Here is a 122,356-nt window from a genome sequence, read left to right on the forward strand (position 1 = left end):
CAGCCCTCACCCTTTCCTGGTGTTTGCCTCCGTCTCCCACCCAAGCAGTGCCTATAGCTGGTACTACAGGGGTGAAAGGCAGGAGGGCAGTGGTGGGGGAGGGGGGGAGGGGGTAGTCAGGGTGTTTGTGGGAAGCAGCTGAACGAGACTGCTGCTGATTTTTACTTAGTGTGTCTGCAGTGAGATTGTTGTGTGAGCAAAAAGTTGGTGGTTCTGACATCACCACTAACCTAATCGCTGCGTTACTTTCCTCTTCTGTAAAACTGAGAATGTAAACTAGACAATGGCTAGGGTTTCTTCCACAGTGGATCTGTGGCCTCCACGGCCTGAGGTCTGCCACAGAAACCCTTACTCAGCACACATTTATTGATTGCCTGGTATATTTCAGGAGCTGAACAGACAGTAATGAATGTGGTCCCTGCCCTGGTGGTGCTTACAGTCTCCACTGGAGCCAGACATTAAGTAATCGTGCAATGTATGATTAAAAATTGTGACATAAAGGAAAAGTATAGGATTCTGTGAAGGGGCCTCATGTAGACTGGAGGGTCCAGAAGGGCCTCTTGAAAGAACCAGTATTTATTTATTTTTGAATTTTTTTTTCATGTTTGTTTTTTGAGAGAGAGAGCGTGAGCAGGGGAGGAGCAGAGAAAGAGGGGGGCAGAGGATCCAAAGCGGGCTCTGTGCTGACAGCAGAGAGCCGGATGGGGGGCTCGAACTCACAGTCTGTGAGATCATGACCTGAGCCAAAGTTGGAGAGCCTGGTGCCTTGAAGGGCCTGGAGCTGGAGAAGGAAGAGTGCAGCCTGGGAGGTGGGCAGGGCCCACACACCAAATGAAGGATTTTGGTTTATGCCAACTGTCATGGGACACCATCCATGTGCTGGTTTCAAGCAGAGAAATGACCTCCACGTTGTGATATGAAAGATCACTCTGGGTGCTGTGCACCTGCCAGTGTGGGTCCTCTCTGGGGCCAGGATGATAGAGGGACAGTTCCAGATTCCAGGATCCATATTTATATATATATATATTTTTTATTTTGAGAGAGAGAGCGTGCGCATAGGCGCGTGCACAGATGTGCAAGTGAAGGGGGGGGCAGAGAGAGAGGGGGAGACAGAGGATCCGAAGCAGGCTCTGCACTGTCAGCATGGAGCCTGATGCAGGGCTCGATCCCATGAACTGTGAGATCATGACCTGTGCTGAAACCAAGAGTCTGATGCTTAACTGACTGAGCCACCCAGACACCCCTATGTTTACACGTTTATATGACTGTCCTATTCAGGCCAGTGTAGCAGCCTATCAGTTTATTACCCCAGGAACCTGATTCCTTTTCATTACTTTATTATTTTCCTGATAAGGCATCCCTCTGACCTTATTTGAATCCTGCTACTTTCTTGTGCATAGAGGCGAACTGTCTCCGAAAGATAGCATTGCAGTGATAAGCTTCGCCATGGGTGTTCCTGTGGGCTATATCGAAGTTCTTTCGTTGGCCCTTAAAATGAGTCCACCCGGGATTTTGTCCGTTTGCCTGCTGCTGCTTGTGCTTAATCCTTACTCAGATCTTGGACAAGAGTAGATCGCTGAAATAGAGACAGCATGATTTAGGAGAAAGGGCCCGAGCTCTGTGTAGACTGGATTCTGTGGGGAGACCTGCAGGCTTCGTAATACACGAGCCCTCTGTCCACAGAGCCTGGGGGAAGTGGGTGGCTGAGCACCAGGAGAGTGACGGAGGCTCCTGAGGACTGACGTCAGCACTTAGTGACAGCAGGATGTGTGCGAGTCACAGGAAAGAGACTGTCAGAAGTGGCACCGGGCTGGACTGTACCCCCCCCCCCCCGGCAGAGGAAATTGGAAAGAGGTAGCCGAGTAGATGTGCCCTGGGGATTCTTTCAGTATTTGTTGAGTACCTACCACGTTCAGAGTATCTTGGTGTAGGCAAATCATAGCTCCTGACTCCAAGGAGCTTATGCGAGAATAAATCCGTGGACAAAGAAGAAGAAAGGGCGAGTTTTGAGACTGAAGGGATAACCCGATGGGGGGAGAGGGAAGGCGCGTTGGAGAAATGGTAGCACCAGTACCATCAAGTCAGAGGCTGACGGGCAACAGAGAGCTCTGGGACGACAGGCCAGGGGCCGTGTGCGTGTGCTGTTGTCTCTGCTGTGTCCCAGCAGCGCTTACCGGGGTCTCCTGTGGCTGCTTGCTAAATGCAGAGGTAGATGAATGCAGAAATGGGGTCAGAAGGTCTAGGGAAAGGAGGACGAGGCTGTGACCTTTGGGTTTGGCCCACTTAGAGCTAGTTCAGTGGAGTGTCGAGGGAGGAGGATTGGGGTGACAGTCGAGAGGGAGGGAGTGGCAGCAGATACAGACCACCCCTTTGATGAGTACAGGCAGGACTTGTGGGAGAACGTGGACGTGGGTGCCGGTAGAGTCAGGTAAAGCCCTTCCCCAGAGGTCACTCGGGAGCCCAGGATTTCCTTTGAGGGACATGCCTGGAGTTGTCCTAATAGATGGCCAGAGGTTTTAATGAGGACTTGGAATGACATCCTTGTGCGGAGGGAGGAGGGGAATGAAGCCTGGGTTGCCATGTGCCTTCCGCAGGGAGCCTGGTTTAATGTTCTCACCAACCTTAGGAGGAGCTCATGTGAAGTGGCCTCATTTTATGGGCGGTGGGTGAATAGTGGCTCAGAGATGTCATGACTGGGAAGCATGAACAGGACCAGCCCAGGTCTCAGGGCCTGGGTCACCTGCCTCTGAGACAGGGCAGCAGCATTTAGCCAGAATTAGCTAATTAGCTCCTGGTACTGAGAGGTTTAGTAATTTGAGGTTTCATAACCAATAAGGGGATAACCAATAAAGCCTGGGATTGGAACCCAGCTCCCGATACCGTATCTGTTGCCATTTTCAGATCACCCCTGGGAGAACAGTGGCTGGCTGATTTATCCCAGTTTGACAGATGAGGAAACTGAGGCCGACTTCAAGGCAAGCGGCCCCTCCCAGGTCGTCCTGGACAGTGAAGAGGTCTGGCTAGAACCCATATCCCCCCACTGCTCGCCTTGGGCTCTTGATGGCAGAGGAGAAATGATGAGTCCGGACACCCAGGCCCAGGGAGGTTCGCCCAGGGTCACAGCCCCTGGAAGTGAACATGCCTCACTTAGAGTGAATGCTGAGGGCAGACGCATCCTAAGCGGTGTTTGAGGCTGAGGGCCTCTAGGTTTACAGGTTGTTGGCAGGGTCATTGTGGGGGGCGGGGAGGGCATTGGCATTTGCAGCTCCTTTGTTTTCTCTCCATACTTATCTCACTGGCTTTGTTTGCACTGGAAGGAGGGGCCCTGAATGGGCGGAGACCAGCTCTGGGGTGAGGGATACCGGGGCAGACAGACTTGTGGTTCTCAGGCTTCTAGAAGTCAAGGTTGAGCATGTGGGGCTCAGGAATGTACTTGGAAATGTTTCCCATTCATTTCTATTGCAATGCAATATCTAATGAATTTGGGGAAACACCCAGGAGCCGGCAACAAATAAATCACCTACTTCCATTTTCTGATGTTCCCTCTTAATCATGTTTACATAAGCCTTTTATATGATTGTAACTGTAACCCAGATTCAGGATGTATTTATAATCCTGTAGTGTGTCTTTTATTTATTTATTTTTTACTTAAAAAAATTTTTTACATCTATTTATTTTTGAGAGAGAGGGAGAGAGAGCGCGAGCAAGGGAGGGGCAGAGAGAGAGGGAGACACAGAATCCGAAGCAGGCTCCAAGCTCTGAGCTGTCTGCACAGAGCCCGACATGGGGCTCGAACCCACGAACCGTGAGATCGTAACCTGAGCTGAAGTTGGACGATTAACCAGCTGAACCACCCAGGTGCCCCTGTAGTCTGCCTTTTAAATTTACCATTATATTGTAAAACTTTCCATACTTCGTAATTATTTTAAACAGCTCTATGATTTTTCTTTGGGTGGATGAATCATGTTTTCCTTACCTATTCCTCTGCTTTGGGGGCATTTAGATGATTTCTCACTTTCCACTGTTATAGACAATGCGGTAGTAGTTTTTCTTTAAAAAAAAAAAAAAAATTCTTTCCCTAGGATAAATTCTCAGGTGTTTGGATTCCTGGATTAAAGAGACAAAAAACTTTTTCTCTCTTTTCTTTCTTTCTGTTTTTTTTTTTTCATTGGTTTTCAGCAACTGCAAGCAACATCCCTTAAAAGCTGCTTCCCTGTGTATTGTTCTTGGGACCAGCAAACTGGCAGTGGGGGCTGGGCACTGTCTAGGCTGTGGGATGGGAAGTCACTTCCTCCAGCCTGAACCCATGCAGCGAGGCTGTGGCCAGGAAATGGCCAAGGGCCAGGTCTCTCCCAGCTCTGGTTTGCCTGCTGCTGTGGAAGGGGTTTGGCCTGCCCCGCACCTGCCTCCCAGACACCCGGGGAAGCTCATTGCTGCCTGGGCGGTGCATTTAACACTCAGACACTTCTTCCTTGCTCACTCTGTTCCGTAACAGAGACCCCAGAGGAGGTGGTTGCCGTCATTTATCTTCCAAGATCTTTGGGTTGCCTTTGACAGTAAATCTCTTTTTTTCTCTCCACTTTTCCTAGAATTTGTTCCTGTCGAAGAGCGGCTCCTGGATCTCCAGACCCTTTGCAGTCTTAGGAGGCGAGTAGGTGAAATTCCCTACCTCTGAGGAGAAACACTGCCCGTTCCTTCATCAAGAGCAAGCTCCCCATTGCTATGGATACCGAATCCACATACTCTGGATATTCTTACTATTCAAGTCATTCGAAAAAATCTCACAGACAAGGGTATGTAAGCTCTGGGTTGTTCCACATTTCCTTCTGGGGACACTGGCAGGTGGGTCCAGATTTCAAGACTCACTTTTCAAATGGCAAAGCCAGGTTGCAGGGCTGCTGATGGCTGGAGGTTCAGCCCACGGTGCGTGAGAAGCTGCTGGACGTTAAGGGCATTTAACTCGCATTGGGAGTAACTATACCACCAATGTATATTTTACAGCTGCCATTACAGTTGACGACCTTAAGTGTTCACAACTGATTTTAAATTAAAGTTTCTCCCTGCAGTGGAAATGTTTTTCATTTCTAAGTGCTTCTCATAGATGACAGTTCTCCCAAAAGCTTTACTGAGAATATAAATTAAAGTTAAAAAAAAGTGTTAATTTGTTGCTTTTTACCCAAAGCTGCTGACTCATTGTCCACTAGGCATTTGCTGTGAGGTTAATGCACGAGGTGGTGGGATTGGCCTGGTGCCATATCTCTCTCTGACTAGTTTTCCCAGTGAACAGGCCCAGGTTATGAAAAAAACGCCATCCGAGGTGATGGGGCCCTGTTGCCTTCCTCTGTGCAAAGTGCACAGGTCTGCATTGGTGTTCCTAGAGCCTGCGGTATTCCAGACCTGCAGAATGTTTGGTGAGGAAAGGAACAAGGGAAGGTAGGAAGGAAGGGAGGGAGGGAGGGAGGGGTGCTACTGTAACTGGTTAAGAATACAGATGGTAAAGTTGTAGTGCTATATGCTGCCTCTTACTTAGACTCCTCACCTGTGAAATGGGTATAGCAGTACCCTACTTACAGGGCTAGTGAGAAGATTAAATTAGATTGTGCTTGTAAAGCGTTTAACACAGCACAAGGTGGGAGGTCACTATCCCGTGGCCGTATCAATGCTGTTAATGGCCTTGGCATGTCAGCATTACATTCAAAGGTTCCAACTGGCCACAGCCCAGAGGTCCAGCTGTGGTCACAGCCCAGTGTGGGCTGGGAACGGTAGTGGAGGTGGTGTTTCCCTGACCAAGCAGTTCCTCATACAAGCAGCTGAATGCAGAGTGGGATTTTGTTTTGTAAAACGGCAGTAAGATGTGTCTGTCTAATTGACTTACTCGTTTGTGAGCCCATTTGGATTTACACAGGCAGCGGGAGGTCTGGGAGGATATTCTCCAAGCTGCCCGCAGCGGTCACCCACAGGAAAGGGTCCAGACACGAGATGGTGACTGATGGCAGTTTTGTTTACGCTTTATCTTTCTGTACCCATTCAGTCTTCCCTAAGGGTGTGTTTCGTAATTAAGACTATGAACGGAATGAAAGAATATAAAACAAAAATCTCCAAAGATTGTTTAATGACCCGAGACAATGTTTATGAATCTGTGCTATAAAAAAACAGGAGTCAAAACTGTGCACGTTACAATAGTTACATATTCTTATGAGAAAATGAATGGTAACATTGACGATGCTTGTCCTGTTTCTGAGTATAGGGTTATTAAGATTTTGATTGTTGTTGTTCTTGAAACCTCCATTATTTTCTAAATGTTCATGTGTTGGTCTTTTAATCCTAAAAATGCGGGGCAGGGATGTGAATGAGCTTGCCCAGACCCTGGGTAAACCTTTCTGACAGCATATGGAACAGAAGCCTGCTGAGTGAGGCTTCAAGTACCATAGATGAGCCCAGATCCCGAGAAAGTCAGAAACACGCTGGTGATCAGAGATTCATCACAAGTTTCAACCGCTGGGTACATGTACCAGACGAGTTCTAAAACACCAGAAACAGCTGTTTGGAAACATCAGATCTTTGGCTCTAACTGGAGAAAGCCATTCCCTTGTCAGTGTGCCAAGCTTCCCTTTTCCACATGGTGGTGACAGAAGTAGGAATTTGGGGTTCTGTTGGTGCTTGGAGATGAATCGGGGAAGACGTGTTCTGAGTAGGAACCATCTCTGGCCTCCTCTGCCTGTATGTTTGTCCCAACTGTCACACTTCAAGGCCCCAGGCTGTGCTCTGCTGTTTCCTCCGGCCTCTCAGGGGCCCCCCACAAATTGATACAGCAGTGCTCTCGTGGTGACTTTAAGAGACAATAACTTCCAATTAAAACAGCCTGCGGAATTCTTAGTGCCTTTTCGGACCCATGCGGAAAGTCCTTGGCAAATGATAGCACAAGCTGAGACTTTCAATAAAGCAATCAAGGAATGTTCCTGAATACCTATTTAGAAAAGCTCTGGGTGAAGGGATGGGGAAAAACAGCACCCACATGCGGTGAGTTCTCTGAGAGCCCTGGAGGGTGTAGTAATTGACGATGGGACCGAGCCTGTAGTCTGTGGATGGTGGATGCCAGGGAGTTCTTTGGGCGTAAAGAATATTAAGTGGTAATAATACCCCTCACTGGCGCATAAGCAGGCCCTAGACCCAGCCAAGGGTATTGTGTCCCCCAGGAGTGTCCCCGTGAAGGCTGCTCTGCTCAGGGATTTGTCAGAAATTTGAATGAAAAGTAGGAAAGGGGAGGGACCTTGGTTTTTGGTAATTTTAGTAGGCCCCTAACTCAGGAATAATGAAGTGTACCAAACTTGATATGCCCAGTGACTCGGCGATCATCTTTGGGGGACTGGCTGGGTTCCAAACAGATGACAAGTGACTCCTTTTTAACAAAGAGGTCAGTGGTCTGGTTTTGTGATGTCTGCTGTCTCCAGAGGGTGTCCAGTTAACTTGCTGGGAAAATGGTGCGGACTTCAGCCGACCTTGCCTTACCTTTTGCGCGTTCCTGGAGTTACATGCTACAGCTATAACAGTGATGCTAATGAACCCTTGGCAGGTACCTGCTAGGACCCTCAGGCTAGGACCCTCGTGTGCTGAAATGCATTGTTCAAAAGAGGGCTGCCTGAGCGGTGAGGGAACTGGTGCTTTTGTTCCCAGGCCGCCCCAGAGTCGGTTTGCCAGGTGCCCAGCCCTCCCACCCGACTCCATGCCGACCGGAAGCGGCCAGCCAGCCCCACAGTCAGCAGAGAAAGGACAGGTAGTGGGTGGTGGTAGAGAAGGAAAGGGAGGAGTGACTGGTGGGGCCGGCTTTCCCCAAATAGAAATAGACCAACAACAGACACAGAGCTGAATAGTCTTCCCAGGAAATGCCGACTGTGGTGGGAACGGAACAGGAGTCGATGGGGGTTCTGGCTAGAGCAAGGGCATTTTACAGCAGCCCCCAAGGGCTTAGCTCTAGAGCCGCCTGGGTAGATGCGTTTGCACACACATACACACACGCAGGTACAGACACGTGCTGGGGCCTCCTGCGTGCCGTCGCTGGCTTCTCCACCCTCTCACCCGCACGCACACGGGACAGTTACACTGATCTGGACTCTGATGGGCAGATGCTGCATAGAGACCGACTCACAGGTGAAGACACCGGTTCCTGTGGCTGACACAGCTGCCCGGCACACCGGTGATCCACGCCACTGAGGCGGAGCCGGAGACCCTCCCTGGCGTGCATGCCTTTGTCACAGCCCTCTTGTGGCGTGGTGGCCTTACCCAGCCCCCTGCTTCAGTCTCCTGTTTCCACTCTTAGATCCCGCCAACAGCGGAGAGCCCTCTCCTGGAGTGCACTCGACACGACATTTGGAGCCGTAGAGATGGACATGTGAGCACCCACTGTAGTGAGGCGGCCATCCTGCGGCTCGAAGCTCTGCACCCTGGACAGCACCGAACGGCAGTTAATTTCGTTGGACTTCTCCATTTAGGACTGGCTCCGACACCTTCCCGGAGCGGTAACTCACCACCGGTGATTTTTGTAAAAGCCGTGTGACCACAGGCACCGGCCCAGTGTTGACCAACCCCACTGCTGATGCTGTGTCCTGACGCAACGCACGCTGGCCTGAGCCTCGTCCCCAGTCTCATCCGCTTCACGCTGTTTTAATGAAGAAGCCACGCTACGCCGCAACATCGCGCAGCCAGGCGTTACACTCACGTTTCCCATTATTGAGCCCCTGTTGTATGCAGGCATGTCACAAACAGCCAGGCTGCCAGGCAGTCACCCCCAACAACCCTCCTCCTCAGAGCATTTGGGGGGAAGCACCTTGGGGCAGGTTTCCCTGGACCCCCCGCATCTTAATCACCGGGGGTGCAGGTGACAAACGCAGATTCCCATTGTCTGCCTACCGGAATTCCCTAGGGGTGGGGCCAGCGAATGTACCTAAATCCCATCCTGGTGCAGGTGTGGGAAGCACTGGTTTAGGGTAGCTGGCTCTAGGGGATGAGAAACCTTCCCAGGGTTATCAGACAGTAGGCTCCTGTCTGGTTCACCTCAGATGTCGCCCGGGGAATGGTTAGGCTGCCACTTCTCCTTCGGGTGCTGCGGGGCCCTTTAAGAGCCGCGGGGGTGGAGGTGGTCAGGTTGATGGCTGGCCCTAGAGAGGCTGTTTCCATCCCTGGGTGCCTCCCCACTTGCTCTCTGCCTTGGCAACGTTCAGGCTCAGCACTTGGCACTCAGTGAAAGAATTTTGATTTCCCGTGGAATTTGTGCTGTCACGGGATTTGACCCCTGGGACTAGTGAATAGATAGATGGGGTGGGGGAGCATGTGACTTGGCTGACGGCAGAAAGAGTGATGGAAAGCGGTTGGGGATGGTGGAAACACAGGATGGAAGGGGAGGCTCCTGGGTCTGGCCGATGGAGGCCCTGGGGAGCGGGGGTTCTAGGCTTCGTCCACACTCTTCATCCTGAAGACTGCGCAGGCGCGTGGGAAGGCTCTCCCAACTTGTTTTTTGTTTCGCACACCACTGGGTCCTTTTGAAGTGAGTGTCTTCGGCAGCCCAGAGTGTGGGACCCATCGCTTCATGCTGTCCAAGTTCACAGTGCCTTTGTGGCCACCAGAAGTAGCTCCACAGGCAGATTTCGTGGCTCCGGTAGTTCATCCAACAGAGGGTGTCAGGATGAGCATTAGGAATGTTCGTGCCACCAGATCTGCAGATCAGCGCGGCGTAGCGGGTGTGAGACGCGGTGGTGGGAGCAGACCTGGGTTCACATCCTGCTCTGCCGCTCACTACGACTTTGGGAAGTCAGTTAACCTCCATGACCCTCAGTTTCCTCATCTGTAAAACAGGGACAAGGCCACCAGCCTCAGACAGTCACTGTTAGGATTGAATGAAGTTAATGAATTGAAGCACACCGAGAGGTGCTCTCTAACTCGGAGTGGGAGTGGAATGATTGGCACTGATGGATGCATCTCTAGGTAAACAGACAGATTCTCTGCTGTTGTCCTCGTTACCTGGTTAAAATAAAACACCCAAGTTGACCAGAGCACGTGTATTTCTAGACTCTAACTTAGCAATAGATTGGGATGATATGTTATGCTCTAGCAGTTGGAGATGCTGTCACTGAGAACTTCTGGGACCAAGAAAGCCTCCCTGCTCTTTGAAGGAAATAACCAATGATTATCCTAGGGAGGTACTGATAAGGTAGGAGTTTGCCCCCAGGAAGTCTGCATGTGATTTTGTTTGGTAAATGGTAGGTTAACAGGACACTGTGGAGAAGGAGTTGGATTGTGTATTAATAGCTCCTTTTATATCTCCTTCTTTAAGGCCCCTGTAACTGAAATCTGCATATGTTATCTGTGGGGTATGATCATTATTCCCATGTCAACAGATAAGGAAACTGAGGTTTTCAGAAGTTACATAATTTGTGCAAATCGAATAGGGGCAGACCTGAGATCTGACTGATGTCCCCAGAGTCTATGTGTGCAGTGCTCTGTCCTGTCTGGGGGGCCTTGGGAATGAGGGCAAGTGTTTGAGGGAGGACTGATGTCAAGGAGGCCGTATAAGACCGGAGGTTGAGGGAGCTCACTCTTGGCCACCGAGGGGCTCCTTTGGGGGGGGGCTCCTGAACTGAGTGTTCACAGACGGGGGTGGGAGTCCCAGTTTCCGTAGGTGGTTAATGGCTAGGTTGTGACCACACTCAGCTTCACACAGTAGTTGATCCCTGTTGTAATTTCAACATTGACCCGAGGCAGGGTGCTCTCATGGTTGCCCTGGAAGACCACCCAGGAAGTGCATCTGGGGTAAAATGAGGCAGCAGCCTGTTTTCCGTAGGAAGCCTGAACATACACACACATAGACAGTTGCACCCCTTGGTGTCATTTGTACTAGATTTTTGTGTCCTTCTGGGTCCTTTGGACTCAGCCAGAGCCTACGGGAATGACTTTCAGTTTGAATTTCTAGGAATGAGAAGTAAATGCTTCTCTGTGCTGGTTTAGAATTTCCTTTCTTCTTGTGTTATGCAAAGGTGTAGGGTGACAGTGTGTCCCAGATTTTTTTGGACAGACCAAAGTGCAAACATTTTGCAGTGTTGCCTCCACAAGAAAGTCCTAGAAAATGAATTTAGGCAGCTTGTAAGCAAATCAAGTCAGCTACAGAAATTCTAAAATTCACAGTGTGAGGCTTCGAAAAGGTGTATTTTCAATTCCACTGTTGAGGGTGGAGTGAGTCTCTGTTTTGGGTCTTCGGATGGCAGGAGGAAAATACTAAGTTGGGAGTAAAAATGAGCTTATTCCTTGTAGGCGGGTGGCGTGGGTGGGTATTGGCTGCGTGCGTGTGTGTATGTGTATGTGTAGAATTTTTCTAAGCTCAAAATCAAATCTGCAATGTATTTTGATGAGAAGTGATTCACGTGGTATAAACGTGCTAGCTGATGATCAGTCATTTTTGTTTTTTTCAGGGAGAGAAATAGAGAGAGACACAAATCACCCCGGAATAAAGATGGCAGAGGGTCAGAAAAATCTGTCACCATTCAAGCTCCCACTGGGGAGCCCCTGTTGGCAAACGATTCCACTCGGACAGAGGAAGTTCAGGTAAGGATCAAAGGCAGTCTGTAAGCACACTGCCACTGGATCAAGACTCTTTTCAGTAAATGTTTTTCTAAGTCTTGTTGCAGTAGGTTCTCTTGGGTTTTTATCTTTATTTTTCTAGCATGATAATTAGTTTATCTATGTCTCGTGGTTTCTTGTTGGTCTAAGGACAGCCTGTCCTGCCATTGGCTGCCTTGGGGATTGTTCTGAAATGCGATTGGTTGGCCTGCTTTGACTATGGTGTTGAAAAGAAGCCAGCCGGGCTGATGACAGGGCAGAGAAAGGGAAAGTTACAGGCTGTCGTCTCCAGAGACTCGTTCCAAAGTGGAACAGTACGGGAGGGAAGGAAATGTCCTCTCTAGCAGCCCTGAGTGGCATGGAGAAGAAGAGGTTCAGAGAGCCCAGACTGACCGCTAAGAGATATATGAAATAAATCGGGGGCTGGACACTTAGATGCCCGGTAGGAAAACCTGGAAGAATGAAATAGGCCCTCAGTCACAGAGAAGGGACACACACATATCAGGCAGGCTGGGGGCTGAGCAGCAAACTGTGGGGCACCTCAGCGTCTGGACAGAGGCGTAGAGCATTGGGGTCTGTGGCAAACTAGAGAATGCATTTCCTCTGTCAAAGGAGCAGCAGCTCCCCAGCTCTGGACACGTCTTACTGCTCAGGGGTGCAGGAATTCTGTGTTTCTGGGTGTACTGGTACTTAAGAAGAGCTAGAAATCAGATTTTATGTGAAGTCACCCAGTTTTAAAATATTGGCAGTGTATTAAAAGACACCGTGTGGGTTCTTGTCTCTGGGTCCTGACTATCTGGCAGCCCTCCTGATTTAAATAAACATCTGAGCTGTACTGAGAAACACGCTTGCATACCTTCCACAGCTCTTGAAATACATGCACGTACAGCCTTGGCCCTGAATAGACCGATGTATGCTCACACCTGCAGCTGCACACATACGTGCATCTTTAAGCAGACAGAGGCGCTGAAATTGGGATTCCTCAGAGCACACGAGGTGCTCTCAGAACCCAACGCTCAGCTGTGGGATGAAGGTGGAGTTTGGCCAGTGATGAGTAAATGCCGTCAGTAGGAACGTTGCACTGTCTGCCACGGCTCTGGGAGGGCCAGAGGGGTGGCCTTGACTGGCTGACCCTGAGATTGGACGCCCTTGAAGTGCTGCAGGGCGGCAGTTTCCTTCCGCATGTGGATTCCGCAGTGCTGGCGGCCCACTGGGAGGACATTTCTTCTTTGCCGCTTCTCTACACCTTGGAGCTCGCCGGGGAGCTGTTCGTGTTTACGCTAAGTTGATGTGATGGGAAAGGCCCTGACGTGGGTTTTTGGAGGCGGTACTTCTCAGCAGCTCTGTGACCAAGGGCAGTCATGACCTTTGTGGGCCTCAGGCTCTTTAGATATCAGATTTAGAGGATCTTAGATCCTTTCTGTTCTAAGAACCCCAAGCTTCGGAGGACGCTTCGGACAACTACGCTCTTTAGGCACAAGGTGTACATCCATTCAGGGGATTTAGTTAGAAACGCTGGCTAAACCATAGCAGTGTGGTGGTCAACGAAATGACCACGAGACACTAGGAATAATTACTTCCACACTGATTATCAACTGAATATTAGGCCCAGTACACAACATGGAATCCAGTATTTACGTTTCACTCTTTCTAGGTGTTATAAAGTAAGTTATTTTGTGTAGGCTGTGAACTCACCTTATGTTACAAGTTGTTGATTTTTTTTTTTTAATGTTTGTTTATTTTTGAGAGAGAGAGAGAGAGACAGAGTGCGAGCAGGGGAGGGGCACAGAGAGAGGGAGACACAGAATCCAAAGCAGGCTCCAGGCCCTGAGCTGTCAGCGCAGAGCCCAAGGTGGGACTCGAACTCACGAACCCGCGAGATCATGACCTGAGCCAAAATCGGATGCTTAACCGAATGAGCTACCCAGGCTCCCCACAAGTTGTTGATTTTTGACGTTGTGGCTATTTTTTCCTCTATATCGGTGATTTTTTTTTTCATTGAAGGGAATTTACCCACAGAAATGAACAGATTTCAAGTGTAGGGTTTGAGAATTTCAAACAGCTGAATAAACCCAGAGAACTTATACTCTCGATACATACGTTTTTATTCCTCTACAAAGTTCTCATGTTCTCCCCAGTCAATTCCTGTCCCCACCCCCACCTCTCCAAGACAGACCCAATTTTGATTTCTACCGCCATAGATTAGTTTTGCCTGCTTTAGAATTTAATGTAATTGGGATCGTACTCTTTTGTTTGAGACGTTTTTTAGTCAGCGTAATGATTTTGAGATTTACCAAGTTCTGGTGTGTTTTAGCAATTCATCCTTTTTTATTTTCGTTGAGTAGTATTCTGTCGTCTGAATATACTACAGTTTGTTACCCATCCTTCTGGTGATAGATAGACATTTGAGGTGTGCCATTTGGGGCTACTGTGAATAAAGCTGTTAAGAACGTTCTGGCACGGGTCTTCTTGCGGATGTGTATTTTCATTGATTTTGGATAAAACCGTGGGAGTGGCATTGTTGGATCATACAGTTCAGCATATAGTGAAATTTGTATGACACTACCAGACCCGTTTTCAAGAGTGCTTGGACCATTCGGTACTTCCCTCAGACATGTGTGAGAGAGTCTTGGTGGCTTTTGGCGTTGTCCTAGAGAGTTTGTGGTATGGGATACTTGTAACCTTCCAAGTCGAAGACCTGTTTGTTCATCGGTCAAGACCATTGCCACCGCCCACCAGTCCTTGTCATAGCCTATCTGTTCATAGATCGTGATTCTGATCATTTCTAGATCTAAGGTTCTTGTTCAGTTATGAGATCCCAATTCTTGCTGATTCAGCTGTCAACTTAAACTAGATTTTTCAAAGTTGGTGTCTTACGCATGAATTTCACCCAGCTTGTCCCTACATCAGACTCTTTTCTCCAAGTTAAATCATGTACACAAATCTCTGAGGCAAAAAACCTCTTTGGAACCCCTGTGGCTTTTCATTGCCTTTGTAGTGAAGTCAGGTTTGCTTGCCAGCGAAATAGCAGAATTGTTTGAAAATCTTAACAAGTGGATCTTGGTAAAGGAAGAGACTGCTTGCTCCAAATGGAAGCTACCTCAGACTTTAAAAAGAGAGAGGAAAGCACAAAAGTCAGAGACACTGCAATAGTCTGGTAGTTCTGTAGCAGTCTGTATTCCGTGTGTCAGTGAGAATGTGTGTTTAGGGAGGAAGTTTTTTGTGTTGTTTTTTTTTTAATTTTTTTTTCAATGTTTATTTATTTTTGAGTGACAGAGACAGAGTGTGAGCAGGGGAGGGGCAGAGAGAGAAGGAGACGCAGAATCTGAAGCAGGCTCCAGGCTCTGAGCTGTCAGCACAGAGCCCGATGTGGGGCTTGAACTCACGAACCATGAGATCATGACCTGAGCCGAAGTCGGATACTTAACCGACTGAGCCACCCAGGCGTAGGGAGGAAGTTGTGAGTTGTCCTGGCCATCCGTACTTGAATTTGCTTAGGTTGCTCGCTGAGAAACATTGTCATGGAGTGCTTGACACTGATACTTCTTGAAGAAAAAAAAAAAATAGTTACAGGTTAGCTGTGATTTGTACATAGCAGTGAAGGTCGCTGGCTCTTTAGAGCTGCTGGGGGGTATTATAATACCTCACTTCCGGAAGTTGGACTTTGTCGGCCTTCGTAACCCAGCCATGAACTGAGGCGAGAACACAGAGTTTTCTTATGTTACGGGTGAGCCCTCACATGTCAGTCTCACGGCGGGATTGCTTATTGGGCCAAAAAAGCCTCTCCGGAGATTCCAGCACGGGGGATGATAATCAACATGATAAGAATGAATCCCCCAACAAACACACCAAAAGGGTAGACTGCGTTTTCTCTGTTTGGAAAGGTCAGTATATGACCCCCTTGGAAAAATGCCAGTGAAAACCGTTCAGGTCAAAACTTCCTGTATTTGAAGACTTAAGCCTCCGTTTTCTGGGATGCCCGTGGGCGTGGGCTGGTTCAGAGAGGAGGGCCCTCCGTGGGCGCCGCGTGTCCAAATGCTTGCTGCGTGGCTTTTACCAGTGACCTGCCGCCTGTGGCTCTTCACGCTCCCTGTTTGTGTTCCCTGTCAGGATGACAACTGGGGAGAGACCACCACGGCCATCACAGGCACCTCAGAGCACAGCATATCACAGGAGGACATTGCCAGGATCAGCAAGGATATGGAAGACAGCGTGAGGCTGGATTGCAGGCGCTACCTGGGCCTCACCGTGGCCTCGGTCCTTGGACTGCTGGTGTTCCTCACCCCCATTGCCTTCATCCTGTTACCCCCCATCCTGTGGAGGGACGAGCTGGAGCCTTGTGGCACAATTTGTGAGGGACTCTTCATTTCCGTGGCGTTCAAACTCCTCATCCTGCTCATCGGGACCTGGGCGCTCTTCTTCCGCAAGCAGAGAGCTGACGTGCCGCGCGTCTTCGTGTTCCGTGCCCTTCTGTTGGTCCTCATCTTTTTTTTTGTGGTTTCCTATTGGCTGTTTTATGGGGTCCGCATTTTGGACTCTCGGGACCGCAACTACCAGGGTATCGTGCAGTACGCGGTGTCCCTCGTGGACGCCCTCCTCTTCATCCACTACCTGGCCATCGTCCTGCTGGAGCTGAGGCAGCTGCAGCCCATGTTCACGCTGCAGGTGGTCCGCTCCACCGACGGCGAGTCCCGGTTCTACAGCCTGGGACACCTGAGGTAAGGGCTGCTGACTGACATCTTTCTAGGAGGCCGCACGTGAGGGGTGAGGACAGGTGCCAGGACCAGAGTCTGACTCCTTCCCTGAGGTTCTGGGAAGACGTGTGTGTGTGTGCGTGCGTGTGTGTGTGTGTGTGTGTGTGTGTGTGTGGTGGGGGGGTGTCCCTGTCCGTGGACTTTCCTGACTGTGGGGTGGGGTGACACAAATGCTGCCTGTCATCCAGGCTGGAGTTTTGTTGGGCGAGCTCTCAAACATGGCAGCTCCCAACAGAGCTGGAGGAAGGATGCCTAGTGATGGCTGCTGGCCTTGCCTCTGAAATTGGCCTGTGGGCAGCGGACAGAGTGGCCAGCACCTCCAGGCTGCTCAGAATCGCTCATTGTTCCTTTATTTTCCACCCCCAGAGGCGTCCTGGTCTAGGCACTAAATTATACGGCCACCCTAGTGACCCTCCAGTAACGAATCAGGTGCAGGTTGGAGACCCTGAACTTGTGAGTTGAGTGTTTTGAAAATGTACGTATGTGGGACAAAGTTAGAAATACATTGAGATGTCATACTTTAAATCTGCATATATAATCTACTTGGTGGTCAACTAAAAAAGCGATGGTCGTATTTTATCTCATTTATTTTTATTTATCCCAAGGTAAGTGCTTCGTGTAGATTGTTACGTTTAGCCCTCACAGAACCCTTTGCTATAGGTACTCTTCATCCCAGTTTTTTTTTTTTTAATTTTTTTTTTTAACATTTATTTATTTTTGAGACAGAGAGAGACAGAACATGAATGGGGGAGGGTCAGAGAGAGGGAGACACAGAATCTGAAACAGGCTCCGGGCTCCGAGCTGTCAGCACAGAGCCCGACGCGGGGCTCGAACTCACGGACCGCGAGATCATGACCTGAGCCGAAGTCGGCCGCTTAACCAACTGAGCCACCCAGGCGCCCCTCTTCATCCCAGTATTACAGATGAGGGGGATTAGGACACTTAAACAATGTGTGGAAACTAGTAACGGCTGGCCTTCGTTCGCAGTCACCTAGTTGTCATGAAGCTGGGCCTAGGTTAATGCCCTCATCATGGTATGTCTCACTTTGTGTGTACGGGACTATTTGTCTGTTTTCTCCCACCAACTGAGGAAGGGGCTGAGGACAGGGGCCGTGTCTCCTTCTCATCGCACCCCCAGTGTCCGGCCCCGGAGCGTGGCATACAGCTGGCCCTCACAGGGCTCCCGGTGAACGGATAGCCTGGGATGACCGACTTGGCCGTCTCGTCGGGCTCTCCTGCCTCCTCGGGCGATATATGTTGAGGTGTGTAACCTGCCTGGCACCTGGTGAGCCCTTAGTTAATTGTGGCCATTACGGCCTCTGATCGTGCGGCTGGCAAAGCGGCCAGTATCGGCAGGCGCACCTTAGTGGATCTCAGAACAATGGGCTTTGTCATAGTTCTGGCTGGGACACAGGAAGGTGGCCCAGCCCTGGTTTGCAGCTGGGCCAAACCGGCTCAGTGTTGGCACACACCCTCTTTCGTTCCTCTGGCTTCACCTGGGCCACCCCAGGCCTGGGGTGGGGGGTGGGGGGTGGTTAGCATTGGAAGCTGCTGCCATCCTGACCGGTCCTTGGAGGGAATTGGTGTCTGAGTCACGCGCCCTGCACGGCAGAATCCTGTGTTTCGAGTCCTTCGCAGATGCCCGTGGGGCTCTGAAGGCAAGTAAGCCGCTGCTGCTTGTTCATCTCTGCTTTCTTTCCCCCTGTTTTGCGGTGGAGAATGACCAGCAGACTTGCATTAGACACCTGTCAGGTGCGCAGCCCGGCACTGGGGCTCCTGATGCGCGATGGCTACCTTCAGGGCTCTGTTGCCATGCTCCTGGGGCCCACGGACCCTTCCCGGTTGTTCTCACCATGACCGACAGCTGCCCAGCCTCTCCCTGCCAACCCTGAAGCCACTAACCCCAGCCCCTAGGGAAACCCCAGGGTAGCACCTTGCCAGCAGCCGCGGGGGGGGGGGGGGCGGGGAGCGTGCTGAGGGAGGGGGTGCCCTGGTCTTCCTGGTGGCTTCTCTCCGGGCCCTTTGTTTTCCTCCTCTTCCTACCTTCAGTAAGGCCCTCTTTGTCCTCAGGTGGAGACCCTGCTTCTGGGGTGGAAAGGTGGCTAGGGAAGGTGAGACGCCTTTTCTACACGAATGCCTGGCCGCCCCCATGACAGCTGGTCTGTGCGAGCTGGAGCGGGCTTGGCACCTCTCCTGCTGGCACCATGTGGGCTCAGTCACCCGCCGACTCTTGGGCTAAATCTGGTCTGCGCCCAGCGGTGGCCGGAAGAGTCACGGGGCCAGAAATAGAACTTCTAAACCCTTTCGTAAAGTGTGGAAACGGGAGGGGTGGGGGAACCAGAGAGACAAAGAGCGAGGCCGGGAATCAGATCAGCTGATGTGCGCGGCCCTTCTCCCTTCCCTTTATGTAAAGCCTTCCCCGTGGCAATGACCTGATGGGCTTAGGTGCAGGGCCGCGGTGAGTCCTTAGTCCTTGTTTTGGTCCTCAAAGATGATTTTCTTGAATCGACTGAGCTATTTTTGACAGTTGTCAAAAGAATGCCTGTTCTTTCGTTTCTCGAAGCAAATATGCTCCTCGTTAGCTCTCACAAAAGGTACAGTGGCCCTGTTTGTTGGCAAGAACGGAGTTATGGGCTTATTTGAAAACTTCCAGAAAAATAAAAGATTATTGTGGTACAAAGTGAGACGTTGTCAGTAGACTAAGATATTACTGACGTTTGTCCAGTGCCTTGGGGATGACGGGGCTTTTTAGATGTCTGCTGTCCTTTCCCTCTCTTGCCCTGCCAGGGTGGGGCAGGTGGTATGGGGCTGCCGCCCTTTGCAGAGAACCCAGGGTGCCTAGGTGGCTCAGTCGGTCTGACTCAGGTCACGATCTCATGGTTCGTGAGTTCGAGCCCCACATCAGGCTCTGTGCTGACAGCTCAGAGCCTGGAGCCTGCCTCACGTGTGTGTGTGTGTGTGTGTGTGTGTGTGTGTGTGTGTGTGTCTGTCTCTCTCTCTCTCTGCCCCTCCCCTGCTTGTGTGCTCGCTTGTGCTCGCTCTCTCTCTCTCTCTCTCTCAAAAATGAATAAACATTAAAAAAAATTAGAGGGGAGCCCAAGCTGCAGGATCAGGGACCTGTGTGCCCTCCTGGGGGTCCCACCCCTCCCCTGCAGCACCCTGGGTCTCAGCACATCTGCTTTGTAATTGTGCATGCACACCTCCCTGGTCACCTCCTTGACCCCATTCTCACAAGGAGCTGCTGACTTTTCCAGGATGTCACCAAATATTGGTAAGTTTTGATCTGACCACATTTGGGGAGAAATCCAGAAGAGAGACAAATGGCATTTGATTATCATAATTAATATATTTCTCAGTTTTGAGCTCTTTAAAGCCAAATACTGTGGATGTTGGAGCGTAGAAGCCAGTCGAATTGACTGAATCTGAGATGTAGGAGAGCAGTTTACAGTGAAACCCTAAGGTAACAATCACCTGGTCCTTACCATGTGCCGAGCTCCTTCTGCGCGCCTAACAGAACTCATTTAATCTGAACAGTCCTGGGGGAGGCACCATCATCCTCATCTTCAGAGGAAGGAACTGAGGCACAGAAGAGTTAAGCTGGTTGTCTGCTTGTGATTGTGGGAGCCAGAGTTTGAGACCAGGCTGTCTGGTTCCAGAATGTTCTTAACCTTTGGATAGATGCGTCCATGTTCGCATCACTGCTTTAAGAACACGTGAACGAACTCATCAGCAATTTGGAGTTGCTCACCGTGGGCCAGGCTGGGTGCTGGCGATTTTTTAAAAATACGTGATTCGGGGCGCCTGGGTGGCGCAGTCGGTTAAGCGTCCGACTTCAGCCAGGTCACGATCTCGCGGTCCGGGAGTTCGAGCCCCGCGTCGGGCTCTGGGCTGATGGCTCAGAGCCTGGAGCCTGTTTCCGATTCTGTGTCTCCCTCTCTCTCTGCCCCTCCCCCGTTCATGCTCTGTCTCTCTCTGTCCCAAAAATAAATAAACGTTGAAAAAAAAAAATAAATAAAATAAAATAAAAATAAAAATACGTGATTCTACTGAACTCTCAGCTGCAGGGCTAGAAAGGAGAGAATGCAGAGAGGATTGCCAGAGATGTCCGGCTTGCGCTCTGCAGCCATTCCGTAGCCCATTGGTTCTTTTTGTTCAGTCAGTCAGCACGCAAAACCTGGACCTTGAAACCATAGCGGTAGGCAGCCGACTCCCCCAGCCACCTCGGGCTCCCATTCTCAGAGTCTGCTTGTTCTTACTTTGCATATAGTTCTAACGTTTACTTACCGACTTCTGTACCTCAAACAAGTCCACAAGTAACACATTTCAAAGGAGAGCTGCTATAGGGAGGCATGTGAACATCAAGGAAAAGTGGTAGCCGGGAGTCATCAGCAGAGAGACTGGAACCACAAAAGCAGGTAGAACTCTTGCCTGTTGACAGTGACCCGTGTTCTGTGAGATATTCATCTGGCTGAAGCTCCGTTGTGCCTAATTCAGCGAGCAGGCTTTGACTGTGTGGGTTTCTAGGCATGCTTCATTCACTGACGTGGAGAGTATCTTATAAATTGGTGCCGACCCTGCACCTTTTTATCAAGGGTCTGGTTACTGACCATAGAATCACCTGTGCTTTAGAAAAAAGGATTCACGGATTGCTTTTCAAACAATGCAGGTTTATGGTCATGCATGATCGTAGCATTGCTGTGTTGAAAGGGGCGGTCGTGTCCCACCCCCAAAATTCATAGGTGGAAATGAGAAACATGTCACTGGAGAGTGGCGAAGAGACCATTTTTGTTTTAAAGTGGCAAGGAACTTGGCTGAACTGTGTTCATGTTCTGGTGTTCTGTGGCAGGGAGAACTTGTGAATGATGGAATTGGATTTCTGGCTGAGGAATTTTTTTAATAGTTTTTTTTTTTTAATGTTTATTTACTTAGCATGCATGCCAGCGTGTAAGCAGGGGAGGGCAGAGAGAGAGGGAGGGAGAGAGAGGATCCCAAGCAGACGCTGCACTGTCAGTGCAGAGCCTGACTGGGGGCTCGATCTCATGAACTATGAGATCATGACCTGAGCAGAAATGAAGAGTCAGGTGCTTCGACTGAGCCACCCAGGAGCCCCAATGTTTAGCTGAGAAATTTCTAAGCAAGGTGTTGAGGATGCAGCTTGGGTCCTCCTTAACTGCTTATAGTAAAATGTGACAAGGAGATGTGTTGCAGAAGGGAAAGGTCGTTAAGCAAAAGGGAATCCAAACTTGAAGGTTTGGAAAATTTTCAGCTTATCCATATAGCAAAAAATGATGAAGTGGATACTAAAGAGAACAACATCAAGGGTGTGGTCACACAACTGTTTGATGTTTTCTAAAGTTTGTTTGTCTGTTTATGAAATCTCTACACCCAATGTGGGGCTCAAACTCATGGCCCCGGGATCTAGAGTTGCGTGCTCTACCAACTGAGCCAGCCAAGCTCTGTTTGATTTAATCAGGATTTGATCAGCCATTCCAGCAGAAGCCAAGAATAAAGATGGGAAGATGGGTTTGTCCCAGTAGTAACACTGTCACCTGGGACTAACGGATACAGAGAAGGGGGTGTAGAATGAAGAAAGGCTGAGAACACGTGTTACCCTCACGAATAGGGAGGAATGACCCCAAAGATGATCCAGAGATCATCGGGCTGCCACTCCCACTACAGGCCCCAGGGCCAGGTTCCTTTTTCATTGGCTTCAGAGGTTGGGTCCCCCACTTGGGGCCACTGCCGAGAGCTGCTTGGGCAGGGCCAGCCCTGAGCCCCGAGGACACCGTGTTGAACCAAAGAGGATTACCCTTAAGATCAAGATCTTAGGATCTAATGGAATTGGCCTCCCTATCCCTATCTCATTAATATATTGGAAGCACAGAAGTTGTCTGGTTCCATGGGTTCACAGCTGGAGTGGGATCTTTGCTTCACTGTAGGTTATACCTTGAGTCTCAGCACTTAGATGAGACTTTGCGCTTAGGGCTGGTGCCGGAATGAGTCAAGACCTTCTGGGCTGTTGGGATGGAATTGGCATATTTTGCATGGGAGAAGAACATCAATTTTAGGGGCCAGGGGTGGAATGTTATGGATTGAATTGTATCACCCAGAATTTATAGGTTGCAACTCTAAACCCTGTGTGGCTTTATTTAGAGATGGGGTATCTGAAGGAGTCATTAAGGTTCAGTGAGGTCATAGATCTGATATAAAACGCATGTTCTTATAAGAAGAGACACGCGCACACACACACACACACACACACACACGTCTCTCTCTCTCTCTCTCTCTCTCTCTCTCACTCACCTCTGTCTCTCTCTCTCTCTCTCTCTCTCTCACCTCTGTCTCTCTCTCTCTCTCTCTCTCTCTCTCTCTCTCTCTCTCTCACCCCTGTGCTCACGGATCGAGGAACGGCCATGTGTAGATATCATGAGAAGGTTGTCATCTGTAAGCCAGGAGGAGAGCTCTCACCAGAAACTGAACCAGCCAAACCTTGGTCTTGGACATCTGGGCTTCTGAACTCTAAGAAAATAAGTTTCTGTTGTTTAAGCCACTCAGTCTATGGTATTTTGTTATGGCAGCCCGAGCTAAGACGGGAACATGACACACTGGTGACGCTTGAGCCCAGAGCCCCAGGAAACCATGGGATCAGTGAGCGCAGTTCAACCCTGATGAAACAGAGCTCATATTGTCCCTTCTCCGGCTCACGCCTGCGTCCTCACAGCTCGAGTGGGAGCCTTGCTTCTCTCGAATGCACTTGGGTTTTCTAGTTAGAAGTGAGAAAGCGAGAGTCTCTGGGGGAGATTAAGGTTATTCCAGTAATTCCAGGGCAGATCTACCTCCCCTTGAAATCCTAGGTCTGTGATCCTGGGTCAAGCGATATCCAAGCTGGTAATTACACCGCCGATCAGATTTGACCGTCCCGCTGAGCTGTGGGCCCTCCCTCTCACATTCAAGACTGGCATCAACGGGTTTGGTTAGGACCCAGCACCATTGGCTGCAAAGCTGGGGAGTGTTTTTAAATGACCACCGGGGGTTTTGGTTCATGTCATTTATGATCATGGTTTCGTACACAGTTTTCATTTTTAGAGAGGTGTGTTTTGTTTAACTGCTTTTCATCGAAGACGTTTGCCAGTCCCCTAAAAAAGCAAAGGATAAAAACGAGTAAAAGCTGAGGAGTAGAGTGGAAAGGTTTTTGCTCGGATCTGCGTTGCTGTGGGAGAATTTGCCGTTTGCGGTTTGGCCCGGGGGTGCCTGTTCGAAGTGGCTGTAATGAGGGTGTGAGACGCTGGACACTGCAGCCCTGTGTTTGGACAGCTGCCTCTTGGCAGTGGCCACAGCTGGGAAGGCTTCCCTCGCACAGTGTCTGCCCATAAGCCCTGCTCCGAGCCCCCGAGGGGCCAGCCCTCACAGAGCGCAGCCACCGAATGGCCAAGGAGCCCGTGGATGCAGAACTGGTCTAGATGGCCTTCCCGTGGGGCCACAGGTGGCTAGGACATGCCAACACACAAGAAGGCGGATGGACAGGTGTCTGCGTTCCCTGTCCTGCAGAGCCACTGCCCGGCTCCGCTCTGTGCCCGTTTTGGCTCCGTCTCTGCCGGCAGAGGTCTAGTGGGCCAGGCTAATGGCCCTCAGAATTCCCGACTTTTCATGCTCTGCTCCCGTGGTCCTTCCCAAGGCCAGAGGTACTGAGGCTGAGAAATGGGAGGCTGGCTAAGAGAATGCCAGTCAGGCGTCCCAGGTGGGTCTGGAGGTACCGTAGTTCCTATCTAAATCTCTGTCTTAGCCCCAAGCAGGCAGTTGTCTTTGATGTTTATCTGGTGTGATTCAGCTCAGTAATTTGAAACGTTGAGAAAGCTAAATTTCCATCCCAGGCAGGGCCGGCAGGTGCGGCCCAAATTGGACCATGCAGGGAGGTGGCAGTGTGATGGGGTCGGTGCCCTGTCCCGGAAGCAGGGCTGCGGACTCTTCGGGCAGCCCTTGGCAATAGCCAAACCTGCCGCTTACAGGGAGGCGTGTCTCAGGTTTGCCCGCATTTCTGCTGCGGGAAGGACCGCCAAGGGGACAGCCCGCCATGACGGGATCACCTCCGAAGGAGGTCTCAAGTGTTGACGCCACACTCAGAACCGCCCGCCCCGTGGATCATGGCATCGTGGCCTAAAAGGGAAATACGTGGGACAGCGTTTTGTTGTCTGGCTCCTGAGACCAGAAGAACCAGGCCGGTGTATGTAGCTGTGAGCTACCTCTCATCCTCCCAGACTCCTCCCAGGGAGGCAGAGCGTGGTCTCTGCACATGTTCCCAGTGTGGTCTGCCTGACATTCGGGAGGGTATTTTCCAGGGTGATCGTTTGTTAAGAGGGGGGACGTAAAGTGCAGAGAGAAGGGCCCCGGTGCTCCCCCAGACTGTACTTTGGAGGCCATTCCTTGGTGACCAACCCCGTTTGAGCTGCTCCCGGCCTCTAGCGTCTCTGCCTCCTGATGGGGAGCCCCTGCAGGGCTTGCGTGCAGCCCCATTTGGTGCCTACGCCAGGGACACTTTCCAACCCATAAATATTGATTCAGAGAACTAGGTTTCTGCAGCTTCCGTGTGGCTGGGGAGCCCGCACCCTGGAAGGGAGCCTCCCTGGGCCGCGCCAGCGGGACAGGGCCCCAGCTGTGGGGCCTCCGTCAAGGTCGGCAGTCTGCCTCCCATCCCAGGATCTCAGGCAGCAATGTGTGTCGCACCTGGCCCATTGTGACAGAGTCCCTGAAAATCCAGGCTTGTGCCCAACTCTTTCTACCGTCCAGTCCAGGTCTGTCAGTAAACACAAGCCGTTTCCCATTTTCGCCCCTCCCTGTCCTCCCTCAAGTTCCAAGGTGATCATTGCCTGTTCCCTGTGTGGGATTCGTGTAAGCCACATCCCCAAAGGCAGTCTCGAGACAAACATTTTAATTAAAAGGCAGGAGGGCCCAGAGATGCAAACGCTCGTGTGCGCGGTTCCCAGGAGAGGTGGCAGCGGCATTGAGGGGCTAATTATACTCGCGTCTCTGGGACTCGGCATGAATATTGCTGCACCTTGTCCTGACTCCTGGTCACCCCAGAGTCACTTTATCTCTACGTCCAGGCCAACAGCGAAGGCCACGCATCCAGGGTGCGGCCTTGCTGACTCTTGTGGGGAGAAGTTAGTCAGATAGAACTGAGCCCATCTGCCGGCTCGCCCACACTGGGAGTTGTCACAAAAAGTCGAACCATTTTAGCGTTTTCTCAAAGACCCCGGGTTCAGGCCTAAAAAGCCGTCACCGGATCAGGTACGCCTCTAAGAGTAGTAGGAGAGAGGGAGGCCTTGGTACCCAGGCAGCCTTTACTGTTAGCATCCTCTGGATCTTCCTGGCCGGCTCTCCCTCTCTCCTACCCACACACTCCCTCTCTGTCGCGCTGTCCCCCCTCACCGTCTCCGACCTTTGCCATCCTCTCAGCCTGGCCCTGCTCTTTCCCTGTCTCCATCCGTCTTGCCCTAAATACAGATGTGTTCACTTCCTAAAGCTGCGGTGGGACCACAGACTGGGTGGCTTAAAACCGTTTTCTCTGTCCGTTCTGGAGGCTAGGAGTCTCAAATCTAGGTCCTGGCAGGGCCGGGCTCCCTCTGAATCCTTCCCGGTCTTCCTGGCTTCTGCTGGCCGTCCTTGGCACTCCTTGGTTTGCGTCCACATCAGCGCTCTGTCATCACGTGGCGCTTTCTGTGTGTGTCCCCTTTTCTTTTTTTTTTTTTTCAACGTTTATTTATTTTGGGGACAGAGAGAGACAGAGCATGAACAGGCGAGGGGCAGAGAGAGAGGGAGACACAGAATCGGAAACAGGCTCCAGGCTCCGAGCCATCAGCCCAGAGCCCGACGCGGGGCTCGAACTCACGGACCGCGAGGTCGTGACCTGGCTGAAGTCGGACGCTTAACCGACTGCGCCAGCCAGGCGCCCCTGTCCCCTTTTCTTTATAAAGATACCAGTAAGACCTTAACTCGCTGTAATTACATCTGCAGGGATCCCATCGTGAGGTCCTGGGTACACATGTGGATTTGGGGAGACACTTCACCCCGCCAACAGGGTCTCAAAGCTGTTCTGTGACTCAGCAGGATGGCCCTGTCGCTGTTACTGTAGTTGTTTGGGAGGGTTGTTTCACACCAGCCTGCTTTGCCCACACCCCTTCCTCTGCCTGGAATTCACTTTACAGCCCGTTGTCCGCACGGCGTGGCCATCATCCATCATTTAACGCTTCGCAACCCCGCTTCGCCTCCGCCGCAGATCTTCACCTGAAACCCTCCACCCCTCCCCTGGTCACAGGTTCTGTCACAGTCTGTGGGTCACCACCGATGGGAGCTTAAGCCTCTTAAGGTTCTTTTCACATCTGTTTCCAGGTCCTTGGGATCTAGCGGGTGCTCCTAATTCATACTAGCCTGTGAATGGTGTTGGAGAGACTGGTTGTTAGGATTTTTTTGAGTGTCAGCATCCTTAGCTGGCTAGTAGAGTAATGAGTACTTGCCCTGAAAGCAAGCCCTTGCGGATTTTGCTGTGACTGGAACCCTGCCTCTTCAGTGCCTTCCTGTCGGCACACGCCGAGGTAACCAGATTAATGGCAGCTGTCATTTACGTGGGGCACTAACATGTAAGAAATGCTTCCACGTTTTTCACGCATGAAGAAAGCTGTTTTTGTTGACAGAGCTAAAGGGAGCAGATGAATATTTAAAAAGAAGTGGCTAGGGGCACCTGGGTGGCTCAGTCAGTTAAATGTCTGACTTCAGCTCAAGCCACGATCTCACGGTTCGTGAGTTCAAGCCCCGCGTCCGGCTCTGTGCTGATGGCTCGGAGCCTGGAGCCTGCTTCAGATTCTGTGTCTCCCTCTCTCTCTGCCTCTCCCCTGCTCATGCTCTCTCTCTTTTTCTCAAAAATAAACATTAAAAAAAAATTTAAGGGGCACCTGGGTGGCTCAGTCAGTTAAGTATCCAACTTCAGCTCAGGTCATGATCTCACGGTCTGTGAGTTCGAGCCCCGCGTCAAGCTCTGTGCTGACAGCTTAGAGCCTGGAGCCTGCTTCAGATTCTGTGTCTCCCTCTCTCTCTGCCCCTCCCCTGCTCACTCACACTCTCTCTCTCTCTCTCTCAAAAATAAATAAACGTGAAAAAAAATTTTTTTAATTTAAAAAGAACTGGCTAAAACCTGCCTGAGGCCTCCCCACCTGGCCCTGTCAGGGGAGGGCCTTTCTAGCTGCCCAGAGAGACATTAAAGCCTGTAAAGCGTGAGGATCTCAGACCGGCTGAGCTCTAAAACCTGAATATTTCTGATTTTAATAGCATGTCTTAATTTAATTACGGAAGCCACAACCAAATCGAAGGAAAAGCGAACAAAACAGGGAGCTCTCTGTGTGTGCATGCGTATGTGTGCATATTTGCATACACGCGTTTCTAGGCCTCGGTGCCCTTATTTGCGCAGGAAGAGAGTTAAAAGGGGGGAAGTTTATGGCCACAATTGTTTCCTTCAAATATTTGATGAGCTTTCACAAGAAAGGAGGGTTTGGGTGCAGAAGGAAGCGGTGGCAGGACCCCTGGGTAGAACTTAGAGGAAGGTCATTTCAAGGCCAAGTGAGAGAGAACTTTCTTTTCACAGAGAGGCTGGTTGCTGTCCGGGGCGCCATAAAGAGAATCGGTATGTGGATTGGAAGCTTGGCCTAGACGGACTCGGATTTCTTTGCTTCTTGTGTCTCTGCCTGGGTGAGCATTAAGGTTCTCTTCCTTCTGCGAAGAGTAACATTTTGTGATTCAGGGGCAGGGAAGCTTAGGTCGTGCTTTCACACCCAGAGACACACGAAGAATCGAGCCAGCAGCCAGCCTCAGCCCTTTGCTGCCAGATGCTCATTGCCCTTAGGAGCGGGACCGTTTGCATTCCGTGGCCGTGTGCAGTTCACAGATGCTTTTCCTGCCCTTCCTTCGTTTGCTCTTCGAGACATCCGCACGCAGCCCTAGGTGTTCTCTGGCATCTCGGCTCCGGGGACCGAGAAACAGGCCCCGGAAGGGAAGGGACTGTACAGAGCTACAGGGCCGCGGGAGCAGATTTGGGGTCTAGGCCTTCTGACTCTGAGGCTGCTCCTCGTCCACAGCGTGTGTCGTGGGCACCTCCCGGGAGCAGGGCCCGGTTTGCAGGAGGCTGGGGTTGGCAGGAGACGCTGCGTAAAAACAGGCGGTAGCACAACTCTAGGGTCTGAGGCACTAAGGAAAGCTGTGCAGAGGGGATGTGTCCTGGCTTATTTCCTGTGGCAGCGACCTGTGGCCTTGCTTCAGGCCAGGTACTTTGCAATGTAGTATCTCATTTAATCTTTCGAACGTACCTGAAGGGGCGCCTAGGTGGCTCAGTCAGTTAAGCGTCCAAGTCTTGGTTTTGACTCAGGTCATGAGCTCACGGTGTGTGAGTTCGAGCCCCGTGTTGGGCTCGCAGCCTCACTGGGATTCTCTCTCTCTGCCCCACCGCCACTTGTGCGTGTGTGCGCCCTCTCTCTCTTTCTCAAAATAAACTGTACGAAGATTCTTCTTCATTCATTTTAGAGAGAGAGTACACAAGCTGGGGAGAGGGGCAGAGGGAGGGAAAGAGAGAGAGAGAGAGAGAGAGAGAGAGAGAGAGAGCGCCTTAAGCAGGCTCTGTGTTCAGTGCAAAGCCTGATGCCAGGCTCATTCCTGTGACTCTGGGATCATGACCTGAGGTAAAATCAAGAGTCAAATGCTCAACTGACTGAGCCACCCAGGTGCCCCTAAATAAATATACTTTAAAAAAAAATACACCTAAACCAGGCAAGCAAGCAAGTCCTCCTTGAGAGCAAGAAGGTAGAGGTCTCTGGTTTTTCTCCCAACCTAAATGCCAGCTGACCTTAAAGTCTCGGAAAGCCATAGAATTTGTATTTGTCTCTGATATTTAAGCTCAGGAGTTAAGTACAGGTGTCACCAGACTCCAGTCAGATCCTGGCGTATTTGGATCTTGCCCTCTGTCCCTGGAATTAAAAAAAATTTTTTTTGTTAATGTTTATTTATTTTTGAGAGAGAGAGAGCACAAGAGCGAGCATGGGGGAGGGGCAGAGAGAGAGGGAAACAGAATTCGAAGCAGGCTTCAGTCTCTGAGCTGCAGCACAGAGCCCAATGAGGGGCTCGAACTCACAGACCACGAGATCATGACCTGAGCCGAATTTGGACGCTATTTATTTTTGAGAGAGAGAGAGAGAATGGGGGAGGAGCAGAGAGAGAGGGAAACATAATTGGAAGCAGGCTCCAGGCTCTCAGCTGTCCGCACAGAGCCCGACGTGGGGCTCGAACTCACAGACCGCGAGGTTATGACCTGAGCCGAAGTTGGACGCTTCACTGACTGAACCACCCAGGCACCTCTGGAGTTTCTTTTCTTCTCTTTTCTTTTCTTTTCTTTTCTTTTCTTTTCTTTTCTTTTCTTTTCTTTTCTCTTCTCTTCTCTTCTCTTCTCTTCTCTCCTCTCCTCTCCTCTCCTCTCCTCTTTTCTTTTCTTTTTTCTTTTCCCAGTTTTTTTAATGTTTATTATTTCTGAGAGAGAGGGAGAGAGCAGGGGAGGAGCAGAGAGGGAGACAGAGGATCCACAGCGGGCTCTGTGCTGACAGCAGAGAGCCCAGTGTGAGGCTCGAACTCAGGAAGTTCAAGGTCAGAGAATAAGCGATAGAGCCGAGAGTCGTGCTGTCTGGGGCCAAAGCCCGGTACCAGCTGCTCTGTGCACACGGTTTCCCACAGCAGGGATGCGGGGAACAGTAGCAAGCGTAGCTGTGAAGGACATTGATTTGGTTTGGGTTTGGGCCTTCAGATTCATCTTTCAAAAACGTCTTTCAGGTTCTTAGGAACTAAAGCACGAACTCTGCTCCCAGGTGTTTGTCTTTACCGCAGTGCACGGGCAGGGCGAGCCCCTTGTCTCTGTTCCCACGGCAGTCGTAACAGACGCCAGAGGCCACGACACGTCTCATTCCACCGTCTTTGTCCTGAAAAGAAAGTGGGCTAGTAAGGCAACATTGTCAGCAGTGAGTTTCACATTTAAAAGTGGCTGTCGAGGGGCACCTGGGTGGCTCAGTCCGTCAAGCGTGCGACTCTTGATCTCGGCTCAGGTCATGGCCTCACGGTTCCTGAGTTCGAGCCCCGCATCAGGCTCTGTGCTGACAGGGCGGAGCCTGCTTGGGATTCTGTCTTTCCTTCTCTCTGCCCCTCCCCCGCTAATGCTGTTTCTCTCTCTCTCTCTCTCTCTCTCTCTCTCTCTCTTTCAAAATAAAAATAAAAAATTTTTAAAAAGGTAAATAAAGGTGGCTGTTGAATTGCCTCAGACGTGTGTGCTGGCCCGTTGCGGGCCTGTCTTTCCCACGAGTTCAAGTTTGGGTCAGCCTGGGCCAAGCAGAGTAGAGGGGTGTGCTTTCGCTCTGGCAATGATGTCGGCTCTTCTGACCCTAAATATTCCATCGTCCGTGTGGTCTGTCACATACCTGGCATTCCTGTCCGTGTCTTTACGTGCAGGTTCAAGGGAATTTCTGTTATAGTTCTGCCTATCACCGTGCTGTTTTCCACAAATCCGTGTGGTCTGTGAGCAGTTACTTCCCTGGATCGTGATCTAGGGGTGTATGTTGGAACACGATATCGATTGAGCTCAGCCTTCTCCATCTTGGGGGGCTGGTCCTTGCCGTGGGTTTTGGGTGAGGCCATGTCTATAATCTGTACGTCAGGCTCCACCTGCCTATAATACGGGGTTTCTGCGTGAGGGTTGTTTAGTCAGATCACTAGTTCTCGGAATATGACGGCGATAAGAGAGATGGCAGGTTTCTCACCAACTTGATTGTTCTTGCCCCCGCTCCGTCCCCAGAGACGGTCTGGTCTGGAGACTGGGACTAGTTGAAAGATTTGCTTTTCTCCATCTCTGAGGCCCTTTTTGCCTTGGAAACCCCATGGTTTTATGAAATGCATGCTCTGGGCTGATCGTATGCCTGTTGGAATTCTGGGGTTTCCTACAGGAGCAAGATTGAGCCAGTGAGTGGTATGTACTTGGGGGAAGTCATAGGAGGTGTCCCTTGCACACTGGGGACTTTGATGGCCTTGCTGAAGAGAGAGAGTAGCACGCTTGAAAACCTCACAGGTCCTGTGTGGTGGCTGTTGATGCTGTGCATTTTAGGGACAGATCAGTGGTGACCAGAGAGTTTAGAAAAGGCTTCCTAAAAGAAATTGGGCCTGCTTGGGCCTTGGAAGACCCCAAGTTTGGAAGATGGTGAAGGACAGAGGCGCAGAAAGATACTGAACCTTGACAACGGCCAAGGACAAGGGTGTTCCTGCATCCTGGCATTGTGGGGCATGGCCGAGGCCAGCACTGGTGCCCTGCAGGATTTCCCCTCAGTGGCTGCTGAATTGCTCTTTTACTGGAAGCCAAATGCCATATTAGTAGCATGTTACTTTTAACCTACAGTCAGTTATCGGACAGACTCAGTCCACGGCATGAATCCGGATCCAGAATAGACATGAAAAAGACCTTAGACTTTGGATTGAAATAGACCTCAGACTCACGTGCCATAGCGGATGTCACTTAGCTGGAGTAGAGTTCCTCGCTTGGGTCCGCCAAAGCCCTTTTCCCTATTTATACCCAGGCTGAGGATGTATGAGAACAGAAAGATGATTGCCAGAGGCGGGTAGGGAGACGGCACCTAGGAAGGAATCTGATAGCCACAGTGAAGGCTGGAGTACAGAAGAGATGTGAAGAAACAGCCTTGAGTACCCAGCGTGGGGCGTGGGGACAGGTGGCCTCTGTCTCCTGTGGGGTCTGACATTTTCACGGGGCTATGTACGTGGCACAGCTCATAATGAACTCATGAAACATTCATCCTGAGTCACCAACAAGGCTTAAGTCACGTGTACGTTACTGTCTTTAAAAAGGTGAAAAAAGGCATATTGAATTTTTTTTTTAAAGTTTATTTGTTTGTTTTGAGAGAGAGCACATGAGCAGGGGAGGGGCAGAGAGAGAAGGAGAGAGGGAGAACCCCAAGTAGGCTCTGCACTCAGCACAGAGCCCAAGTGAGGTCACGACCTGAGCCGAAATCAAGAGTTGGATGCTTAACCGATTGAGCCACTCAGATGCCCCACATTTTAATCCAGATTTTGCAAACATTTAAAAAAGATTTTCTTTTAATGTTTATTTATTTATTTTTGAGAGGGAGATAGAGAGTGAGTGAGCCTGAGCAGGGGAGGGGCGGAGAGAGAGGGAGACACAGAATCCGAAGCAGGCTCCAGGCTCTGAGCTGTCAGCACAGAGCCTGATGTGAGGCTCAAACTCCCGAACCTAAAGATCATGACCTGAGCCAAAGTCAGACACTTAACTGACTGAGCCACCCAGGCGCCCCACAAGCAGTTTTTTGAAGTTGGGACTTCAGTTATGTGTTATTTTTAGTTATGTGGAGCTTTCTGTACCCGGCATTGCTAGATCTGTTGAGTGGTGCACGAGGCATGGCCTCGTTTTCTATGGACGAGGCCATGCACCCCTCTTAGAGGCATTTCTAACCTTCCCAGGGGAGTCCCTCAGCTCCTGTGTCAGCTTGTCAGCCTGGAGTGGGGCTGGCCCGGTCCGTGGCTGCTTCTGGGAAACTCTGGTACCTCTGTGGAGGTGACAGTCCTGGGGAAGGCGAGCACTGCCTGACTTTTCCCCCTTATTCCGAACTGAACAGTTTTCCTGAGCAAAGGTTCTCGAGGACTCGGAGAGCCACACAGGTAACGTCAGCAGCTCCTTTCCCGGGTTCCCTGCCCCATCCCTGCGCGCTCCTCAGGGCCGCCTGGGCTTTGGCGTAAGTGGGCTTCGAGGGAGGCTTGTGGACTTGCCCGGTTTGGAGAGTGTCTGCCCGCAGCCCTGTGCCAGAAGGAGGCAGGGCGTGGGGTGGGCACCCCGGCAAGCGAAGCCGTGCTGGAGCTGCGCCTGGGCAGGACATCCCTTCTCCAAGCAGCACAGCACGTTGTCTGTGGTTTCGGGGTAGAGAGGCTGGGAAATGGGGCCACCGGGCTCCCATCCAGCTTTCCCTCTCCTGCCTAGCAGGCCCTGACTGAGTTAGCGGGATCCCCTGGGCTCCTCTCTGCGGCCTGGCTGGACAGAAAAGCCAAACCCAGCAACCACAAGAGGGTTTGCTTTGAAGACGGGCCTGAGAATAGCCTGTGAGTTGCCCTTTAAGTTTTAAGTGTTGATCAGGGAAATAACTTTCAGCTGGAATCCAGGAGCCTAGGGATGTTTTCACCTTTCACGTGCATATGGTAGTGTGGGAGGAAATATTTGCACGCCAGCGCGCCTGTGTGCATGAACTGAGACACTGTGTGTGCAGGGACTTCTGGTCTCACCAAGCCCGGAGCCTCTGGAGAGACAGTGCATGGGGAAGGGGGTGGGATGGGTGCTTATGAGGGCGGGTGTGTGTGTGTGTGTGTGTGTGTGTGCACGTGTGATCAGGCCGCAGAGAGTCTCTGGATGGAGGGGTGGGGGTGAAGAAGTTCTTGCCCCGCTTTGGAAAATACCAGAGACAGCCATCAAGGAGGAGCCCGCCCGGGTCGTTCTGAGCTGGAGAGCCACTGAGCAGACTTAAGACCTGTGACACAAAACCTCGGTTCAGGGACCCCTTGGCTTGCTCAGGGAGTCTGGACCTTCCCTGCACTCTTTCCTGTGCTCCCTCAACCCACATGTATTCCCGTCAGCTGTCACAGGGCTTGGGTTCTCTGTAGGGCTGGCTAACGAGCAGCCCCTTGCGTCCTGCCTTTGCATTCCCGGGGCCGGGCAGACGGAGGCACTCAAATGAGGAAGGGACATTGAGCAGCCGTGTGACTGGATGACTAGGGCTTTTAAAACGCACATTTGCTCGTAGGACTCTTACTTCCATTATACAGGGCTGGTCTCGCCAGATTCTCCCAGCCTCCCGTGAGTGTGCCTGTCGAGGCTGATACTAAGCAGCAGCCGAGGGTAGACCATTGATTGAAGCACTGTTGGGATATAAGTGGGAGAGCTTTGCCATGGCCCTGCTATCAGGGAGGTTAGCTGATTGACTTCTGGATCGTTTTTAGACTCTGTGCCAAACAAGGGGAGCCGAGCCGGGGTTTGACAGAGTGTCCAGCTGATAGGTTAGGGGGCTGTGTTGTCTTTCTGTGAAGTGCACATCCCTGAGCCACTCAGAGAGTTACAGTGGCCATCCAGGAATGGAGGGCAACCCTGTCCTGGCACCTGGGCTATTGTGAGTGACCCTGGTAATCTCACCCACTTAGCAGGGGCTAGGAAGGAAAATAAGCAGGGCAAGATAAAAATAAATTTGTAGAGTTGGTGTCAGCACGTACACTGTCCCACAGGGGCCACGTGTCGCAAGGAAAGAGCATAGGCTGGAGGTTTGTAAACCCAGATTGGAGTTCCAGCTCTCCTGTGTGCCGATCAGAGATTTTTTTTTTTTAAGTTTATTTATTTATTTAGAGAGAGAGAGAGAGCACACGAGCAGCCGTGGAGCAGAGAGAGAGAGAGAGGGAGAGAGAGAGAATCCCAAGTAACTTCTACGCTGTCAGCACACAGCCCGACAGGGTTAGAACTCACAAACTGCAAGGTCATGACTTGAGCTGAAACCAGGAGTCCCATGCTCAAAAACTGACCGAGCCACCCAGGTGTCCCTGGTCAGAGATTTTTGAACGACAGTTTTCTTACCTGGAACGATTGTGGGAGTCAGACACGACGGTATGCGAAAATCAGTGCTGTATGAACCCAAGTTTTTCTTTGAGGTGGTGAGTGTCCTGACCAAGAGCAGGTTCTTCTGCCGCCAGTAGGGAGCGTGGACGTCCTCCCTCCTCTGCCCCTGTACCTGTTGGCCTTACCTCTTCCCTGCTGCTCTCCTAGGGGCCTGACCTTGGGCAGGGAGAGCCCGCTGCGTATGCCTCTACTGAGGGCCAGAGACAGCAGAGGGCCGAGGGCAGAAGGCCTCGTAGACCAAGAAAGGTCAAGGTCTCAGCTGAGGGTTCAAGGGGTCTTGCTCCCTCTGAAACACGGAGCTCCAGCTGACCTGGGGCAGATAGGATGGAACCCAGAGGAGGGATCGGGATTAACTAATATCTGCAGGCAGCATGCACTTATGTATTTATGTGTTTTTATTTATTTATTTTATGAGAGAAACAGCGTGAATAGGGGAGGGGCAGAGAAAGAGAATCCCAGGCAGGCCCCGCGCTGCCAGCCTGGCCCCCCAGGCGCCCCACTGGAGCTGGCTTCTATCACGCACCCTCTGCCCTGTGTGGTTGTAGTTGGTTCTGATTTCTAGAAAACCGAAAGCCCAGCCTTCCTTACAGTAGGGGCGATGGGGTTTAGAGGGAGCCCCTGCACGGAGACCTGAGAAAGCTGAACCTACACTTGGTCCCTTCACCCGTTAGCCCCGCCACCATCTGTAAGGCTCTTGACCCTTGTGGGCTCCTCGCTTCCCTCGTTTGTAAACTGAGAAAAACGGGAAAGTTCCGTGCAGCCTAAGCAAATCTAAGTTATAACTGATTCCTTTCTCAGCTGTTGTCTCGGTGGGATGTGGCTAATGACATAGCCCGGGAGAAGGCACGGGAGCCGCTTGATGACGGAACCCAGTCTCACCTTTATTTTTTATTTTTTATTTTTTTTTAATTTTTTTTTTCAACGTTTATTTATTTTTGGGACAGAGAGAGACAGAGCATGAACGGGGGAGGAGCAGAGAGAGAGGGAGACACAGAATCGGAAACAGGCTCCAGGCTCTGAGCCATCAGCCCAGAGCCCGACACAGGGCTCGAACTCACGGACCGCGAGATCGTGACCTGGCTGAAGTCGGACGCTTAACCGACTGCGCCACCCAGGCGCCCCCCCAGTCTCACCTTTAAATCCTCGTCCCGGAGACAAATGGGGTGGTGAAACCCAGGAGCTGCTGCCAGTCTGCCAGGTTACCCTTGGTGTCCTGACTCCAGAAGAGGATTTTTTTTTTTTTTTTTTCATTTAGGACCTGCTTATTCAATGAAAAAGCATTGCATTAATTTTGCCCTCTTTTCTCAGTATCCAGCGAGCAGCATTGGTGGTTCTGGAAAATTACTATAAAGATTTCACCATCTATAACCCCAATCTCCTAACAGCCTCCAAATTCCGAGCAGCCAAGCACATGGCCGGGCTGAAAGTCTACAATGTAGATGGTACGTGCCTTGAAATGGTGTCTCTCGGTGGTGGATCTAGGGAGCACAGTTTGGGCAACTCTTTAGCTTCAACCTTATGGTCCGTCTGTTTGGTTCTCCCTCCCCTCAGTGTCCATCTCTATGGTACATTCTCAGTTCAGAACCATTTTTTTGCTTTGCTTTGCTTCTCTTTTTCCTTTTCTTTTCTTCCCCCTCCCTCCCTTTTCTTCCCTTCTTCCTTTTGTTCTTTCGTTCTCTCTCTCTCTCTCTCTCTCTTTCTGCAGGCAGACATACTTCCAAAGGAATGTTGATTTACAGCCCACACATGTGGGAGGTTCATTCATTTTGGGATTTTCTGATTGAAAACAATAGTGATGTACGTTTCCCGCATCCTGCTCAGAAAGCCGCTTTTGAAATTTTGGATAAGCTACCCACAGACTCAGCTCCCTAGGTCCATGGAGTCCGTAACTTTCAGTAGTTCAGGCATCTGGTGAGATACTTACAGGGATTTCTCAATCCTGGCTAGGAGCTGGGGCTGAGTGGGTGGCCGGAGGCCAGAGGCCAGCCTGGGAACGTCAGAGCTGCATTTCAGAGCTATCAGATGGTTAAGTGCAAGAAACAGGACACAGTGTCATTTCTTGCTCAGTGCCTCGGGTCAGGGCAAGAGCTTTGCAGACCCTATAAGAGGATCATATTGTTAACAAGTCGAGTGATTTATGGATGGTGTCAATTTTTAGTGGCGATATCCTCCCCATTTTTGGCGGGGGGAGGTGGTTTCGTGAGATATGCACTCTGGTGGGATTCCCAGAGGGTTGGTAAATTTCACCTGCTCTGAAAACTTAGCATAAATTCCCACGAGTGAAACCAAGTTATTAACTAAGTAGTTGATACAGAAGAAAGCATGTGATCTGCCTTGTCCTTCTGAAAAGCGAAGGTGGTCTGTGGGCAGCTGGGAACAGGGCTGCGAGTTCCAAGTCTGTATTAACAGACGGGCCATATTGCCAGACCTCAAGTCCTTTTTTTTTTTTTTTTTTTTTTTTAATAAACACTGTGACTACTGTGATATTCCAACATGGCTTGCTGTCCTGTGCATAATCCGTGTCTCCATGTCCCTTGGCTTTCTTTTATCTCTGTCCTCATTCTCCCCGTCGCGTCTCATTCTCTCTCGTTGTCTTGTTGCCGAAACGTGATGTTCCACATACCCTTTGGGGCCAAACTGAAACTTTATATAGCCGATGGTGAGTAACCTCTTCAGCGTACTCCGTGTGTTGATTTTGGCCAACGTTTTAATCATCTCCTCCTGAGTTCTTTCTCCATTTCCACTGATCCCAGGGGGCTTGGGGGAGATTTCCTTCCCCCAGGGAGCACACTGAATATGAGTACAGGAGGTCCTGTCCACCCTCCTGGGAAGCTCCTTCTGAGATTTGTGTATGTGCGGGTAGGCGGGTAGACGGTACTGACAGACCGAGGTACTGGCTTTCTGCTGTACTTTGCAGCCCCATGGCATTAAAACCGTTCTTCCACCTCCACTGTCCTTCCCCAAAGGCCCCAGTAACAATGCCACTGGTCAGTCCCGGGCCATGATTGCTGCTGCCGCTCGGCGCCGAGATTCCAGCCACAACGAGTTGTATTATGAAGAGGCTGAGCACGAGCGGCGGGTGAAGAAGCGGAGAGCAAGGTCTGTCGCCCCCCACCCCACCCCGACATAACCCCCCGTCATAGAGACTTTTCATTTCTTTATTTTTTTACTGCCGGAATGAAATCTCCATATGTAAACGTGACACGCTCAAGCCTTAGGAGTGTCTCCCATCCCAGGGTTTCTCATACTTCAGCGCCCTCGGGAGGGCTTATTAAAGCACGGATCTGAGGGTCCGGGCCCCACCTGCAAAAGGAACTGACTTACTATTCAGTGGGGCTGGAGTTGGGCCCAAGAATCTGCACGTCTTACCAATTCCCAGCTGATGCTGAAGCCGTTGGGCTGCGTGGCCCACGCTTTGAGGGGCCCCCCTCCTACACCCCCAGGCCCTTGTTGGTTTCCAAGTTCTGATCATGTGAACGGAAGCGGACAAAGTTGGTTTCCATCGTGGATGCTGGGCCCCTTCCTTCCTTTTCCCCCCGAGGCTGCTGGTGTGGGTGGCTGGATCAAGGGGGATACAGCTCTGGTTCTTTGCAAGGCTGCTTCTGAACCGCCGGCCACCCCTCAGCGTGTGCAGAGCCCTGTGTGTGGCCAGAGTCTGAGTAATCTTACAGCTCTTTTCCTCTAACCCTTCGTTGTGGAGACGGAAGGGTTGAAGCGAGGCCCCTGAGCTCGTTCGTGGCAGAATCGACTCGAGCGGTCATCCCCCCGTCCCAGGGCTCCTTCCTCTTCACCCCTCTGGCTCCCCTGCCTTCCTTTCTCCCTCTGTCCCCTCTCAGCCGTCTGGAGTGACAGCTAAGGCGGTGAGCCCTGGGTGAGCTGGCGGCAGGCCGGGACGCAGAGGCGGGCAGGGGCCCTTCCAGACCCTTTGCCCCGTCCTGATGACTTTCTGTTGCCCGCCAGGCTGGTGGTGGCCGTGGAGGAGGCCTTCATCCACATCCAGCGTCTCCAGGCCGAAGAGCAGCAGAAAGCCCCAGGGGAGGTGATGGACCCCCGGGAGGCCGCCCAGGCCATCTTCCCCTCCATGGCCCGCGCTCTGCAGAAATACCTGCGCACCACTCGACAGCAGCATTACCACAGCATGGAGAGCATCCTGCAGCACCTGGCCTTCTGCATCACCAACAGCATGACCCCCAAGGTGCCACCTGTCCCTGAGCCTGGGAGGTCCCACTGTCGGGTGTGCCCGGGAGCAATATGGTCAAAGTCTTCTCTAAAGCACCGACTCGTGAGAATTCATGACTCCCACTTAGCTTTGTATTATCTGGGTGCGATTGGTTTTTGTTAAATGGCCCTTTGACAGCCTCTAGGTTCACGCAGAGGAAGGACTTTGACTTAGAGACAGTATAGGCAGTAGTTCAAGGTACTCGGCGGGTTCTGGAACCGAGCAGACTCCTTCTAACCTTCCTCCTCCACCAACAAGCTGGTCACCTTGGGCAAATGCTTCGAAGGCTCTGTGCCTCACTTTCCTGCTCTATCCATTGGGGCTACCTCATCGGGCTGCTTTGGGAACTCAAAGAGCTCGTTCATATGAAGTGCTTAGGACAGTGCCCGTCGTATGGTAAGGACTGAATAAATGACTGTTATTAGTGGAGGAAAGAATGCCAGCACTCTGTTAGGCGTTTTGGATGTCGTGGAGTTAGTTTTACTTGAATGGTGTTTGAATTATGACGTGAGCATACTTTCAGGGATATTGCAGGAAACGGCTGTGCATCTCAGAGAGGGCTGTGGCCAAGGAAGCAGAATAGAGTAAATGACCAGTCACCAGACAGAGGGGAGCTCAGATCCCAGCTCCACCAGTTGATTGGTTGGTGACTTTGTAGAAGTCACTCTACATTTGTTTCCTCTTTTATAAAATGGGGACAGTGGCAGCATCTACCCGATAGGGCTGTTGTGTGAAAGTCATGTTAAATGTGGCAACACGACGTGTAAATCACAAGGTAGGGAGTAAATGAGCTTGGCATACAGTGCTCATGAAATGATTGGTGGCTTTTGTTCTAAAGGCCCGTGTACACGCATCGCCCTGTACGTGTACAACGTGTGGCTGTGTTGTCACTCATCAGTAGCAACCGTCAGGAAAGCAATACAGAGATATTCAGTGGGGGTCTGTAAGGTTTTCCATTTTCTTTGACTCACTAATTCCTCTCCTAGAAAAAGTATTCAGCGCAGTCACATACATATACAAATATACATGAAGGTGATTTTTGCAAAATAATCTGGAATAACTCCACGCCGGCCATCACTTAAAAATAGACCAGTGGCTTCTAAATCACGGTATGTCACCTGTTAGAAATAGAAGAGTCTTTGTTAGAATATTAAGTCACAAAAAACGGAATGCAAGAAAGTACGAGTATGATACATCTACACATGCAAAGTGATAGCTGATACCATGTGGAATGGAAGCCGTTTTCCTTTTATTTGAGATGTCTTACTGTCCTGGTTGCTTTCGTTTTCGTTTAAAAAATGTATACTTTTGGGGTGCCTGGGTGGCTTAGTGGGTTAAGTGTCTGGCTTTGGCTCAGGTCATGATCTCATAGTCTGTGAGTTCGAGCCCCGCGTCGGGCTCTGTGCTGACAGCTCAGAGGCTGGAGCCTGCTTTGGATTCTGTGTCTCTCTCTCTCTCTCTCTCTCTCTCTCTCTCTCTCTCTCTCTCTCTCTCTCTCTGCCCCTCCCCCCCGCTCATGCTCCATATCTCTCTCTCTCTTTTTTTTTCTTTCAAAAATAAACATTTAAAACAAAAATGTATACTTTTTCTGAATTAAAACTCCTTTCACACTCTTTCTTTGTGTAAAAATCCAGGCATTAAAGAAAAATATAATGTGCAAAGGGAACTCTCCATTCTACTACCCTAAACTGTTCGTAGTGATAAGGAGTCCGTATGTATGCTTCCAGAGGGTGTGTGTGTGTGTGTGTGTGTCTGTCTGTCTAAAGTAGAAGTGGAAAAAAAAAAGCAAACCACAAATGGGAGCTTATGCACACACACGCACACACACACGCAGTTTGGAAACTTGCTTTTTTCATTTAAAACGATCCCTTGGCTGTTTTCCTATGTCAGTACCTTCCAGATCTCTGTCCTACAGATCTAACTCGTTCTCTTTAGTAGTTGCATCTTATTCCACTGAATAGCACGATTTGTTTAACCAGTGCTTACGATGCACATCTGGATTAAGATCTTTCACTAGTTCAAACCAGGGCTCAGCTGTTTTTGTTAATCGAGTTTTATTGGAACACAGCCACACCCTTTTATTTCCATATCGTCTATGGCTGCTTTCTCTCTACACAGACTGAGTTGACCAGTTGTGCCAGAGTGTGGCTTGTGAAGCTGAAAATATTTACGTTAGAGAAAATGTTGCCAACCCCTGGTCTAAACAGGGTTGCAGCAAATATCTTTTTTACATGTCTTTGTGCATCTGTGTAACTATTTCCGAAAGATAAATTTCTGGAAGAGGAACAGCTAGATCAAAGGTACAGATCTTGCCAAATTGTCCCTCCTAGGCATGTTACTATTTTACACTTTTGCCTCTGAGATAGGATTGTTTATTTCTCCCACACAATTGGCGTGTTGGGTGTTACCATTCTTTTTAATCACTGTCCACATAAGAGGAAAAAAAATATTCTTCATTTTAATTCCTGTTTCTTGAATTATTAATGTGGTAGAACATCTTTTTTACTATGTTCATTTTCTATTAATATTTATTCTATAAATTATTAATTTCATTTCTCTAATTGCTGAGTTATTTCTTTTTCTCATCATTCATAAGAGCTGTTTCTTTTTTGTGAGAGAGAAAGAGAGAGAGAGAGAGGATGAGCAGGGGAGGGGCAGAGAGAGAAAGAGAATCTTAAAAAAATTTTTTTTAAATGTTTATTTTTGAGAGAGAGACAGCATGAGTGGGGAAGGGGCAGAGAGAGAGGAAGACAGAGAATCTGAAGCAGGCATAGAATCTGAGCTGTCAGCACAGAGCCCGACGCAGGACTCGAACTCACAAACCATGAGATCGTGACCTGAACCAAAGTCGGATGCTTCACCGACAGAGCCATCCAGATGCTCAGAAGGAGAGAGAGAATCTTAAGCAGGGGCTCAATCTCAGAAACCGTAAGATCATGACCTGAGCCAAAATCAAGAGTCGGACGCTTAACCGACGAGGCCACCCAGGTGCCCCCGTAAGAGCTATTTTTATATTAGAAGGATGTTGAGGCATGGCTGTACTTCCCGCCTTAGAATATAAGCGTACAGATCAGAAATAATATACTTGGCAGCAGAGTGAGGTATAGAAGGAAGGGGATGCACAAAGAAACCATCCTGTGTCTAGGACCAGAGTGCTATATCCCCATATATCCTGTCTGAATTGCTGGCTCATTCTTTTCTTGCAGCTTAATCAGTGTATTTATTGATTTAATACACCGCTGAGCCGAGTGTCACACGGGAGTCAGGCCAGTGATTATAAGCGCTTGGAGGAGGGTGTGTTCATGTGTCCAGAGGTTCAGGTGGTGGTCTGAGGAGATGTAAACGCCCAGGAGGAACAGTGCATGTGGACACCATTTGGGGTGGAACGGGGGCAGGGGGTGCTGTCCAAGAACTCCCAGGAGCTAAGGAGCTAAGCACTGTTGGAGCAGAAGGACAAGGACATGGGCTCTGGCATCCCTCGGACTTGCCCTGTGCACATTGGTCCCACGGGAGATCACCATCGCTCACACTGGTTGGGTTTCCCTTGTGCCATGCGATGGTTGGAGGTAATCTTTTCATCCCCACAGCGGCCCTGTGAGTTAGGAGCTGTTACTCTCTCCACTTACAGGGAGGTTAAATGACTTGTCCACAGTCACACAACCTGTGAGTGGTACAGCATGCATTTTCAAGCGTGCAAGTATATCCTTTTATGTGTTAGGCCTACATTTCCCCAGTGTCCCTCGGGGCCAGCCCTTGCCCTGAGGAACTGTCCGTGCAAGAGGAGGCAGGCCCAGCACAGGGACAAGTGGTGGCATGTGTGGTGGGGCCGAGCCTTGGCTGGGCTGGTGCCTCAGCGATGGCTTCCGGGCAGATTCGGATGCCAGCCACCACCACCCCCACCCCCCCCCCACCTCTGGTTGGAAGTTGGCAGAGGGGAATGAGGAAGTCCAAGGAGGTTTCCCTACCCAACAAGGTCTCCGTTGTGAGGGTCTGATGGGAATACGGTATGATAAGCTGGGTTCCATCTTGGTTTGCTGGGAAACATTTTCATCGGCACAGGATGAGTAGGCCCCTGGTGGCACTGCCGTGGGCGTGGGGTGATTCTTCCCTGATGGCCTTTCCCCTCTTTTCCAGGCCTTTCTGGAACGTTACCTCAGCGCAGGCCCCACCCTGCAGTATGACAAGGAGCGCTGGCTCTCGACGCAGTGGAGACTGGTCAGTGACGAGGCTGTCACTAACGGACTACGGGATGGGATCGTTTTCGTCCTCAAGTGCTTGGACTTCAGCCTCGTGGTCAATGTGAAGAAAATTCCATTCATCGTACTCTCGGAAGAGTTCATAGACCCCAAATCTCACAAATTTGTCCTTCGCTTACAGTCTGAGACCTCAGTTTAAAAGTTTTATATTTGTGGCTTTATTACAAAAAAAAAAGAATATATGAGATATATATATATATATATATATATGTATACCAGAGGGGCATCCTTTTTTATTCTTCTTCATCGCTGACTGAAACTGGCAGATGATAGACCAGTGTCCTTTCACCATCCGCACTTTATTTGGAAGGAAGCAGGGGATGTCCACCCTGGAAAACAGTGACTGGCGACATCTGACTTCTGTGGATGGGACTTCTCTAGAAGCTGTTCCCTGGCGCTTCTGTGACAGCTGTAAACCAAAGTGGAGCTGGTGGCTCTCAGGAGCCTCGCCTTAACAGCATCTAGTCCCCGCCTGTTGTCCAGGACCACGCCCTCCTGTCACTTCTGGTCCACCCCCTGGTAGAGCTCCCGGGGGACACATCTTTATTCTGTTCGGGGAAACCAGACGCGACATGTCCACATATGCGTTTGTGTAAGTAAACGTCCAGCACCACATCACCCACGGGAGCCACGGGCCGTTCAGGAAACGCCTGCCTTCATCTTTGTTCTTTGTTGCCTTAAGTGCTGCAGAGAGAGGTCACGACAGAAAATGTGCACTATCCGTTTACAGTTCTACGTGATTTTAGGTTGTTTTCTCCCCCAAGGAGAAAACCTGCCTGTCCTGTTTCTGACCCTGCTTCCCTCGAGTGGAGCAGGTAGACCTTTCCTGACCCCACGATTGCCCACCCATCTCCCTCCACCTGCCCTCCCCTGCACGCACCACACACCGGCCAGGGAAGGCTGCCGGGACCTGGCTCTTCACGCGGGCTCGCAGGCTTTGTGCGCCGCCTCCAGTGGGCCCCGGGGATTGTTTGCACAGGGAAGCGTAGAGTGCCTACCAGCTAGAACACAGGGCGAGCAAGCCTGCTGGGCTGTCCCTCCCAGGCTGCAGTGGGAGCCCCTCCCCTCCTGGTCCTCCTCCCGGCTGCTCATAGGGACCAGGCGGAAGACTGACACCGGGACTCAGGGACTGGCAGGTGCAGCTCGGAGCCTCTCATTTCCCACGGAGATGAGTCCTCGCCAAAGCTTCAGAGCCGGCTGCCCTGCCACGGGAGACCAAACAGTGCCCGGCGCAGTGACAGCTGCTGCTGTCCGCTCCCTGCTTTCTGACCACCATCACTGTGCAACTCGTCACCTCTGCCACTTAGCACCAGGGAAGGAGCTGCTTTGGCCCTGGTGCTGGAATTTCTTGTAGTTATTGGGAAAGTGGGGAGAGGGATTGGGTAAGCGGCTGAGCTTGGGAGAAGGAAAGGGAGGGAGCCAGTCTTAGGATCCCGGGCCATTCGTCTGTGATCGGTTTCTGAAATGCCGCTGGTTTCAGTGGGCTCACCCCTGGCCAGAGGGAGCAGCCGCGGCTTGGGGGTGGGGGTTGTGGCAAGCTGACCCGGCGGAGGCCTGCTGTAAAGGAGCCCCTGTCTGTGCCTCCGTCTGCCTTCCTGTATCATGGCAAACCTTTACAAAGTATTTGGCCTTGCTTTTCCCACGAAGTTGGGGGTATTCAATCACCTCGCTTTAGAAAAGGAGAGCGCTGTCGGAATGTTCTCTGTGTGTGTGTTGGCACATACCCTTACTGGGCTGTGCGTTCCAAAAGTGGTGCAGTATTTGTGTATCATTTTTGAAAATCACAATTGGCTTTGGATATTGGTAACGCACCTGTACCTGAAAAAGTAAACAGCATTCTCGAATCAACAGCCTTCTGCTTAAAAAGACAAGTGTTGGAAAAGTAGAAAGGAGACACCAGTCAGTGTGGCCTGGAGCCAGGATGTGCTGTGTCACTACATGGTTCTGTTTATGAAAAACACATACCATGTAACCATGGTGCTTTTTTCCTAGCTGTTGCCTTTAGGTCCTTTCAAACTGGACATTCCTTATGATATCTTTCTCAGGAAATCTATTTTGGGAGATGGGGCGAGGAAAGGTGTAAGTGGATGAGACTTTGGCTGTGCAGCAGTTCTAATGTCCTAGGCTAAGGGTGTCAGAGGCTTCTGCATCAGGGAGGGACACAGCGGCTGGAGACGCCGTAAGTCCGTAGAGTTCACATACAGGACACGTAGTTCGTAATGACACTGTTCATCAACATTCTAAAATACTGTGCCTCCGACCCGATCTTAAGTCCCCAGCCCAGGAGTTACGTTGGCGTCACTGCCTTGGTGCATGTATTCCCAGCAGGGTGAAAAGGGGTTTAAATTAAGGAATTTGTTTTCTCTCTCCCCTCCCCCCATCCTCCCTCCCCCCAGTCTTTGCATAGGAGAATGTCAGCCTTTCTGAAATTATTGTTTCGGTTTTAAATTGGATATCGATTTTGGACACTGGCTTCGTATTGAGTCCCCTTTGAAAGAAGAACAAAATAAAATGCAGGATCTTTGGATAAAGCCTTTGCACTTTCAAAACCTTAATAACTCGAGTTGCTGGTGCAGTGGGAACATTGTAAATGACATTAAAGAGATTGAAGGTTTCAGAAAGCTGCGTCACACAATCGAAAATGATGCGTTTTCATTTCAGTCCATGGAACCAATAGGCTATTCTTTTTAAAAGAGGGTAAACTGCCTGAGGGCTAGTAAAATATAGGAAACTTCACATTAGAGGAGTCAGGATTTCATTTGCCTTAAATGTTTATAGATTTTCTATAACTTTCAGCCTAAGGTATTAAAACATGAATGTTCAATGTGAGGAGTAGAGGACCCCGATGAGGAGTGCGTGCCTGAGATCACTCTGTTCCCTGCTGCTGTTTTAACCAGTGGGTAATTTTTGTTCTTCGGTGCCTACTTCTGATGGTGATTATAATTTTCAATCGTCCACGAACTGCATGTTACAGTTAAAAAGTCTGCATTCCTAGAGGGGGGAGGAACTCTAAGGCTTTGTGGTTTATTCATCCTCTGCGTTATTGGTTAAGTCAGAAGCCAGAATACTTAGTGCTGAAGTTCACAAAGCCCTTGAGAAAATGCTTGGCCAGGTTTTTGCCTGGCTCTCATCGTCTTCCCTCTCTGTCCTTCCCTTTCACATCTACGGCCAGGAGAAACTCTGTGCAGAGGCGGGTGGAGGTAGGTGGCCCTGGAGGGGTGGGGAGGGGTGTGTGTGTGTGTGTGTGTGTGTGTGTGTGTGCGCGCGCGCGCACATGCACACATGCAGCATTGTGGCTCATTGCTAGAGTTCAAGCGCCTTTTCAGTGTGTGTGGGGGTGATGAGACGAGGTTTCCTCTCCCCTCTCACCCTACTCATGGCTCCCCTTCATTTTGCGTGCATGTGTTTAGATACGGCTGTATCTCTGTGGCAAGTCCTCTGTCGAGATGGCAGGAATTAATTACCCTGACTCTCCTCACCCCCACCCCCGGCGCCTGGGGAAGTGAGTGTTAGTCACTCCACAAAACCAAGAGAATCGGGCCCTTGGTTCACACGCCCTTTGGCTGGGCTCTGTGATGTAGCGTTCCCTAAGTGGGGACGCACACTTGTTTGTGGGTATGTGTTTCCATATCTGTGTGCATTTCTCTTGAGGGTAATTTACGAGACAGGCGGCGTCTGGTTTATATGTTAGCCATCTGAACATCTGTGTTGTCTATAGATGGGTTAGTTCTGTCAGCAGGTAATTGATGCATGTGTTTGTATGGATGAGTGTCTTGAGGGTGTCTGTGTTTCCCCCAAACCCTATGGCGGAGAGAGTTCCTAACAGCACCCAATCCTTTGGAAGGCTTCTCTAAAGTCCGTTATTTCTCCCTTGGCTCCTATATTCCTTTCCATCAGTTATACTGGCTTCTCCCCAGGAGTAAATGGCTTTAGCATAGAAGTGTCTTCTGGAAATTTTGATGTCCTGCAGACAATCCATTAGACTCTCTCCTGCCTCAGGACCCTATGACCTGAAAACAGTAAGAAGCAGAGAAAGAAAGGTCAAGCTTTCTGATAATCACTGCTCCAAGTTCACTACCTTGGAAGCCTTATTCTATGTTTCTGAATATAACTTAAAAACTGAGCTTCATAAAAAAAGATAAGACTGATTACTAAAAGTAGCACAGAAATGTTAACATAATATTTAAATAGTCCAGCAGCGATCCTGCGATTATAAAGTGATGTAAGTATTTCTGGGTAGTGTTTATGCTTTATGGATCTTGTTACAAAAAAAAATAATAATAATAAATCACTACTGTGAATTTACTATGAAACCTTGTGATCACATTCCATCGTTAATAAAATATGAGTCGTTCTTAAGCCCATAGCACAGTTCTTAAATGGTATTCAGGGCAGTAGTGAATCAAGGCAATTTAGACACTACATTGAAGTTGCTGTATTGCACTTTAACCAAGTTGATGCCTAGAAAATTAGATTTCAGGTCATGTTTTTGACAAAACATATTTTGGTCAGACAAGGAAGAGAAGGGTGCCGACACTGTGTCCCAGGTATCACGTCAGGTGCTGTTCTAGAACGGGAACTTCTTGGAGGCAGGGCGATCTCAGTTTAACAGGTGAGAAGGAGGACAATCAGGGAGGGGGGGACCAGTCTCAGGTCTCGTGGCTAGTGAATGGGATTTCAAACCTAATGTCTGATTCCAGCCCCTCGCTCTCTGTACCTCGAGGTGTGATCTAAATGATCTGGCATCTGGGGATGTGGAGGAGGGACCTGAGGACACTTGACCTTGAATCTGAACCTGGGGGTGAGGGTTCCTTGAGGTGGTGGAATCCCTTCGATTCTTGCACTTTGCACCAGGGGGAACCTCTCTATGGTGCTGGCATGTTCCTTGCGATTTCTAATTGAAAGAACTTGAGAATGCCCCGCCCCCAGGAAAACCAGCGCCACCAAGGTGCCGTTGTTCCGGTGGCCACCCTTTGCTTTTGCCCCTCTGGCCCTCTGCCTCCATCCTGCTGGCTTGGGCAGGTGGGCAGCGGGCGGACCAGGCTTCTTCCTGAGCTGAGGAAGCTTCTCGCTGGTGCTCTGCTTCACCTGGTGAGGGTGGGAGAAAGACCACCCACAGGCCCCGCCTCAGGAGCTCTGGAAGTGGGGGTCCCTGGCCTCCCCGTGACATCGGTGCTCTCAGCAAGCACTTTGCACCCCACCCTTTTTCCCCACAGTTGCCCTCAACAGTTTTAACAGAACTGATGAAACAGAACTCTGGAAACCCAGTTTTCCTCTCTTCCGATGCCTTTAAGTTTGGTTCCTTGGAGTACAGACTACCTTTTTCTCTCCTGCTGTTTGCTTTCCGTAAAGGACAGGAAAACGAAGATGGGGCTCCCATTTCTCAGCATGGCTGCTCCTTAGGGATTGGCACAGATTTCCAAAGGGTAGAAAAGAAACTGTAAAACTGCTAAATAAAATAGAATTTGGGGACTCTGTGAGTCTCCCTTGCCAGGCCTTGTCCCATTTTTATTTAGATAATCCAGTTTGCTTTGTCTCACCTGTAAAATAAATCTCTTTTAATGGGTTGTTTTAGAGTTTCCCCGATACAACAACAGATCTCTAACAGCCGAAGCATTAAGTGAAAGGTTACTTCCAATATGGCACTAAGGATCTACAATTACGAAGTCTCGCAGCTTGAAAACACCAGTGGTTTGACTTAGGGGAATAAAAACACTCTCACCTTGAGCCTGGGAGGGGTGGGGCGCAGTGGGACAAATGTGATAAATGCCAAGGCTTTGGTGTTCAGAGTGTCTTTGGCACTTCTTTCGGCACTGAAATAAGTTTTGCATACAGATATTTGAATGTACAGTTGTCTGGTTTTGTGTTTGCTTATATTTATCGGAGTTTGCCCATGTAACATGAGCTTTCATTCTAAAGGAGCTGGTCATTTAGGAGTCGTTAAGCCCCCCAAAAGCCCAAAGCCTAGGAAAGCTTCATCTCTGAGGACCAGAGACTGTCGCTCAGGGAATTAGTGATGGGACCCAGGCATGGGATCTGTGGGTGACAAGTCTGGTTTGACTCACGTCATAGGGAATTCGGATCGTTGCACACTGTCACCATTGCAGGGGCCAGGTAGGAAGAGGTGCCCCTCCGTTATAGAAACAATGGAAGATTCGCTTCACGTGGTTCATCATTCTTCAAGAAAAACGATCATAAAATTCGAACTCTGGTGGTAATTCCTTATTTTTATAATGGATTTGCTGTAGGGTTTAGTTAAAATAGCAAACTCCCCTGAGATCCCTAAATTGTGACATTACCCAAACTTGATGTCCAAGCAGTCGTTTGTGAGTACAACTGTTGTGTAGAGTACAGGACACTAGCCAGAATGAGAACGGCTGGGTCCCGACTCATGGGGGTGGTGAACATCACTCACCTGGTGAATGACCACTTACTCAACAAAGACTCTAGAGAGAAGGCCAGCAGGGCCGAGTCAGGTCTTCAGAGAAGTTCATTTGCCAACAAATTGCTTTTGTATTGAAAGAAATTTTCACTTGTGGATCTACAACCCGGAAGATTCCATGACAAAACCATCTGTCTCTGTCTGAGGGAGACAGAATGGTTTGTGCAAAAACGGGGCCGGGGGACTTTGCGTTCTTTCTTGGTAGTTGATACTGTGCTTTTTGTAACCGGGAGGGGGCAGTTTTGCTAATCAGTCTCTGCTCCCGTCACCACGTATGTATGAGAACTTCTGAATAGGCTCTGATGAGGCCTTTCGAACATCTAAATGAATGGATCAACCAGCAATCATCCGCACGAGGACACTTACACACATGCACAAGGTGTATCCTAGGAGATGTCTTCTCATTGTGACATCTATCAGTACCAATGTTAGTGTTTACAGCTGACATGGCGTACCTGGCAGCCAAGTCATTTGGTCCCCTTTTGGGTCCCACCCCCAATCCCAATTAACTGTTAAAACATTTTACATGTTGCATTTTTTTATACTGTAAAACTTGAAAAATAAACTGAACTCCCAAATTGTATTTGGCTTCTTTTTTTCATGTGATTATTTCAATCTAAAAAGTTGTTTGGTGTTTTTTTTGTTTGTTTGTTTTTTTGTTTTTGTTTTTTAGGGAACATTTGCACTCTTGTATGATTTTGATATCCTCTTAAAAACACGTCAAGGTTCCGTGAAAACCAAGACAATTATAATGATAGATTGAATGAAATGTGGATTGCCACTGTAATGAAAACATCTGTTGTGATCATTTTATGCTCAAGAGAATGTTTTAAAATGAATAGATAACTGGACATTAAAATCGTAGGCTCTAAAAATGAAGATCAAATGGGCCTTTTGAATAAATCAAGTGAAAGAAGATCCTGGAGTTAAGTAGGGAGGAAGAAAAGTGTCAGACCCTGGATTTGTTGGTAAATATTGGATTGTTTTGGTGAGTGGTTTGGTAATTCAATGTTAATTATTGAGGGATTTCAGATAGGTAGGTCTATTTAAAAGGAACTTGATTATTTTCCAAAGAAATGTTGGAACTTGCCTTCTGCTACACTCAGCTACTTTTTACCTGGATAGAATGCTGATAGCACACAATCAAATTCTCACCTGTTGCATGGACAGGGGTCAGAGAAAGCAATTGATTTGAAGATATTCACTGTATAGATTATTGACAAATTCTGTTTCTCTGGGCCATCGGCCAAGACGTGCATACTTTATATCTGCACAAGCAAACCCTGCTGGAGAAAAGATTAAAGGTGCCTGCAGACATAAACCGAAGAGTCCTCTCTTTTTCATTCACTACCCATTCTACTGCTATGGAATTTTGGAAGAGTTTTGAGAATATCAGATGATAAACTATCAGATTACGGAAGTGGAGTGAGAGATACCAGAATGGCACCAGTTAAGTCACTGCCTGCACGCCCAGTGCCGGAGACCGGGCTCACCAGCAGTGGCGTGACATGGGCATTGTCCCTGCTTCCGGAGAGACTTGGCAGTTCCCTGCTGTTGTCAACGTGTCACGCAAGCATCTTCTGGTTATACAGGCTAAGGTTGACCTAGAAAAACAAAAACTGCATTCGACTTTTGGGTATGTTCTCTGTATTTACAGTTGAATGTGTTACTGAGGTTCTGAGAACTTGTACTATTTCAGACAAGATGATGATGCATTTGTAGGACTGACACAAGCTTCTTTAAACATTTTCCTTTTCTAGCTTTTTGCTCAGCACTCCCATCTCACCCACTCGTTTCTGCCTTCTGTGATCCGCACGTGTGAACAAGCGTCAAAGGGCCATTGATTGAATACTTGAGCGAATGAGTGAATGAGAACACGATAGCATATTCAGGGCTGAAGCTACCAGCCACAATCTAATCACATGTGATTATTTTAAGGGAATCATTGGTGTTTTGTAGGGTCCTAGGGTTAACCTTGAGCATTCTAGCCATCGCTACTCTGAAGAGTTCAGACTGTTAAAATGCCAGATTAACTCCACAGAGGTCCTTAGTTCACCTTGCAAGCATGTGGGTCTGCAGATGCATTACAATAAATGCGCAGTCAGGTGGCTGTGGTTATCCTGTTCCCGGAGAGTGGGGTCTGGGATTTCTGCTGCCATCCCTTGCCGCTTTGCTTCCCGTCGTGGTGCCTGTATTTCTAGGTGACTGTGCTTACCTGACTAAAGAACTTCACACATCGGAAGCTTCCTCACTGAGCCAAAGAGTTCCTGTGTTCGTATTTTATTTTATATTTTATTTATTTTATATTTTATTTTATTTTATATTTTATTTTATTTTATTCTATTTTACTCTATTCTATTCTATTCTATTCTTTTTAGCAGTTGGCTCTCCGAAGCAACACTGAACAGATGACAGCATTGCCAAAAAGTCCCTGCATGACTTTGGATAATCACCAGCATATTCTTGATGGTACTAATAGCTTTTGATAATCACTAGCACATTCTTAGCGGTGCTAATCACTGTTAAATTAGCTTTGCGTAGGGCTTAGAGAGTACTTAGTCAAACAAGTTTATTAAGTACCTATCAGAACTTAGGCACTGAGGATAGAACAGAATTAGACAAAGTCTTTTCCCCAAGGTTGCTTTCAAACGAATAGACGTACACATAAAAGCATAATAAATTGTAGTTTCTATAAGACAACTTTACACAGGGTGCAGTGAGGGCTCAGCAGATGAGGTGGCCAGTTAGCTCCAAGAGTCACAGAAGAGTCATAGGATGCACCCTACTTTATACTTAAGGTAAGATAGTTGGGAGTCCGCCAGGCAGGCACAGATGGGAAAGGACAGGCATTCCAGTAGACGGAATAGCATGAGCCAAGGCTTGGAGCTGTTAAGCAGCCAGGAAGTTTCCACAGACTTTAGCTTCTAAGAATAGAGGAGGCAGGTGGTCGGGAAGCATCATGGGAGATGAGGCTGATAAGGTGGATAAAAGGCAACACACATAGACCTTGAGTGTCCTGCAAAGGAAACTGGCCTTTACCAATGACAAAGGTACACCTGACCCCGTAGCCTGTTGCCAGTGGTGCTGATAAAACAACTTCTGATAAAACAACCACTGGGCGCTATAATCCCAAATGGGGCATGTGGATGCCATAATTCCAAGACAGACACTCCACGTAGGCAGCAGAAATCACCCCGTCTCGTCCGATGCTTTCCTAATCCAGGATCCCAGATCCCGCCAGCATCAGTCAGCGCTACTCACACTTTGCTTTCTTCATACGGAGGCGAGACACTTCAAGGACTTTGGGTTTTACAAAACCCATCCCGTTTCTCCTTCCCAACCTCCCACGAAACATCCTGGCTCTGCATTCACAGTCAACAACCTTTCCATTCATACCTCACTCTTTGGCTTCTAGTCAGAAAAAAAAAAAAATTTTTTTAAACACCTACTGGGAATAGAGAGCCACTGAATTTTAAGCATGTGTGTGACATGATCGGTTTTTCATTTTAGAAAGATCACTTGATCACAGCACTCAGGCTGGGTTGGAGATGGGAGAGCAGTTGGAACCCTGCTGTAACCCAAGTAGGAGATTGTACAGCCTCAGTTACACAGCAGGGGTGGGTGCAGAGGAGAGCCCAGGACTTGCTCCCTAGTTGATGCAGAAGCAGGACACAACGGAATGGCTGTAAGATTTCTGGCTCGAACACTGCCAGAGGGGGATACCTCTTCCCCACTCCTCTGCTTCTATGAAGAAGGATCATTTCCTACGTGCTGCTGGCCTTTTGCCTAAACCTTACTCCTGTCCTGAGATAGAGCGAGTTACCTGGTTAGTGGGTAACAGACCTTTGTCCAGATTTCTTGGGGTGAAGTTCTTGGGGGTGAAGTTAGTGTGGAGGGTCTGGTTTTTTTCTCTTCTCCTCCATCCTCGCCCACTGAAAGGCAATGGCCTTGGTCCTCTCTACAAGTCTGATTCCCTTGGGGAGCCCGCAGTTGGAGGCAGGAAGCTTGGAAAGCCCATTCTTCTCATATCTAGTCTCCAAATTGCCACTCTTCTGTAATAATGGTGATTATTAATTATTATTGTTAATTACTAACATTGCACTGCTGACTTCTTGACCTAATTTGGGGGAGATCTTTAAAGCCCCCAAACTGCGTTGATCTTAGGTGCCTAGGGGACCTCCAGATGAAGCTGTCCAGGAGAGATGGTTGGGGTGAAGGGTTTGAAAACAGGAGAGCCTGGCTAGAGACACATGATGCTGGTAACCACAGGCTGAGTGAGATCACCTGGGGGAGTGGATGAGCCGTGGTTCCTAGCCTTGGCTTGTGTCAGTCCCCAGTGACTCTAAAATGTAGATGGTCAGTCTCCAGCTCTGTAGATGACACATCAGGGTGTCTGGGCTCGAGACGGGCATCTGTGTTTTCTAAATAAGCTTGGAGGACAATATTCTGCTGCTCGCTGAGCAGGGTGGAGAATCCCAGTGGGAGTGGGAAGTTGGAAGGCAGAGCCCCAGGACCCACCAGCACTTACGAGGGGTGAGTATGTCTGCATGTATCAGGATTGTTGATCAAAAGCTACTTGGTAATGATCTATGACAAATGACATTACTAGTATGGGCTTCCTGCATTATACACACTAGGGCCTGGACAGTACACAGCCTTATTGTGGAAAAGATCAGCTCATTTCTAGCTATGAGATGTTACTTAAAAAAATACACTGAAAATGTGCATTCTGGATAGCACAATGAATTTTTTCCCCGACAGGATGGCCAGAACTTGCAGTTCTAATTAACCTCCATTTCAAATATGGGATAAGTTGAGTACGGCCTCCAGGGAAAGAATATCTTGGCTTAAGCAGCGAAAAGAATTGTGGGAAATTCACTTGCGTCCATCTCAGGACACTATCCAAGGAAAAGAACTGGGATCCTTTGCTTAATTTAAGGAATTTGATTTAGTTTAAATCCTTGATTTCAGTATAAAAATGAAGTTATATTTATACTCCTTTAAAGTGTTTGTGTGGCCCTGGGAAAATTCCTTGGGCCCTCTGAGTCTTTGCTTCCTCATCTGTAAAATGGGGAGAATAAGAACTTTGTGAGGATTAAATGACATAATACATGTAAAGCACATAGCATCGTGCTCCAGGCACATACCAAACATTCAATAAATACCAGCTCAAGAGGTTTTAGACCAATAACTAAACAGCACTACTACATACAAACGGTACTAACTTAACACTCAGTGCTTCTAATATGGGAGTACCACGACATGATTTAGACTTAATGCATATTACTCAGCCTCCAGGAACAGGGAATTTTTCCTGGGCTGGAGAACAGACCACTTTCATGACAGACCACATTCCTTGACTACTTGAAAGATTAGCTTCAAAGATTGCTTTGAAAATTTACCTCCCCAAGAGCTTATTAGAGGTGTGGTTGGGTCTGGCTGGGTCACAACATAGTCCAGCTTGGGAAGTGTCTGCCTTGCTTTGTGAAGGGGAGGCCTTGTAAGCATTGTTATCCAACAGCGCTGGGGAATGATATGTATTCTGGTGAATCAATCATTCACCCACCAGTTCAAGAAACGAGTGTGTACTTTGTGCTGGATAAAGTGCTAGTTGCTGAGGATACAAAGATAAATAAATTCCTTGCTTCCAAGAAGCCTACAATTTAGTGAAAAGACAGGCACATAAATATGTGTTACAATTTAAATGATTTTTTAAGTTCATTTATTTATTCTGTGAGAGAGAGAGAGAGAGAGCACAGGAAGGGCAGAGAGAGAGAGAGAGAGCACAGGAAGGGCAGAGAAAGAGAGAGAGGGAGAGAGACAGAATCCCAAGCAGGCTTTGCACTGTCAGCACAGAGCCCAGCGTGGGGCTCGAACCATGAACCTGAGCCGAAACCAAGAGTCGGATGCTCAACCGACCGAGCCACCCAGGCACTCCTATGTGTTACAATTAAGGACAATTTCCATGGTTTGGGGGTACGCACAAAATTCCATGGTTGCAGAGGGGAAGGCAGCCCCTTCAGATCACCTTGACAATTGGATACACAGTGATACCACTCTTCCAATATGGGACTCCATGAAGAGGAGGAGGAGAAGTTTAGGGGAGAAGGTAATGAGTTGGGGTTTTGCCATGTTGTTTGCATTGCTTGTGCAACATCCAAACCAAGATGAATGGGGTCTAAAACTAAGAGAGTGGTCAAGGTTAGAGACCCAGACTTGGACGTCATTAGCCCACAGGTGGTAGCTGATGGGCACGGATGATAGTACCTTGGAAGAAAGTTAGAGTCAAGAGATACTGTGAAACACTATCATTTAAAGGGCAGGCAGGGAAAGAGGGGCCAGAAAGAAAAACAGAGGGAACAGAGAGGTAGGACAGGAACCAAGAGAGAATGAGCAGGATCAGGAAAACCAAGCGAGGATTTCCAAGATAGTCTCAGTATTTTCAAAGTATAAGTTTAATGGCAGTGTTAGTTGGCTACTATTCCATACAAGGATTACCCTATTTCCAAAGCATTTGCACCATGTCTTACACGTGTTAAAAGATTGAGAAAATAAATTAGAACGTTATAATGCACACTTACTGCTAAAACTATCAAGCACAATGTAACTTCTAGATAGTTTTGAAGGCACTTTGGGATTCTCTCAGTGCCTGAGGGCGCCATTATGAACTCTAGCTATTGTCCTGTGCAAGTGTGGGAGGGCTGACAAATGGAGCATTGGTTGACCTCTAGATAAACCAGCTTTCACTCCCCAAGGGAGGGCTCACTAGCAGCAACAGAGAAGGGTATCTAGATCCCAGTTCAGACTAGGAAGCCAGCTGACTCAATCAGGGGCATGAACCCAGAAGAAAAAATGAAAAACCTGTAATCCTCCCACTTTCCCCACCCCCTTGTGCATAGTGCAAGATTTGTCGTCGCTAAAGGGAAGTTCAGAAAGCAAATCTACCTCCGATCCCAGATCCTAACGTACTAGAAATGATGGTGATATCTGTACACATGGGGTTCAAGGCCTCCCGGTAGCTATCCCAACACTTGGATCTGAGCTCATAATGGTCTCACCTACATTTGAAAGAATCAGTTTAACTGATTTATAAACTCGTTCCTAAGGCTGCGCCCTCCCTAAGAGAGAACCTCTTGCCTTGAGGAGGGATCCCCACTGATGTTCTAGGCACGGGAGCCAAATGGATTAATTGCGGGTCTCCCTGGGCTCCGACTGTAAGGTCACTCTATGCTCGGAGTTTGCCAGCTGTCCATTCTGTTACTGTCACATCAAAGACAACAAGTAAACTTGAGTAGCGGTGTCAGGGGATTGTTCGACCAGACCACTGGATTCCGGCACTGCTACGTCCGCTGACGGTCTGGCAAAGAACAAGAGTTTTTCCAAGACAATCAAGACAGTCCACATGGCAATAATTCCCCCACTTGTTCCTGCTGAGTGGGATTACTGGGTTTAGAGGCATTTGCTGAATGGTACAGCTCCTGATGAGAAGGGGTTGGGGAAAGGGATGGGCAAGGGGGAAGGAGCTGGCGGGCGGAGGCCAGGGCTGTGTGCTGTCCCCCGCCGTGCTGTCTGCATGGTCGTGTAGCTGTGATTTTGCTTTTATCAGTCATCCGGGGTGGGGGCTACTCATCATCATCATCGCTGTCATCATTATCCTCATCAGAATTGTCGTCGTCATCGTCATCGTCATCCTCGTCATCATCCCTGTCATCCTCATCTTCATTGTCGTCGTCTTCAGTGTTTATCTTCCCGGAAAGCACATCCTCGATCCAGTCTTCCAGCTCCTCAGCTGTGGGCAGGTCGTCATCATCTGGGATCTCCATCCAGACGCTGTCGGCCTGCAGCGAGGGACCGAGGGACCGAGGGACCGAGTGAGTGAGTGAGTGAGTGCAGGAAGGACGAGTCAGACCAGAGGGGTCCAAGCAGCCTGGTTCAGTTGTCAGGGACGTGTGCACACTGTTAAATGCGAAAGCCTCAATGCAGAACACTCTGGGTAGTATCGTACTTGTGCAAGATAAAAGGAGGTGTGTGTGTGTGTGTGTGTGTGTGTGTGCAGTTTGTGCAGAACGGTTTCTGGGGAAGGAGGAAGAGTGTGGAGGCAGGGCTGTGGAGGGTTGGCAGGGGAATGGGCGGAGCCCAGCATACTGAGACTGGCAGCTGCTTCAACCCGGCCCCTCCTTAAGATGCCACCTCCCCCCACCCACACACCCTGAATTTCTTCCTTGCTTCTCCACCCTGGAGTCGTTCCTCCAGATCCCCAGCACTCCCCACCCTAACCTGCCTGCTCTCCTTATCCCAAGCATTAGGTTGTTACTGTGGAAAGTGCTTGGGATGGGGAGGCAGGCCAGGATTGGGGCGGTTTCCAGGGGTATTGAAATCAAGTATTATTATGAATTGTAATTATGTTTGCACTGGTTTTTTCCCCCCTCTGATTACATGAGCATATCTACAAGACACCTATTTAATAAGAACAAACAGGTATATGACATTTCTGGTAGGATGGCCATGAAACCACTTACCAGTGGTTCCCTCGGGGAATGGGAAAAAGAAGAAGGTCAGGGCAGTGGGAAATACTTTTGCTTTTCACCTTATCGTCTGCTGTTTTACTTAAAAATGTTTTAACTTGAGCAAATTTTAAAACTTGTTTATTATTATTAATTTAAAAGGCAGTTTCGAAAATAAATAAGTGCAGAATTCCCCAGGTGACCAGACGCCCAGCAACAGGGTAAAAGGACATTGCTACCTGGGCCCCATTCACAAGCATTTCCACCGCCATTAATCAGGGCTCTAATGACTTCTCTGTGACCATCTCTTTCTGTCCATTGTTTGCCCATTATCTGTTGTATCTGTACCCCTTTCTGGGTTTTGTTTTTGTTTTTTTTTTTTTTATGGTGGAGTTGTATCAGACATCTGGGCTGAGATCTAAAATTCCTCATGCTCTGCCAGTCCGCCACACCAGCTTGCCTCCCTGCCCTCAGTTCAATGGCACCTGCATGGTGAGAAGAGGCCCCCTCTTCCTATGTGATCTTCCTCCCCTTCTCCTGTAGCCCCCTTGCTGATCAGCCACTGTGCAATGGGAGCTTCATGTGTGGGTTCTTTTGCATTAAAAAAGTTTGTTGTGCTTGGGGAGAAAATTCACAGGAGAGGTTACTTGGGTGGAAAGCTCCAAATAGTAAAACGGGACAGCTGGCCCTGTAAGCAAGGAAACATGGCCATACATTTCCAAGGAAGTGCCCATGGAAGCGAATCATGAAACCATAGATTAAGACTGGCTCAGACACTAGGCTTGGGCCACACTGGCAAGTTTTTCATTTCAGGACAGGCTAGACTCGTATACGTGGTGGCCCAGTCAGGACAGGACAGTCTGAGGGTGCCTGAGCAAGCTTTCATGGGGTATACTCACATCTGTCACATTCACCACCCCAATCTGTGGCTTGAATAGATCAATCTTGAAAGTCTTTTCCCAATAGGCAACAAGCTGAAGCAACAACAACAAAAAAATGAGATTAGACAGCAGACAGAGGGCATTCCCTGTTAAAGCCACATTTTGTGGCTGGACCCACCTGCCATCCCATCATCATAGGTCACCATTGATTAAAGGTCTCCAAAACATCTGCGGGCACTTTGAAAACTGAAGACTTGGCCTCAGCCCTCAAGCACTTTAAAGAAGTATGAAAACAAGATGTTATAACACAAACTATGAAAACATGTAATATAAAATCTTCTACAGCTGTAAGGAAGAATATTACAGAGATGGTCTGACGTTGATTCCCAAATTACTTGTGGCTCTTTTATAGTTTATGTGTGGCGAGAGAGCCATTTTCCCCCACTTCTCTTTCAGTGGCCCATTTAAAAATCCCTTACCTTGCACTACTCTGATCCACGAGGTGGCTGGGAAGGTAGTGAAGTGCCATCCAATTAAAAGGGTTGGTGGCGGGGGAGGCGTACGTTGCCAGGCTTGGGATCCACATGGACTAGACTGGGGGGGACTGAAGGAGTAAGGGGCCGTGGGCTAAGACAGTGCAAATGTTCAGTGACAGAAAGTCTCCAAGGCAAATACATGGCTTGATGGGGACCAGGAATAGTCAGGAACCTGGATGTCGGGACAGTCTAAAGATTTCTCCTTTGTAAAAACCAAGATAAACAAACACATAGGGCAAGTTGGGAGAGCTGCTGGCCATCTGGAAGCCTGCATAACAAAACAGTCCGGGTAAACTAGAAATACAGTCTGGCAGAGGCTAACTAAAAAATGTCATAATATCTAGGATCTTAGGAGGTCATGACTCTGTTACGATTACCCAGAATGATGACAGTGACCTCAGGTGTCAGGAGAGTCTCTGCCTTCGATTCACTTACTCTGTATGTAGGGTTGGGTTTCAGGACCCTCAAACTCATGAAATCCCCTCCATTTTGACTATTTAATCATGATATGATCCGTCGTGTCCTATGCAACAAATGGTAATTTCGGGAAGAAGACAGGCTATCGTTTATAATCTAATGATAACTAAACGTGTACTGGTCACCAGCAGCTGGCTCATCCTAAAGTCCACTGACTAGCAGACAAAATTTTGGCATCACATAATCCTGGGTCAGGATATCACGTCTACCACATAGTAGCTTCAACCTCGCCAGCTGTTTTTCTTTTCATCTGTCAGACAGGGATTATGATAGTCCCTACTTCATAGTGTTGTCGGGAGGATTAGATGAGATGACCCGTGTGAAGAATTTACTATGGTTCCAAGCATACAGTAAATTAGCTACATCCATTATCACGACCACTGGGCTCGTGTGCTGTATGAATTCTGTTTGTTATTCTCTTTAAAAGTAAGCATAACCCTCTCTCTCTCAAATAAAATTTGAAAAAAATTGGCTCAGGTCACGATCCCAGGGTCGTGAGATCGAGCACCCCCATCGGGCTCCACGCTGAGCGTGGAGCCTGCTTGGGATTCTCTCTCTCTTTCCCTCTGCCCCCTCTCCTTCTCCCTCTCTCTTTCTGTCTCAAACAAATTTAAAAAAAAAAAATAAAAATAGGCATAATCAAGGCTTTCTGGCCGTTGATCACTGACACCAGCAAGAGTTTGGGACTTTGATTTTCTTATACATTCAACATGTGCTAGATACAACAACGCTAGGACCTGGGAAAACACGATGCACGTGGCAGATGGTCTTTGCCCTCCAAGAACTTGCTCCTTCTCTCCATGAAGTTCTTAACTCCATGCACAATGTTCAGGTCTGGTTTGAATTTCTTAGTAACTCTGGTTCCCTTGGAAGGACGCTCCCCCCTCCCCCAGAACATGAAGGAGGCGATAGCAAGGGAGGTGGTGGGATGGGGACAGCAATGTACGTGCTAGCAGAAGAAATTCACCCCGCTCACTCGCATGGGTGGGCCAGAGGCACCCCTGGTCTCCAGGGAGGTGAGTGCTGGGTCTAATCGTGTCGGTGCGAAAGTCGGTGTTGCCCCAGTGGCCAAGGTCTCCCACACCGGATGGGGGTGGTCATCGTGTTTCTGCAAGTGCGTCTCCTGATTCACACCCTGCTTCGTGCTCCCGGGGCTCGCACTAAACACAAGCATGAGACTGTGAAGGTGACCGCCAAAGGTGCCGGGGTCTGAGCCACTCACCAGAGGAAAGTCATCCGGGTCAATCCACACGATGCTCAGGTCAGGGTTGTCCGTGTTGTCCCTGGCAACCTGTTTCAGGATTTCCAGGAACTCGTAACCATCTGAAGCAGGATTCGAGAAGGCTGAGTAACCCCAGCACAGACATGGCTTCCAACACCAAGAGCAGGGAGTGTGGTTTTTCCACGAGGGTTTCTTAGGCCTATTTGGTGCATACCCTTAATTATAGGATTATTCTATAAAATGAGTCAGATGAGAACTCCAGCCGCAAAGCAGCTTCCTCAAAGAAAATGATAAAAATTTTAAATAAAAAAATTAAAAGTTCACAGGGAAGCGGCTGCTTCTTAACTCAAAGCTGGGCTCCATTGGCTAATCTGCACGTGAAAACTGACCAGGCTTGAGTCAGCAAGTACAATCCCAGATCAGAGGAACCCCTGCCTGGCCCCCGGTGCCCTGTGCCCTCTTTGGAAACCAGTAATTTGCCATCCCTGAGTTCTACATACCAAGAACATGTAGCCTGGATGCTTAATTTTCTACAACCTGGAATTTCTAAAACTTTCAAACTATGCTTCTGATTTACAGCTGGTTTCATAGCTTTGAGATAGCAAATAGGGTTTCTCTTCCTCCCTCACCATTTCCTTGTCTGTCTGCCTTCCCCCAACCAGGCAGCAGCATTCATTGCCCCCAGGGGAGGGATGATTCATAAGAAAAGCAGAGACAAGCCTTGTGAGCCTCAAGAACACAGTTTTTTGGGTTTTTTTTTTTTTTTTTTTTTTGGTAATAAAAATAAAAAATTAAGCCTAAACCTTTAAGGACTGGGAGCATACAATTTATACCAGAAACAAAAAGTTTTGGAAGAATGGTTAGTAAGAAAAAGCACACCCTAACCCCACTACATCCCCACCCGACTCCAAACTAGAAACAAAGAGTGGAGACTCTGGGAAGTATCTGAGAATGAGCTCTGTGCCTGTGCGTATGTGTTTACGCATACGTGTTTGTACGTGCGTGTGCACAGATGTAAGCTGGTGTGTACATGTGTGTCCACACACAGAAACTCCACACACTTCCAGGGAAAATCAGAGCATAGGGGCCTCAGGCTTTGTTTCAGAATGAAACTCAGGAAAATGGAAAGGCCCCCGAATCTCCTGGAGGACCCCCTCAGTGCAGGAGCACTGGGGCAGAAAGGTCTGTCCCGAGGCCCCACCGAGTTCTCTGTGGTTCTGAGGAACATGGACGATGCCACAGTTGGGATGGACAGGACCAGAGGTGACCTGCTGGGAACAAGGGCTGGAGACCATATGCAACCACAGCTGACACCGACCAGGTGAATAGTGCACCTGTCTGTGCCCCCGGGAAGCGGCAAGACCCCGGACCTCTAGGGACGGTGGGGTGAGGGTTGGGGTGGGGGGCATCGATGATCAGACCCGGTTCCCACTGGGTACAATTCAGGTTTGGTTCTAGACAATAAAGTTCCATGTCTGGCCTAGCTGATGTGTGGCCTGAAATGTACACCCTCTCTACAAGCAACTGGCCACCTGTCTCCTAATTCAGTCTGGTAACTGCCCTTTCATTGTAAATGTTTCTTCTTGTGCTGAGGTCCCAGGCACTTTAACAAGCCTCGCCCCTCTCCAGGAGCTCTAGCCTTTGCTTGGTAAAGATTTTTCTCTGCCCTTCCTCATCTCCAATACATTCCAGGCAAAATGCATGCCATCCTTAGCAATTCCGGCTCTGAGTGGGTGGAGTCACTCACACTGTCACTAGCTCACACTGCTAACTGTTAGATTCAGACTGGGCCCCCTCAGGCCTTGCTATCTGGAGAGCAGAGTTACTGCTAGTAGTCAAGAGGCCGCAGACTCTTCCAGCAGAGATATGCTCTGCCTGGGTGATTTTTCCACCTAGTTTCTGAATTACAGGTCTCCCTTGATATCCAAAAGTAGAACGTTCCTATGAACCAAAATGCTGTAAAGCCAAGAAGCAATAACATTTTATAAAATCCAAAATCCTCTTTGGATTTCTCTTCATTAGCAAAAGCACGTATTAACACAGGACTTTTGTAAAAGCAGTGTGATGTAAAGCAAATGTTCGGTTAGCGAGGGAAACCTGGAGATCACGAGTTACCTTCTAGGACAGACCCTTGTGAGGAATAGGGCCGTAGGCTTTAGAGTTCATTGTCATTGTGGGGATTGGATGGGGTTGGGTCTGGGGATATTACTCCTGATGCCTGTAGGAGAGGCTGAGAAGGTCGAGCACTGCGTATTATGATACATAACCCACAGATTCCCTGTTCTGTGGCACAGTTCTATTTCCTGATATCTGGACACCACGGATCTCCCTTCTCTGGGGACAGAACTGTGCCACAGAACAGGGAATCTGTGGGTTATATATCATTACACAGACCACAAGGGGGAATTCTCCAAAAACACTTCCCATTACTACTTTCAGCAGCCAGAAGGAAGTACTCTGGAAGGTAAGAATCAAATTTAAAAGTGAATTTGAGGAGCACCTGGGTGGTTTAGTAGGTTAAGTGTCTGACTCTTGACGTCGGCTCAGGTTGTGATCTCATGGTTTGTGGGATCAAGCCCCGCCTTGGGCTCTCTGCTGATAACACGGAGTCTACTTGGGATTCTCTGTCTCCCTCTTTCTGCCCCTCCCCCACACTCACTCATGCTCTCTTGCTCTCTCTCAAAATAAATAAACTTTTTTTTTTTTTTAAGTGAACTTGACAAATCAGAAATTCACAAAGAGGATGAAATTCAATGACACAGACCCTGATTCAAGTAGAAACTAAACTCGAGATACAAAAGATGAACTCGCATAAAGGGAGGCAAGAAGCCAGTTGGACACTGTATTGCAAAGGGGCAAGGGTGTCACCAGAACTACGACTAAACAGGGGCGCCTGGGTGGCTCAGTCGGTTGAGCGTCCGACTTCGGCTCAGGTCATGATCTCATGGTGCGTGAGTTCGAGCCCCGTGTCGGGCTCTGTGCTGAGAGCTCAGAGCCTAGAGCCTGCCTTGGATTCTGTGTCTCCCTCCCTCTCTCTCTCTTTCTCTCTCTCTGCCCCTCCCCCACTCATGCTCTGCCTCTCTCTGTCAAAAATAAATTAAAAACAAAAAAAATAAGACTAAACACACAAGATAGCACTATAGTTTTCTGATGGAAAACCCTACAGAATGTTGGAATAAATACAAAGAAATGCTATGTACAGGAACCTTTTCTATTCCACATGCTAGAGCAGGCTTGGAGATAAAAATAAAAAAACCTGAAGGAATAAAAATTGGGTTCTGCAAGAAAAATCAAATGGACTGGAGTTTTTACATAAACAAGAGATGTGAAAATTTTGGCTTAATGCTTATTTTTAGGAATATAAAAGATTTTTGCATCTATGGAGGAGTAAGGAAATCTCAGAAAACATTCACAGTAATAAATGGATAAATGAGGTTGACATTAAAGCAAGAGAAACCTCATCCAGATCCAAAGGCAGCTTTTTGACTTTCAGGATGACGAATTCCATAATGGTCATAATCCTTCTCCTCCCTGGACATTTTCAAGAACAGAACAGACGGAAGGAGCCTGGCATGATGCTTAAACACACGGACCCTTGGGTCCAAATCCAGGTTCCGCCATTTTGAGTGTGACTTAGGGCAAGTCTTGGCTCCTCATCTGTAAAGATGGGATGATGATAATCATAGTACCCGTTTCATAAGGTGGTTGTAGGTTACATGAGTTCATACCTCTAAAGCACTGAGATGGTGCGTGGCACATAGTAAGCTTTAGCCGTTATTCCTAAATCATCTGGATTCTTCTGCTTAAATACAAGGAATTTGACCATTCATCTCTCCATTCAATGCATTGGTAATAAATACAATGATCTGGGCACAAGTGGTGGGTAAGATACAGTCTTGGCCCCATGCAATAGAGAAGACAGACTCATAGGAAGTTACACAGGGAGACAGTATGTGATGGGGTGGTTCCTTCTGGCCCCTGTTAATGACTCTATGACTGAAGGCTTCAGGGTGGCTGTGCCAGTAGGTGTAGCTATGAGAATCTTGCCTCAATATGTGGGTTAGAGAAAGGTTTGTCTCCTTTGTTTTGAAGTCATTAAGCTAACTTGGATATTCTTGATTCAAGGTTCACAGACTGATACATACATTCTCTCCCCTTTATCCCAGCCTTGAATGTAGACCTGCTGGAATGGATTCTCATGCATCTGGGAAAGCTGGGTTAAGGTAGATAGATTGGTTTCCCAGGCATTTAGTTGCTAAAATTGTAAGTTACAAGTTCAATTTCCTCTTAGGGACAGCTTCTGTTTCTTTGTAAAACAGGTGTCCAAGCAGGTGTCTTGGGAAAGGGAAACAGCCATGATGGTCCCTCCCTTTCTGACCAGGAAGGCAGGTGTAGGAAGCCATATTTCACTTTTGTTATTCAATGTAAAGCAGAAGATGAGCCCACAATTGGGATCACATGAATAAATAGGTGGATTTGAAATGAATAAATGTTTACTTCATCAGTGATGCACTAAGCTTAGAGACCTTGTAAGAGTGTGGCTGTATATCTTTAATTGTTTTTTGCCGGGGGGGGGCCGGGCAGAGAGAACGGGTGTGCAGAGTGGGCGTGTGTGTGCGTGGGGGAGGGGCAGAGGGAGAAGGAGAGAGAGAATCTCTCAGGCAGAGCCTACGAGGGGCTCAATCTCACAACCGTGACATTATGGCCTGAACCAAAATCAAGAAGTGGATGCTTAACCGACTGAGCCGCCCGGGCACCCCCATGTATCTTTCAGAAGGAATAGTCCACGATTTTTTAAAAAGCTAGATTTAAAAAAAAACAAGGGAGGAAATATTATTTCTGTGCTTTTGGGGGGCCAGTAGTTATTTAGACACCAAAACAACTACAGGACTAGTCTCTGCATTTAATCTTCACATCTGGTCTTGATGGGGTTAGGAAGATCTTAGTATCTCCATTTAAAAATTTTTTTTTCTACGTTTTTATTTATTTTTGGGACAGAGAGAGACAGAGCATGAACGGGGGAGGGGCAGAGAGAGAGGGAGACACAGAATCAGAAACAGGCTCCAGGCTCCGAGCCATCAGCCCAGAGCCCGACGCGGGGCTCGAACTCACGGACCGCGAGATCGTGACCTGGCTGAAGTCGGACGCTCAACCGACTGCGCCACCCAGGCGCCCCAGTATCTCCATTTTAAAGAGGATGGAATTGAGACACAAGGAGAGTATGTGGCTTGCCCGGCGTCACCTGAGAGCAATGGGCAGAGCCAGGACTGTAACTCAGGTTTTTGGGCTGCACGTCTAGAGCCATTTCCGCTGTTTTTTTCCCTCTGAGAGTTCGGCACTCCTGCCAAAGCTGTTGCCATCTTCTTCCCTCAAAGTTGTGCCTGAGATTTGCAAGCTGAGTGTGAAAGCTTCAATAGTAGGGAAGCACGGGGCTCCAGGAAACAGCATGGGGGCAGCGTCCTCCGGAGCAGGTGGACAAGGCCGCGCCCCCTCTTCCTCCCAGCCCCAGTGTGTTTGGTTGGCTAACTCAGCGGTGTCCCTGAGTGTGACTGGAGTCTCAGAGATCGACCTAAATAAAGAAGAGGGACCTGGCACTGTGAGAACTGTGACTCCCTCCCTGCCACACAGGCTTGGAACCTGACGTCCCATGACCCAGCGCTGAGGGCCAGTGTGGAGCCAGGTTTCCCACGGCAGGCGAGAGGCCTCTGGGAATCACAGCTCTGTGGGAGGGGAAACTGGTGATTATGCTCTCCTCCTCCCAGGCAGGGAGGATCTGGTGGGAATGAGGCTGGACCAAGCCCTGGGGGACAGTCCCAGCCGTGACAGGAGCCAGGGCTCTGTCTGGCAGAGACCTGTGTATCTCAGAGCCAAGCCCAGGGGCTGGGGGCCTGGATTTGAGCCCCAGTTCGACCACTTCTTAGCTATGTGACCTGGTGACGTTATTTAAGTTCTCCATACCTTCGTTTCCTCATCTGTACATCAGGGAAGATGATAAGGACCATACCTAGTACATAGGGTTGTGATACATGCACAGTTAGCACTTAGCAAGAACCCCAAATGCTAAGTTCGATAAAGCAGACTTGCATTTGGAAGCTCAAATAAGCAGTCAGCATGCCCACTGCAGACAACTGGTCTCAAAAGCATTTCGTAAGAACCTCAGGTGGTTGCAATCCGGTTGGAACAGGGCTTGGAGACGTTCATTCTGGGGCCAATCCGCGCCTGCACACGGCAGCCTGTCCTTGTGTTTCCAGCTTGTTAGTGCGAATATTCCCTGGGCCCTTGGAGGATATCCATCCAGCATGCGCTCATGTAGAAACGCCAGTCTGCGAACCTTTCAGCAGGTGTTATAAAGAAGATGTCAGCCTGATGCAGACACATCTAGGGGCGGCAGAGGAGAGGCGTTCGTTTTCAAACCTGTCAAACTGTGGCTCCGGGGGCATCTTGAGCGCAGGAGCGGGAGAGGCTCTGGAGGAGGAAGACGGAGCCGCACACAGGGCCTGGGATCTGGGGCGAGAGCAGAGCGCCAGACGTGTCCTTCCAGGGCTCAGAGAGCAGGCACTGAAGTCTGGGAACCAAGCTCACAGCTGGCATTGTCAGGACCGGTCGGAGAAGAGCCCTTGAGGGACCCAGATCACTAGGATAGACGGTCGTATTCCAAATCTGGGAACATCCGTGGACAGCGGGGAGGACGGCTGACCTCCCTCCTTTACTTGGCACTCTCTTCTCACTTCCCCCTTTCTCCTGCCCTCCCTGCCCACCCCTCCCTGCCCCCTCCGCATCTCCACGTTCCAGCTGCATTGCGCATGCTCAGAGCCCGTCTAGGGCCAGGTGGCCCGGCAGGTAGGGTGCTCAGCTGCGCCGGCAAGAAATCGAAGCTCCTGTGTCTGCTCTGCCTCTGGCCATGTGATCTCGAGCACACACTATGGAACTTCTCTGTGTCTTTCACATGGTGGAGGTGGAGGGGGTGGTGAAGGGCAGCAGAGAGGAAGGAGGGCGGGCCGAGTGATTACTGGAGGCCATTGAGGTGGTAACTGGGAGGGGCCCCCAAGTCTGCAGCAAGGCCTTCCTGCGAAGGAAGCCTTCACAGCTCATTCCTGCTCTGCTTCCCCCAGCAGGCCACCCTGGCCTCAGCTTCCTCAGTTGTAAAATGGGAACAAAACGAGGGACGCCCGCGTGGGGTTCTGTCTCATAAGCAGACAAGTGATCATGACCATTTATTTCATCATAATCAGGACGGATTCGGAGGTCAAGAAAGCCTGCTGGAATTTGAATCTTGGCTTAGATACAGCAAGTGATCTGGGTCATTTAACTTCTAAAACCCGCTTTTCTCATCTGAGCTGGATTGACAATAATCGCACATATACCGCATCGTGGCTTTGGGGACCGGATGAGGTCATCTCTGTATAGCGCGTTTCCTCAAGACTGTTAGCTCTTTAAGGAGAATCGTATGCACTTCCTGGATGTATGATCGTTCTTTGGCCAGCGGGTAAGGATTTGGTTGGGGCAATCGGCCATGTACAGCTTGTTAGCAAGAGCAAAGGTATACGAGCAACCACTGTCTGGGCAGGAATGAAATTCCTAGTCCTGCAGCCAGGCCCCTCAGCCCCGGGTTACACATCAGTGACCTTCGGATAATGACTGACTAGCCACACAGTCTGGACTTTCGCAGAAAAGCCTTTCCCTTTCCTAGGCCTGAGTGGGCCAGGCCCTCCCTTGATGAAAAAATCTGCTATGAGACCACACGCCCCCTCTTTCAGTGCATTTCTTCCCGCTTCTCAGTAACAAGCCCAAGCTTGGGCTCCTTTGGGGAAAGACACAGCTTCGGGCCCAGGGATATTTGTGCAGGGAGGAGGTGAAAGTAGTTTCAGGAGCTTGATTCATTACAGCAGCAATCTCTGTCAAACAGGTTCCTACAACTTCTTGGAGGCCTCTTTGTTCCATTGTTCCGAAGAGCCAGACAGGCTTCCCCCACCATCCTGGAAGGGAGCAGGTGGGGCAGGGTGGGGGTGGGGAGGGAGGAAGGCCCCCCCCCGCCCCCACCCTGAGTCTGGCCAGCACACTGCTGCTGATGGCAATTCCATCTCTGTTCACACAACACCAGGAATCCGACTCTGTTTGATTATACCTTGTAAACCCTGGGCAATTGGCTTCCTTTGCTATTTTCTCCTCCAGGGGCAGAGGGGTAGCCAGAAACTGTGGAGAGAAGCTGGAACCATTCGGGCTTTTCTTTTTCAGTCAAAGACTAGATATCCTGGGAGAGTTTTTTCAACTCTGCAACTCAGTGATGGGAAAACTGAGAGTGGACGTTCAGAACTTTTAATAAAAAAAAAAGGGAGGAGGAAACCCTCAGATAATTTGGAGCATACATTTGGTCTTGATACAATGGAACAGTGTTTGGCCCTAACACGGAGTGAATTACTGATGCATGCATGCTACATAATGGAGAACCTCGAACACATTAGGCCAAGCGAAAGGTGCCGGGCGTAAAAGGCCACAGATTACATAATTCCACTTCTATGACATGTCCAGAATAATCAAATCCATGGAGATAGAAAGTGGAGTAGTGGCTGCCCGAGGCTGGGGGAGGAGAAACGGGAGCCACTGCTGATGGGCGTGGGCTTTCCTTCTGAGGGCCTGAAAACATTCTGGAACTAGATAGAACACAGCTTTGTGAATATATTAAAGCTACACCGAATCACACACTTTAAAAAGGTGAATACTGTTGGGGCGCCCGGGTGGCTCAGTCAGTTAAAGCACCCAACTTCGGCTCAGGTCATGATCTCATGGCCCGTGAGTCCGAGCCCCATGTCGGGCTCTGTGCTGACAGCTTAGAGCCTGGAGCCTGCTTCGGATTCTGTGTCTCCCTCTCTCTCTCTGCCCCTCCCTGCTCCCACTCTCTCTCTCAAAAATAAATAAGCAATAAAAACAATTTTTTAAAGTGAATATTGTCATGTAGGGATTATCTCTCAAGTTTGATTAAAAATTGTATGATAACAACATTTAAGTCTCAATCTGTAAGAACTACGCAGGCTGATAATGTATTAACAGCATGGCAGTGGAGTCTTGGGGCTCAGTCTTGGTCAGTCATGTGCTGATCTGATCACCTCCCGGCAGCTGTTTATTGAGTATCTACTATTCGTCAAGGCACTGCACAAGGACCAGGTAAGCAATGATGGCCAAGACCATCTCTGGCTCCCTCATGACCTACCACTAATTCCTTGTGCCCTCGTGGGAAGTTTGCTCAGCTTCTCGGAGCTTCCTGGTCGTCTCTATGAGTATACAAGAGGCCCCAGGCAAAGGCCACAGTCCTACATGGCCTGGAGCGACAGTTCCCAAACCCAATGCTGTGTTAACTAACTCACCTCGGAGTTCCGTGAAATTACAGGTTTCTGAAAGTCCTGTTATAATCAGCCCCAGGTGGCTTTGGTGCTTGTGCTTCTCTGTGCTGGCAGGTTTGGAATCCCTGCCCAGGCACCTTGTGGCCCAAGGCCTGGCTGTTTAGCCATCCTAAATGAAATTCCCTGCCTTCCCTGGTTGCAATCTGGATTTGCCAGGTCTCCCCAAACACACTTCAGAATGTCCACTCACACTTTCCCTTTGGGGACGATTTATCTCACAGGGCATTGCCAAAGGGACCTAGCATTTTACCGCCAGCAACATTCATTTTTCCTGCACTTCACTCTTCACGGATGTGAAAAAGAGTGAAGCCAAGGGGCATCTGGGTGCTCAGTCGGTTAAGCGTCTGACTCTTGATTGCAGCTCAGGTCATGATCTCACGGTTGGGTTCTGTGCAGACAGCACTGAGACTGCTTGGGATTCTATCTCTCCCTCTCTCTGCCCCCAACCCCCACTCAAAACAAATAAATTAATTAAAAAAAAAAGAGTGAAGCCAGGAAATAGTCATCCAGGTTCCCAAATAAAACCAAGTTACTCATCCATTTATAGGGTTATTTTGCACTTTAGAAATTAACTGCTAGTTTTGTCCAGTTCTCATTATTTGAGGGAATATTTTCTATGAAGTTTCCCAAGCACATACAGGATTTTACAAACCAAAGGGTACATTTGTTGTAATTCTAACATAGGATTGTTATTTATATAGGCTAGATCACAACACTGGTAAGTAAACTTTTCATGTGAACAGAAGTTCTCTCTCTCTCTCTCTCTCTCTCTCTCTCTCTCTCACACACACACACACACACACACACACTCCCTGTAAAGCTAGGATGTTTTCATATCCTCCCCAGTACTCAGTGCTCCTTCCTAGTTTGGCCAGCTAAGCAGAACAGAATGAGGTTATGATTCATCCACATCCCTTAGCCACCAGCACAACTGAAAATGAAGTCCTACGTAACAAGCGACCACCAGGGGGTGCCCAATATCTTGCAGTGGCCTTGCAGACAGGAAGTGAGGGAAGAAAAAGGAATGAGGACCGGCAAAGGTGAGAAGGCAGATCTTGCTCAAGGTACAAAGGGGAAGATTGGGGGTTTCCTACCTGGGTCACTCCTCTCTGCAAAGGCCACAATGTGGATCCCATTCAAATCATCTTCCTGGAGGAGAAAAGAATCAAAGGTTACACTCCCAGGGGGAGAGATACTAAGGAGCAAGTCAGAGACAGACAGGGAGGCTGGAACGGAAATGGGCAGCGGGAAGGTGGCGGAGGGGCAGTGGACACGGGGGCCAGGGGAACAGAGGGGCGCACAGTAAGGAAGGAAATATTGATGAGCAACTGGGAGGAACACGTGCTGTTTGATAAATGGGTTTGCGAGACAGGAAAACACCACTACACACATCAGCACTGACAGGGCCTCACTCCCATGGGCTGCTGGGTCCGGGAGAGCTGCAGTAAAAGGCACAAGGAGGAAAAACGTGAGTCTGGCCCGTCAGGCACTCTGAGGGCAGCAAGCACTCTGCACCTAGCTCAGTAAACGCCGTTGTCGGCCTGTGTTTCGAGAATTCACCGCCAGAACCAGCGATTAGGGGAACTTCTGAATGCTGCTGACGGACCCTGCAACCGGCCGCAACCTGACAGCAGACAGGACTCTGAGGCAAAGTAGGATGTGGGTCTGTTCTGTTCACACAAGAATCATATACAAGCGTAGGGCTTCTCTGCTAACACACCTCCTGTTGAAGAACCTTTGTAGTCAGTAAGGGGCACCTTGCTGACGTTGACTTTCCAGGTTTCCTTCCTTGGGGTCCTTTCTGCTTGAGTCCCAAAGCTTGCCGAAGCAGTAAAGGCCTGTAACGGATTTCTATGAGTGTGGGGGGCTGTGGGAAGAGTGGATATGGGAGCTAGAGAAAGGTGAGGGTGTGACACTGACAAGTGGGTGTGGCTGTGGAGGCCGGGGGCCAGGCCAAGAATCGAGCAGTTATTTCACATCTGTGGGCAAGTGGCACTCCATGTTTCTACATCCTGGACAGAAAGGACCGTACACCTGTGTCTCCTTCGCATCAATCCATCCCATCCCATCCATAGCAGGAGCTTTGGAGGACCCTCTGTGATGAGAACCGTGATTCCCCAAAAAACATGGAGAGGAAGATGTCTAAGAAGGAGGCACCGGGGACAAATCTGAGTGAATACTAATGAAAGGGAGTCACTGGGCACCCTGGCTGTCACACTAGAATCATCCTATAGAAAAAACTCCAGGCATCTCAACCCTCCCATGATCCTCTGTTTTCATTTCAATTGATTTTAATGCTGGTGCAATCCTATCTAAATGCTAATTTTTTTCCCTTTGAGTTTGGAATGGACAAAACCTCCAAAAATTCTAAGAGAGATTAAATGGAAAATATTATTGTTAAAAACAAGAGAGTGGGCCTGGGCTTGGTCAGATGCCCTGGGGAATTGAATTGTACGGATATATACGTGTGTGCGCGCGTCTGTGTGCAAGTTTATTACACAAATCCGACAGCAACCAGAAGGGGAGTCTGAGGTTTGACTGTTTTACATTTGCTATTATCGCCAAAGAGAATATCCTGATCAGTTCTCATTAGGCGATCCTGTGTCTCTTGTCTCCTGCCATCAGCTGGAAGTGAGCAGTATTAACTCTGTGGAGCAGGCTTCATTTCTGTGTGTGCTTCTGGAATGCATTTGGAAATTGGTTTTGGAATTAAGAATCTACATTTGTTTGCTAAGAGTCTGCTCATAATATGCCTGTCACTCCCCAGGCCTAAGACGGTGCCTGGATGGCGGACTGATGGGGCTCAAAGATTCAGCACACAGCCCTGTGCTTAACACTTGCAAAGAAGCGGGTGCATGCCGGCTGCCAGATATTTTCAGTAATAAACTCACAGAGTGAGAATCCACAGGCAAGCCTAGAAATCAGGGTTGCTCAGTGAGAACCCAACATGCATGAGTGAGGAAGGACCAAGATGGCCACCCACACGACTGAGACCACCCAGGGGCTTTCTCCGAACCCCACAGCCTTCGCTCCAGATCACCCATTTGGTCTTTGGATCATATTGCCTTGGAAACCATCTTTTTAATAGCACCAATATTCCCTTCTCAACCAGATGGCAAGCTCTCGCAGGGAAGGGATTATGCCTTGAAATAACAATGGTTAAAACGGCCACAATAGTATCTGCCACTTGCCATTTTTTGTATCAGTACTTTGTAAGTACATTATTTCAAAATCGCAAATGAAAGTCTTATTCCTGTTTAGTGCTTAAAGAATTGAAGTGACTTACCTAAAGCCACAGAACTAGCATGGACATGGCTGGGATTCCAGTCAGTTCTGTGTGGCCCCACATGCTTGTACTTTCTCACTGAAGGAGGTCCAGAATAAGCCACTGTGGCATAAAAATTACTTTGAGCCGAAGGCATAGGAATTCCTGAAATCCTTTACCTACCTAAAAACAGAGCCGCCCACAAGAATTCAATTGTCATCAACCTGCTCCCCGAAAGTAGCTCTAATTTCTCAGATAGATATTATCACAAAACTATCAAATCTCCCATCTATTCCCCAAGGGCCCATTTCTCTTTCCAAAAAAGTCATTTGTTTTTCCATAAGTTCTCTTTTACCTCAACCTTCTAACAGGTCACCTATTCTCCTAGAACTGCCCCCTGCCTCTTCCATTTCCAATTAAGATGCTAAGAGTCACATTTCCTTGTAAACTTCCATGCATAATCTAGGTCATTAAATCTGGTTTTTGCTCATGCTAATCTGTATTTTGTCAGTTTAATTTGCAGGCCTTCAATACTGAACATAAGAGGGTAGAGGAAAGTTTTCTTCCTTGACATCACCTAAAGCAGTAGAATGGGTTCCATGAATCTGTTGTCCCCTGCAGGGTGTGTAGGTGTTTCAAACTCAGATTAGTGACTCTTAAGTTAAAGGAGGCTGATAAGGGGCCTTTATGTAAAGTGACTGAGCCCCAGATCCCCCAAAGAACTGGAGATCTAGAATTACTTTGGTGAATACTTTACTCTGAATTCTCTTTCACTTTGTATGTCCATCTGTCATAGCATCAACATACTGGACTGGTTTATACATTTTGAGACTGTTTCATTTGCTCAACCTTGAACTCCTAAGGACATGACAGCAATGTTCATTTTTATAACCCCTGTGCTTAGCACAATGTAATAGGTTCTTATTAATGCCCATTGACTTAAAAAAAAAAAAAAAAAGAATATGGTGATCAGAATCTTAAACACTTGTTGAAAAATCTACAAAATGTTAAATTCCAAGAAGAAACTAGTTACCCACCAACCAGATAAATTAATTACCACTGTTCCTGTTTTGCTCTGTTTCCTTCCAGGTTCTATTGAAGGTTTGTTACTCTCATTGAGTGGAGAGATGCAAAGGGAAAAAACATGCACTTAAAACTGAAGACTCCCTGGTGCAATGGGATGCTCCAGGGGCTTATCTGGAAGTTTCTGCCCCACCCCCACCCCTTTTAGAAGTACTACTTTGTTACTGCCACAGACAGAGGATTATTTTCTAAGGAACTATTGACTCCCATCCCTGTGGGCTTTTTCCCGGGACTCTGACCATTTGCCAGCATGGCGAGCCGGTTGGAAGATAAAGTGTCAAAGAGGAAGGACACGTCAGCACTCAGTCTGGACCACCGTGCCCCACCTTGATATTCTTTAAATATTCTAAATAAACAAATAGCTATTCGATTTATACACAGCAAGTATTGCTGGCCACCAATTTCTTTAGTAATATTCAATTCTGTGTTTTTTATGGCTTGCTGCTTTAAAAACCCGCACAGCTGGGGAAAGAGAAAAGCCGCTAGGTGCTCTAGCTTGACTTAGTTTTTCTATCTTATTTAGATATTTTGTAATGTCTAGGGAAGTGGGTGGTGAAGTTAAAGACTTCCAAGTTCATTAACTGGTCACTTTCTCCAGCATCTGTAGTTTCATTTGCTGCAGCCAAGTGGCCCATGGAGGTGCTGTTCTTTGGAGCAGAGCTCTTCTAGGTGGGCAAAGGTGGACGGGGAAGGTGCATGGAGGGTGGCTCCCCAGAAATCCTTCTGACTTCTCCTTTTTAAGGATGGAAAGATGATGCTGGAAGGGTCTGTCCTGGCTTCCCGCCCTAGATGGAGACTTGGGTTGGTTAGGTCTGGTTATGGCCTCTGGGGAAGTCATGTGGGTTTTCCATGATGGGGTGTAGGAAAGAAGTAAACCAGTCTAGCTGCCCTTTCCTCTAGCAGGTTTAATACACAGCCCTTTCCCGATTAGAAAACAACTGAATATATAATAATGTAGAAAATACCTGCTGTCATTGTTGTATCATAGCAAAAGGCTGTAACGTACCTTTTTCCTTAAGTGAAAAGGAAGCAGAGAATGACTTCCAGTGAAGCCAGACAGTGGAAGGGTCTTTCTGAACATCTGCCTCTGACATAATGAGAAAGAGCATTTCTACTGGGCGGTTTGGGGTGGCAGGGTGTTTGTGGTCAGGGGGAGGGGCAGGACACAGGCTCTTGTGCCATAGCATGTGGTGTCTTGGGTGTGATATGCTGTGTCAGTGAGAAAAGGCTTGAAGGCAGGGCATCTCTTAGGGATGAAGAAAATAAAAAGAACTAAGAATAAAGGCCATAGCACAATAGAACAGTGAGAATCACTCTCAATTTAAAATGGTACTTTGTGGGGGCCCCTGGGCGGCTCAGTGGGTTAAGCATCCAGGTTCGGCTCAGGTCATGATCTTATGGTTGTGAGTTTGAGCCCCGTGTCGGGCTCTGTGCCGACAGCCTGGAGCGTGGAGCCTGCTTCAGATTCTGTATCTCCCTCTCTCTCTGCCCCTCCCCTGTTCACGCTCTGTCTCTCTCTCAAAAATAAACACTTTTTTAAAAATCATAATTAAAAAATAAAATGAATAAAATAAAATGGTACTTTGTGGGGTGCCTGGGTGGCTCAGTTGGTTGAGCATCCGACTCTTGATTTCAACTCAGGTCATGATCTCAGTGTCATGAGATCAAGCCCCGAGCTGGGGTCTGTGCTGAGCATGGAGCTGCTTAAGATTTTCTCTCTCTCCCTCTGCCCCTCCCCTACTCATGTGCGCTCTCTTGCTTTTTCTCAAAGATAAGATGAGATGAGATGAGATGAGATGAGATGAGATGAGATGAGATGAGGTGAGATGAGATAAATAATAAAACGAAATAAAATAAAATAAAATAAAAAATAAAACAAAATAAAATAAAATATAAAATGGTACTTTGTGTCATGAAAGATAAACATCAAGAGCCTATTTGGGATTAAAGACAACTTAGAGAAACATAACAAAAAAGTATGAATGTGAAATCCAAGATCAGATCCTGGGCCAGGAAAAAAAATATGTATGTATATATATATATTTTTTTTTATGCTATACAGCGCACTAGTGAGACACTGGTCAATTTGAATAAGGTCCATAGATGAAATAGAATTTTACTAATTTCCTGATTTTGGTAAGTATATTGTGGTTATGAGAGAAATTCGTTGTTTTTAGAAAACGTCTGAAGTATTTAGAGGTAAGGGGAGTTGTATCTGCTACTTACTCTCAAATAACTCAGCAGGAAAAAAGTCTATATCTGTATCTGTCCAGAAGTGTGAGATAAAGCAAAGGAGATAAAATGCTAACATTCGGGGAATCTGGTAAACAGATCATGGAATTCTTTACATTATTTTTTGTAAGTCTGAAATTATTTTAAGTAAAAGGTAAAAATGTTTTGAAAGGAATATTATTTTTAAAGCACTGTTATACACTTTTGTTATTTTTAAGTCTTGTCACAAGACCTCCTAAAGGTTAAATTTTTGAGGGGCGCCTGGGTGGGCTCAGTCAGTTAAGTGTGCGACTTCAGCTCAGGTCATGATCTCGCGGTCCTTCCATGGGTTCGAGCCCCGCATCGGGCTCTGTGCTGACAGCTCAGAGCCTGGAGCCTGTTTTGGATTCTGTGTCTCCCTCTCTTCCTCTGCCCCTCCCCTGCTCATGCTCTGTCTCTCTCTCAAAAATAAATAAACATTAAAAAAAAATTTTAAGGTTAAATTCTTGAAAGGTTTAAATGTTAGGAAAATATGTTGCCAAAGCACTGGGTTGTTCTTAAATAGGCCGCTCCTCCAGATGGGATTATTTGCTCTTCTGTGTCCCATGAAATGTTTGCTCTGCCCTCAGATGTACAAATAAGTTACCAGGCAGTAAAACACAAAGTGTTAAGTTACTCCATGGTTCTGTTCATCTGTCACTTTGGGCTCTGAATTAAAGAATAAATAAATAAATAAGTGCCTCCATATTAATTCCTTTCTCCTCCCCCAACAGCCCCTGACAAAATGGTGCCTTATGGGGACATGGCTTCCTCTAGGGGACTCTACTAAAGAGAACATGAGATTTGGCTCCAAATGATCTAAACTGAAGTCCCAAGATCTAATGCTTATTAGTTTTGTATCCTTGAGTAGTTAACTTAATCCACATGACCACCAGTTGCCCCATGTAAAATGACGTTAAATATGACCTGTTCTACATTACTCTTTGGAACTGTTGAAACATCCAGCTTAAGAGGATACATGCTTTGAAAAATGCTCCACAGACTTTGGTTGTTATCGTTTAGGGAATTTTGTGTAAAGCTGAGGTAGGAGGGGAGGTGCACCTCCATGGCCATCTTTCAATATCTATCTTTTTGACCCACCTGACGCATCATCTATGACACAGACCCAGGGAATAATCTGACTTAGCGCTTTCCAGCACCTTGAGTTGACATTTATGAAAAGGGCTACCGTTGACCGGCCAAACACCTACCACACTCTGGGTTCTTCGTACTGCTCGTCCCTAACAAAAAGCCCTGATATGAGAAGCAGAAACTAACTAAAGCTCAGAAGGATAACATAACTTGATGCAGGATGCAGACCTACCAGGTAGCAGATTCTGAATTTGAACCTGTGTGTCTATGACCCCCACAGCCTGAGCTCCTTCCATTATATGACCCTGGGTCTCTGGTTGCCAGTCAACAGAAGCCAGTAGTCACTGTGGGAAACCAACTCAGAGATGGAGTAATCTTACCTAGTGGGTGGTACCAAAGACTCTTCAACCGGGTCCATGGAGAACTGGGCTTTAATTTAACTTAATTTAAATGTTGTCCACATTTCAAATACTCCACCCTCCAGACATCCATTCCAGCACAATAAAACTTGGTTTAAGTTTGGGGACTCCCCTCTTGGGGAATATACTTGTGTCTAAAAAGGCAGAAAGGGTTTGCCACTTTCTTACCCATGTTTCAAACATATCTTCTGGGCGCAGGCGACGTAAGGTGGGTCTGAAAAAAACAAAGGTGAGCTTCTTTGAGGAGGGATTTCCAAGGCAGACGCTGCAGCCTCAGCCCAGCGAAATGTACAATGAGATGCTGGTTCATCTGCAAGGGCATGAAGGGGGTGAAGAGCTCTAGAAATCTCCCCTAAGGAGACAGAGCTGTTCTACCCTGCTTGGTCACACACAGAGCTGAGCCTGAAGCTCCCAGCCTTTTCACAGACCCATGTGATCCAAGGATTACAAACAGTGGGTCAGAGGGCTCAGGCTGGGCTCATTCCCTGGGCAAGAAGCCATTTCCTTCCCCATTGACAGAGAACACTCCTGAGAACCCAGAACAGGCCCAGAATGAGGACACCTGGGAGAGAAAACAAAAGTCTTGGTTTTTCCAGCCCAGAACTGCATTGTCTTGTCATTGGGTCATCACCCAAAAGCTCTTTAGGGATGTTTAGGAAGAACAGGCAAAACTCTATTTTGCTCATGGTTTTATGTCTTTCTGAATGTTGGCAAATAGTGCTGGACATGTTGATATTTGCTCCTCCAAACGCCACCTCCCTGTGGGGACCAGGACGACCAGGTGATGCAATCATAATGCTCCAGGTTCAATGAACAACGTGGGCACGTGTTGGAGAAGGTGGGTGGTGAGGCGGTGAACCCACCACCATGTTCCATGTTTCAATATTGTCCCTCCCTCAAGAGCAGGGGTCAGCAAACTAGAGCTGGCGGGCAAATCCAGCCAGTGCCTCCTGTATTTGTAAATAAGCTTTTATTGGGAAACAGCCACACCCATTCGTTTACATGCTGTCTACAGCTGCTTTCACACTACAACAGTAGAGCTGAGTATTACAACAGAAACCATCTGGCCCGCGGAGCCTGAAATATTTATTCTCTGGCCCTTTATGGGAAAAGTTGGCCGATCTGTGCTACAGCGACTCTAAGTCGTATCAAATATTCCTCTCCCAGAAGTTCTGTGTATAAAATGTTCAGCCATGGCTAAGCTACTTAACTACTCGTAGCCCAATTCCTTGATCTGTAAAATTGGGATAATACTAATTACTCCATAATGTTGAATGTTAGATAAATAGTTTCCATAAGCACTTAGCATGGTATTTGGTATTTGGCTGTCACTAAATCACTTCTGTCATTATTGTGGAATTTGACTTGTATCTTACTATGACTTAGGGGGGATTTGCTGATTGTGGGGAGGTGGTCTAACCCCATTTGCAGGTGTAGACCCATATTTAGAAAAGGTAGCGACATCCCTGCCCAACTGATCAATGACCAACAAAGCCATACTACTGACGTCAGTTCTACTGGGGCAGTAACTCCAGGTTGTTGTTCTCGGGAGGCCCACAATGTTAGGACCAAGAGGTTCTTCTCCCTTCCCCAGACCCTAGACCACGACCACCACCACCACCACCACCCCGTATCCCCTGCATGCCATCTGGGGCACCTTTGGTGCTCCTTGACAAACTCCACGAGCTCCTCTTCTGTGTAAGGTTTGTCTGGGATGGCAATGGGCTCTTCCATAAATGGCTCGTAGAAGTCAACCTCATTCATCTTCAAGGATAATTTCTTTGCAACCTGTAACATTCAGAAATACGACAATAGTTTCCTTAAATGCCAGTTTAGAGTGGCAGTGGGTTGCCCATCTGTAAGGAGTGCGTGAGAATTTTCTGGCAAAGACATGACAGTGTTCTTTACAGTTTTAACTTAAATGTTGAAGTAGTAGAGGGGTGCCTGGGTGGCTCAGTCGGTTAAGCGTCCGACTTCAGCTCAGGTCATGATCTTGCAGTCCATGAATTCGAGCCCTGGGTCAGGCTCTGTGCTGACCGCTCAGAGCCTGGAGCCTGCTTCGGATTCTGTGTCTCCCTCTCTCTCTGTCCCTCCCCCACTCATGCTCTGTCTCTATCAAAAAATGAATAAATGTTAAAAAAAATTTTTAAATGTTGAAATGGTAGAAACTCATCGCCGATGCTTAGCTCAACTGACTCGAGAAGGACTGATAGGAAGGAAAAAACCTATCTGGCAGATGAGATCCAGGCAGGAGCAGGGAGCAGTGGGAATAAAAAGTGTGAAGTCTAATTGCACAATCGTCATCACGCCACTGTATTTGCCAGGGCTGGGGGAAGAAGCAAATGTCAACAGAGCAAGCTCAGTGTTCTGGGATGCATGGATTTAACTGAACCAATTTTGATAGCACAGGCAATTGATGGAAACCATTTAGAGCATACAAGTATTCAGAATCAGTGGTCAACCCATTAATCCGTCCTCAATCAGCCCCTACCCCCTCCTTTCGATTTAGGCTGAAAGCACTGGCCCTAGGGTTCTCTCTCAGTGCAGGGCTTGTCCTATGGGTTCTCAGGCTCTGGGAACTGCCCGCTTTGTTGCCAGCCAGAGGGTGACCAGCCATCCTGGTTGGTCCAGAGTGGAGGGCTTTCCCAGACTTCAGACTCTTAGCGCTAACACTGGGCTAGTACCCGGCAAGCCAGGGTGAACTGCTCACCCTCTACCAAATAACAAGCTCAGGGAGCCAGCCTGTAGCCAGGAAGACATCGGTGCTCTTGATTAAAGTGGCTGCATGGTCTGCTCTCAGGGCAGAATGGTTGCTGTGTTCGCCTGCAGAGCTGCTGAGCTCAAATCTCTTTTTGTGAAATGATTTGAGAGGCCTGGAATGTGCAACGCTTTGTAGAAAATCAAATGCCATTCTTTTCTAGTTCAGAGCTGTGGTCCAAGAAAGCACAGGGATGAACAGTGGTTCCCTTGAAACGAAAGAGGAATTGCCTAAGAGCTGACGCCCTGTGGCGGTAACCGATGGTACAGAGGCCCCGGGCAGCCGTGACTAATTGGGGAGGGGGAGGAACTGGGTATTACATAAGCTGTTATACAAGGAGGGCCATTCTGAGCCAACACTGGTGTCCCTATGGCTTTTGTCATCAATTGCTATTAATTCCAGGTCACTATATTCCAAAAGACATTTCTTAGGAACTACAGTCAGTCAAAAGAGATTTATGGTCATGTTGATTTTGAGGGACAGGGAAGTGTGGAGTTTTTTCTTACTGATCCCCCCCTCTTGTACGGGGCCGGGGGTGGTGTGGATGATGGGGTGGGGAGTGCAGGAGGGAACCAGCAACCACACAACCAGTGTCTGGGTTTTCAAACTGTTGTTTACAAAGCTGGGCCCATCAGAGAATGGGCTTAAAATTGACACTGGATTCTGGGTTTCTGACTTCACTTACTACATATGTTAGGAACCAGGGAACTGTGCTTATAGGAAGTGGGAATTGACAGGGCGCAGGAAAACAGTAATAGTAGCAAGCACAAGTGGTGCTCACTGTGTGTCGGGCACTCGTGCAAGGTGCTTTCTGTTGAGTCCTTTATGAATCCTCACTTGGATTGCTGAGGTGAGAACCATCATTATACTTATTTTACAGATAATGAGCCAGAGGCACAATCTGTGTATGCAGTTTGTCAAGATCACATATGTGGAGGGGGATAGAGCCTGAATTTAAATCCAGGCAGTGTGTGTGTGTGTGTGTGTGTGTGTGTGTGTGTGTGTGTGTGTCTGGTCCGTGAGCGCCAGTGTCTGGCTTTGCGATGTTAAGATCATGAACGTAAAGTTGGATTGTGATGTTCTTAAGTTTCAGTCCTGGGAAACCCGAACAAAATTTTCCAGATAGTCACCATATCCCCGCCACACCACCACAGAGTGCCCCGCTCTGTATCCCTGAGAAGCCCTTTCTTCCACTCTTGCAGTGGTATCTTGGAGAGTAAGCCTGCCATCCTTAGCTCTTAGATTCTCTTGCTCCATTTGCTCCAGAGATGTTGTGGCTTGGTTTAGGATCAGGATGCGTAGATCAATCAGTACTGGTCCCAAACCTGTGGGCCAGGTAAAACTCCCCAGGGAGCTCTCTGAAAACACACATTCCTGGGCCTGGGCACAACCATAAAAAAACACCAACTTCTAGATGTAGGCTCAGGAATCCATGATTTTAAAAGCTCCTTGGGGGATACCAATATGGACAGCGGTTGGAAACTACTAACTCCCAAATCTACATCAGCAGCCCTGACATCTCAGTGTCTTTATGGTTCTCTTACTCATATATTTAATATAACGTATTTATTGGTTTGTTTATTTACTTTCTGTCTTTCCATCTTCACCTCACCTCCTCCCCTGCCACATTAACTCTAAATTCTACAGGGACAGGAATCTGTTTTGCTCGATGTTGTGTTCCTGGCATCTAGAAGAGCTTCTGGCACATAAAAGGCACTCAATAAATATTCTCTGAATGAGAAAATGAATAAATAAATAAAAGCCATCTCTAGTTATACGTCTTCCCTGCTTGCAGAAAGAGAACTCATCAACCCCATCCTTATGTTGCTCGGTAGATTCTTCTTCCTAGATTCCCTAATGTTTTCAGTAGCTTCAAAGTCTTTGCTGTCTCGAAACAGAGACTTGCAATCTTATTTTTGAGTCTTCTCTTGGCTTTGTCTCCCTCACCTCAATAGTGGCCAAGTCCTCTTGTCATCTCGACCTCTGCCAGTTGGCTTTTCGTCTTCGAGACTATATGAGTGCCTCCTTGCCCCTGGACTCTCCTGACTTCACACCTCTACAAAGCACCTCCGCTCTAGTGTGTCCCTCTGGGCTGCCATGCTGTCTCAACAAAAGGTTCTTCCAGCTCCCTCTTCTTCACTAGCGCCCCGTGCTGGACACCATTGAGGCAGCTGCTGGGAGCAGCCAAGCCCTCTGGACTTCACCATCTTCTTCTTGTCTTGGGCTCTGTCTCCCAACTGATGGGTGCAATTTTCAAGCCCCAAGTGACACTGAGTCCTCTAAGTGTGACTGCTTTTCTGTGTCCCATGTAGAGGAAGACAGGGTGTCTTTCTCTTTTTAAATGCTATAAAATCCAACAAGGCTATGTGAACGGGGACACTTACGATTCAGTGTCTTACAGAGTTTTGAGTGAAGAGGTTTCTGAGTTTTTAATTATAGCCTGACCTCACCTTCTTCATGGGCCACAGACACGAAGCCATATGGTTAGGCTGGGAGGCACGTCTGAAAACAAACACTACCCTGAACACAGCGTTGGGCCACCCTTCTCAGAACTGAGGCTTTGTTGCTTGGCCAAGCCCGTCTGCCTGGTTCTGTTCCCTCAGATGATTTCTTACCCAGGAGCCACGTCAGTCACTGCTGGCCTATCATAAATGAACATCAATGATGTATTCAGTTTAGGCTTCCCTGTATGTCCCCTTCTCTCTAAAATTATCTTCCAACCTCCATTTTCCTGGGCTTAGATGGCTGCCTTTTATGCTCAGCAGAACTAACATTTACTGAATGTTTACCATGTGCCAGACGCCAGCGAAGTGCTTCATATGTATTGTTTCTTTCTCTGATATACAGTAAGTAGTATATGGCATTGACTTTGAAGTCAGGCTGAGCTGAGGTTATATCAGGCTTGACTACTAACTCACTATGTGACCATGAGCAAATCACTTAATCTCTCGGTGCCTTGGTTTCATTCTGTGTTGACTGAGAATATTAATCCTCCCTTTATAGGCATGTTGAGATAATCGAAAACAGCTATGTAAAGCTCTCAGTACGAAGCCTGGCATGTAAAAAGTACTTAATAAGTGATAGTTACTCTTCTTCTTGGCATTCTTGCCCAAGATCTCTTTGGACTCTAATCCAACCAGTTTCGGTACATTTTCTTCAAGTTTAGGTTACAAGACTCAGATTATAGACTCTCTTCTGGATCCTTTTTAATCCAGAATTTTTATCCATAGAGGTGGTTCAATATACACATATACAAAGATTGAATACGATCTATTTTTGTCATACTCCTTCCCTGCTTCAGCACCTACAGGCTTCCTTACAGGCTTCCTCTTGTTCTTCACAGAATACTTGAACTTCTCATAGTATAAAGGTCCATCAGAACCCCTTCCCCCACTACCTTATTCCTCAGTAGGCCACTCTCTGCCTAACTTTTACTTGAATGTGATCAGGATTTAGTATGTCCTAGATTTATTTGTTCTAGTAAATATGGTGATTTAGGGTTTTTAGTTGGTGTGTGTGTGTGTGTGTGTGTGTGTGTGTGAGAGAGAGAGAGAGAGAGAGAGAGAGAGAGAGAGAGAGAGATTGAGAGAGACAGAGAATCATATATGTGGAGGTGTGGATGTGAGTGTGAATGTGTGTATTGAGTATAGCTAGGTAAGTGTGGTGTGGATTTGAGTGTAAGTGTGTGTGAGGAGGTATGTGTTATATTTGTGTGTTGTGTGAGTGTGTGTGTTGTATGTGTCTTGTGTGTTGTGTGCTTATGTGTGTGGTGTGTTATGTATGTGTGTTGGGTTTGTTGTATGTGTTATATGTGTGGTGGGTGTTTTATATGTGTGTTACGTATGAGTTTTTGTGTTATGTGTGTCTGCTATGTGAGTGTGGGTATGTGGGCATGCACTCTGAATCTCAAGGGCAGGTACAGGGTATTCTGCTTAAGTGTGTGGTACCAACGAAAGGGCAGGGGTTTGGGGCATAGGCGGGGATCGCAGCACTACCATTAATTCACTGGAGACCTTGGTTATTACTGAATCTTTCTAACTCTGTTTTGTCATCTGGGACGTGGGACTTCTTACCTTTCACAGTTGTTGAAATGATTAGAGATCACACAAATGCAATATTGCAAGTTGTACTCAACATATGGAAAGCCCTTGATAAATAGTAGCCATTGGAGTCAGAACTCCAACCACAGTAGACCCCAAATAAACTACCCATTGATTCGAAGTCCCTCACATAGGCCGTTCTTTGGCTTATGAAAGCACTTGCCACATCCAGAAAAGAAAGAACTGGATTATAGACAAGTACATCAAGGACTTCTCTTGGAGATGTAGGCAACTTACTGAAGCACGCAAGGCTCCAAATGACCAGTGGTCCTCCCCATTCCATCCCATCCTAACTCAACAGAGTGGGGAGCATGCAACCCTGGGAAGGGGGAGAATCACTCTAAAAACAAGGAAGCAGTGACCGGTGTCCTGGCACACTCTGCTGATGCATCTCCCACTCTTAGTGATCGAGGTGGCAAAGAGTGGTCCATCACTTTTCATGGACTGTTTTCAGAAATACTCTTCGATCCTCTGGATTTATCATCTTTGTACCCCTCTCCCATTCAAAAGTGATGTCCTGCCATATATCTAGCACTTCTGGAGAAAGTATTAATGGATGGAGGATGGTTAATGTTTCCAAAAGAAGAAAACAGTACTGTAAAGTTCAAATTTTAATCCTACGTGCCTACAAAAGTATTTAAATCGGGGTTTCACAGGTACTTACCCCTTTGTCGAACGTAGCAAAAAATTTGATGTAAGGTTGGAAGTGTTCAGCTGCCTCTTCAAAAGCCTTGTAATCTAAGAGGGAAAAAGATCAAAGAAGGAGACCTTTTCAAGATGCACACTGCAGACATTTCTCTCTTTAAATAATGTCGAGAAAGTGGGGGGCCAATTAATCCTGACTGGATAATTATTCAGAAGATATTATTTAGATAGATAATGATTTAGTACTATTTAAACCCACAATTTCCCCCCAAGGAGTTTGAATTGACTGGTATTCACTTGAGCTAAAGAAGAACCCTTTACCACATTTTTATGTGTTTTTGGGAATTGGTAAATGGGAAGGAGAAAATGGAGGAAACTCAGAGAGGGAGGAAAATAGAATATTAGACTCTAAACCCAAGGGAAAAGTTCTTCTACTCAAACTCACCACTAGTTGTAAGTGTGCCCTCTAGAGAGAGTGCAGCTTACTATAAATGAGTGCTAAGAAGAAAATCCACCTTAGTATGTAAAGCAACCTCAATTAAAGATGACATCATGAAGGTACTTTAAACTTCTTGGCAGGAATACCCCTTTTGGTAAATCCTCATTTTTCTTTCCCTCTCATTAATGTTTTATTTTATTTTTGAGAGAGAAAGAGAGAGAGAGAGCGTGAACAGGGGAAGGGCAGTGAGAGAGGGAGACACAGAATCCAAAGCAGGCTCCACGCTCCAAGCTGTCAGCATAGAGCCTGACGTGGGGCTCAAACCCACAGACTGTGAGATCATGACCTGAGCCGAAGTCGGACGCTTAACCGACTGAGGCACCCAGGCACCTCTCTTTCCCTCTTTTTAAGTTTTTGTTTTTATTCTGACCCCTTGGGAGGATGATTTAAAATTAATCAAGCCTATGCTTGACTCTGGTCCCAAACGTGAGTCCAAACTGGTCAAGAGAGGCATGAGACACATGAGGATGGTCATACTGTGCCTTACTACATCGGGATAGCTACCTGGCAAATACACTGGTCTTTCAGCCTTAGAGGTGAAGGTGATGGTGATGGTAATGATGGTGGTGGTGGCTCTGCATAATGTCTATAATCCTGAAAAGTGGTCATCCTATGATTCATTCTTAAGATTAGCTTTCTCCCATTTTGTGGAGTCCCCTGTCTCTTAATCATTACAAGCATAGGCTTTGGCTAGGATTCTAGGAGCATGAAGACTTTTCTAATAGTCAATCAAAAACATTTCAAGAATAATACTGGCTCAGGAAACACCAAGATATAAGACAAAGCCACTGATCTCAAAGGCTCACAACCCAGAGAGGGTATGGATCCTTAGAGAATCACAGTGCAATGTGGTTGCTAGAATAGAGGTAAACACAATAAACACAGATGGGGGGGGGGGGGGTTGAAAAATTTACAAGAATGCCTGTACAGACTGATACACATTCACACAAACCCACCCCCATAAAAGTAACTGGGTAGCCAGAAAATACATCCTGCAGACTGATAGTTGGGGTAGAGAAGGGGGTGGAGGGAAAGAAGATGGGTGGGAGGTCTGGAGAATGCATAAAGAGAAGGTGGGAGAGAATGGAAGTGTTTAAGCTATACCAAAGTCATTTATGTGTATCTAAAGCTGCAGTGGGCTCCATCAGAATCCTCCTTCCCTGACCCCCTTGTCCCTGATGAATCTCTCCCCACTTCCTTAACTTCTACCCTGATGGAAAGAATGGCCTAAACCTGTGTCCAGAGAATTCCCTTCTTCCCCTAGGGAACCAGTTTATATCCCTTTTAAGATGAAGAAGGTTAGATAGAGCAAGGCAAGTCCCCAGGGTGGTGCTTCAAACTGTGGCTGAACCTTTAACCTTGCCCAAACAGCAGCTGTCTTGCAGGGAACCTGGCCTAACCGCCTGCCCGGTCTCACCTCATGTGGTCCCAGGTATTCCTGCCCTCACGTCCTGTTCTGATGCTGACCAGCTCCATCCTGGCTCCTTCAGACTGACCCTCCAGTTTCCCCTTCTGGAATAGGCTCCTCAACATTCAGCCTTCAACCTCCAGCTTACTGCACACTTATCTTAGCATTTCCTCACCTTTCTTCCCATCTCTCAAGGGTTTCTGTTCTGAGTATTGTACCACCCTCCCCCGCCCCCGCAAGCTCCAGATTTCCCCCAGTTTGGAATTCTTAACATCAGCTGAATTCCCCCCAGAGAGTTCCTGTCATGCTCTTTCAACACTAGCATCCATAGCTACATGTTAAAGCCAGATGTGAACCTTCATGTCCAACTTCCTTGGTAGATGTAGCCCCCCAGTTCTTCCAGGTCCTTTCTAATTTGGTCCCAAATCACTTAGTACCCTCTTCTCCCAAGACCATTCCAGTCTAACTATGTGTGAAACCCCTCCAATTCTCCATTGTCCCTCCATCGTTCTTGCTCTATAGGATGGCTTGGGATCATTTGTAGAGCCAATGCTCTTGGTGCCATTAAAGTTCCCTGACCAATCACCCTCAAATTACAGCAGAAATACAGGACTGTTTCCCTTGGTGCCTTACCAACTCCTAGCTTCCCCATCCACAGACTCCATCCTCTTTTGCAGGGCAAGAAGAAACAGAGAGATGTGGATGCCTGATAGAACGTCGTGATGCTTTCAGTCAGTGTGTAGTAGCAACCGGTGCGTCACAACAGCCTTGAGAGACATACATTTTCTTGTGGTGATAAACTTCCTATGTGCTTTCCACAACCATTCAAAATTCTACAGTAGTTAGTATTATATCTGAAAGTCATGGCCCCCTCTGTAAACTTCCTGCATTCTGGAACAATTATCTTCTGCCGAAGACATCAGCAAGCATCACAGCTAAGACAGCCTTGGAGAGGCCACTCCCCTGACTTCCTCACTGGATCTTCTCAGGTGTTGTGATTGTGACCAAAGTCACGTTTGTTCGTCATCAGTGATGTTTTTTGGTTTGTGACACTCTGTAAAATAGTCCATTTTTTCGGTTTTGATTTAATATACTCTAATGTTTGTATTTTCTACTAACATCAATGGAATGAATGTATGATTGCTCTTTTTTACTGTGTTCATCATCATCATAATCAGTATTATTAACCTGGTCTGGTATCAGGTATTCCTAAAGACAAACCGTGTCAATTTACAGATAAAAATTCAGCCTTACAAAGGAGATTGAAATGTCTCACTAGTGATTTTATTATTTGAATCTTCAGGGGAAAAAAATGGTAAGACCAGGAGAGCAATATCTGTGTATTCCTAAGGAAATGCTTCATCATTATTTTCAAATATATAATATGGAAAGCTTTGAATTTGAAATCTATTCAGATTATCATAAGAATGAATATTCCATTTATCGATGAAAAAGAAAGTAATAGCCATGAGGGCTAAAAGAACGCTCACACCTTGGAAGGATAGTTTAGAGATTAGATTTCCTGAATTCTGTTCAGTGGTGAGAAAAGACCGCTCATCCATCAAAGACAAAGCAATGACCATTGTCCTATCATTTGCCCCCATCCAAAGTCTCTTATCAACTGTGACCATCAAGAGCAGAAGAGATCATTTAAACCCTTCACCGGGAATAGCATGTTGCTGTTTCAAAATCTATCTCAAAAATCTAAAAATATTTTATTTGAAGGATGTATGCAATGCAATATTTGATAACTTTTCTCTTATCTTCTTTTATTATTATTATTATTATTATTATTATTATTATTATTATTAGTGGTAACAGTAGTAGTATATAAAGAAAGCAAAAGAATGTTTTGTTTGTCCACTATGTCCAAATCCTTTCCAGTTTACTCCTATGGGCTGTATAAGCATTCCCACGTTTTGTGTGTGCCATGCGTGAAAAAAGTGTGTAAGTCTTGAAAGTACAAAACAGTGTTTAAGTGTGTCAGCTATAAAGTCAGATTCCTAGGACTGACATCGTGGCTCTACAGTTTATCTACTAGCTGTGTGACAGTGAGTTACTTTAACCTCTTTGTTCCTTTCATTTCCTCATCATTAAAATGCGGATAATACGGTAACCACCCCACAGGCTAGTCATGAGAAAGAAATGAAGGCATCTGTATGGAGCTCCTGGCACAGGCCTTGGCCCATGACGTGTGTTTATTAAAGGAAGCTGTTTTTGTCAATTGGTTTAGTAGGGAGAATAGGAACTGAAAGATGTGCTCTTTATCCCAGTCTGGGCCTGGCCTCCCTCCTTATCTGCTATCCTGAGCTTAATGGAGGAGAGAGAAACAGAGGACAAAACAAATGGAGGGGTGGGGACAGAAAAGGAGAAAGTGAAATAGAAGGAAATTAAAGAGAAAGAAGAAGGGAGTAGGCAGAGCACCCCCCACAGTAGTCAGCATCTAAAAGAAACAGAAAAATCGAAGTGAAATCACCCAAAGGACAGCTGGGCAAACCTCTTTGGCTAGCCACCTTCTGCAGGCACGCTGCTAAGGAGGGCGAGTGGAGAGGCTTTTATATAACACATGAAAAAATGGTTACGTTTGGTTACGGGAGAGGGAAAATAGGTGGGTTGTTGGTGCAAAGACCAAGGATGCCAGCTGGCAGACGGGTAACAGCTTTGCAAAGGATTTTTTTTTTTTTTAATTTTTTTTCAACGTTTTTATTTATTTTTGGGACAGAGAGAGACAGAGCATGAACGGGGGAGGGGCAGAGAGAGAGGGAGACACAGAATCGGAAACAGGCTCCAGGCTCTGAGTCATCCGCCCAGAGCCCGACGCGGGGCTCGAACTCACCGACCGCGAGATCGTGACCTGGCTGAAGTCGGACGCTTAACCGACTGCGCCACCCAGGCGCCCCGCAAAGGATTTTCAAAATATTTTCAAAATATTTTGGACTTTCCAGAAACATCATAAGCAGCCCTCCTTTGCATGTCCCCCACGCACTAATGCTACCATGGTTATGCCCACTCCTTCTATCACTCTCCTCTCCATGGCTGAGACTTCAAGAAAAGGATTACTTCATTGGGTCATGCTGCCAAAGCTCTTTGGAAAGAGGTACTCCAGTAGTAGCCTTGCTGGTCCCTCCTCTTCCTGATTCCCACTCTCTACCCTCTCACCCCCCGTATGGGTGGCGGTAGCGTTATGAGGCATTCCTGTGCCCACCCAAAACCTGACCACAAAGCGTTCAAAGGGATTATACCCAAGGGTGAAGTTGTGCTGTTGCAGGGAGCCTTGGTGGTCAGCTGTGGGGTTGGCCAGCAATTTTCCACACTGTGTGGCAGCTGCAAAGCCCCGCCTACTCAAATTTTCCTCTAATCCTGTCCAAGTGACTGAGAAGCTCTCTAACCGGTGACCACAGGAGGGGCTAACATCAGGGAGAGAGAGCCCGCTATTTACTTATTTTAGGGGAGAGTCCCACTGGTAGGTGGCCAGGTGGAAAAAGGGGAGGGAGACTTTTCTCTCTTCTGTAAAGCACTCACCTCCCCGCTTCAAGATCAGGGAACATGGCCCCAACCTTAATGCTCTTCCAGCATCCTTGCCTGTTTTGCATAATTCTCAGACTTGGGTCCCACCCATGGCAGAGGGTGCAAGAAAGATTCTCCCTCCATCCCACCCAGCACAGGATATGCTGATAGCCCATCTTCTTTATGGGCGACATGTAACATATCTGGTTGGGAATCTAGGCTTTAGACTCCCAGATGGGGCTGACAGACAACTTACACTCCGAGTCTTCACTCTTGAAAAAGCCAATGAGCTTGATGTGGTCCTCAATGCGTTCAAAGGCTTGGACTTCCAGTTTGCTGTTGATGATCTCCACGGGATCCTCAATTAGCTAGAATGCCACACACACACACGTGTATGAAATATGTTCCAACAAGAGAACTGTTCCTTCCTCAGTGGGGAAATCAGATACACATGTAAGCTACTTTGGCAGGAAGCTGTGGACCCCATGCATCCCCAGCGAGCACAGCGGCAGTGCCTTCTGAGGAATGGACTTAACTCAGGAGTAGGTCGACTGGGCAATTCTCTCTGTCTCCTCCTCTATTGAGTTTGGAATAGTCTGTGACTCCATTCTGGCCAATGGCTCTCGGGGTAGATTTGCTAAAAGCTTTGGGAAAGTTCTCCTTTCTTTTAAAGAGAACAAAGGAAGCCAGATCCTCCCCGCACCCCCGCCCTTACCTCCCATTGCATATGAATGAGATGTAAGTATCAGCTCCTGCCACTGGCTTTCTTGTAACCAACCTGAGAAGAGTCAGCTGGAGGACAAAACCAACACTGAAAAGCAGACTACCTGTGATTTGTCAATAAGTCTAAAATCTGCCCTCTCTCTGCCCTTCCATTTGTGCTTCTAGGTAGCTGAATTTGGTTTCCATTACGTGCATCTAAAAGCCTCCACTTGGCTGACAGAGATGGGCCAGTGCTGGGTTGACCCAGAGTTTTCTGTTGCCTCCTTCACATTTTTAGGGCTTGTAGGTATGGGTCCATGAGAGAGCTGAGAGACTCTTGGGTGCTTTTTTGCAGGAGGTGGCCTTCAACTCTCTTTTGACTCACTGTTTCTGGGTTTTTGAGGACGTGAGGAAAAGGCCACAGGCCACTGTGCACTAGCTGGTAGATAGGAAATCACCAGCGTAGATGTCGTTTACCTGTGCAGGTATCTGTTTGAAAGCATTCGACTTCACAGCTATTATTGAAAGTGTGAGGTTATTTATGGATAACATATTTTTATAATGTCTGTTCCTCTATCTGCCTGAGCATATGGATCTATAATGTCGTGCTTCTGTGGCTGAGAGGGAGTATGATATCGGGGGCTCATTAGTCCTGCCACCCTCAGCTGATTGTTATTCTATCTCTAAGTGATTACCCATCTCTCTTTCCCACTCTCTCCAGAAGCCCTGGAGCAAAGCCAAGGGGGCGTCAGGGGCTCCTGGTGTATAACTGCTAAGTAAACTAGCATGTTGCCTACACGATCCCGATTAGTGACACTCTGGTCACTAATAAAACAGTTTCTAAGGTAACTTAAGGGCCAGCTTCCCAGTAGAAAATAGCACTGTGAAGTAGGTACTCCCAGGTTTTTTGTGAAGCATGAGGAAACTGTCTTAGACCAGGACAGATTATCCAGCTTCTCTGTTTTTACTTTGGGGTTTTACATCCCCCTGTAGTTGAACCCAAACAGCTCCAAGCAGGGCCACTGTGCATAAATGCTTACGTCCAGGAGAAACTCCACCAGGACGTCAGCTGCAAATTCGCCATCAAACTCAATTGTGCGATCGCCCTTAAGAACATACAGACTTCCTTCTTCGTCAAAACCTGGAAGAAACAAAGAGTCCCCAAGACAAGGTCATCCTGATGCAAGAAAAATCATCCCCCGGGCTGAAGTCTGGCTCAAGATCTATGGAGCTAGCATTAACCTCAGGATCAGTTCCCCTTGAAACCACCCCTGTAAAGGACACCCTAAGTACACATTTAAATTGAAATAGTCAAGAACCACTGGCCCCACCTGGACTTTAACTTGATAGAAAAATCTATTCTCTACCCTACCACTGCTTTCATTTTCCAAATATGCTGCCAACCTCATTCTCCCTATAAAATGTTTCAGTGCCCACTTGACTCCTTTTAGCCGGGCATTCCAGTCCCTCCATGACCTAGTGCCAATCCTACCCTTCACATTCTCCCTTGGGTAGACCCGCTCTCTTTGTGTGCTTCCCTCCTTCTTGCCCTCATGCTGATGTGAAAGAGTGTGTAAAGGAAAAGCCACAGCGTGTGGTTCTTTACACAGATGCTCTCCTGGTTCCTCAAATTTGGAGTGACCTCCAACCCTGCTCTCATCCTGGTCAGTTCCTTTGGATCTCGGCTTAGGACTCATCTTTCCCAAGAAGGCCACTCCAATCTCTCTCACCACCATTACTCTTCTCTCAGCTTCATTTACAGGTACTCACTGGAACAGTAAGGTCTCCAAAGGCAGGACCACTGTCACTTTGGTGCCCCCAGAAGCTTGCACAGAGCCTGGACACATCAGGCACCCCATAAATGTCCGTGGCCAGGATGAGCGGCTTGCTTTTCTTTCGTGGCTGAATTTTGCACATCTTTTCCCAGTTAGCTGATAATGCTGCAAGGGAAAGTTCTGCCTCTTCTCTGCCCTCCATTGCTGCTGGCGTAATGCTATGCACTTTAACAAATGTTCGCTGGAAAACTATGTTTCCCTCCAGGAATGCTAAATAACCCAGGCTGGCATTTAGTCTAACTGCATGGCATCCTTAATTCCTTAGACAAATTGTTTTCAAACTCTCTATTAGCTGGAGAATGCTTTCTCCAAAGGAACTCTCCTGTAGAGTCTCTAGAGAAGAGGAGGCTGGCCCACTGCCTGCTGTGTCCCAGGGCACATCTGAAAAACCCCAGACACATTCTGGAGCACCATTTGTAAATCTAAAGGGTCAAGGTGTCAAGTGTCCTTGAGGCCAGCAATGACCAACAACAACGGGTAACTTGGGAACATCAGCCAGTGTCCTGATGTTGGAGTTTTCTCTGAGTGAAACCAGTTAGGAGACTTTTGTAGTAGTTCAGGCATAGCCTGATGGAAACCAAACTCAGGCAAACGGAAGGAAGGATGATGAAGAAAGAGCAGGTTCACAAAATACCACTGTCCTGTAAACTCTGAGAGCCAAACAGTCCAAAAGAATCTGCTCCAATTCCTCCAGGCTGAATGTAGAGAAAAGTTCGTTTAGATTTTTCAAGCTCTGTCCACTTGAGGATACCCACTGGTCCACTCTTATAAAAGCTTGTCCAGCATTTGCCTCCCACCACCCTAAATTCTTAGATCACTGGAATACTAGTATTTTCCCCTAATTAAATTTACCGGAAATTCTCTCAAATTCAACTTTCCATGAAAGCAATGGGAAAGAAGACTAGGGTATCAATAGAATCTGGGGGCAGAGAAACAAGTCATTAAATTGTTTTTGACTAGGGAAACAGTTTAACATACTCTGTTCCCCCGACCAAAGGGGGAAAATATTCCTTAATTTATCCCCAGGGAAAGAGATACCTGAGACATTCTTAATAATCTGCTATCGTTTTATAACCATGAGTTCTTCTTTGTGTCTAACCTAAATACAATCTCATAAAATTTAAATCTTAAAAAAAAAAAGAAAAAAGCTGGTCTTCTTGAAAATAAAATAGAGAACAATTGTTTGTAATGCTCTAAGATAATGAACCTTCGTGTACCTGAAGCCACTAATCTTTCTCCCCCCTGCGTTTACTACCCCAAATCCAATTAACCTTTCTTCAAAGGTCCTGTTTTATAAGCTCCTGCTATATTTAAATAGCCATTCTTCACTGGTCATGCAGAAAAGGCAAAATGGGCAGTACATGTGTGTGGGTGTTGGGAAACCAGAGGAGCTACCCATATTGTCTCTCCTTGGGATTAGGGGTGTGAGCGTCTTAAAGTGCACTTGAACTTGAGCGTGACGTATTGACACAAGAGATCACAACACGCACCGTGTGGTCACTTAACCATGCTGCGTCTAAATCCTCCCTCTCGCCCTTAATGATAATGCCCAGCTGGGGTTTAGCTTTGCATTTAGAAACCACTGGGACCCCAGGGTCACTACTATTAACGTTATCTTGTGTTGGCTGCTTCAGCCAAGAGATAAGGAAATAATAGATGATGGAAGAAGAGATTTGCTCTCTTCCAGAGAGATAACCATGGCAGTGAGATGAAGAGGCTAGGCTATTAGCCTGTTCTAGGAGCTGAAAAGAAAGGTTTGACTTCTTTGATGTCAATTTCTATGGTGATACAAAGATATATTTGATGATTCATGTGAAATCATGAAACTCATCCCCAACCCAAGACTAAGGTGTGCAGAATTGTTTTGTATTCATTGAAAAATAGTCCAGTTACCATGCAAGAAGAAATGAAACTGTACTTTTTTTTTTTTTTTTTTTTTGCAAGACACATTTGTTTCTTCCTGGTATGCCTAAAGAAGTCCCACTTACCCAGTTTCTTGGCAAGCTTGGCTTCTTTCTTGGCATCCACCATCACAAAGCCTATATCTTTATGTTCCAGGACCTGGGCCACAAGCTGAAGGGAAAGACAAGCCAGACAGTAAGGGGACCAAGGGCAGAAAGATGGTACAATATGTTACGGGATAATATTCTGACATAACGACAAGAAGATTGTCCTCCATACATCCTGTTACTCTGACAATTCAAGCAGCAACAAAGAGATTCCATGCCACACCCCCAGGAGAAGGATGGTTTAGCAGAATGTTGAGAACCTAGGAGAAAAAATATGAGGACCAGACCTAAGATGCAGGATTTGGAAGTACATCCACTGTCTCACACCCTCCTCTGCCCTTGAGGTAGATCAAGTTTGAACTGAGAGAAAGAAAAATCAAAAAGGAAGCAAGGAGTATTTGGACAGCCACAGGTACATGACAATGGGCCCAGAGCCCTTCCCTTGCCACCAACCGAACATGGAGTCAGATGGGGACACAAGATATCACAAGGCACACTTTGTGGTCACTTAACCATGCCTCATCTAAATCCTCCCTCTCATCCCTGAAAAAGCTGAGGAACCTTAAAATGAAGGAGACCTGTATCCCCAATACTCAAGCATGGTCCCTGGGTTCCTTCAGCCCCTGGGCTTGTGGAGTTGAAATGCCCACCAGGTGTATCTGGCCAATAGACCCAAGACGGCTTCTGATGCTTTCCCACAGCCCACTGAGAAAAAGAACCAGTAGAGGACCAGAATGGAACCATCAGCCCCAAAAGTGAAAAGGGTGCAGCAGGGTCCTAGGTGGACAGATGGTTGGACACCAGCACAGGACTGGCATCACGTTAATCTTCCTGAAACTCAGATTTAAGGAAGCAGGGAAACCCTCAACTGACTGAGATCTATGTCCTGCCATCTGGTGAATGGGAGCTTAAATAGAAACAGTGAAGGAGATACTAGAGAGATCATGAAACATTAATGTCACTTTTCTTTAAATTAAAAAAAAAATGTTTATGTATTTATTTTGAGACAGAGAGTGAGAGCCAGAAGGGGGCAGGGAAAGGGGGAGAGAGAGAATCCCAAGCAGACTCCATGCTGTCAGCACAGAGTCCCACATGGGGCTCGATCTCATGAACGGTGAGATCATGACTTGAGCCACAATCAAGAACCGGATGCTCAGGGATGCCTGGGTGGCTCAGTCGGTTGAATGTCTGACTTCGGTCAGGTCATGATCTCACGGGTTCATGAGTTCTAGCCCCACATCCGGCTCTGGAGCCTGCTTCCGATTCGGTGTCTCCATCTCTCTTTGTCCCTCCCCCCCCTCGTGCTCTGTCTCTTTCTCTCAAAAATAAATAAATGTTAAAAAAAATAAAAAAAATAAAAAAGAACCGGATGCTCAACCGACTGAGCCACCCAGACACCCCTTTCTTTAAACGTTTTAAAAAAGGTAATTATAGATTAATGTGCAGTTCTAAGAAATGATACAGAGATCCCTTGCACCTTTTAGCCAGGTTCCCCCAAAGTAACATCTTGCAAAACGATAGTGCAATATCACAAACTAGACATTGGCTTTAATGTAGTCAAGATACAGAACATTTGCATAACCACAAGGACCCCTCATGTTATCCCTTTATAGTCACATCCTCTTTCTCCCAAACTCATCCCCTCCCTAAAAAGATTTCTATAACCTTTTCATTTGAAGAATGTTACCTAAGTTCAATCACATAGTATGTAGCCTTTTGGGAGTAGTTTCTTTAACTCATCATATTTCTCTGGAGATTCATCCAGATGCTTATGTATATCAAAAGGTCATTTGTTTTTTATGTGCTGAGTAGTATTTACATGGTATAGAAGTACTACAGTTGGTCAATTATTCATCCATTGAAGGACATCTGGGTTGTTTAAAGTTTGGGGCTATAATGAATAAAGTTGCTATAAACATTAACGTACAGGCTTTTTGTGAAGGTTGGTTTTCATTACTCTAGGATATATGCTCAGGAGTGTGGTTTCTGGGTATAACAACTGCATGCTTAATGTTTAAAGAAACTGCTGAAGTGTTTTCCTGAGTAGCTGTACCACATGACATTCCCACCAGCAACGCAGTGATGAGCTGTCTCATTCTTCCACCTCCTTGCCAGAATTTGGAGTTGTCACTATTTTTAATTTTAGCCATTTTTACAGACGTGTAGTGATATTTCGTTATGGCTTTAATTTGCATTTCCCTAATGTCTAATGAGGCTGAACATTTTTTTCATGTGCTTATTTGAGATCTATATGTCTTTCTCCATGAAATCCTTATTCATGTCTCTGCTTATTTACTAAACAGGTTGTTTTTGATTGTTGAGTTTTGAGAGCTCTTTTAATATTAGTCCTTTTTCAGAGATGTGGTTTACAAACATTTCTCCCACTCTGTAGTTTATCTTTTTATCCTCTTAATAGGGTCCTTCACAGAAGAAAACATTTCAATTTTGATGAAGTCCAATTTATCGGTTTCTCCATTTATGGATTGTGCCTTTGGTGTTAAGTCTAAGAACTCTTTGTCTAGCCCTATATCCTGACATTTTCTCCTAATTCCTTTTCTAAACATTTTATAGTTTTAATTTTACTTTTGGGTTCATGAACCATTCTGAGCTACATTTCAGTAACGTGTGAGATTTATCTTGTTCTTTTTTGTTTTTTGGCCAGCACCATTGTTGAAAAGGCCATCTCTCCCCCATTGAATTGCTTTTACACCTTTGTCACAGATCATTTGACACAATTATGTGGATCTATTGCTGTTTTCTCTCATATGTCTATCAATATCACATGGCCTTGATTACGGTAACTATATAATAGCTCCTGAAGGTGAGTAGACTGCCTCTTCCCACATGATTCTTCTTTTTCAAAATTGTTTTAGCTAGTTTAGTTCCTTTGCATTTCCATATAAACTTTAGAATAATCTTGTATCTAATTGTAAAAAAATATTTCTAGGATTTTCATTGGAATTACATTGAACCTTTTTTTTTTTTTTTTTTTTAATGTTTATTTTTGAGAGAGAGACAGAGCATGAGCAGGAGAAGGGCAGAGAGAGAGAGGGAGGCACAGAATCTGAGGCAGGCTCTAGGCTCCAAGCTGTCAGCACAGAGCTTCACATGGGGCTCAAACTCACAAACCGCAAGATCATGACGTGAGCTGAAGTCAGATGCTTAACCAATTGAGCTATCCAGGTGCCCCTGCATTGAATCTTTAAATCTGTGTATTAACATGGGAAGAAGTGACATATTTACTATGTTGTCCTCCAACTCAGGAATATGGTATGCCTCTCCATTTATTTAGATCTGCTTTGGCTTCTCTCATCTGCATTGCGTAATTTTTAGCACACAAGATGTATGCATGTCTTGTTAGATTTATACCTAATTATTTAAATGTTTTGGGTGATCATTAATAGCATTTTAAATTTTGGTGGTCATGTGCTTATTGATGGTAAATAGGTATATAATTGCTTTTTCTATGTTTATCTTGTATCTTGCAGCCCTGCTGAATTATGATTAATGCTAAGAGGTTTTTGTTTTGTTCTTTGCAGATTCTTTTGGATTTTTCTATGTAGACAATCATGTCATTCACAAAGAGGGACAATTTTTTCCCCATATCTGTATGCCTTTCTTTTTTGGGGTTTCCTTATGGCACTGACAAGAGCTTCCAGCATTGTGTTCAATAAAAGTGGCAAGGGGCGCCTGGGTGGCGCAGTCGGTTAAGCGTCCGACTTCAGCCAGGTCACGATCTCACGGTCCGTGAGTTCGAGCCCCGCGTCAGGCTCTGGGCTGATGGCTCGGAGCCTGGAGCCTGTTTCCGATTCTGTGTCTCCCTCTCTCTCTGCCCCTCCCCCGTTCATGCTCTGTCTCTCTCTGTCCCCAAAATAAATAAACGTTGAAAAAAAAAATTAAAAAAAAATAAAAATAAAAATAAAAATAAAAGTGGCAAAAGCAGACATCTACGCCTTGTTCTCAATCTTAGGACTTGGTCTACTTTTCCTTTCCATTCTATCAGTTTTTGCTGCACACATTTTGCAGTTCTGCCCCTTTGTGCACATCCCTTTAGTATTTCCTGTTTTCTCTGTGGAGTGATCCTGGATCTATTTGGCTCTGCAGTTTGTGCTATACATCCCTCTACTTCTTCTTCTGTGGTTGCTCCTCTCATTTTCTCTTCATTCCTACATCTGCCTTCATTTTTCCCGGCATCTCTGTCTTTTCCCTTGGATTTCCTTTCCTCTCATAACTTCTTTGAGGGCTTTCTTTGCCTCTTCTCTCTTCCTTGCCATTTTCTTTCTTTCTCTCTGCTGCTAACTACTTCTGTTCCTTTAAAGCTAAGGATATTGGTGGGAAGCACAGAAGCTGCTCTGTGGAGTGTCCCTGGTGACCAGGGGTGGAGGGGCAGACAACAAATGGCACCACCTGCCCCTAGGGCAGTTTTCTCTCCTTTCTTGGATTTTGGCTGAGAATAGGGAAAGCAGGCTTTGGATGAAAGACATCGTTATCAGTGTTTATGTTATGACTCATCTGGAGCTTTCCTGCAATACTTAAACAGGCTAATATTTCTGCAAAGTCACTTGGCTTCAGCCTATTGCATTCAATTCATTAGACAAGGTCGTTTTTGAAAGAGTTTTCTGGCTTTCATTATAAGCCACTCTGTCCTACTTAGTGCTATCAAAATGTTGATTTAAATGCCCCCTTGTCTATCATGCAAAGTTAATAATGATACTATTAAGTTTCCCTACTCCTACCGCAGGAGCCGTTAGCAGTGGCTCTTAAAGTATGGCATGCATTTAAATCACCAGTTAAAATGGGGCTTCCTGAGCCTCAGCACCAGAAAGTAGAGAACAGAGTTGGGTGGGGCTCAGAAATTTACATTTTTACAAGCCACACTACCACATCTCATGATTCTGACACAGCAGATTTCACACTACACTCTAGAAAGCACTGCCGTAAATGATTGTCAGTTGATCCAAAAGTGATACGGTGTGATTTTTTTCACCTGTGACCCTCAGGCCCACGTGTGGCTCTGTTGACCCCTCTACCTCAGGCATAGGAGAGACATATTAATAATAGTAAGAATATAAGAGATTAACTATGAGAGTGAAACAGAAGTTTTAACTGACCTCTCCTAGGTATATGCCACCATGTTTTGTTGGGTTTTAGGCCGATGCAAAAACCCAGGCATGAAAAGCATGGCCTCCAATTACTTTATTGATATTTGTATGTGACTTTTGAACCTATATGAGTGAGAGGTGCTATCTCAGATAAGCTGAGTTCTGTTTCTTGGGTTTCCTGTTTAACTAAGCATAGCTGGTCACTGTCCTAGGATCGGATGGAAGGACAGAGCCGGCACTCACAGATGGGCCAGCAACCCGTGCTAGCTGAGACCTGCCCACCTCCTCCTTGGCGCAGTCCCGGCAGTGTCTGTCACTCTCGCCTCCCACCCTGATTAGGCCCAAAGCCTGCCCACTTGAGCTCTGTCATCGCTCCCATCAACCCTCGCAAGCACCCCTCATGGGCTGAGCCAAGGGTGGCCAGGGCTGGCAGCAACCCAAGAGAGAACAGTGAAACTGGGTTGGGGGAGAACGTCTGTGGTGAAAGTCCGGGCCCCCCTGGGCTGAGTCTTGACATGACCCAGTCTCCCCAGGACCGAGAGTCCCTGCCAGGCTGATGGGGGCTGGCCGGACATCGTTTGCCTCTCGCACTTGGCAACATCTTGCGTCGCCCTTGCTCCGATCCTAAATCTCCAGCTCATATGTTCCTTTCCCCACTCTCCCGCAGCCCAGCTCACAGCGCTCTCTCAGCTGCTGCCAGCCTTGGCGCCCCTGGCTGTAAAGCCAGCTCCAGGCTCATCTTTCACTCCAGCCTCCTTTCTGTGAATTCCAATAGCCCATGGCAGGGGCGTGGCTCTCTGACACTTATTTTGCAGTCAGAGTCATGTCTGAGTCTCTCCTGTTTTGTCCATCTCTCCTCCCTAAGAGGAAGGACCCCATTTTGTGCCTTGGGTCTCTCATCTAGCTCCTTAGAGATACTCGGCATGCTTTGGATGAATGGATGGGTGGGCCCATGCACTTCATAAGTTCAAGGGACTGCTGAGCCAAAGTGGGAAGAGGCAATTGTCACTAATTACAGTGATTAAGAGTTACAAACATGAGGAAGAGAAAAAAATAGAGTCAATATGTCTCCCAAATTCCAAGAAAACTGGAATACTCTCATCCCATCTGACTGCAATTTTCTCCTGTTGACTTATCATCTTTCCCCTGCTGGTTTTGTTAGTTTGGTTGGTTGGTTACTTCTCTGTCGTCTGTCCTAGAGACTGGGGTCATCTCTTATTGGTTGGCATATGCAGTCCTGGGCACTGGTGCAATGCTTATTCTTTCCAGAAACATTAGGACTTGCTTTGACCACAGATGATTCTATTTTTTTAAATTTAATTTTATTATTTTTTTATTTTTTTAAGTTGGCTTCACACCCAGAACAGAGCCCAACACGGGGCTCAAACTCATGACCCTGAGATCAAGACCTGAGCTGAGATCAAGAGTCAGACACTTAACTGACTGAACCGTGCAGACACCCCAGATGATTCTTGTGAGTACAAAACTAACTTCATAAAAAAAAAAAAGTTGTACTAAATAATATGCACAATTCAGTGTAAATAAGCATATATGATAGTATACCCTTTCTCTCTAACTTTATATTGCATTGTATAGATATTTATTACACCAGTGTTACCTCTGTATTGATGGAATCAAAGTAGATCTCATCTTTAAATGAATTAATGAGTCTCTTCTTTAAATAGTTTATCCCAGTCATTAAGAATACAGCACTTGGCATCAGCGACCTGGATTCCTGACTTGGCCCTACGTGCTGTGAGTCTGCTATAAAATATGGATGATTACAGCCTATTTCACAAGGCTGTTGTAAAGATTACATGAGATAATGCATGCAAAGTTGTTGACACAGCTTTGGGCATGCGGTAAGTGCCAAATAAATGTTATATTTTGTTCTTAATATTATGACAGCTGGATAAGGTTCTGGACCTTGTGCCAATTCCAAAGGATCAAAGCCGAATGGACTGGAATGGAAAGAAAGCAAGAACTATGAATTGAGGACCTGCTATGATCAAGGTACGTGCTAAACAAAAGTGTGTAAGACACGTTAGAGCATCAAGGACCGTGTGATTTCATTAAGGGAGAAGCTAATGAAAAATTACCTGGTAGGTACTAAAGAACACAAGGGTTATGGAGACTTAGAGCTTGTGAGCAGGGAGGTCAAACCATGCAGAGCCTAGTGGGGGCTGTGATAAGCATCGTGGATTTAACTTCCACACACTCAGAATGAACTCTCAAATCCCGAACGTGGCCAACAGGGCCCTGCCCAGTTTGGCCTGCCTGCCTCTGCAACCTCATTTGGGGCCACTCAGCCTCTTACTTAATACCCTCCTCTTCAGTTCCTCAAAACGTCAAGCTGTCTCCTGCCTCAGGAGGTCTTTGTACAGGGTATCCTCGTTCAGCTGTGTCCCCACGCCCAAGGCTGGGCACCGGCCGCAGCTGTCTGCCAGAAATGCCTGGTTCTAGTCACACAAAGGCACGGAATGTGCCCTGCTTCCACGCCCCCACCGCTCTTCCAAGAAGAGCCTTTCCTTCATATTTCACCAACTCTTACTAGCCTTTTTTTAAAAATTCTTTTTGTTTTTTTTTTTAATGTTTTATTTATTTTTGAGAGAGAGAGAGAGAGAGAGGCAGGGGCAGAGAGAGAGAAGGAGACACAGAATCCGAAGCAGGCTCCAGGCTCCGAGCTCTCAGCACAGAGCCCTGATGCGGGGCTCAAACCCATGAACTGAGAGATTACAACCTGAGCTGAAGACGGGCACTTAACCAACTGAGTCGCCGGGCACCCCTATCAACTTCTACTATCCTTGAAGTCTACACGTAAATGTCAGTTTCTCAAAAGGCATCCCCTGACCCCCAGTCTGAATTGGGTGCCTTCTGTACTCTTTTCCAAGGAAGCCTGGGCTTCTCCTTCATACCTCTTTCTCAGTTCATAAGCATACCTCAACCTACACAATCATTTGTCTATACCTACTCATTTGATAGCCTGTCAGCTCTCTGTCCACTTCTGTTTTTCTCCCCATACTCTCCTCAATATAGTACCTGACCAGAATGGATCTCAAAAAACATTAGTTCCTTGCTTTTGGTATGATCTCATCTAAATGTAGAATCCAAAAACAAAACAAAACAAAAAATCAAACTGAACTCATAGATACAGAGAACAGATGGGTGGTTGCCAGAGGTGGGGTGGCAGGGAGGGGGGTGGGTGAAATGAATGAAGGGGGTCAAAAGGTACAAATGTCCACTAAAAAGACAAATAAGTCCTGGGGGTGTAATATAGAGCATAATGGGTATAGTTTTATATATATATATATATTATACATATTTACATATATTATCTATGTTTATATTATATATAATACTGTATTGTATATATATAATACTGTGTGTGTATATATATATATATATATATATATATATAAAACTATATACAATACTGTATTGTATGTCTGAAAGTTGCTAAGAGAATAGATCTGAAAAGTTCTCACAAGGAAAAAATTAGCAACTATTTGTGGTGATGGATGTGTTAACTAAACTTACCATGGTGATCGTTTCACAATATATACATGTATCAAACCATTATATTGTATACCTAAATCAAATACAATGTTATATGTCAGTTATATCTTAATAATAATTGTTTCATTGAATATTTTCATAAAACAAAAATAAGATATACTGAAGTCATCTGGTTACATTAACTGATGGAAGTGTTATATTACTGAATTCATCTGTAAAATGAAGATATGATAAACACTGCCATACTTTTCGCCTATCATTTAAATCCCAAATTCATAGGATATCACATTCAACTCCTGATTTTCAGGAAAATCTATTTATACAGCCAAAATCTGTTCTGAAAAGTAGAATGGTTACTCTCTTTTGTGTCTGCACATTGAATGTTACTATTTCACATCCATGTTGCACATGAAGTAACCTATAAATTGCAATTTTAAGGGACTATGGTAGGTACCATCTTTACAATATTTCTAAATTAATTTCTAAATTGCACAAATTTCTAAATTAAGCACTTTCATATGGAAATTGAGATTTCTGACTTTCCTTGAAATATCAGAAGAGCTGGAACTACATCTCTACCTTTTAGTAGATAAAAGCACCATTTGTTTTTTAAGTAAATGAACGAATGAAAGAGGAGGCTGCTTGGAAAAGGAGCGGCCCACTAGACTTTGAACAAGGAGGAGTGTGTGGATAGGCAGAGGAGAGCAGTGAGGGCATCTCAGGAAGACAAAATGGCAGAAGTGGAGGTTTGGAGATGCAGACGTGCAGAGTGAGTGTAGAAGAGGCTGACTTACTTGAACAGAAAGCTTATTTGAGGGCACTGAATGGAGTGGTGTATTTAAGGTACACGAGAGAAAGAGTGTAAAGGATGTGAATATTAGGACGAGCAGTTCTGAGTTGGGGGTGTTTGGGTAAGAGAACGATATGGCTAATTTGAGCTTGAGGAGGGTTGATCTGAGGGCATAGCCCGGAGAGACAGAAAGAAGAGTGGAAAGGAAAGGTGACCAGCTGAGAGGCTGATGCCATTGTCTGCATGGGAGATGACTGATCTCAGACTGAGGCAGCAGCAGTGGATGGAGTGGTGATGCCACAAGCGAAGAGTCCATCAGACTGGCCACTCTTCCATGGCTTTGGAGAGAGAAGGGAGGAGACCACACAAAAAGAGGAGGCAAGATGACTCCAGGGTCTCCAGCCAGGGAACGGGGTGAAGGACAAAACAATGGCATCAGGAGGGCATGCCAGAACCGGAGGCAGGGTTCTCAGCTTGGATTTAGATGCAATGTGTTCATGGCAAAGTCCAGCCAAGAGCTCGAGGTGCCAAGCTGGCGCTCAGGGGGAGAGGGCCCAAATGGAGTGGTGGAGGTGAGAGGTGGAAGTTTAAGGGTGGGTGGCATCTTCAGGGACAACAGTGGGTAAGGAAACCACAGGGTCAAAGACTGACCACCTCATAGGAGGCAAGAGCAGGAAGAGAGAGGAGCCCGCTCTGGAGGTGGAGAGGAGTGGGGGGCAGAAATCAGAGAAGACAGGGAGCGTAGTGACTCCAAAGTCATGAGAGGAGAGTGGCTTGAGAAGAAGCAGGTGGTCAGTTCGAATATTGCAGGGAGGAGTAACAGACAGTAGGACCGCCATGAGGTCTCCTATCAGGACTGGTAAGTCACTGGTGACCTTTTAGAGAAGAGCTGGGCCAGGAGCCAAAGCACTGGGAGTTAAGCATTTGAGTGGGTGGCAAGGACATGTTAGAGCAGGTGTGGATCACTTGTTTAAGAAGTTTGCCTACGAAAGGTAGGAGAGAGTGGTACAGCAGCACTGGGGGGCACGTCGTGTGGGGTACGTCCCGTGGGCCTCAGGACAGCATATGAGGAACACCAGGGCCCCATATTTGTGGCATGCCTCCAAGTCCAGTCCCTTTGTGGCATGCCTCAACTCCAGGGACAGATTGAAGAAAGCTACATTCATACTGCATTTCATGGTCAGAGGGAAGGTGGGGAAGGCATGGGGTAGCAGAGGAAAGACAGTGGCTCCATTAAAGGGAACTGAGTGTGTGTGGGGGATACCTTCTGCAAAGTCAAGAATCCGAAGAAAAGGGAGGACTGAGGAGCCTGGGGAAAAGTATCACTGATCTTTGCTCCAAGTGAACGTCCCTCAGGCCAGTCATTAAAAATACCCTGGCTGCAATCCTGTTCTTCCCATGTAAGCCAAGAAGCAAACTGTTTTCACCCACTGTCCCTGATACCATCTGGCAACGTGTCAAGCAATTCAACAACTGTGTGTCCTCCCTTGAAACCGGAGAGCTGATGTTTATCCCCGGTAATCTCCTGTCACTTTCCACCACCCTCAAATGAGGCCCGGGCTATGTATAGCTGGGCATTGCACGTGATGTCTCCACGCGGGGGGCAGGCAAGGGAATGGAACAGCTATTTTATGAGAGTGAAGTAAATATTGGGGCCTGTTGGGGCTGGAATGGGTGGCCTCTGATTATTGGGGTAAGAGGGAGGCTGTTGACTGTTTTATTGGCACTGTGAGGCTCTCACTTTGGTCAATGCCAGGGAAGAAACCCAAGGGCCAAGGCTGTGTGTTTTACACTCTACCATGTTGAGAGCAGTAGCAACTATAATAAAAGTATCACCCATTGGGTGTTTGTTCTATGCTCCAAGGCCTTGCATGAATTATCTTATTGAATCTTCCCCAAACCCACATAAGAGTAGAAGTTTGCAGATGAGGAAATGGAGGCATAGAGAGGTCAAACAACTTGCCTAAGGCCACACAGTGCTTAAGTAACATAGCTGGGTTCCCGACCTGACACCGTGGCTCCGGAGCCCCGGCTCTCACCCATTACATTCTACTCCTGCACCTGGGTCTTAGAGAAACCCAGGCTCCAGTCATCAGCTGTGAGACTCTGAGCGGGTCACAACTTCTCCCATCTCAACTTTCTAGTCTACAGATGAGCTCTCATTCTTGTAGAGGTTACATGGGAGCAAGTGCTTAAGGAAGGTTTGTTCCCTCTAAAGTCACTTGGGGCAACACCATGACATTGAGCTGGTAGTTAGTGAATCCGAGCCCACATCAGCATTACTTGGAGGAGGGTCTCGTGAAAACACAGAGTTCCTGGGCCCACCTCAGAGTTTTTGACTCATCAGGTCTGGGATGGGATTTGTGACACGCACTTGCATTCATGATGAGCAATGCATCCCTGGTGACGCTGATGCTGCTGGTCCCAGGCCCACACGTTGAGAACCACGGCTTACAACGGTCTCTAACCTATAATCACAATCTTTTATCACATAGCATCTTGCGATGTCCATACAGACTGAATGAGAAAGGCCAGGTTTTTCCCTTTTCACACTAAAAACATTGCTGCAATGGATTTTTTTTTAAAAAATGGCATTGACTGACATGGGACCAGGCCGCGCCCTTTAACCTTGTTCTCAGTGGGGTTCTGTTGTGCCCCAGAGGCTGTGAAAATGACATCTGGCAGTCCCGGACCTGACCTCTTCTGGTAGCTCCCTCCTCAGCCTGCCTTAGAAGGGAGTCCCACAAAGTAGTCACTATGTTCTGGAAGCCAGAGAGACACCAGCCCTTTTCTTTTTAAATTTTTTTTAACGTTTTTATTTATGTTTGTTTGAGAGAGAGAGAGAGAGAGAGAGAGAGAGAGAGAGAGAGAGCACGAGCACAAGAGGTGGGGGACAGAGAGAGAGGGAGACAAGAATCTGAAGCAGTCTCCAGGCTCTGAGCTGTCATCACAGAGCCTGACGCAGGGCTCGAACTCATGAGCCATGAGATCATGACCTGAGCTGAAGTTGGACGCTTAACCAATGGGGCCCCAGAGACCAGCCGTTTTCTAACTAAAACTTCCATAGTTTGGTGCACCTCATCCAAAAACAAACAAACACACACACAATGCAAGAGGTGCTTCAGCTGACGGAGAAGCTTCCTAAAGATAAAACAATGAGCAGACCAGGAACTCTTTGACTTGTCGCTCCCAGAGCGCGTGGTGAAAAGCAGAAGAGAAGCCTGTTGCTGCTTGGCTGAACCGTATCAAATGTCTGACCAGTGTCTGTTCTGCTAGCATCTGCTAATGACAACAAATAGCATGGATATCCAAAGCGTGGGGACAGCAACATGCTCTCACGTACCCAATAGTTTCAAGAATAGCCCTTTGTTGTGTGCCAAACACGTGCCAGTCGCCTTACACATCCCCTTGTTTCTCTTTGTAAGAACTCTGTGCTGAAGGTATTGCGGTTTCTAATTTTACAAAGGAAGGCTGGAGGAGTGAAGTGACCTGCCTGTGGTCACACACTAGTGCAAGGACTCCAACCAGGTGTGTCTAACTCTGAGCTGTGTGCTTCTCTGCCAGGGGATATTGAGGGCTCCCATTTATGTGTTGTGTCCACTTTTTTCTTTGAGTCTGGGGGATGCTCTCATTGTCTTCATAAATAAATCGGGTGAGTGTGGTCAGATCCATTTGGTGTCCTGAGCCAACTTGGCCGTGTGTGTCGGTGTGAGGTATAGGCAGGTGAGCATGTGAGGGAGTACCTGTTGGCTCGCCTGGCCCGCCTCCATGGCCAGCACACAGCAGATGGTGAGGAGAGGCCGGTCTGGCATGGGGCACCGGGCAGCAGGCAGGCACTCCTGGAACAGGCTCTGCGGGCACTCAGAAGCGGGTCTGGCCGGCCCAGCCCAGCACGCTGCAAGATGGCGCACTGGCCATCTTCCTGCATGGCTGTCCAAACAGAAATGGCTTATCTGGATAAAATCACATCCAGTTTTCAGAAGAGGGAGCCTCTGAGGCTTTTTTGTACAGACTTGGTACTCTGGACGGCTGGCTTTCTTGGTGGAAGAAGTCATTTTAGATGCTAAGGCCGAGCTGTCAATTATACAAAAATCCTCCACACCAACCACTGAGACTCAAACTACAGGAGAGCGGGGCTGCTGCTTTTAAAGAAAAGCCGAGTGATTCTGAAACATTTTATTTTTGACTTTTTATTTTACTGCTTTATCTTATGATAGTTTTATAGTGGTGACTTTCATGGTATCTCACGTCTCCATTTAAACATGTTTAACTTTGGGAGAAGGTCTACCTAAGGGATTTGATGGCCAGACTTGAGTAACATAGTGAGAGAAGAAACTTCCAGTGGTTTAGAAGTTCTGAGTCAACAGTGTGTTTTCCATTTTGTGAATCTCTATTCCATCTCTTTATGGAAGGAAGAATTTCACTGTCGTCAACTCAAGCCATGATCTTATAATAGCACTTCTGTCTTTCCAACATCTGCCCCTGGGAAGTGCACAGCAAACTCTCATCAAATATTTGGGCGGCACTTGGGCTCTAAGGAGATCTGCAATTTAAGAGTGGGCATGGTTATACATCGTGGGAGAGAGGACTGGCTTTATGTGAGGGTTCGTTCCCAAAGCCAAACCAAAATAAGCCTGACCTCATCCAGTTTTACAGAGGACAGCAGGTGCAAGTTTGGAGAATGCCATTTTTGGGCAGTGAACAGTTGGAAGAAATACCTGAATCCTGTGTGTGTTGCTATTCTCTGCCCACAGTTCCCACATCATTCCATCTGTAGATTTACTCGACTCCAGCAACTTAATTTTGCCTTCCTCTCCTGGGGTTTAGGAATGCAATCATGGGGACATTTGCCAGTGCTAAATAGGTTTGAAGGCAGGGTCAGCCTCACAGAGCCCAGAAGTTTCTGCCCATGCTGGATATATAGTTGGGACTGAGAGTCCCGTGGTTTAAAAAAAATCAGTTTTACCCCTATGTCAGTGGGATTAAGCAAAGATGACAAACAGGTCCCTGAATCTGACAGAGTCAACCTAATTTTATACTATTCCACTCAATGCTTTTTTGGAATAAATTTAATGTTAAAAAGAGATCAAGGACAAATATATTTTCAATATAGGCAACACATTTATAATTGCTTGCCTTTCCCTCTCTTTCCATCCATCCATCCATCCATCCATCCATCCATCCATCCATCCAGTGTTTTCTGGATTTTTATTAAATCCCAAGTAGGTGCTAAGCATTAGCCCATTTGCTCACACTGGTCATTTTGGTTCAACATAATCCAATTGTACAATTAAATGTTGCTCAAGCATGGGTGAGAATCCAGAATACAAGCTAAAGACTCTTGTCCCTTTTTAAGTTGGCCTTGCTTACAAACACAAAGCAATCCCTTTCAGCTGTTCCTTGGTTTAGTGGAAGGAACATGTCATTTGGAACCAAACAGACATGAATTCAAATCCTGATACATGCTCTGCCATTTTATAGCTTTGTGACCTTGGGCAGTCTACTTTCAGGATCAGTTCTTTGCACATGATGTGAACAAATGTTGTTAAGAGTTAAGTAAAGTAACATATATAAAGCGCCCATACTGGGTACGCTTCATGGCAAATTCATAACAAGTGCTATCTCCCTTCTCCTTCTCTTCTGTTCACTTAACATTCACTCAACAAACACCACTGAGTGCCCACCATGAGTCAGATGCTAATGTAGGTGATGGCATACAGCAATGAAGAGAACATTTTGCCTCTGCCTTTGTGGATTTTACATCTCTAAGGGCGTCACACAACGGGCACCGTGCCAGCCAAGCTCTATGGAGAAAAGACAGAGTAGGGAAGACAAGTCAAAAGGAGTGCTCAGAGAGTGATCTGTGGAGGAGGTCAGGGAAATAACTTCTTTCATAAGATGCCATTTAAGCAAAGAACTAAAGTTCTTTGAAGGTGAGTTCTTAGCATTAATGAAAGAACATCTCCTTAGCTGTAAGGGGCCATGCCATCTGCATTTTGTAAGGAAGCGGGTATGAATATTTGATGGATCAATGAAAGGGTGAATGTTTCTCTTTGGGGAGCCATGGGCTAAGTTTCACATTATAGAACACTCACGAGTTTGCTGTAACCAGTTTTCTCATAGTTTTCTCTTAAACATGGTAACACCTTAGTATCCCCTATTCTCTAGGGTTCTCTGATTTGTCATTTCTTGGCAGAAAAGGGCAATGCAACACAGCAACCCAATAGATGTTTTTCATCTTTCTGAAGGTAAATGCTGGACCCTGACTGAAGATTACTTTCTGATCTGTCCTTAGAAAACCCTGTAACTCAAAGGGAAACCTCTCAGGTAGGGTAAGGCTTCCCATGAGCCCAGTCATCCCCTTTTAAGGAGGTCCAAAGTGTGAATCACTGACTGTCAGAGAGGACAGTGGGAGTGCACTGGGAGGCTTGGGTGAGACCCAGAGCAGATTTGAATCCCTACAGCCCCAGTAACCAACTTATCCCAGCAGTTCAAACCAGAGGTGTGCTAACCGGTCCAATAGCACTGGAGAGAGGCAAGAGACAAAGGGTCAAGCAATCACAACACGATTCTGGTCATCTAGAAAATTTCTCTAACCCAAGAGGCCAGTACTATGCTTTGGAAACTTTAACATGCCTATGAATCACTTGGGAAATGCCATTTAAATGCAACCAGCACCCAGGTGATGTCACTGGAACTGCTCTGGGTTCCACATTTTGAGCATCAAGTCTCAAGTGCCTGTAAACTTGGCTGCACACGAGAATCACCCAGGGAGCTTTTAAATTCTGTAGTACATAGATATCATCTCTTAGCTCATCATCAATGAAATCAGGATCTGGGGGGAGAAGACCCAGGCACCAGTATTTTTAACAATTCTGTGGTGATTCCAATATGCAGCCAAGGTTGAGACCTATTGCAACCGGCCAAGAACACGGTCTAAATTTCGAGCAACAGGTGAAGAGAATTAGCAGTTGATAAGCACTGGGTATATATTTCAGACCCTCAATTAGGCATCCTACATAGATGAACCTCCTAAACAGTAATCAGCATAACCAAATAATAATACCTGATACGTGTACAGCTTCTTATAATGTTATGAGAAATTTCCATTCACCTGCTTTCATTGAAGTCTTCTCATTCACTGATAGAAACTACACGACTGGTTTAGCAGAGGAGCAAAATGCGGGGCTCATCTGTGACTTGCCCTGGATCCAAAAGCAAGTGTCAGGGAATTTCAGCACTCTGAACTCCAGATGTCTGCTTTTCCTGAGCATGGCTCCCTCAACTGAGGTCAGATGTAAGGGGACGGCCATGCTCAGAAAGCGCACACGAGAGTCACGTCAATGACACTGGGCACACTGGCGGGTCTGAAGAGGTTGTGCTCCCAACCGAAGATATTTCACCGATGTGCAAATCGGTTAGGAGACTAGGTTCTGAATAGAGAAGGGAGCTCGGTCTGTTAGGGACCTTGGTAGACTCAGAGCAGCAGCAGCAAGAGATTTGTATAAATAGTGGCAGAACCCAGAGGCCAACATGGCCCAGGATTCTGATCCTTGATTCTGCTACAGATGGTGGAACCGGCCTCCCCCAGCCCCATAGGGCCTCATGCATAATCTGTGCCAGACTCACCATCCAAAATTATTGGAAAATAATCTGCTTACCAGTCCTGGAAAATTGGTCATAACAACAGGCTGTCTTCTTCCTGGTGGATAGGCCATTTCCAATAATTTTATGTGACCATCCTGCAATCAATACCTAAGAGGGCCCAGGAGAAAGCCACTAGGCAGGTTGTGTGTGGATGGCAGCAACTTTCATGTGGTGAGTGGAAGTCGGACTTCCATAAGCAGGAAGAAGAGAAGGTCCCCAGAGGGAGACACAGAGGAGCAGCCTCGGACCTCACACCCCAGCTGAGGCCTGTTGAAAATAACAGGAATACCAAGTCAACCTGGCATGAAACTACCAGGATGGTGTGGCTGTTCCTGCAGGACCCTGGGCTGCCTGCCCTAGAGACCGCCCAAGGGACCTAGCTCCCCCTCAGCAACTGAAGCGGTTTTCACTGTTCACAATGAGGAAGTCACAGCTCATTCATCACTCGTTCACTGGCTCATTTGTTCATTTATTCATGCTAACGTTACTCAGAGTCTGGTAAGAGCAGTGGGTATTTGGTGAATTAATATTTCTGTTCAGGGATTCACGATACGTATTTTCATGTTCCAAATCGCTCAGTAATTTGCCTGAGAAGATCCCCCAAGGCTTCTCCTAATCCAATAAATATATATCGGTTATGGGTTGGCCTGTTTGCATGCTCCCACAAAACACATGTACACACTTAATAGTATCAGCTTTGAACATGAGGGGTGTCTGGGTGGCTCGGTAGGCTGAGTGTCTGCACTGTGACTGAAAATGTGGAAGAGGCCTAGTTAATAAACGGTGTTGGTGAAGAGGCTTAGTGCATCAGGCACGGACTTGGCAAAGCCCGGGAGAGCAGAGGGAGAGCTGAACATGGGGAGGGGGTGCTTCAAGAATCTGTGATCATGGGCAAGCAACTCGTCCTCTCTGGGGCTTAGCTGCCTACGAAAAAGCAACATGGCACCGTGTCACAAATCCCGAGCTCTCTGAAAGTGGCCTGGTGTCCTCAGTCTGTGAAGTGATAGGGTTAGGCTGGGGCCGTCTAAAATCGTGACTCAAGAGTGGAGTGCGGACTGCAAGTTGCCGGTATTTGTGAAGTACTTCCTGTTTGCCAGAAGCTGTGCTCTTGCCAAGCCACCACCGCCGTCTCCACGTCACCAACATGGAGCCCGAACGCAGAGGGGCATCTTCCTTGGGAACGGGGCCCCAGGTCTACCTGACTCGGAAGCCCACGTTACAGCGCACCACTTCTCAAGTATTTCGACCCAAGACAGATGGGTGATGTTGGAGGACTTTCTGTGACACCCTTTCTAGAGCGTGTGATAGCAGCAGTAACTCGCACGGCAGTTTCAAGGGAAAAGTAGAAGCAAGAAACAAAAGGACAAGGAGGAATCAAAATCACGGGCACGTCCTCCTCCTGTGCCTGAGTCCGGTGAGGCTAACAGAATCTGGCTGCTGTGGTGTAACTCAGTTATGGTCTGGGCTGAAGCTGAAGGAAACAGCATGCAGCATGGCAACTCCCTTTATAATTGTGTTGACCCCTCAACAGGAAAACGGGGGAAAGGTACCGAAAAATAATTCATGGGAGAAAGAAATATAAATGGCAGATAATTTTATGGGAACATTCCATCTCGCTAAAAATCAAAGAATTTTCATTAACACTACAATGAAAACCTCAACAGACAAAGATTTTTAAAACTGAAAATTGTGTCAACATCCCCAAATGGACAACTTATCTTAAGAATATGCATGGTCATACCATGGAGTGCTAGGCCAGCCTTAACACTGTTTGTCAAGAATATTAAACTCTTTCGTGACACAAAAATACAATGTACTGAAGTGAAAAAAGCAGGAAACAAAACTGTATAATTGGTATAAGCCCACTGAAAACTGTACGTTTACATATAGACAGAAAGTACGGGGGAGAAATCTATCAGAACGTGAACCGTGTTGCTTTCTGGGTGGATGCTTTTATTGCCTTCTTTTTCCTTTTCCATATATTCCAACATTTCTAAGTGAGCATGTGCTATTTTGTGGATAAAATGCCCAACCAGGAATCGGGATTCCCAGCTGCCTGAGTCCTGTCACTACAAAGCCACGGCTATGAAGTAAAGGTTCAGAACAATCTAGATGGTGTTCAAAGAGAACGTTTCATCGAACATGGCATCCATTCAGCCAGCCTCTACAGAACTTCTCTATAGAACTAGCTACCACGCACTGCCCCTCGTGCCCTCCAGAGCCAGACCCCGGCCAAACTGGAATGCAGTTTGAGCTCGGTGTCACCTGGTGACATTTAATTTGCCCTTTTTCTGCCCAAGCTTTTAGTGACTTTCTATTCTTTCCCTACTCCTCTTCCCTCTTGTCAAACCCTGTTCCCGCACGGGACTCAAACGTGGTCAGATGTAGGTATAAGTGACTGGCAACATTTTAAAGGACTGCTACTCTCAGAGGGGCTTAACTGTGTTTGGAGAAAAATCCTCCCCTAAAGGAATGAGACCCTCATGGGCAAATTTTAGGAAAATCGGGTGGGAAGATCCCTGAGGATCTTTGCTCTTGCGGTTCCCTCCCCAGCCCTTGCTTATTGGCCTGGTAAATTTTCCTCATTTTCACAAACCAGTTCTTCCTTGTTATACCTTCCGTGTCTCTCCTGGGAAGCAGGGCCCTTGTTCTTTGTGCTCTGGGAGTACCTTCTAAGTTGCTCTACTCTTAACAGTGACCCCATTGCACTATAGTTTTTTATTTGCCCTTCTTCCATAATAGGTCAAGAGCCACTTGAGGGTCTCATTTTCCTGTGTCCACAGCATCTATCCCAAGACCTAACCTCTAAGTAACAGACAGATGACTGATTGATCAGCATTCAAGACCCTGAGTCAGGGAGTGACCTGCTCACCCTGTGGAGGGGGATGTTTCTGGGTCATTTTTCTTGTCATCCCTTAGAACGGTGGGCAAAATATACACATGACCATAGTTCCTCTGGGTTTTTAGCAGAATGGGGTGGCCCTTACATGACAGGTCATGAGCTCCTAATCCCTAAAGATGTCTCAGGTGTTTCAACTGGGGGGTAGCAACTAATAACTGTAGAATGAAATCAACTTAATAGGTTGGAATCAATATATATTTTTTAATGAAGACCAACAGAATAGACTAGAACAGAAAGAATAAAACAGAAGACAAAAGAATTTTGTTAAAAACCCAAGTATTTCTCCAAATAATAATCAGTATTGTCCCTTGAAATCTGTGTTTCCGTTGTGTATGTGTCCCTGAGTACTAGGTTGTGGTGAATTATGACACAGAGATACCAGAAGCCACCTTCCTGAACTGGCTGGAGGAGAGGAGCCAACTGTCCCCTGCACTGTCCACCCATGGCTGAGACCTCACTTCCTGTGGACATTGGCTGGGGGCTGCGTCCATGCCTCTTATCCCCCTAAAGCCACCGCACTGGAACAGGCAGCGTACTTCCCTTCATGCAGGTCTCAGGTCCAGGGAATTCAGAGGACAAAATAACTGTTTTGACGATGAAGAAAATGTAGAGGCTTAAATCACTCTCTTTCTACCCATGGGATTCTTGGAATCAGTTTTGTCCTGGACTCTGAGAAAGAGCCTGTACCTGACAGGTACCCCCAACACCCCCAAAACCTCCCTCCATTCCCACCCCCCACTTCCATCCTCATTAAGGGAGCATGGTCTCCTGCCTGGTCGGGGCATCTGCATAAGTAGTGCCTCCCTCCAGGGCTATGCGCTTCTCAACCGTGAGTGTGATACAGCTGGCCTCACCAGGTCTGGGCCCGCGGCAGAGCAACTCTAAGGCAGACTCAAAGCGATCCTCAACAGAGTATCTAGCAGCTAACTGAACACTGTCTCATTTGGTTCTAGCAATATTGCAGTGCAGGGGCTAAGACCACCTTTGCCTGCACTAGTTGGGTGACCCTGGGCAACTTACCTTCTCTGTGCCTCAGTATCCCCCTGTAAAATAGGGATGGGAACTGTACCTATGTCACAGAAATACTGTAAGGATTAAACTAGCTAACATATACAAAGTGCTTAGAACCGTCTCTGTAAACAGTAAGCATTCACTAAATCTTAATTATCGTTACATAATTATCTCTTAAGCCCGTATGATGTTTTTTTTCTATATTTATAGATGAGAAAATGAGACCCAGAGGAACTAAGCAACCTGTCCTATGTCATGTGCCCAGGAAAGGCAAAGCCAGAATATAAATCTAGATCTCCCAACCCCAAGTTCTGTGTCCTTTTCCCCTAAGGATGCCCACCTCAGCTTTAGCACCCTGCAGGGCATCAACTATGTCCTATGGGTCTCTGCCAGGCACTCTTGGATCAAAGGGGCGTGAAGGGATGGTGAGCCCAGGGGAAAGTGCCTTCTCAGGGCCCTAGGTCTTTGCGGGAGATACATTCTTGGGGGAAAGTGTGTGTACGTGTGTGCATGTGTAGGTGTGTGTGCACGTGTGTTTTAATATGATGGGGCATCAGAAATGGGAAGTCATTGCTTGTACTGGCATTCTTTTTGAGTTCCAGGCTGCCAGACAGTGATGAGCATACAGGGTAGGATCTTTATGCCTTCAATTAACTTTTTCAGTCTCTCAATAACTGAGTATGGCAGTTTGAGACAGAGACAATGATATGAGCGAGGATTTCAGGGGCTGAGTAGCAGCTATGCTATACGTCCTGGTTTTTTTCCAGCCTGCAATGTTCCCATAGATAGCACAAAGATCTAAAAACTGTTCCTGCTTTCTCTTTGCATGCAACCCACAAGATGAACGTCCACTTGCAGCCCCCAGGATAAGCCTGAGACAAAACATAATGGTAGTGGTGATATTTTCTAAACGCTTAGTTTTTTGTCAACCTGAGCTCTCTGTAATGACCAGACCGCCACATATAAGTGCTCTGAGAATAGGTGCTTGTATGATGATCGGGAGACACTGAGGATTCTGAAGTACTTTTTAAAGTATCCAACATATTTGACTATATGTCACATGGCTTTCATGGAGTTTATTTGAATCTTTTTTTTTTAAGATTCAAATCTATATGAGTTTCATACATGGTAACTCTCGTAATCACAATATTTGATTAAGCTGAGCTTTCTGAGGTGCTAGTTAACAAGCTGCTGTAATTCTCAAATGTCTCTTTCCACAGGTCTGTGCCTGGGCTGGGCACGGGGCTGATAAGGGATCTTGGTGACTACTAGAATTCCTGGCACTCACAGGTGCTCCTGAAGTGTAAGTGACCTTACACTGTCCAGGAGGCGCTGCAGGAATTGGCCCTGGAGCCCTCACCAAGGATTAGAGGATGGGCCCCACAGTGCCAGGCTTAACAGGCCATGTAATGCAGATAAAACAAGAACTGACTTCAGCATCTGCCCTGAACTCACACCAAGAACTTTCTGAGGCAAAAAAAAAAAAAAAAAAAAAAAAATTCCCGTTAATTAGTGAACGTGCAGCTAAAGATCTTCACACATGTACACTGTGCAATGTTGACTGAACCCAGATCACAAGAGACGAAGATCACTTAGTGATATTCCCCGGCTGACCCATGGAGAGAAGCAAGGTCAAAAGCCTCCTGTCTCTCCAGGATTGCGGCAAAAGTTCAGGGAGCAGAGAGTGGGGAATTAGCACACCGAATGAAACCAGAATCATCTCTGAATGCATTTCACCCAAGGCCACTTAACAAACTTTTAAAATTATCTCAGAAAAATAGTTGCTGGGACTATTGCCCTTGAAAAACCAAGAGGACCATCATGGGACAGATTTTAAATCAGACCCATGCATTGTGCAACACATTCGATTGTCCCTATTTTAGGAGTCAGGCCCCACCCTGCGTTGTTCACACACCCCAGCTTTGCAACAAAAATATCTTCAGATTCACATGAGACTAAAATGCAGCCGGACTTCAGGACACAGTCTCCGCTCCTGCGTTCCCACATCCCCAGGCCGCTGGCCAGCCCGTGCTTGCTGGGACAAGGTGGTCAGCATACCCCCTGCTTACCTCCAGCACAATTTCTTTCAGTTGGAACTGTTTCTGCGCGACTTTGTCTGAAGACACGGGCTCGTGGTAGTAGAGGCAGAGCAAGTCGTATTTCTTCAAAACCTGCTTGAAGTTCTTCTCAGTGAGGCTTACCACGCGGTCCTTGCCGTCATACGTGGGGAAGTTGAGTCCCTCTTCTGCCCTGCAGGAGGACAGCAGGTAGACCCCCACGATGAACAGGTGCGTTCTCTTCATCTGGGAACAGTTTTCGTTTCACTTTCCCAGAAAGACTGAGGGCAGGAAAGTGGCCGGAAGACTCTCAGAGGTCTGGTTGCAAGAAGCGGGGGAGCAGAGAGGCAGATTTGGTCCCTCCTCTCTATCCCTCCTGGGCCCGGAGGACCAACTCTCCACTGCCTGGGCTCCAGCTACTAGTACTCCTGGGCACAGGACACAGGCGTGCGGCGACTGAGGGCCGGGCCGGGCCAGGCCCCAGATACCTCGCATAACTGGGCCCAGCCCCTGTCTCATCAGGAACTCCATTTTTAGGATGCAGTTGTCTCAGGCTAAAAATAAATCATGCAATGAATAAAAAAAAAAAGTTAGATATGACACTGTTGAGGGATTCGCTGATACAGTTTGTCAGAGGGGTAGCAAGGGAGGAGGCAGGAGGGAAAGAGGAGAACTCGTGCACAAGGAATAAGGAGGACAGCAAGGTCAGGGAAGAGAAACTCAAGAAGGAAGGAGAAAAGATGAGAGGGGAGAGAGATGGGACCATAAACGAGACAAGCTAGTGGAGACGTCTGCATGTACACAGGGCCACCCAGGCCTCGGAATCGTTCCGTTAAGGAGAGAAGTCAGCCTGTCCCCTCTGGGTGGGCTGCCTGTCCCCCTACCTACTCATTGCTCACACAGTCCAGTCCAGGCGGACTTCACGTTCTGCACCTGCCTTTCCCCGCCCCCCCCCCCCATCCTCTCTTCTTGGGAACTGGGCCCCGGGTGGCCTCTGTGCCATGCTCACATGGCCCTGACAGGCACTGGGCAAGGGATACAGGGACACCCTCCCTGTCAGAACCCCCGCACTGGGGCCTCAGTTCCTCTCCTTCCACCCCTGCCCACAGCTGAACACTGCTAACACCAGGAAAATCCATCTCCATTTTAAAATAAATTTAAACTACTTTAAATAAAGTAAAAGTTCAACAGTCTTCCTCAGAAATTCTCTTAAACTCTCTTAGATTATGACAGAACATCTCTGTTATATCTCTTTTTTTACCTTAACCCCTAATGTGTCATTTTTGTCCCTTTCCTCTTCATTAAAGACAGACTGGTACACAGAGTCTGGAAGTTGGACAGATGACAGCTCCAATCCCCGTTCTGCCTTTTAATGGCTGGATGCACTTTGAAGCGTCACTCACTCTCTCTGGTTCTCAGTTCCTCCCCCTGCCTTGTTATGAGGATAATTATGACTATATTGTAAGGTTTGGAACACAGAGATGGAAAAGCATCGTACAAAGCAGGTGCGTGGTAGCTATTATATTTACTTCATTCTCACTGGAGATGGTGGAACATAGGTTATTATAAGACTTGTCCGTTTCTAATAATAGTGGTTTGTGAATCCTTTCCGGTCCACTTTCTCCTTGAACCAAGCAGGCAATTGGGGCAGAGTTGATAAGCGCTCATTTCACAGGTGAGCTAACTGAAATTCAGAGAGATCAGCAACTTGTCTGAAATAGCCTTCCTAACTGCCAGTGTGAGGATTTCAGGTGCTGCTGGCTGCTTTAACTATGACTCAGGGCAATTTCTTAAGTGGTTCCTCGACCATCCTTTCTGGTCAAACAACAGGCCAGTCATGTCTTTCCACTCTTTAGAGTGGTCTATGGGTCTTAAAATTTGGACCAAAGTTTTGTCTTCCTTTGGTTGGAAAATCAGCTTTGGAAAGAGTGAGGACTCACTCACGCACAACATTTACAGAGGATTTAAGGAAAAGAGGTTTGTCATCCTACTCGAGGAAGACCAGGCCCCTCCTCTACAACCAGAGGGCCTTATGCTGAGAAGTAGGGTGACAAGGAGCTGTCAGGACACTTTCATGTCCAGGAAGCCAGGACCTTGGAGAACCCATCAGTGAAAACGTGAAAACCTTCAGTTCTTTCTAAAGGTGAATTCTCTCTGCTTTTAAAAATGGAGCCAAAAATAGCCATTCTAAGGCGTGGTTAACTTTCCAGGTCATTGGCAAGCACCAGAGATCTCTGCTTTCTTTAGAAAATTTCCCAGGAACAAGATTTCCGAGTGAAACAATGTATGTCTTGTCTTTTCCAGGTCAGTTTCCCAAACCTGTTCCCATTGTCTCAATCTCACAGGGTTACCTTTATTTAGAATATGACCCACTTTTCTTAATATGAAAGGTTTTTAAAATTTTACTGAAAAATTTGGAAATATTTAAAGTCAGAGTCTTTGAATTTCTTGACTTGAAACTGATAAAAAGTACCAAGGAAAAGAAATACATTTGGAAAATGTAGTTTAAGCCTTCAAGTCTGGCTTCTGATCAACTGCAGGTTAACAGAGAGAAGCTCTAGTGTGGAAAGTTCCAGTCCCCAGATCCTGGACTCTACTGGGGGCTTCACAGCCCAGCCCCGAGGACACATGCTGTAGAAATCAGGTTTCTCATATGGTTTCACTCTTATGTGGATCCTGAGAAACTTAGCAGGAACCCATGGGGGAGGGGAAGAAAAA

General features: G+C 47.4%; 2 protein-coding genes across 2 annotated transcripts in view; one reads left to right on the forward strand and one right to left on the reverse strand.

Annotated features, from left to right (window-relative positions):
• VANGL1 (VANGL planar cell polarity protein 1) overlaps positions 1 to 50,606 on the forward strand; it is a 54,775-nt gene extending 4,169 nt beyond the window's left edge. The window contains exons 2-8 of the mRNA XM_040471405.1: positions 4,590 to 4,793; positions 11,460 to 11,592; positions 15,718 to 16,325; positions 36,415 to 36,548; positions 38,073 to 38,205; positions 39,067 to 39,301; positions 43,460 to 50,606. Of these exons, the coding sequence (XP_040327339.1) occupies positions 4,723 to 4,793; positions 11,460 to 11,592; positions 15,718 to 16,325; positions 36,415 to 36,548; positions 38,073 to 38,205; positions 39,067 to 39,301; positions 43,460 to 43,720 (1,575 nt within the window). The 5' untranslated portion in view covers positions 4,590 to 4,722 and the 3' untranslated portion in view covers positions 43,721 to 50,606. The remainder of the gene's footprint in view (positions 1 to 4,589; positions 4,794 to 11,459; positions 11,593 to 15,717; positions 16,326 to 36,414; positions 36,549 to 38,072; positions 38,206 to 39,066; positions 39,302 to 43,459) is intronic.
• Positions 50,607 to 56,451: 5,845 nt separating this feature from the next.
• Positions 56,452 to 120,110, reverse strand: CASQ2 (calsequestrin 2). Its single transcript, XM_040471406.1, has 11 exons — positions 119,651 to 120,110; positions 96,593 to 96,677; positions 93,810 to 93,910; positions 92,324 to 92,435; positions 86,673 to 86,746; positions 80,808 to 80,938; positions 79,319 to 79,364; positions 72,136 to 72,190; positions 61,644 to 61,744; positions 59,427 to 59,501; positions 56,452 to 57,861 (listed from the first exon to the last, which is right to left on the reverse strand). Exons 1-11 carry the CDS (start codon positions 119,882 to 119,884, stop codon positions 57,646 to 57,648), a joined length of 1,230 nt encoding a protein of 409 aa, XP_040327340.1. The 5' UTR covers positions 119,885 to 120,110; the 3' UTR covers positions 56,452 to 57,645.
• Positions 120,111 to 122,356: the final 2,246 nt, after the last annotated feature.

Source organism: Herpailurus yagouaroundi, unplaced genomic scaffold (genome assembly GCF_014898765.1).
Source record: "Herpailurus yagouaroundi ecotype Mexico unplaced genomic scaffold, PumYag 77, whole genome shotgun sequence".
NCBI classification, from domain to species: Eukaryota; Metazoa; Chordata; class Mammalia; order Carnivora; family Felidae; genus Herpailurus; species Herpailurus yagouaroundi.

What these genes read in the sequence shown, in the direction of transcription:
- CASQ2 (XM_040471406.1), bottom strand. Translation starts at nt 119,884, where the DNA reads ATGAAGAGAACGCACCTGTTCATCGTGGGGGTCTACCTGCTGTCCTCC. An exon ending in TGAAAGAAATTGTGCTGGAG is followed by an intron (nt 96,678 to 119,650) that starts GTAAGCAGGGGG and finishes CTTTCCCTTCAG; the next exon opens with CTTGTGGCCCAGGTCCTGGA. An exon ending in TTGCTACGTTCGACAAAGGG is followed by an intron (nt 80,939 to 86,672) that starts GTAAGTACCTGT and finishes TGAATGTTACAG; the next exon opens with GTTGCAAAGAAATTATCCTT.